This window comes from Musa acuminata, chromosome BXJ3-7 (genome assembly GCF_036884655.1).
Source record: "Musa acuminata AAA Group cultivar baxijiao chromosome BXJ3-7, Cavendish_Baxijiao_AAA, whole genome shotgun sequence".
Taxonomy (NCBI): domain Eukaryota; kingdom Viridiplantae; phylum Streptophyta; class Magnoliopsida; order Zingiberales; family Musaceae; genus Musa; species Musa acuminata.
In genome coordinates, this window is record NC_088355.1 from 30,662,819 (window position 1) to 30,806,997 (window position 144,179).

Consider the following 144,179-nt stretch of genomic DNA (forward strand, 5'->3'; position numbering starts at 1 on the left):
ACGAAGCGTCGAGGGACCAATGACATGTCGGACAACTTGGTTAATTGCTTAGGATTAATTGTCTCGATCGAAGTTTTGTTTTGTTGTGCAGGATTAACTACGATGAGAGTAAGACAAGCAGCAGGAGTTGCGCCGGAGTCAAGATCAGGATCACGTTGGGAGTTCGAGAGTTCGACGGAAGTTCGGACGGTCGTCGGAGGTTCAGAGAGAACAGATCCGAGAAGTCCAGAAGCTTGCCAAGCGAAGCTCGTCGGAACTCGCCAAGTGGATCGTCGCAAAGTCCAGGAGTATGCCGGATGTCCGCAGAAGGATCACCGAAGGTTGTCGGTTGATCGTCGGAAGTTGGCCGGAAACTCGCCGGAAGAAGCGATTGACGCATCGGAGCAAAGCTGCAGAAGTTGTCTTAAAGATATTCGTAGTTAGCACGATGATTAAGCATGAAAATGGGAGGTGATCCCATTAGCTTAATCTTGGGGCAATTGGGTCCCTGAAAAGATTCAAAGTGGGTCGAATGGAGTGAGCCATTCGGACCCTGATTGCACCAGGAGGTGCAACCGCCCCAGCCAGGAGGTGCAACCGCCTGGGCTGTGGGGTTGGGAGGTGCAACCGCCCCAGCCAGGAGGTGCAACCGCCTGGGCTGTGGGGTTGAGAGGTGCAACCGCCCCAGCCAGGAGGTGCAACCGCCAGGGTTGCAAGGCTGGGAGGTGCAACCGCCCCAGCCAGGAGGTGCAACCGCCAGGGTTGCAAGGCTGGGAGGTGCAACCGCTCCAGCCAAGAGGTTGCACCGCCAGAGCTCAAGTTCCGAGCTCTGCCAGGCGATGCAACCACCGAGCTCAGTCTTCGAGCTCTGGCAGAGTGGTGCATCAGCCTGAGCTCAGTCTCGAGCTTTGCCAGGTGATGCATTCACCAAGCTCAGTCTTCGAGCTCTAGCAGAATGGTGCATCAGCTTGAGCTCAGTTTGGAGCTCTGCCAAGTGATGCAACCACCAAGCTCAGATTTCGAGCTCTGCCAGGTGATGCAACCACCAAGCTCAGTCTTCAAGCTCTGCCAGGTGATGCAACCATCGAGCTCAGTCTTCGAGCTCTGGCAGAGAGAAGCAATCGGCAGAGCTCAGTCTTCGAGCTCTGCCAGGCGGTGCCACCTCTCCAGTCGAGAGGTGCAACCGCCTGATCCCAGAATTCTGGGATTTGATCGATTTGATCGTTTTGAGCTCGAATTTTGAATTGGGTTGGGGCCTATAAATACCCCACCCATTCAGCACTGAAAAGTGTAAGAACTGACCCGAAATCTTGATCTTTTCAGTGGTTCTTAGAGCTCAAAACTGCTAGTTTTCCTCCTCCTTCTGTTCTTCAAGTTTGAGTTGAAAAAAGAGGAGAGAAAACATCTGTAAAGGTTGTCTCCTAAGCCTGTCAAAAGGAGAAGAAATTGTAAGAGGGAAGTTTGGCCTTCGCCCATTGAAGGAAGGCACCTAGTTGACGTCGGCAACCTCATCGGTGGAGGAAGCCAAAAGTGGAGTAGGTCAAGGCTGACCGAACCACTCTAAATCTCTGGTTTGCGTTTAATTTCGAGTACTTTATCATTACTGCAAACCTCCCTCATCACTACTGCTCTCTGCGCTTTCACGAACAAGTTCTAAGAGCTGTTCTTCGAAATCTGCATTCAGACGTAACTTCATATTTTCATACATTACAGCTTACGTTTACGTTTGATTCTGCAGAACTGTTTTCCGCGCTTTTACGAACGAGCTTCCTTGCAGTTTACGCTTACATTTTAATCCTATTAATAACTGCAATCTGTCCTCTACGATTTTAAGAACGAGTTTCAACATTTAGACGTAAAACTGCATTCAGACGTAAATCGGCTTTCCTCGCTCAATCATCAGATTTCAGTTCACGTTTACGTCTTGATTTCAACTGCATACTGCCTTCTGTGAGTATACAAACGAGTTTCAAAGTTTAGACGTAAATCTGCGTCTAGACGTAAAACTGCGTTTAGACGTAAATCTGCGTTTAGACGTAAAACTGCGTTTGGACGTAAATCTACGTTTAGACGTAAAACTGCGTTTAGACGTAAAACTGCGTTTAGACGTAAAACTACGTTTAGACGTAAAACTGCGTTTAGACGTAAATCTGCGTTTAGACGTAAATCTGCATTTAGACGTAAATCTGAGCTTAAACGCAATCTGCACTTAGACGCAAACTGCACTTAGATACAAACTGAGAATTTGCTTTTGCATCACAAGAGTTTTTGAACGAACGCAGCTTTTGGTTTTTAAATTATTATAAGATTTCCGCTGCACTAATTCACCCCCCCCCTCTTAGTGCTCTCGATCCTAACAATATCCTCAATCCTCCTATTGTTAGGCCTAGTAGAGAACGAGGGATGAATAGTTCCTTTATATAGGAGAAGATGAGATCTCCCGAAAGGTAAATAATAATTTAATTTTTATTTTTAATTTATTTTATATTTACTTTCACACATAAAAAAGTAATATAATATTTATTTCTCATAGTTCACACACAAAAATGGAATGTAAACTATTTACTTCCTAAATATCAAATCACTCATTAGGAAATAAATCAATTAATAATTTAATTGATTAGTAGAATTCCTAACTTATCCATATGATTAAGGAAATCAAATTTAATCATTTCCTTAACTATAATACACAAATATAGAAGTTAATAATAATGCAATATATCATTTATAATAATTAATTTATATTAAGGGAGAAATTATCGGTGATTACATTTCTTCCCCACTTAATAGAAATTTGGTCCCCAAATTTGATTAAGAATAACATTAATCAATATAGTTAGCTTTTGAAATACTAAGTCGGACAAAACTAAATTAGCCTGAAAAATATTTTAATTAAATGTACCACTCGAAAACTTTTCAGTTAAAAATATATATTTATATATTTTTCACATAAAATATGTGACAGATTAATGAAACTTATTGAATAAATTTGATTTTAGATTATGGATGTATATCAAATTCTATATCTAATAAATCAATAAAATTTTTAAGTTTTAAAAGTTAATTGATTGTTGATATAAAATATAAGTTGAGGTACAACTCAACAAAAGCAATTGAAATGATTAAAATTTATCCAACTATTCAACATATATTCTTTTATAATTTTGAATGATTTATATTTCATATGTGTCAAAGAAATAATATTATATATAATTCTCATTAGACTCGTCACTTCATTAAACAAATAATATCTGATAATTTTACATTAAATCAAAACTATATTTAAATTAATTACTCATACAATTAAGTTTAAATATCAATGCACGATCAAATGTATTCTAACTTCAAAGTCACATATTTTATTAGTGTCAACAATAACTTCTACAAACCATCCTACATGTCAAATTTAATCTCAATTTTAAGAATAATATATGGTAACAAAAATTATAAAGTTAAATACTTTATATTTATATTTATAAAGTTTCTATAAAATTTTTACACTTAAAATTATCAAAACTTTTACATTAAGAGAATAACTGAAACTTACTATAATCTTAATGAATAACTAAGTCATATATATCTCAAAAATAAAATAAATATTCTATAATTAAATTAACATCCCTAATCTACTTTTTAAAAAGGGGACAAGAAGATCATGGAAAAATCATATTCAAAATATAAAATCTTATGAGAGTTTATAAGATAAACTAATATGACACTTATTTTAATTTAGAGAAAAATTAAAATTTTGACCTTCTATAATCCTATTTCAAGTCATTTAATGAAATTCAAGTAACATCTTTAATCAACTATTTTTATAAAGAAAATTATATTTAACTAAAAATGATCATAATATCATAAATATATGTTGTATTTAATCTAATTCTCAAAATCTAAATCTCAAACACTAATTGGGTCATCTAATATTCTAGTCCTAGGATCTTATATTCCATCAGGTCCTCAAAATCATTGCTATAATACCATTAAATTTGTCACATCCCGAATTTATAAAAAGAATAATAAATCAGTAATTTATTATCCATAATTTACATAATAAACTCCCTCATTTTCTTTTCATTCGTCTTTAAATTCAAATCATTGTCTTTACAGTAGTAAATATTCTATTAGCTAGACAAATGACATCTTTTACACAGGGTCACAAGTCTCTTCCACCCAAGCTTCAGATCTATTACACAATAGTAGATTACTCTGAAAATAAATATAAAATAAATACACATCAGTAACCACACATGCTGGTAGGAACCTCAGAAAAATCATAAAAATAATCTTCAATATTAATGAAATATAAAAAAATATCAATAATTCAATATGAAAATATATCTATTCATCATAAAACTTATGCATCAGAAAAATGATGATAATTTCTTACATAATAAACAAAATTATGCATCAGCCACATGCAACACATAGAATAACAAAGGCGTACATCACCCAATGGTGCACTCTCCCAACAGCGGATGGAGAGGCATATTCCACGGAATGGATTCCTCCCAACAACGGATGAAGATAATCCATATCGCACTCCCAACAGCGGATGGAGTGGTATCCCTCACCCGCCCAAGTGGGGACACGTTCCTCTCAACAACGGATGGAGGAACCGTCTAACCATCACGTCTGACGGCCCGCTAATCCCCGAAGGGAATCTCTATACCTGCCCTCGGTAGGGATACATAAACATCCATGATCATTCATTTACACTCATTCAATCACTCATGCATACATCAAGAAATCAATATGATTAAACATTACGAGAGACCATACTTGATTTAAATCTACTAGACTATGTTCATTGGTGGCTTCGCACTATGATAGGCCCGTAGCTCCTTTCACAGGTTGCACTCCCAATGTGAACTACGAGTCTAGTCACATCTACTATATGATACTTATCATATCAATATCATAAACATATAAAAGCAATAATCATTTTTAAAAGACACCTTCAAATAAAATATTTAAAATTATCAAATCATAAAAACATTAAACATTAATATCTCAATAGTCCTCAATCAATCAAAACCCAAATTAGAATAGCTCAATTGGCTTAAACCAAACTCAATTCGATTATGATCTAACGGAACCAATATCAAATCCTTATAGAATCAGTCTAGAATCACCCTAAACCGGTCTAATTTAGATTTGATTGATCTCGATTCGGTCAAATAGGTTTGAACTAGTCATGTTAGTTTGAAATCACCCTAAATCGGCTTTAACTGATCAAACTTGTTTGATTTCATCAATTAATGAGCTCAAACCAATAGAGAAGGAGATTGGATTATGTCGTATAGTGCTAACCCAAACCAAACCAACCCACCTGAGTATTGGGCGAGTCATATACATTATATATACCTATTCCAAATACTAGGTTGAATTGAGGTATGACAGGCTATATAAAAGGAACGACTATATGTCTAATGCCAATCGCGTAGCTGGGCAGGCTTAACTTAATGGACTAGGCTAAGCCTCACTTATAAGTTGGGCTAGGCCTTACTATTGAACTAGGTCATGCTTAGCTCACGAGTTGATCTTAGACACATGAGTTGGGGTCGTATCTGACCACCTAGATTAAGTTGTACCTAGTCGCATAAGCTGGCCCATGCTTAGCCACATGGTTGGGTCGTACCTTACCGCATGGGCTAGGTCATACATGGCCATATGGATTAGATCGTACCTAGCCATATGGGTTGGGTCATGCCTGACCATATGGGCTAGGTTGTACTTAGTCACATAAACTAGGTTGTACATAATCACATGGTTTGAGTCGATTCGATCTGATCGATCAACTTGACTCAAGTCAGACCCAATTAGAATCCTATTATCAAATTAGATTTTAATATTAAAAATTATTAAACAATTACTCAAATACATTAATTAAAACTTTAAATTCATGATCTAAAATTTAAAACTAATTACATTACAAAAATTCACACATAATTCTTGAAACATATATATATAACTAATTAAATAAATTAAAACTATTATACTAAATAAGAATTTTAATAATTAAATCAATATTAAAATTCACTTAAGCTTAAAAGATCAATACAAATCAAATAATCTGTCTAACATCACAAATCAATTATTATTATTTAAAAATTATAAAATTTCGAAATTAAAACATCATCATTTAGTATAAAATTATAACAATCTCAATGTTAAGATTTCAAAACACATATCAAAGCTAATTAAAATAAAAGGATTCTACCTCTCTTCGATTATCCCTTCCTTGATATCATCTCCCCAAAAAGTCATCTCCTCATTTCTCCTATTGTTAGGCCTAGTAAAGAATGAGGGATGAATAGTCCCTTTATATAGGAGAAGATGATATCTCCCCGAAAAGTAAGTAATAATTTAATTTTTATTTTTAATTTATTTTACATTTGCTTTCACACACAAAAAAATAATATAATATTTATTTCTTATAGTTCACACAAAAAATGGAATGTAAACTATTTACTTCCTAAATATCAAATCACTCATTAGGAAATAAATCAATTAATAATTTAATTGATTAGTAGAATTCCTAACTTATCCATATGATTAAGGAAACCAAATTTAATCATTTCCTTAACTATAATACACAAATATAGAAGTTAATAATAAAGTAATATATCATTTATAGTAATTAATTTATGTTAAGAGATAAATTATCGGTGATTACATTTAAGTGGGGGTGATTGTAACACCTTTGATTAGTCCCACATCGAAAGTGGGCAATATTAAGATTGACTTATAAAGGTTTGATGAGTGTACTATTATCAATTTTAGCTTAAGCATTTTAGTCAGTGGTTTAGATCAAATGAAGTTGATAGGCCAGTTAGCCTATCAGACCCAAGTTATGACATTTAGTATCGGAGCCGACCTAGCATTTGGGCATGGTGAGGGGGCTCGAGTAGGAAAGGGTCACCCGTAAACGGAGTCGGAGGACTCGTCACGACGTGGAGCCGAGTGGGGGTAATTATAACACCCCTGATTAGTCCCACATCAAAAGTGGGCAAAATTAAGATTGACTTATAAGGGTCTGATGAGCATATTATTATTAACTTCAGCTTAAGCATTTTGGTCACCCACTATTATTGCATTGAATGCATGTTATTTTATTCCTTCTATTATCAAAAACATTAATTTCATTTCATGTTTAATAGTTAGTGGAACTAAATTAGTTTTTGAGAACAATAGTTGTTCAATAATATTAGATGCTGAGATCATCACGAGAAGAACATTGTATAATGGTTTGTTTATATTAGACATTGCTCCACATATCTTGAATGTAAGTGTGTCCAAGAGGTAATGAGATGATGTGAATAATGTATATATGTGGCATTGTAGGCTAGGTCACATCATAAGAGAAGAATTCAAAAGTTGCTAAAAGATGGATATCTAGATCCATTTGACTATGAGTCATATGCAACTTGCGAGGCTTTGCCTTCGTAGAAAACTGACCAACTCTCCTTTTAGTGGAATTGGAGAGAGAGCCACTTAGCTGTTGGAACTTGTACATAGTGATGTGTGTGGACCCATGTCAATCATGCCATAGGTGGTTACTCATACTTTATTACTTTTACTGATGATTTCTCAAGGTATAGATATATGTACTTTATGAAGTATAAGTCCAAGGCCTTTAAGAAATTCAGAGAGTATAAGAATGAAGTGGATAACCAGACTAGAAAGAGTATCAAGACTTTTTTATCAGACCGAGGAGGTGAGTACTTGAGTATAGAGTTCACCCAATTCCTTAAGAACTATAGGATTCTATCCCATTGGATACCTCCTTATACATCTCAACTCAATGGTATATCTAAAAGGAGAAATCGTACACTATTAAATATGGTGCGGTCCATGATGAGCTTCATTGACCTACCCATCTCATTGTGGGAATATGCCCTAGAGACCGTAGCTTACCTTCGGAACAGAGTTGCAACTAAGTCGGTAGTGTATATACAATATGAGATATGGAAAGGGAAAAATTCTGATCTTAAGGTTGTTAAGATTTGGGCTGCCCTGCCCATGATAAAAGACACAAGCCCGATAAGATAGAATCAAGGATGGAGCTATGTCAGTTAGTGAGATACTCCGAGGAAACTTATGTGTATTATTTCTATCATCTTGAGGACCAAAAGGTCTTTGTAGCTAAGAGAGCAGCGTTCCTTGAGAAGAAACACATTCTTGGTGGAGACAATGGGAGCATGATAGAGTTAAGCGAGGTTGGAGAACCTAGCTCAAGCACCACTTTACAACCCTAGTCTATTCAGGTACCTAGTACACAAGTTCCAACTTTACGTAGGTTCAATAGAGCATCCCATCCTCCTGAGAGATATGTGGTGTTGAATCTCAGATTTTGATGATGAAACCAATTGATACTGTTTATGATTTGATTTATGTTTTGAGTGACATAGGAAGCTTCGATAAGGGAGAGATATTTGAAGCAAAAAGAATCATGTTGGGCCAGAGAAAAACATGTCAGAAGATTGGACGTTGAGCCGAAAGATCGGTCGACGTATCGACAGAAAGCTTCAGGCCATGGACTCAAGCATCGAGCCAAGAAGAGCAGAAATTATGCTAAGGAAATTGGAGTTGTGAAGGTCAACTGGCCGATTGGGCAATAAGCTACAAGAGAGGATGATGCGCTAAAGAATCAGATGAAGCGTTGATGAACCAATGACATTTCGGACAACTTTGATTCAAGCTTTGTAATAATTGTCTAGATTAAAGTAGATTTTAAGTATACAAGATTAACTATGATAGCAAGGCATAAAGCAAAATAAAGTCCCGAAGTCAACAACGAGATTTCGTTGGGAGTTCGAGAGTTTGTCGGAAGTCCGGACGTTTGTCAGAAGTTCTACCGAAATTGACCGAGAAGTCTAGGAGCTTGCCAAAGAAGCTCATTGGAACTCGCCAAGAAGATTGTCATGAAGTCTAGGAGTTTTTCGGGAGTTTGCTAGAACATTACTAAGAGATCATCAGAAATTCACCGGAAGATCGTTGGAAGCTCACCGGAAGAAACATAGACTTATGGACTTATTTAACTTAGAAAATGTCTTAAAATTCATAGTTAGCACATAATTGGGTTAGAATTGGTTCAACTTAATTAGGGGTCAATTGGGCCCAAGTTTGGGTTGTGTTAGGCCACGTAAACGGCCCAAATAGTGACCTAATATGTGGAACCGTCATGGCACAGTCTTCAAGACTGTGTCAGGCAGTGGTACCTCAAGACTGGGCCGTGGTACCGCTTAGTGGCAGTGTCAAGCGGTGATACCAATCATTTGGATGGTGGTACTTCCCAAATACAGTCTTCCAGGCAATAGTACTGTCAGACTAGGTGGTGGTACCGCCTAGTGTCAATACTGTAGGCGATGGTACCGCCCAGCACAAACGGTGGTATTGCCAAGACCTAGGAAACCCGAGATGAGACTCTTTTAGGCTCCAAGTTTGAATCTACTTGAAGCCTATAAATACCCCTCTTATCCTTGGTTAACATACACAAGCACAAAACTTAAAAGTGAGAAAATGCTGTAGAAATTACTTGAGAGATCCCCTTCTCTTGAATAAATTTAGAATTCTGTTTAGAGAGGAGTGAGTGCTTGTAAAATATTGTATCCTAAATCTGTGAAAAGGAGAAGAGGGGTGTAAAAGGGTAGTTGGTCTTCGCCTATTGAAGGAATACCGTTAGTGGATGTCGGTGGCCTCGACAGAAGAAGAATCGGGAGTGGATGTAGGTCACGATGATTGAACCACTATAAAACTTGGTCTGCATTTCCTTTTGAGTAATTTACCTTTACTATAAATTGCTTTACCTTCTTATTGCTTTCACTATGCTCCCTTATGCTTTCAAGTTAATATCTTTCCGAAACGGGTTTAATTGAAACGAAAGATTTTTGAACGATGTAGTTTTTTACCGCTGTACTAATTCACGCCCCCCCCCTCTTAGTGCTGACTCGTTCCTAATAGTTTGTATCAGAACCATATTATTTCTCATTTGATTTAACACTCAAGAGAAATGGCTTTTTTTAGATTTCAAGAGGGCCTTTTTGATTATTTATCCTCCCATGTTCAATGGGACGAACTACACTTATTGGAAAACTTAAATGAGAGTTTTCTTACATTCTATGGATTTGAATTTATAGAATATTATTGAAAATAATTTTTAAAAGTATTCTACTCCAATGAATGAATAGAATGATTTGGAGAAGAAATTTTTTTCTTTAAATACTAGAGCTATGAATGCTCTATTTTGTGCTTTGAGCAAAAATGAGTTTAATCGTATTTCTACTTATGAAACGACTTTCGATATTTAGCATATACTTGAAATTATACATGAAGGCACTAGTAGAGTAAAGGATTCTAAGGTAAATCTTTTTATGCATAATTTTGAACCATTTCGAATGAAGCCATACCAAACTATTATTGACATATACACCCGTTTTACAAATGTCGTCAATGGCTTAAAAGCTCTTGGCAAATGATTTTCGAATCTTGAACTTGTTAATAAAGTTTTATGATCTCTTTCAAAATCTTAAGATCCTAAAGTAATGACTATTCAAGAGACAAAGAATTTATATAAATTTTCACTTAAAGAACTTATCGGGTCTTTGATGACCTATGAAATAGCATATGATGAACTTGATGAACCTAAGAACTACCTTCCAAAGAAAAGAAAGGATTTTACACTTAGAACAAAAGAATACCACTCGAGCGAAAGCTCAAGTGATGGTGAACTTGAATTTCTCATAATAAAGCTTAAAAAGTTTTTAAAACAAGAATCAAAAAATAAAAATAAACTTAAAAAGAATACAACTACTTGCTATGAACACAAGAAGAAGGAAGTACCTTGGGATGAATCGAGCTTATCCGATGATGAGGAGCAAACCGATAAAGACGAAACGACGAACTTCGCTTTGATGACTCTCGACAATGAGGTAAATAACTCAAACAAAACTCCTTTACTTTATTTTAAAATTATTTATTGATTTTCATGAGTTATTTTTAAATTAGTTAGTAAAAAAAATAAAAAACAAAAATTACAAAAATTATATCATGCTTCTTTTTATTTAAAAATAATAATCATGAAAATTGTATGTTTTATGATAAAGGAATAAAATGTTACATTTAAATCTAATGATAATCCTATGTATATTTTTTTTAAAGAAGAAATAATATATATCTTGATGATTTTTTATTTTGATTGGAAATGCTTTATGTCCAATGAAACTATGCTTTATGTCTTAATGAAAATGTTAAGAGGTTTAATATCATGCTTAATGTGAAATTGTGCATGTTATATCTTAAAAAACTTGAAACATGTTTTGATATCATGCCCAAAGTAATGATGCATAATGATTATGCTTAATGAGATTATATTTTGAAATTATGTATGATGATTCTTGCAATTTATGGCTTATTGATCTTTGTCGTAATAAAATTACTTTTTCGGTTTTAATCATGATGGATGGTTTTCACACGAAAAACTTGAGCTTACTTATATGAAATCAATCACATAAAATGAAACATATAAAAAGGAAAATATATTATCATTAAAATTAAAATAATGAATCAAATCTCTTGAAGAAGCCTTATGTTTAATGTGTTATTTTTTTTTTGGTCTTGATGGTTTTTATGATGAAATTTATTTTTCGATCCTAAACATTGATGCACGTTTTTATTTGGCATAAAAAGATAAAGGCATGCTTATATGAAAAAAATAACTTAAAATGAAACGTCACTATCTTATTGATTTTTCGATAAAAGATTTATGAATCCATATATATTATGCTTTTGTGAATCTCTTGGACTATGAAAATTATTTGAATTTGAATTAGTTTTATTGAAATCATAATTTCTTGAGACTTATAATATGAAATCTTTTATGAATCAAGATCTCTTATTTGATCTCTCATGTGTCTCTTTGCCATTTACTAAAGAGGAAAATAATCCAATTCATGATCTTGATTTCTCGATATTTGATACTTAAGATTTTTCTATGAATTAAGATGTTATATTTAATCTCCTATACTTCTTCTTGTCATTCACTAAAGAGGAAAATTTTGTAGATGAATCATGAATTTTTCGAAATTATAACTAATTTTTTTGAATTGAGATATTATACATGAATTAAGTTCTCATGTGAATCTATCTACGTTGCCTTCATTGAATTTTTTGAAAAGGTGATTTTGATGATGATTTTGGATCTATTTTCATATGACTAATGAGATGATATATCCAACTATATCATTTATCGTATTTACGACTTGTGTTATATTCAATTTGAAACATCTTTCTTGATACACGTATGATTCACTCTTTTAAGAGAATATTTATCAAATCGTGATAAGATGAGATTCTCTTTATATGAATCAAGATTTTTCAATACTTGTCTGGTAAGACCCTAAAGTCTTATCGTAGGCTCTAATACCTAATGATAAGACCCTAAAATCTTATCGTGGAAGAAAGGGGAGAAATGGGGATGATAATGATCGCTTCGAGGGGATTGGCCTCCTTGATCGCTTCGAGGGGATTGGCCTCTTTGATCGCTTCGAGGGGATCGACCCTCCTTGATCACTTCGAGGGGATCGGCCTCCTAGGGTTTGTCCAAAGACATAATAGTATTTTTCATTGATTATCGAAAAGAAGCAGTTACATCCCTATTTATAGAGTTCCACCCAAAATCCATCAGGACTTGAACTCTAATAATAAATAAATATTAAATAAACCTCTACTTGACTCTAACTAAACCAAATCGACTCAATAAACAACTAGACTAACCAGACTCAATAAACATTATTCAAAAGCTTATAAAAAGGGTCCTAACACTTTCCTGTCTATAAAATTATTAGTGCTATCTGTATCAATCAAAATAGTGACAGGTTGATGCTTCAAAGTTCCTCCGATTTTTATAGTTTGTGGGTTAGCATAGCCAGCCAATGCATGCACTGTATGTGTGATGGCTTCAATATCTTCATCAGTTTCCATACCTTCATAATCGGAGTCAAACTCTGTTACTTTCGGTTCCTCTCTAATTAGCTCAATCATCAGAAGTTGCCCTTGTTTACATCGGTGCTCCATACTCCACTTTTCATCATAGTACAAACCCTTTGCTGATCTTTCATTAAGTTCTTCTTGGGTTAGTCTTCGGGTGTTAAGGCTTTGGTTGGGAATAGATAGGGCTAGTGGCTTACTGATCATCTGGTTATTGTCACTTCTGTTTCCATGATTCTCCCTGTTGATTTTTTTCTCATGTAGATGTGCGAATGAGATTGCAACTATCATAGTGCGAGGTTGACGAGCCTTAACTTCACACCGAATCTCTGGAATAAGACCTTCAATAAATGTATCCAGAAGTTGTCGTTCCGACCAATCTCTTACTTGATTTGATAATCTTTCAAACCTACTATGATATTCCAACACTGTAGAAGTCTGACAAATTTTTGAGAGCTATCCATCCACCTTCATGTATGAGTAGATTGTGTCACAATCTTGGGGCCCTTTTCTAGTATTTCCATATCTGTGCAATGTAGAACTTGAGCTCCCACCTTGTTGAAATTTACTAAGGCTCCCCAATAAGTCCTTTTTGAAATCATTAAGTACTTCTTGTAACCGGTTCTCAATTCTAATTTCCAATACTTCCATTTGTGCTTTCATTGAGTTATCGGTGGCCATTTCGTAAGACTGCAAATCTGTAATCTCAACTCCTATTTTTGGTGTTGGTCAAGGGCATCAATCATTGCCCTATTCAGTGTTGTTATTGTGATGCAGTCGGTGGCAACACTATGGGAATGAAGGGTTGTTGCGAGGATGCGGGGATGTAGCTGTGGTCACCTCGTGGGAGGCAGCGATGCTTGTTACGGTCACTACGTAAAGGGATCGTTGTTGTTGAGGGCTTGGAGGCAGCGATGGTGGTGCGGCTGGGGCAGCACCACCAAGGGCTCACCGCAGCGATGGCTGCGACGGCGCGGATGGAAGGCAGCGTTACTTTGTTTCTGTCACACTGCGGAAGGAGGCGCTAGTGAGAGGCAACGATGCTTGTTGCAGTCGCTACGTGGAGGGATCGCTGCTGCTGAGGGCTGGGAGGCAGCGATGGTGGTGTGGTTGGGGGCAGCGCCGGCAAGGACTCGCCGCTGCGATGGCTGCGATGGAGGAAGAGTTGTTGGCCTGTGTTTTTGTCACTGTGTGAGATGAATGCACCGAGGCTGAAAGGCAATGGTTGTGACTATTGTGACCCAAGGAAGCAATCGCCGAGCAGCCGGGTTGAGGCTGCGGTGATGGTAACCAACAACTGTAGCAACTGAGGCAGAACAAGAGGGAGGTGGTGTTGAAGCAGCCGGGGTTGAGGCTGCAGTGGTGGCAACTGGCGGTAGCGGCAAAGATGCAGAGCAAGGGGGCTGCGGCAACGGTGCAGATCGAGGGGGATGAGGTGAAGGCTGTGGTGGCTGGCAATAGTAGTCGTTCCTGACCGGAGCACAGCGGTGGCGGTGGAGAAGGAGGCTGCGAGGGTCGTGGCAGGCTGGGCGGCGAGTGGCGTCGTCGCTGGCTAGGCAATAGTGGCGACGGTGGTGGCAACCTGCGTTCGCAGTAGCAAGGGGATCTGCAACTACGGTAGCAAGGGGACCCGCGACTGCGACGGTGGTAACTGCCCTATTTTGGTCACCACGGATGTAGAGCAAGGGGGAGCAGCGGTTGGGAAGCGAGCGGGAACAACGGTTGGGAGGCGAATGGCGGTCGTCGCACGGGGGAGCAACGATTGGAAGGCGACGACGCTCGAGGCGACGGCGGCGGCTGGAAACAAGGGTAGCAGATGTGAGTTGCTCGTGATTGCCCTGTTTCGGTTACAAAAGATGCAAAGCAAGGGGGAGCGACAGTTGGGTAGCGAGCGGCGGTCCGGCTAGGGCAGCGTCGCCAATGGACGGCTACGAGGAGTGGTCCGTTGGCTGGGAAACAGCGGCCGCAGCCTTCTTGCTCGGGCGAGATGGGGAAGCGAGGAGAGGAGGTTGCTGGTCGGGGCGCAACCGCGGTAGTGGGCGCTGGGCAGGGAGCAGCGGCGACGGTGGTCATCGGCCGGGAAGCAGTGCCGACGGTGAAGAAGAGGCAGTGGTGGTCGGCATAGGGAAGCAAACGTTCCTTGTCGGTTGATCAAAAGACAGAATAGTATTTTTCATATATATCTGAAAAGAAGCAGTTACAACCCTATTTATAGAGTTTCACCCATAGTCCATCAAGACTTGAACTCTAATAATAAATAAATATTAAATAAACCTCTACTTGACTCTAATTGAACCAAACTGACTCAATAAACAACTGGACTAAACAGACTCAATAAACATTATTCAAAAGCTCAGAAAATGGGTCCTAACACTAGCATAGACGAAAGGTATGTCACCTTCGGAGACAATAACATGGGTAAAATCATTGGCAAAGGAACTATAGATAACAAATCCAACTTTTTAATTGAAGATATATTGTTGGTTGATGGCCTAAATCATAATCTTTTGAGCATTAGTCAATTGAGTGATAAAGGATACATTATTAGATTTGAATCTAATGCTTGCATTATTGAAAAACCACACAAAAACACATCTATGATTACCCTAAAACAAAATAATGTATATACTATCAACATTGATGATCTTTGTAATGAAATGTGTTTTTTTGGTTTTGAATGACGATGCTTAGCTTTAGCATAGGAGACTAGGTCATGCTAGTATGAAACTAATCTCTTAAATCTCATCTAAAGGACTTATAAGAGGTATTTCTAATATCAAGTTCGTTAAAGACAATATATGTGATGCTTGTCAACTAGGAAAATAAATAAAAGATGGTTTCAAACCAAAGAATCAAATAAGCACCTCTAGACCATTGCAATTGATCCATATGGATTTATTTGGATCAATTGATATATCAAGCCTAGGAGGTAGCAAATATGCCTTTGTCATTATAGATCATGGTGGCGAATTTCAAAATGAAAAGGCTTTATGATTTCATCATTTCAGAGTGATCACGGTGGTAAATTTCAAAACCATGATTTTCAATTTTTTTGTGAATCAAATAGATTCAATCACAATTTCACTACTCTGAGAAATCCTCAACAAAATGGAGTAGTAGAAAGAAAAAATAGAAATTTACAAGAAATGGCAAGAACCATGTTAACTATGATAGCAATGAAGGCATAAAACAGTTGTTGGGTTGGAGTCAAAGATCGGACGATACGTTGAAGACTCTGATGATGTGCCAGAAGTTTGTTGGAAGCTTGCCAAGAGTACTTCGGGAGCTCGATGAGAATTCATCGAAAGATCACCAAAAGTTCATCGGGAGTTCGTTGATAGTTCGTCGGGAGTTCACCGGAAGTTCACCGGAAGTTCGTCGAGAAGTTTGCCAAAAGATCATCGAAAGAACTATTAACATACCGAACAAGAGATTGCTTGTTTAAGTGTGTTAATTATCATAGTTAGACTTTAAGTTGAGTTAGGATTGGGAGGTAATCCCATTAACTCAGTTGGGGGCCAATTGGGCCCTTAATAGGGCTGAACTAGGCTGGTTGGACAGCCCATTCAGCACCTAAAGTCACAGCCGACGGTGGCACCGCCTAGTGACCCAGTCTCCTAGGTGGTCTAAGTGGTGGTACCGTCTAGACTAGGTAGTGGAACCATCGACAGTTAATGCTGCTAGTGGTGGTACAACCCCTACCAAGCGGTGGTACCGCCTAGTGTCAGTCTATAGGCAGTAGTACCACTCAATAATGGTGATGGTACCACTAGTACCCCGAAATCCAGGGATATGATACTTTTTGGCACCAATTTTGAAGTCATTGGGGCTTATAAATACCCGACCCTTTTCTGTATGAAAAGGTATGAAAGTGTGAACAAAATCTTGAATTCTTGGGCTATTAAAAGTTTTGTAAAAGTGCAAGAGTCCTCCTCCTCCCTTTCGAAGTATTGAGATCATTCAAGAGAGGTATGAGGCTTGTAAGGGTTATCTCCTAAACCCTTGAAAAGGAGAAAGCACTATAAAGTGATGGTTAGTTTTTACCCATTGAAGGACGACCATTAGTGGATACCGGTGACCTCGACGGAGGAGAAATCGAAAGTGGATATAGGTCACAACGACTAAATCGCTATAAATTTTTGTGTGCTCATTTCCATTCTGCTTTTCATTACTAACATTACTTTCTTAGATAACTACTAGTTCTTTTATTCTAAAGTCAAGGACATTCCGAAATTGATTTTCCACGAACGAAACATTTTACAAATTAATGGTTTTCTCCACTACACTAATTCACCCCCCCCCCCCTCTTAGTGCCGCTTTTGATCCTAACAATGTGTTGTATGACATAAACTAAACATGAGAACAACCTTCCAAAGAATATGAAGGATTTGAAACTTTGAACAATAGAATACCACTTGAGTGATAACTCAAGTGATGATGATGATGACTTTGAGCTTCTCACTATAAAATTTAAAAAGTTCATGAAACAAGAATTATAGAATAATAATGAACTTAAAAAGAAGTTTTCAAAGAAGAAGAAAGTATTCAAGGTGGCTTGGGACGAATCGAGCTAATCCGATTACGAGAAGCAAACCAACAAAGACAAGGTGGCGAACTACGCCTTAATGGTTTTCAATGATGAGGTAACCAAAACCCCTTTACTTTATTGTGAAATTACTTAATGCTTTTTTATGAGTTGTTTTTAAATTAGTTAACAAAAATAATTATAAAAAAATATATCATGCTTCTTTTTCTAGCTATTTTAAAAAAAAATGATCATGATAATTGCATGCTTTATGATAAAGGAATAAAATGTTAGATTTAAATCTAATGCTTGTACACCTAATAAGATTAATTATATATATGTTTTAAGAAGCAATAATGTGTATCTTGATGATTTCTATATTGCTTTTTTATTTTGATTTTAATTGAAAATGCTCTATGTTTAATGAAATCATGTTTGATGATTTAATGATGCATAATGATGTAAGATGTAATGAAAATGTTAAAAGTCTTGGTACCATGCTTAATGATTTAATTATGCATGATGATTTGAAGTCTTGGTGATTTTTGTGATGAATCTTGTCTTTGTCTTTCGGTTTTAAATACCATGCATGGTTTTGACATAATTTGGGCATGCTTGTATGAAATCAATCATATAAATTGAAACAACTAAAATGGGAAAGCATTATTGAAAATTTCTCTATCATTATCTTATCGATTTTTCAAAAAGAGATTAATGAATCCATTTATATTTTGAATCTCTTGAATTATGAGAGTGATTTTGATGATTATGAATTTGAATGAATTTTGTCTATATCATGATCTTGATTTCTTGAAATTATAACTTGGGATTTTCCTTATATGAATTAAGATCTTTCATTTGATCTCTTATGTCTCTTTTTGCTATTTGATAAAGAGAAAAATTATCTAAATTGTTCTTTTGATTACAACTTAAAAGTTTTCTATGAATCAAGATTTTTTTCTTTCACTAAAGAAGAGATTCATTCAAACGAATCTTATTTCTTTCACTTAATTAAGATTTATTATGAATCAATATTTTTTAATTAATTGTCCTCTTATGATTCCTCTCAGTATTTTCTTAAGAGGAGAATTTCTATATGAATCTTGAGAATTCTTATGCATGAATCGAGATCATTTATTATTTGTTCTCCTATAATTCTTTTGTTGTTTACTAAAGAGAATATCTTTTTCAAAATTTATGACTTAGAATTTCTTTTGAATATCTTTTACTATTTGATCTCTTAAGATTTCCTTTTGATTATTTAAGAGGAGATTTGTCAAAATGAATCATGTCATTTATTATTCACATGATCTCATCTTTCGTGATATGATTTTTCTTTGTATAATTCCTTGTATTCATGAAGTATATCTCATCACCAAAATTTTTTTTATATCTTCCATGTGATAACTTGAATATTTACATATTTGTACTATTCCCCTCTTCTTGCTTATGATAAAAGGGGAGAAAGAATTACTTGTTAGGATCAAGTCGGCACTAAGAGGGGGGGGGGGGGATGAATTAGTGCAGCAGAAAAATCATCGATTTCGGAAAATATTCGTTCGTTAAAAACCAATCATAAAGATGTTAATTTAAAAACACTTTCATAAGCATGTAATGAGGAAGTAGAGAAGTGAGCAGGTAAAATGATTTGCAGCAAAGGTAAACAGTAAAGTAAAAGGCAGCAAATCGATTTTATAGTGGTTCGGTCAACGTGACCTATATCCACTCCGTCGATTCCTCTTCCGTCGAGGCCATTAGCATCCACTAATGATCTTTCTTCAATGAACAAAGATCAACTATCCTTTTACACCCCTCTTCTCCTTTTCACAGGTTTAGGAGACAACCTTTTACAAACACTCACTCCTCTCTAAATATAATTCTAAACTTAGAATTAGAGGAGGAGATCTCTCAAGTGATTACTACAGTGTTTTCTCACTTTTAAATCTTTGTGCTTGTGTATTTTAACTAGGAATGAGAGGGGTTTTTATAAACCTCAAGTAGATTCAAACTTGGAGCTTAAAAAGGTCTCATCCTAGGTTTCCCGGTGTTAGGACCCTTTTTCTGAGCTTTTGAATAATGTTTATTGAGTCAGTTTAGTTCAATTATTTATTGAGTCTGTTTAGTTTAGTTAGAGTTAGGTAGAAGTTTATTTAATATTTAATTATTATTAAGAGTCCAAGTCCTGATGGACTCTAGGTGGAACTCTGTAAATACTGATATAACACTTTCTTTAAATCAATCAATCAATCGAGGAATCAATCAATGAAATATTATTCTAGTTTGTTATGACAAACCCTACGAGGCCGATCCCCTCAAAGTGATCATCCCCTTTTCTCCCATTTCTTTCACGATAAGACCTTAGGGTCTTACCAATTGGTATCAGAGCATCCCCATTTCTTTCATTTCTTTTACGATAAGACCTTAGGGTCTTATCATTTGGTATCAAAGCAATGATCCTTGGCGTTCTCGCTATAGTGTTGCCGTAGCTATTATCATCAAAAAAAAAAAAAGGAAAAGAGAAGAAGAAGAAGCTGTAGCCCGCCACAGCCCTGCTTCCCTTCTTCCCCACCGCCACTGCAAAGCAACTCTTTCTCTATCGCCACCACTGTTTCCCCGATCGCTTGACCACCATCGCCACTACTTCCTAGCCAATGACCTTCGCCTCTTTTTTGCCCCATCTCGATAAAAAAAAAAAAGAACAGAGAGAGGAAGAAGAAGTCGTAGCCACCCCTGCGTCCCCTGCTTCCGGCCGGTCCACCCGCTGTTGCTGCTCTTCGACCAACGACCACCATCACCTCGCTTCCCGGCTAGAGGCCACTACCACCCGTCGCTTCCCACATGAGCCACCACCGCTGCCTCTTTCTCCACTACCGCCCACCTCCCCTTGCGTCACAGTGCAGCCGCTCGACCTCCCCTCGTCGGCGATCGTTGGTGACACTACTCCCAACCGCGCCACCACCGCTGCCTCCTTCTCCACCGCCGCTTGCCTCCCCTTGGGTCCCAGCCACAGCCGCCAGTTGTCTCCCTCCTCATGGTGATCGAAACAGGGTAACTCACGGATTGCCCTTGTTCCCAGCCACGTCACCACCACTTTTCCCAACCGCCTCACTGTTGCTCGCCTCCCAGCCGCAACCCTAGCTGCCACCCCTTGGGTCATAGCTGCAGATGCTGATTCCTCTCCTCCACCAGCATCAACAATAGAGCATTCTCTACTACCGCAGTTGCTGGACCCTCTACTACCTCTCGACCTTGTCAACGCCACCGTAGCCACCCAACCTTCAACCTGCACACAGCCTCCCAGCCCTCAGCTAGCAACCTCCCCTCCTCATTGCACCATAACCACCACAACCACATCTTCTCCCATCTGAAGCCCATCTGGTCGAAAGGGGCCCTTGCTTCCCCTGCTTTCGGCCAGCCCCATCGTCGTCGCTGCTTTCCAGTTGGCGACCATCGCCGCCACTGCTCCCCGGCCAGCAGCCTTCCCTCCTTGTTGCTCCACCCTACTCGAGTGAGAAGGACCGCGACCATTGCTTCCTAGCCAGCGGACCAACCCCCTCATCACTTCTACTATCAACGACGCTGCCCCCAACCGCACCACCATCGCTGCCTCCCCTTGGGTCGCAACTACAGTCGCTTGACCATCCCTCCTCGCGGTGATCAAAACAAGGCAACCACGACCGTTGTAGCCACCACTGTCTCCTCAACCACACGCGATTCCTCGGTATCACTAGTGCCTCCATCCGTAGTGCGACAAAGATAGAGCAACGCTACCTTCCATCCGCGTTGTCGCATCCACCGTAGCGGCGAGCCCTTGGCAGCGTTGCCCCCAACTGCAACACCATCGCTGCCTCCCAGCCCTCAGCAGCAGCGATCCCTCCATGCAGTGACCGCAACAAGCATCATTGCCTCCCATCCATGCCATCACAGCCACCGCAGCAGCAAGCCCTTGGCGGTGATGCCCCCAACCGCACCACCATCGCTACCTCGTAGCCCTCAGCAGTAGTGATCCCTCCATGCAGCGACCGCAACAAGCATCGCTGCCTCCAGCCCTATCTATTCCCAACCAAAGCCACCAGCCCTATCTATTTCCAACCAAAGCCTTAACACCCAAAGACTAACCCAAAAAGAACTTAAGGAAAGATCAGCAAAGGGTTTGTACTATGATGAAAAGTGGAGTATGGAGCACCGATGTAAACAAGGGCAACTTCTGATGATTGAGCCAATTAGAGAGGAACCGAAAGCAGAAGAGTTGGACTCTGATTATGAAGGTATGGAAACTGATGAAGATATTGAAGCCATCACACATACAGTGCATGCATTGGCTGGCTATGCTAACCCACAAACTATAAAAATCGGAGGAACTTTGAAGCATCAACCTATCACTATTTTGATTGAGACAGATAGCACTAATAATTTTATGGACAGGAAAGTGTTAGGACCCTTTTTATAAGCTTTTGAATAATGTTTATTGAGTCTGGTTAGTCTAGTTGTTTATTGAGTCGATTTGGTTCAGTTAGAATCAAGTAGAGGTTTATTTAATATTTATTTATTATTAGAGTTCAAGTCCTGATGGACTTTGGGTGAAACTCTGTAAATAGGGATGTAACTGTTTCTTTTCGATAATCAATGAAAAATACTATTCTGTCTTTGGACAAACCCTAGGAGGCCGATCCCCTCAAAGTGATCAAGGAGGGTCGATCCCCTCGAAGCGATCAAGGAGGGCCGATCCCCTCGAAGCGATCAAGAAAGTCGATCCCCTCGAAGCGATCATTATCATCCTCATTTCTCCCATTTCTTCCACGATAAGACTTTAGGGTCTTATCATTTGGTATCAGAGCTTATGATAAGACTTTATAGGGTCTTACCATTTGGTATCAGAGCAGAGTTCGTAATCTCGTTCAAAAAAAAAAAAAAAAAAAAAAAAGGAAAAGAAGAAACACGAGAGGAAGAAGAAGCCGCAGCCACCCCTGCGACCCCTGCTTCCGGCCAGCCCACCCGCCGCTGCTTCTCTCCGGCCAGCGCCCACCATCGCCCGCTTTCCGGCCGGCGACCACCGCCGCCGCTGTTCCCCGGCCAGGAGACGACGCTGCCAACGTCCATCCCAGCCCTACTACCGCCGCCCACCTCCCCTTGCGTCGCAGCGCAGCCACTCGACCTCTCCTCCTCGGCGATCGTTGGTGACGCTGCTCCCAGCCGCGCCACTACCGCTACCTCTCCACCGCCGCCCGCCTTCCCTTGGGTCGCAGCCGCAGCGGCCGATTGTCGCCCTCCTCGCGGCGACCGAAACAGGGCAACTCACGGATTGCCCTTGTTCCCAGCCGCATCGCCTCCGCTCGATCACCTGGCCAGCGACCTCTTCTCCTCGCGTTCCCATCTCGCTTGAGCGAGAAGGACCGCCGGCACCGCAGCCGCAACCGCCGGTTGCCGCAGCCCCTCCTTGCAGCGGTTGCAGAAACAGAGCTTCCTCTGTTGCCGCAGCCCCTCGTCGATCGCAGCCACGCCTCGAGCGCCGTCGCCTTCCAGCCGACCCACCACCACTGCCAGCCACCGTGCGCCGACCGCTGCTCGCCTCCCAGCCGCCGCTCCCCCTGGCTCGGGCGAGAACGACCGCCGCCACTCCCCCTTGCTCTGCCCCCTTGGTGACCGAAACAGGGCAATCCTCTTGCTGCTGCGAACGGTTTCCACCACCGTCGCCGCTGCTGCCCAGCCAGCGACGACGCCGCTCGCTGCCCAGCCTGCCACCGTCGATTCCTATTTTCCCCTGCAGCCTCAACCTCGGCAACACCACCGCAGCCTCCCTCCAACAGCACACGCAGCAAGCTCTGTTTCGATCGCTTCAACGACACCGTAACGACAACGTTGTGTCCTCAACCGCACGCGATCCATCGGCGTCACCAACGCCTTCGTAGTAATCGCAACGACTGCAGTGGCCCTTAACGACTGCAGTGGCCCTTGGCGACGCTGCCCCCAGCTGCAGCCACATCAACGCAGTCGCCTTCCAACCTCGGCGCTCTCACCCCACGCCTCGATAGAAACAGGGCAGCTACTCTTCCTCCAACGCAGCTACCGCAGCACTGCCCTTGGCGTCCACCTCCTTTTGTAACTTCGCATCTACAATGTTGATGCCCTTGTCCGACACAAAAAACAGGAGTTGAGATTACAGATTTGCAGTCTTACGCAATGGCCACCGATAACTCAGTGAAAGCACAAATGTAAGTATTGAAAATTAGAATTGAGAACCGGTTACAAGAAGTACTTAATGATTTCAAAAAGGACTTACTGGGGAGCCTTAGTAAATTTCAACAAGGTGGGAGCTCAAGTTCTACGTTGCACAGATCTGAAGATACAAGAAAATGGCCCCAAGATTATGACACAAATTACTCACACATGAAGATGAAATTTACGAGATGGAAAGATGGAGATCCGACCAATTGGATCTCTAAGGCAGAAAATATTTTCCGTTTTCACAGAACCCCAGAAGAATCCAAGGTAGAAGTGGCCTCAATCCAACTCGAGGGAGATGCACTCCAGTGGTATGATTGGTATGAAACTTTTCACGGAGTTCCTTCGTGGGAGCAGTTTAAAAGATGGCTTATTGTTCGCTTTGGCCCATCCGAATATGAGAATGTTGATTGCCAGCTCGCCAAAATTCATCAGACTTCTACAGTGTTAGAATATAATAGTAGGTTTGAAAGATTATCAAATCAAGCTAGAGATTGGTCAGACCGACAACTTCTGGATACATTTATTGAAGGGCTTATTCCAGAGATCCGGTGTGAAGTTAAGGCTCGTCAACCCCGTACTATGATAGCTGCGATCTCATTTACAAATCTACATGAGAAAAAAATTAGCAAGGAAAGATCAGTAAGGGGTTTGTACTATGATGAAAAATGGAGTATGGAGCACCAATGTAAACAAGGGCAACATCTGATGATTGAGCCAATTAGAGAGGAACCGAAAGCAGAAGAGTTGGACTCTGATTATGAAGGTATGGAAACTGATGAAGATATTGAAGCCATCACACATACAGTGCATGCATTGGCTGGCTATGCTAACCCACAAACTATAAAAATCAGAGGAACTTTGAAGCATCAACCTATCACTATTTTGATTGATACAGATAGCACTAATAATTTTATGGACAGGAAAGTTGCAGCCCAATTAGCCCACCACATTGAAGGCTATGATATATTCGAAGCTGATGGATGGATCTTAACTTATGATAGCAAAGGCCAGGAATTTCTTACAACGATTACTACACTGAAAGATCGACCTATTGCTTACACTGTCAAAAAGTGGAGATCATACTTACTTGATCAACGGGTTGTGATGCGTTGCAGATAGTCTATGGCTAGTGCTGAAAGAGAAGCTCCCCGAGATTGATGCTACTCAGCCTTGAGGACAAGACTGATTTGAAGAGGGAGGAACTGTTAGAACCCTTTTTATAAGCTTTTGAATAATGTTTATTGAGTCTTGTTAGTCTAGTTGTTTATTGAGTCGATTTGGTTCAGTTAGAGTCAAGTAGAGGTTTATTTAATATTTATTTATTATTAAATAAATATTAAATAATTTGAAACATCTTTACGACTTGTGATATATTCAATTTGAAACATCTTTCTTGATGCACGTATGATTCACTCTTTTAAGAGAATATTTATCAAATCGTGATAAGATGAGATTCTCTTTATATGAATCAAGATTTTTCAATACTTGTCCTCTTACGATTTCTCTTGGTATTTTTTTAAAAGGAGATTTTCTATATGAATCTTAAGAATTCTCATTCATGATAGGATATAATGTAATTTGACATTTTGATACTATCATGATTTGAAATATTTATGATTTTGAATGATACATGCAATACTATGATTTGTTGCTAAAATGATGTATGATATGTCCATAGTGATGATTGATTTTTGGTATCATACATAAAGTAAGGATGATATGTAAGGTTTTGAAATTGTACATATTTTAAATTGAAACTATAATGATGCACAAACATATTGAAATAAGATTGATACTTTACCCTTGTTATAATTTGAAAATTATTGTAAAGGAAAAAAAAATTACAAAATTATATTCTTCCCTTCTATTTGACAATGACAAAGGGGGAGATAAATTTATTAGCTTACACATTTCAAAGATAGAAAAACTTGCTTGCTTGCTTGCACATGTAAAGAGAAGCAAAAATTACAATCGCACACATCATAAAGAGAGGCAAAACTTATTAGTTTGCTTATCTCAAAAGAGAAGCAAGAAATGGTATCTTGCAATCTAACAAGAAGCAAAAGTGCTATCTCCTATCTCAAGAAACAAAACTTACAACTTGCACATTACAAAATGAAGCAAGAATTGCTAGCTTGCATACTTCGACAAGAGGCAAAAATGCTATCTTGCATTGTTTTTCGAAAATTTGCTAGCTTAAACATTGCAAAGAAAAGCAAACATGCTAAACTCTACACATCTCTAAAACATGCTAGCTTGCATGTTCAATACTTGCTATCTTACTAGCTTGTATAGTTGCACTTCTCCTTTTTGTTGATGATAAAGGGCGAGAAGTTATGTTGATGATCATGCATGGAATAATGTATTAAAATTTTGATTATGCATGATTTTATGTTGCTTGGACTCATAATGATTTTATGATTAAATTTGCTTTAACTTGAATTCAATTTGAATTCAAAGTTCTATCAATATGGCATATTGATAGGGGGAGTTAAGGTTAACTCCGTCATCAATCGATTATCATTATAAAAAAGGGGGAAATTGTTCAATCTCGAATTTTGTTGATGAAACCAATTAATACTGTTTATGATTTGATCTATGTTTTGAGTGACACATGAAGCTTCGATTAGGGAGAGACAATTGAAGTAGGAAGAATAATGTTGGGCTAAAGAAAAACATGTCAGAAGATTAGACGTCGAGCTGAAGGATCGATCGACATATTGATGGAAGGCTTCGGGCCATGAACTCGGGCATCGGGCCAAGAAGAGTGAAAATTATGCCAGGGAAATTGGAGTTGCAGAGGTCAACTGGTCGATTGGGCAATAGGCCACAAGAGAGGATGATGCGTCGAAGAATCGGACGAAGCGTCGATGAACCAACGACATGTCAAACAACTTTGATTCAAAATTTGTAATAATTGTCTAGATATAAGTTGGTTTTAAGTGTGCAAGATTAACTATGATAGCAAGGCATAAAGCAAAATGAAGTCCTGGATTCAAGAACGAGATTTCGTTGGGAGTTCGAGAATTCGTCGAAAGTCTAGATGTTCGTCGAAAATTCTACTGAAATTGACCAAGAAGTCCACGAGTTTGCCAAAGATGCTCATCAGAATTCACTGAAAAGATTGTTATAAAGTCTAGAAGCTTGTTGGGAGTCCGCTGGAACAATGTCAAGAGATCATCGGAAGTTCATCGGAAGATCGCCGGAAGCTTGCTAGAAGAAACATAGACTTACGGACTTATTTAGCTTAGTAAATGTCTTAAAATTTATAGTTAGCACATAATTGGATTGGAATTGGGTTAACTCAATTAGAGGTCAATTGGGCCCAAGTTTGGGCTATGTTGAGCCAAGTGACAGACCCAAATAATGACCCAACAAGTGGAACCATCGTAGCACAGTCTTCAAGACTGTGTCAGGCGGTGGTACCACCAGACTGGGCGGTGGTACCACCAAGTGGCAGTGTCAGGCAGTTGTACCGCCAGTCTAGGTGGTGGTACCATCCAGACATAGTCTTCTAGGCGATGGTACCGCCAAACTGGTTAGTGGTACCACCTAATATCAATGCTGCAAGAGGTGGTACTGCCCAGCATAGGCGGTGGTACCGCTAGGACCTAAGAAACTCAGGATGTGACTCTTTTAGGCTCCAAGTTTGAATCTAGTTGAGGCCTATAAATACCCCTCTCATCCCTAGTTGACATACACAAGCACAGAGAACTTAAAAGTGAGAAAACACTATAGAAATTAATTGAGAGATCCCCTCATCTAGCTTAAATTCGTTGAATCTCGTATTTTGATGATGAAACCACTTGATATATGTTTATGATTTAATCTGCATTTTGTGTGACGTAGGATGCTTCGATCATAATGAGACAATTAAAGCAGGAAAAATCATATTGTGCTAGAGGAACATGTTAGAAGATTGGACGTCAGGCCAGTGGATCGGTCGACGTATCGACAAAAGGCTTCGGGTCATGGACTCAGGCATCGGGCCAAGAAGAGTAGGTATTGTGCCAAGGATATTGGAGTTGCGGAGTCAACTGGCCGATTGGGCAATAGGCCGCAGGAGAGGATGATGCACCGAAGAATCAAACGAAGCGTCGAGGGACCAATGACATACCGGACAACTTGGTTAATTGCTTAGGATTAATTGTCTCGATCGAAGTTTTGGTTTACATGTGTAGGATTAACTATGATGGAAGAAAGACATGCAGCAGGAGTTGCGCCGGAGTCAAGAACATGATCACGTTGGGGGTTCGAGAGTTCGACGGAAGTCCGGATGGTCGTCGGAGGTTCTACGGGAACAAATCCAAGAAGTCCAGGAGCTTGCTAAAGAAGCTCATCGGAACTCGCCAAGTGGATCGTCGCAAGTCCAGGAGTTTGCCGGAAGTCTACCGGAGCATCGCCGAAGGTTCATCGGATGATCGACGGAAGTTCGCCGGAAGAAGCGATTAACGCACTGGAGCAAGTTGCAGTAAATGTCATAAGAAATATCGTAGTTAGCATGATGATTAAGTTAGAAATGGGAGGTGATCCCATTAACTTAATCTTAGGGCAATTGAGCCCTTGACAAACCAAAATTGGGCCGAATGGATCAGCCCATTCGAACCTAGATTTCTTGGCCAACGATGGCACCGCTTGGTCTCAGTCTCCGAGTGAGACTGGGTGGTGCAACCGCCCTTGTCAAGTGGTTGCACCGCCCAGAGGCTTAGTCTCCGAGCTGCCAGGCGGTTGTACTGCCCTAGTCAGGAGGTAGTACCGCTTGGACCCCGGAAATTCGGGAAATGACATTTTTGAGCTCCAAATTTAAACCAGTTTGGGGCCTATATATACCCCGCCCTTTCCTGCATGAAAGGGCAACCAAAAGACATCGAAAATCCAATCTTACTCTGTAATTTTTAGAGCTCAAAAGTGTTGTAAAGGCTAGAAGTTCTCCTCCCTCTTTTCTTCAAAGTTTTGAGCTTTCAAGAGAGGAGAGAAATTCTTTAAGGGTTGTCTCCTAAGCCCATCAAAAAGAGTGAAACAATAAAAGGGTGGTTGGCCTTCGCCTATTGAAGGAAGGCCTCTAGTGGACATCAGTGACCTCGTCGGAGGAGGAAGCCGAAAGTGGATGTAGGTCACGTTTGACCGAACCACTCTAAAATCTGGTTTGTATTTCCTTCGTGCTATTTATCTTAACTACAAACTGTCTTCCTTACTTTACTTAAAATACGTTTTTGTAAGCTTTCAAAGTTATTATCTACACAAAATGACTTTTACATCGGAATCAGATTTCAATGTACGAACGCAGTTTTAATCATCGAAAGTTTTCCGCTGCACTAATTCACCCCCCCCTCCCTCTTAGTGCTCTTGATCCTAACAATTGGTATTAGAGCCCGGAATTTCTCATTTCAGATTTATACTCGAGAGAAATGGCTCTTCATGGCTTTCAAGAGGGCTTATCGGTTGTTCGTCCACCGTTGTTTAACGGATTAGACTACACTTATTGGAAAACTCGAATGAGAGTTTTTTTTTATTTCTATGAATTTGGATTTATGGAATATTGTTGAAAACAGTTTTCAACTTCACTCTAAACCAATGAACGAATGGTCGGATTTGAAGAAGAAGTATTTTTCTTTAAATGCAAAGGCTATGAACGCCTTGTTTTGCGCCTTAGACAAAAATGAGTTTAATCGGGTTTCTATGTGTAAAACCGCTTTTGATATTTGGCAAAAACTTGAAATAACGTACGAGGGAACTAGTAGAGTCAAAGACTCGAAAGTTAACATTTTATTGCTTGATTTTGAGCTTTTTCAAATTCAACCAAGCGAGACTATAGGCGACATGTACACCTGTTTCACGGATGTCGTCAATAATCAGAATTCTTGGTAAATCTTTTTCAAATTTTGATCTCGTAAGCAAGATCTTAAGATCCCTTCCAAAAGGGTGGGATCCTAAAATAACCGCAATACAAGAGATAAAAAATTTAAATAATTTTCCATTAGAAGAATTAATTGGGTCATTAATGACCTATGAAATGACACTTTTGGAACATTTTGAACCCGATGAGCACTTGAACCACCTTCCAAAGAATAGGAAGAATTTGGAACTCTGGACAAATGAATACCACTTGAGCGATGACTCAAGTGATGAGGACAATGATGAACTTGAACTTTGAACACTAAATCTTAATAAGTTTATTAAACAAAAATCTAAAATAAACAATGAACTTGAACGGAGGAAGAGGCCAAAGAAGAGGAAGGCAACCAAGGATGAATCAAGAACTTCCAAAGGTGAAACGACGAATTGGGCTTTGACGGGCTTCAACTACAAGGTAAGTAACTCAACTCTCTTGAATTATTTTGAAATTACTTGAAGTCCTTCATGAGTGCTTAATTTAGATAGTAGGAATAGAAAATAAAAATAATTATTTTTCAAAATTTATATCATGTTTTTCTTTTTAGCATCTTTGAAAAATTAAATATTTGATCATGAAAAGTATATTGCTAAGGTTTCATGCATGTTATGTTTTGAAATGTTGAATGATGTATGCAACATTAAGGACGATAATTATATGATATGTGATAATGCTTAGGATTAATCCATGCTTGTGTATCTTGATGATTTAATGTCATACATGAGTTTTTGAAGCAAATGTTGATTTGAAACTCTCATTTTAGATTAACATGTTTTTGGTCTAATCATTTTTATGACGAATTAAGATGACATTCTCATGACATATTAAGATGACATAGTGCATGTACATCTATGTATGAATTTCTTGATAGTCTTTTGATGATAGATGTGATATCATGATGTGTTTGGTCTTGACGGTTTCATGACGAAACTTATGTTTCGATTTTAAATAATGATACATGTTTTCACAAAAGACTTGAATACCCTCACATGAAATCAATTGTATGAAATGGAAATGAATTTTCTATCCTATTGAGATTAATAAATTTATTTTACCAATCTTGTGAATCTCATGAAAATAAACATTATGATTATTTTGAAAATAAATGAGTGTATCATGCATTTGGTCTTAATGATTTCTCTTGAACATACTTTTTGAAATCATACTTGATGATAAATATCAAGATATTAAAAGGATGTTGTCATGGAATCATGCTTGATGATTTATTTTATGAAATTTACCTTTCTGTCTTAAATGTTGACACTTGTTTTATTAAAGGTAAAGACATGCTTATAAGAAGCAAATCACATGAATAAAAATTTATAAAATTAAAATGCGATCCTCTATCTTATCGACTTTTCAATAAATCTATGCTTGTCATGTATGAATTTATTGAATGTGACTTTGAGGATGATTTCGGATTTCACAAATGCTTGATTCATACTTATGACATGAGACACATTTTAAATATGAATCATGTTCAATGCTTCAATCATGTTATATCTCCCTTAATTCATTTTGTTCTCCTATATTTATTTACCAAAGAGGAGAATCTTCCGAATGAATGAAATGATACAAATGAATCACTTATCGATATATCTTTTTGAAATATCTTTTTATTGTAATATTGATAATTTGAGATGCCTATTGGAATTCATGACATGAGATAATTGAATCCTTGACTTACACTTTATATGGCTTGAAAATAGATGTTTAAAATCTTGCTTGATGAGTTGTTTTATAAGATTTTGCCTTTACGTCTTGAACTTTTATGCTTATCTTGATTTGGCATATAAAGACTAAGGCATGCTTAGATGAAAAAGAATCACTTAAAAAATATTTTTCCCATCTGATCGAGATTAATAATTTCATGATATTTTATGAATCTCGAAATTGATTTTGATGACTTGATTATGAGTTTCAAGTTAACGATTTGATTTGAATGAGTTTTATCTAAATCATAATCTTGATCTTGCAAAATTGGAATCACAAATAATATCTTTTGGTATTCATGAATTGATACTCACAATATGAAAGTATTAGTATTATTGACTTGAATTTAATTGAAACATTGCATGCTTAAATTAATCATTCTCCAATGTTTCAAAAATTCTTTAAATGCCTTATGTGATGACTGAAAATTAATTTGCTTTATGATGAATCACGAATCATGACTTGATCTATAATATTGATATATTTTAATCATGATCCTTGGTTGTATAATTCTTTTGCTCTATTAAAAAGATTTGTCGAATGAATCATGTCCTTCTTGAATTTTCTTGATATCATGACATGATTTTGTAATATGGCTTGTATAATGATTAAATTTTTTTAGCCATTGATTTCTCCCTTCTTTTCGATAATGATAAAAGGGGAGTTAGTTTACTAGCCTGCATATTTCAAAGGAAGGAAAATTTGCTAGCTCTATCATTTCAATGAAAGAACTTGCTATCCTAAACACTACCAATGAATTGCAAATCTTGCAATCTAAAGAGAAGCAAAGAATTACTATCTCAAAAGAAGCAAAAATTGCAAAACTTAGAAAACTTGCAATATAATTGCTCTTGCCATGCTTTGTATCAAAAATAGGTTGATATCCTTAAAAGCATCGCATTAAATTTTTTAGTGTATCGCAATCTATCACATGTATCGCAAATTGAAAATTTTGAGACTATTATCATATAATGTTTAACAATTGATGTCTTTCATGATATGATTTCTTTGCATTGTTGTCTTGTATGTATCATGTGATGATTGAAATATTGATTGATGCAAATTCATAGTTTTTGTAAAAGTCTAAATCATTGGTTCCTCTCCTTCTTTTCGGCAATGACATAGGGGGAGAAAGATTGCTAGCTCAAGGCAAATGCTGGCTAGCTTGTACTCTTCCCTTCTTTTCAACAAAAACAAAGGGGAGAAAGCTTTTGCTAGTTAGAACATGCAAAGAAAAGCAAAGTGCAATCTTGCATAAAAAGCAAGTGTTGAATTGCCATGATTGAACATAAGAATCTTGCTATGCTTTTGTGCTTATATGTTGTGATGAAAATCTAGCTTCATGTTACAAAAACTTACATATCTTTTAAAATAGCTAGAGCTACTTCTCCTTTTGTTGATGACAAAGGGGGAGAAATATATGAATTGATACTATGAGTGCCATATTTGAATGAGAAATATATGAATTGATGCTATAAGTGCCATATTTGAATTTGAATTATGTTAAGATATCAAAAGAAGCTTGCATCGAAATATATGGTAAATTGATGATCGAAATGCTATGATTGTCATATGCCATGTTTGCATCATGTTAAGATATCAAGAACTTGCATCGTAATTTTACTTGTTGATATCTTGCCATGTGATGAAATACTACGATTTTTTGATAAAATGATGCATGTAATACTTATGCTTTTTATTATGATGTATGTAATGCATTGCATATGATGTGAATCATAATTAAAATTGTCTTAATTTGAATTCAAGGTTTATCTCAATTATGGAATTTTGAAATAAGAATGATTACTCACCTTTGTCATGATTTAGAAATTGACATAAAGGGTCTTCCCTTCTTTAGAAAGGGTCTTCCCTTCCTTTTAACAATGACTAAGAGGGAGATAGCTAGCTTGCACAATTCAAGAAGAAAGCAAAAATTGCACTTCTCAAAAGAGAAGAAATTACTATCTTGAACATCACCGAGAATTGCTAGCTTGAAATCTCAAGAAAATGCAAAAATGTGCTATCGTGCCTATCTCAAGAAAAGCAAATATGCCAACTTGCATATCTTTGAAATTGCTAGCTTGCAAGTTCTAAAATATTGTAACATTGCTAGCTTGCATGATGTAGAACTTGTTATCTTGAACATTACTAAAAGTGCTATCTTCTATGCTGTAAAACTTGCATATCTAAAACTTGATAGCTTGAATGTTCTAAGCATGATGTAACACTTGCTAAATTTTCTAGCTTCAAAACTGCATGATGATAAAACTTGATATTATGTTTTTTATGCAATAAGTTGAATTAATACTACAAACACAAGAATAGTTGGACTTCTCTTTTTTGTTGATGACAAAGGGGGAGAAGTATGATGTTATGCATAAGTTCATGATGACGTGTTGCAAGTATTTATGATGAATATTATAATGACTTAAATTCAGTTTGAATTTAAGGTTCTATGGCATATTGATAGGGGGAGTTTGTTTAAACTCCAGGAGTTAAGTTTAACTCCGTCATCAATTGGTTGTCATCATCAAAAAGGGGGACATTGTTGAATCTCGTATTTTGATGATGAAACCACTTGATATATGTTTATGATTTAATCTGCGTTTTGAGTGATGCAGGTGCTTCGATTAGGATGAGATAATTAAAGCAGGAAAAATCATGTTATGCCGGAAGAACATGTCAGAAGATTGGACGTCGGGCCGGTGGATCGATCGACGTATCGACAGAAGGCTTCCGGCCATGGACTCGAGCATTGGGCCAAGAAGAGCAGGTATTGTGCCAAGGATATCGGAGTTGCGGAGTCAACTGGCCGATTGGACAATAGGCCGTAGAAGTGGATGATGCACCGAAGAATCGGACGAAGCGTCGAGGGACCAATGACATGCCGGACAACTTAGTTAATTGCTTAGGATTAATTGTCTTGATCGAAGTTTTGTTTTCCATGTGCAGGATTAACTACGATGTAAGAAAGACATGCAGCAGGAGTTACGCCGAAGTCAAGACCATGATCATGTTGGGGGTTCTAGAGTTCGACGGAAGTCCGGATGGTCGTCTGAGGTTCTGCGATAACAAATCCGAGAAGTCCAAGAGCTTGCCAAAGAAGCTCGTCGAAACTCACCAAGTGGATCGTCGCAAGTCCAGGAGTTTGCCGGAAGTCCACCAGAGCATCGCCGAAGGTTCATTAGATAATTGACAGAAGTTCGTCGGAAGCTCGCCGGAAGGAGCAAGTTGCAGTAAATGTCTTAAGAAATATCGTAGTTAGCACGATGATTAAGTTAGAAATGGGAGGTGATCCCATTAACTTAATCTTGGGGCAATTGGGCCCTTGACAAACCCAAATTCGGCCGAATGGATCAACCCATTCGGACCCAGATTTCTTGGCCAACGGTGGCACCGCCTGGGTCGGCGGTGGCACCGCCTAGGGCTCCGTCTTCGAGCTAGGCTGGGCGGTGCAACCGCCTGAGCTCGGTCTCCGAGCTCTGCTAAGCGGTGTAACCGCCCTTGACAGGAGGTGGCACTACTTGGGCTCAGTCTCCGAGCGAAACTGGGCGATGCGACCGTTCCAATCAGGCGGTGGCATCGCCTGGGCTTAGTCTCCGAGTGAGACTGGGAGGTGCAACTGCCCCTGTCAGGCGATGGCACCGCCCAGAGGCTTAGTCTCCGAGCTGCCTGGCGGTTGTACCGCCCAGTCAAGAGGTACTGCTAGGACCCCGGAAATCCGAAAAATGACATTTTTTAGCTCCAAATTTAAACTAGTTTTGGGTCAATGTATACCCCACCCTTTCCTACATGAAAGGGCAACCAAAAGACACAGAAAATCCAATCTTACTCTGTGATTTTTAGAGCTTAAAAGTATTGTAAAGGCTAGAAGTTCTCCTCCCTCTTTTCTTCCAAGTTTTGAGCATTCAAGAGAGGAGAGAAATTCTATAAGGGATGTCTCCTAAGCCCATCAAAAGGAGTGAAACTATAAAAGGGTGGTTGGCCTTCGCCTATTGAAGGAAGGCCTCTATTGGACGTCGGTGACCTCGTCGGAGAAGAAAGCCAAAAGTGGATGTAGGTCACGTTTGACCGAACCACTCTAAAATCTGGTTTGCATTTCCTTCGTGCTATTTATCTTAACTGCAAACTTCCTTCCTTACTTTACTTCAAATACGTTTCCGTAAGCTTTCAAAGTTATTATCTGCACCCCCCTCCTCTTAGTGCTCTTGATCCTAACAAAATTTAGAATTCTGTTTAGAGGTGAGTGAGTGCTTGTAAAAGGTTATCTCCTAAACATGTGAAAAGGAGAAGAGGGGTGTAAAAGGGTAGTTGGTCTTCGCCCATTGAAGGAAGACCGTTAGTGGATGCCGGTGGCCTCGACGGAAGAGGAATCGGGAGTGGATATAGGTCACGATGACCAAACCACTATAAAACTCGCTTTGTATTTCCTTTTGAGCAATTTACCTTTACTGCAAACTGCTTTACCTTCTTATTGCTTTTACTATGCTCCCTTACCCTTTTAAGTTATTATCTTTCTGAAACGGGTTTAATCGAAACGAAAGATTTTTAAACAACGTAGTTTTTTACTACTGCACTAATTCACCCCCCCCCCCCCCCCCCCCCCCCGCCACCCCCCTAGTGCCGACTCATTCCTAATATATGAGACATATTAGAGGAGAGGATGTTGAGGATATTGATCCTTAGACCTACGAGGAGGCTATTACGAGTATAGACTCTGGGAAGTGGCAAGAAACCATGAATTCTGAGATGGATTCCATGTACTCCAATAAAGTTTGGAGCCTAGTTGATGCACCCGGGGGTATTATATCCATCGGTTGCAAGTAGAGTTTCAAGAAGAAGATCGAAGTAGATGAAAAGATAGAGACCTATAAAGTAAGGCTAGTGGCTAAGGAGTATCGTCAAAGATAATGTGTTGACGATGACGAAACCTTCTCACCTGTAGCCATGCTAAAATCCATCCGAATATTATTGGCTATTGCAACACACTATGATTATGAGATCTAGCAGATGGACATGAAAATCGTGTTTCTCATTAGCAACCTCAAGAAAGAGGTGTATATGATACAGCTTGAGGGATTTATGTCTAAGGACTACCCAAATAAGGTGTGTAGATTGCTTATATCCATTTATGGACTAAAGCAAGTTTTTCAAAGTTGGAACATAAGATTTTATGAGGCAATCAGATCTTCTGACTTTGTTAAGAACGAAGATGAGCCTTGTGTGTACAGGAAGATAAGTGGGAGCACTATCACCTTCTTAGTGTTATATGTAGATGCCATCTTGATCATTGGAATGATATAGGAATGTTATCCAAGTAAATGCTTGGTTATTGATAAGACCCTAAGGTCTTATCGTAAAAGAAAGAAGAGAAAAATGGATGATCACTTCGAGGGGATCGACCTCCTTAATCACTTCGAGGGGATCGGAAAGTGATCAAGGAGTCCGATCCCCTCGAAGTGATCCTCCCTTTTCTCTTCTTTTTTTACGATAAGACTTTAGGGTCTTATTAGTTATCTAGATACTTCTCAATGAAGGACTTAGGAAATGCATCCTATATCTTGGAGATTCATATCTATAGAGATAGATCTAAGAGGATACTTGGCTTGTCCCAATCTAAGTACATAGACACTATTGTCAAAAGGTTTGATATGAAAAATTTTAAGAGATGTCTCATACTGATGAGACATGGGATATCACTTTTTAGGAGTATATCCCCAAAGACTCCTAAAGAAATGACGAACATGGATAGGATACTGTTAGGACTCTAGCTAGGAGAGTCCTAATAAAGAGGAGCATTCATGTAAAACCTACTAAGCTGAACCCTATTAAAGAGGTGAAGAGGCTGACTAGGGTTAGGAGGTTGTTTCTTAGAGAAGAATTAGGAGTTGTAAAGGAATATAAGTCTTGAGTATGAGTCCTATTAGGAGTTGGTTAGAAGTATGAGTCTTGAGTAGGAGTCCTATTAGGAGTTAGGGTTTAGAAGCCCTATAAATAGCCATGTATTCCTCCACTTTTCATAAGCAATAGATGAATCTTTTCTGCAGCTTTTGAGCAGCAACTTGGAGGGAGGAACCCCTATAGAGTTCCAAGGAGGTCGATCCCCTAAAGAGATTAATCTCAAGTTTAGAATCTGTAAGGGTTCTAACACCTAGTATTAGAGCAACGTTCTTGGAATCTCGCTGCCCTTCTATAGCCATCCATCAACTCTCCACAGCTACCCAAAGCAATTCCAACAATTGCTTAAAAGATCATCGTCGAATTCTGTCGTCATCTCCACCACCACGGATCATCCTTTGATCTCTCCGTGAATTGCAACAGGTTCTGGTTTTCTACCTTACTACTGCTATAATTTAGTTATTATTATTCAAAAATCTAAAAAAAATGTTCCTATATTGTTGCATAAACTTTTCGTCGCAAAGTTTTCATCTCTACGACGAAAGATACATTGCAGAATTCCAATAGCATGGCATAATCTATTTGATCTTGCTATTGCATTTTTTCAGTCCAAATCTCTATAAAATTTTCATGACAGCTTTGACATTTCCTAACAGCGGATTTTCCTTTAGGTTTATCAAAATTTTCTTAATATAAACTACTAATATTTTACATCCAATCTGCTACACTTGAAAATCTGTGCTGCAGAAAATTTCAACTGCATATTGTTGCCTTAACCGATCTATTTGTAATTCTTTTTGAATGAAATTTCTTATACACTTCATAGATCATCTTGGCTTCTATTTAAGATTGATCTATTAAGAAATTTATCTCTAAAAACGTTCTTGTGTTGCTGCAAATTTTCATCACTAACCGTTGAAATTTTTCGACGAGAATTCTGCTATCACAATTTGCACCAATTTCCTTGCTGTTATATTGCTGAAATTTTCTTGATTAAATTGGTCATCCTTGCTGTCATATAAATTGATATTTTGCTATCAATTTTCTCCTCAAATATCTTGGTTTTTGCTAAAAATTTCGTCGAGAAATTGCTGTTTCTTCGACGATAATTCTGCTCTTACAAGACAACAAATATCTGCAGCAACTTCCATCGATTTCTATCAATCCTTTGCTGCCATCTACCACAGATCTAAAAATTTTTCCCTAACCTTCATTCACTACCATCACAGCCCTAAAACTCTACCAAACCATACTCTCAAACTACACCCAAACATCCACAAAATAAGCCTAAACCGTAGCCTACATCCACCGATCCACCAACCCTTTCGACCATCACTTCTCTCAACCTATACATGCCTTCAACTTGATAACAAAAGAGAGATCTTAACATCACAGATTTGGAGGCATATACTATGGCATCTAAGGTGGCAATTAATGCTAAATTCAAAGTTTTCGAGGTGTGAATGGAGGATAAGATTCAGATGCCTTTTACCGAACTCAGATTGGGCCGACCATCAAGCCCGAAGAAATCATATCAAGGAGAGAGCTATGTCCAATTGCACCAAGCCCAAAGAGATGACTTCCAAGAGAGAGGAGGCTCTATGACTAACCCTAACTATCTACGTATGAGGATGGACTTCCCTATATGGGAAGAAGGAAACCCGATTGGTTAGATCTCGCGTGCAGAGCGATATTTTCGGTACCACAAAACCATGGACGCATCTATGATGGAAATTATGGCTATACATCTTGAAGGAGATGTCATACAATGGTTTGACTAGTTTGAACACACTTATGGAGTCCTCTCATGGCAACAATTCAAAGAAGGATTGCTGATCCGCTTCGAACCAACCGATTACGAGAACATTGATGGACAACTAGTAAAGATCCGACAAACCTCAACCATTCAGGAGTACCAAATCAGGTTTGAAAGTTTATCTAATCAAACTCATGATTAGTCTGAAAAACAGCTATTGGAGACCTTTATTGAGGGCTTGAAGTCGGAGATCCGGGGAGAAGTTAAAGCATGACAACCATGCACACTTATGGCAGCCATCTCTTTCGCACGATTTCAAGAGGAGCGATTGAACCATAAAGTCTAGAGGACTAGGGTCACTCCTTGACTAGCAATATTAAAGCCCTCAGCCCCCCTACTGTCAACCAAGTCTCTACACTCAAAAGATTGACAAGAGAAGAGCTTCGGGAATGATCTACGAAGGGGTTATGTTGGCACTACGATGAGCCATGGAGCCGCGAGCATCGCTGTAGAAAAGGGAGACTTCTTATGATTGAACCAGTAGAAGAAGAGGTCATTGAACATCCAAAAGAGAGCCTTGAATATGAAGAAGAAGATGTAGAAGAAGAGCCACAACCAATCGACATTACGGTACACGCACTAGTCGGCTACTCAAACCCACAAACGATGAAAGTTGGAGGCCTTCTCAAACAACAACCGATCACTGTTCTCATCGACACGAGCAGCACTAATAACTTCCTAAATAGTAAGCTTGCTGCTTGGATGGTGCTCCACATCATAGGTTTCAGCAAGTTTGGCGTCAAGGTCACCGACGGAAGAATCCTAAAGTGCGACCAAAGATGTCCGCAGGTGAAACTATTACTGCAAGACCAAGAAATTATCACCGACTTCTTCCTCCTACCAATTGATGACTATGAGGCCATGCTTGACATAGAATGGCTAACAACGCTAGGTGATGTCTCTTGGAACTTTTTCAAATTAATTATGAAATTCTATTGCAAAGGCAAACAAATCATCCTATGTGGATTGCGTAGAAGCAATGTAACCACTATTTCGACCCAACGAATGGAGAAAGTTTTACACAAGGTAAATGATGGCTTTTTGATGCATCTCTAGCAGCAACTAGAGGGGAAGAAAATAGAAATTGAAGATCAAAATCTTGCCCAATTGCTTGCTAAATTTGTCAACATTTTTGCTGAGCCGTACGGCCTTCCTCCTATATGGCAACATAGCCATCAGATTCCAATCCTTCCGAGCAAGCCACCAGCGAACACTCGGTTGTACTGATATCCTCATCTCCAAAAGGATGAAATTGAAAAGATCGTAAAGGAGATACTTGAAACAGGGGTGGTTCGGCCAAGTTGCAGCCCCTATTCCTCACAAGTGCTACTTGTATGAAAGAAGGACGGAACTTGGCGGATGTGTATCGACTACCGAGCTTTAAATGACATCACCATCAAGGACAAATACCCTATTCTAGTAGTAGATTACTTGCCAGATGAAAGGGAGCATGAATCTTCACGAAGCTGGACATTCGATCCGGGTATCATCAAATACAAGTGTGCGAAGAAGACATACCGAAAATCACCTTTCAAACACACAACGACTACTATAAATTTTTACTTTCTTCAATAGAAGGTGGAATATCTTGGGCATATTATATTAGAGGAAGGTGTGGTAGTGGACCCCTCCATAATTGAAGCAATGTAGAATTGGCCGACCTCGAGGAACATAAAATTGCTACATGGCTTTATGGGTTTAATAGGCTACTACCACAAGTTCATGAAAAACTATGGAAAGATCAGTGCACCACTTACTTCTTTGCTAAAAAAAGATGCTTTCCAATGGATAGACAAAGCCACCACCATCTTCGACGAACTTAAAGCCGTAATAACGATAGCGCTTGACTTCGGCAAGACTTTTGTTATTAAAGTTGATGCCTCCGGAGTCAGAATTGGTGTTGTACTAATGCAAGATGGCAACCCCCTCACTTATACTAGTAAGATGTTATCTCCTTCCCATCTCAAGATGACTATTTACGACAAGGAGATGCTTGCGATTGTATATGCGATGGCCAAATGGAGACCATACTTGATCAGGCGACGCTTTCAAATCAAAGCTGACCATAAAATCCTCAAGTACTTTTTGGAGTAAAGATATCATCCCCTGAGAAGCAAAAATAAGTAACCAAACTTCTTAAATTTTATTATAAAATTATTTACAAAAAGGGGAAAGAAAACGTTGGTGCATATGCACTCTTACGGCTACTTGAGCAAGCTAAGGTTTTAGCCATCTCCCTTCCTACCACCAGCTTCCTCGAGGACAATAGGGAAGAATGGAAGAAGGATCCAGAGATTAACAATATCATAAAAAAATTACAGGAGGATCCAAGTGCAATAGCCCTCTACACTTGGGATTCGAGGAATCTACGCTATAAAGCAAAGCACTCTGGATTCCTGAGAACCTACAAAAGAGTGAAGCAAAATTTTTATTAGAGAGGGATAAAAAAATTTATTACTAAATATGTGGCACAATATGATGTATGTCAACAGCACAAGGGTGAAACAGTGATAAGTCTAGGGAAGCTACAACCACTACCCATACCAGACTCGGTATGGACTGACATCTCCATGGACTTCATCGAAGGGCTGCCACCTTCCAAAAAATTATTCCAGATGTAGGGTACTAAATTAAAAAGGAGTACGGTGTATCACCCATAAACCAACGGCTAGATGAAAGTGGTGAACAGGTGCTTGAAGACAGCCCAAAGCCATCCACCAAATATAACTACCTAAGGAGAACTCCAGACCCAATCGAGTGCTATTATTGATCGATAGATCGTGACCCGACGACGATGATCCACTATTGAAGCGCTAATACAGTGGGCAAACATACCAGTAAAAGGTGCCACTTGGGGGAACTATGATGACTTGAAGATCAAATTCCTAGAGTTTATGGAATCTTAGCCTCGAGGACAAGTCTGATTTGAAGAGAGAGGGTCTGTTAGGACTCTAGCTAGAAGAGTCCTAATAGAGAGGGGCATTTATGTAAAACCTACCTAAGCTGACCTCTATTAAAGAGGTGAAGAGGCTGGCTAGGGTTAGGAGGTTGTTTCTTATAAAAGAATTATTAGTTGTAAAGGAATAGGAGTCTTGAGTATGAGTCCTATTAGGAGTTAGTTAGAAGTAGGAGTCTTGAGTAGGAGTCCTATTAGGAGTTAGGGTTTAGAAGCCCTATAAATAGGTTTAGAATCTGTAAGGGTTCTAATAGATATCCTATGCCTTAACGATAGGGTCTATCATGTATGTCATGCTATATACAAGGCCTGATATAGCGCATGCTATGAGTGTCACGAGCAGGTATTAAGCGAATCAAGGCTTGGAGCACTGGAAAGTAGTAAAGTGTATCTTTGAGTACTTGAGAAGGACTAAGGATCTTTTGCTAGTATATAGAGATAGTAGCCTTAGGGTTGAAGGTTACATAGACTCCAATTTTCAATCCGATGTCAATGAAAGCAAGTCAAATTCAGGGTATGTGTATACCCTAAATGGAGGAGCAGTATGCTGGAAGAGTTTCAAGCAAGATACTCCTGCTAACTCAAGCATAGAGGTAGAGTACATTGCTACAACAGAGGCAGCAAAGGAGAAAGTCTAGATAAAGAAGTTCTTTATAGATCTGGGAGTCGTGCCGGCTAGCGACGAGCTAATTCCCTTATATTGCAATAACAATGGGGCGATTGCTCAAGCGAAGGAACCTAGGTCTCATCAGAAGTCTAAGCATATTTTGAGGAGGTTCCACCTGATCAGAGATATCGTGACCCGAGGAGATATAGTAGTGAAAAGAGTTCCATCCGAAGATAATATCGTAGATCTACTAACAAAGTCATTGTCTCAGATTATCTTTGAGCATCACAGGGGTCTGATAAGGATCAGACATAGAGGTGACCGACTTTAGGTCAAGTGGGAGATTACTAGTCATAGGTGCCCTACAAGCCAATCACGTGAGTGATGACACATGTGACTCGACATGTAGTCTTTTTTCTTATTATTATTATTTGATATTTTATCACTTTATATTGCCTATTGCATGAATATATTATGATGTCTATGGATCTGTGTAATAAGAATCGGATCGTGATAAGATCATGATAATGAGACCGATTCACCTTTAAACATAGATCCTAAATAATCCAGGTCATAGGTTATTCAAGAGGGACATCGAGATAACTGGACAGACTAGTGTGTTGTATACCCATCTATATGATAGATGCAGCTGGTCTCATAGTTGCTTATGTGGGGACACTTGGGATATAGTGCAGGTACTCATTGGATAATGAGTTCACTGATTGATCCACTCACGAAATGTTCAAACAAATCCCTAGCTAGGTCCGTTTGGATTGAGAGAGAAAGTGTTCTATGAGAAAATTCGATTAGAGTGAGACTCGAGGAGAAACCATATGGGCCTAACAATACCATGCCCGATATATAGTGTCTGAGGTATTAAATGAATGAGGAATTATATGTATATAGTAATTAAGAACAGATATGTCTAAATGGATTGAATTCCCTTGTATCGTTTGGGGACTACGTCATGGTGGCCTATTACATCCACAGTCGATAATTCAAGTGAATTATTATGTAGATAATAATTCACTGAGTCAGAAGGAGTTCTGATAGGTATGACTCACGACCAGCTTGATATTGGGCCTAGAAGGTCACACACATATGATAGGCGTTACGACGAGTAGAGGTTCGGATATGAGTTATGAAAGTTTTCTTGCTTTATATGGATTTCAATTTATGGAATATTGTTGAAAGTGGTTTTCAAATGTCTTCCAAACTAATGAATGAATGAAATGATTTAGAAAAGAAGACTTTTTATTTAAATGCTAAGCTATAAATGCTCTATTTTGTGTTTTGAACAAAAATGAGTTTAATCGTATTTCCTGATGTGAAACTACACATGAGATTTGGTATACACTAGAAGTAACTCATGAAGGCACGAATAGAGTAAAGATTCTAAAATTAATATTTTGTTGCATAATTTTGAACTATTTCAAATAAAGTCAAGCGAAACAATTGTTAACATATACACCCGTTTTACGGATGTCGTCAATGGTTTAAAAACTCCTGATAAATATTTTTCGAATCTTGAACTTGTTAATAAAGTTTTACTATCACTTTCTAAAAATTGGGATTCAAAAGTAACTGCAATACAAGGGGTAAAGGACATAACTAACTTTCTAATTGAAGAACTTATCGGGTCTTTAATGACCTATGAAATGACGTGCATGACACATGATGAACTTGATGAACATAAGAACAACCTTCCAAAGAACAGGAAGGATTTGATACTTAGAACAAAAGAAAACAATTCGAGCGAAAGCTCAAGTGATGATGACTTTGAACTCCTCATAAGTAAATTTAAAAAATTCATAAGACAAGAATAAAAAAATAAAAATAAACTTAAAATGAAAAAGCTACCAAAGAAGAAAAAAACACTTAATGTGACTTGGGACCATTCGAGTGCATACGAAGATGAGGAGCAAACCGATAAAGATGAAGTGGCAAACTTCGCTTTGATGACTCTCGACAATAAGGTAAACAACTCAAACGAATCTTCTTTATCTTATGATGAATTATTCAATGCTTTTAATGATTTGTTTGATGATTTTAAAATTGTTAGTAAAATAGTATAAATTGTTAAAAAAAGGAGCATGCTTCTATTACTAGTGAATTTAAAAAATTAAAAAATAAGAATGACAATTGCATGTTAACTCATTGCACTAAATGTAAAGAGTTAGAATTAAATAAGAATAAAAATATATTACTAAAACAAATGTTATAAATATGATTCTTGCCAATAAGAGTTAGAAGAGAATGAATTGGCTTTATACAAAAGCCAACCACTTTTGTTAAAGGACCCACATTACATGTTTCCTTAAAAAAATATATAATTTTTATGGTAGACATGATCATTTTGCATATAAATCTCTATTCAAAAAGTATGGCTAACATAAATTAGTTTAGATTCCTAAAGGAACTAAGAATAACTTAATGCCAAAAGCTAATCGTGATAGATCAAAACATGAGGGACCCAAAGTTAAATGAGTACCTATAGTAAACCCACATTTCTTGTAAACAACTCTACAATCGAAAGCTGGCAAAAATCTTGATAGTGCATGCTCAAGGCTTATAATCGGTGATCTAAAATACTTCATAAAGCTCATTAGCCAAAACAATAAATAAATTATCACTAGAATTAGAACTATTGATAACAAAATGATGATTTGAAGTAATGATGATTTGAAATCATGCTTGATGATTTAATGATTTAATTATGCATGATGATTTGAAGTAATGATGATTTTGTGATTTATAGTTTATTGATTTTGATGATTTCTATGATGAAATTTGCTTTTTTGGTTTTAAATGATGATGTTGTTAGGATCAAGAGCGCACTAAGAGGGGGGGGGGGGGGGTTGGGGGTGAATTAGTGTAGTTGGAAACTTCTACGATTTAAAAGACTTACTGCGATTAAAGCCGATTTAACAAGAATGGTTTCAACTCAATCCTTTTGGAAGAACTTTGAACTTGAAACCTTTCGGGAAAGAGCAATAGAAGACTAGGTGATTTACAACTAAAAAACATCAATTTCGTAAAGCTTTCGTATAATTAAAACCGATTTCGGAAAATATTTACATCAAAGCGAATGTGGACGTATTTAAAGCACAGTAAGGAGGAGAGATAGTTTGCTATAAAGGAAAGATGCTCAAAGTAAATGCAAACCGAGATTTTAGAATGGTTCGGTCAATCGTGACCTACATCCACTTTCAGCTTCCTCCTCCAATGAGGTCACCGGCATCCAGTAGAGCCCTTCCTTTAATAGGTAAAGGCCAACCACCCTTTTACAGCTTTTCTACTTTTGATGGGCTTAGGAGACAACCCTTATAAGTTTTCACTCCTCTCTTAAATTATCAACACTTAGAAAGAAAGAAGGAGGAGAAGTCAAGCTTTTACAACACTTTTAAGGCCTCAAGACTCAAGATTAAAGCAAGTTTTTCATTGTCTTTCCTGTAGGAAAGGGTGGGGTTTATATAGGCCCAAATGAGTTTGAAAATGGAGCCTAAAAGTGTCCATTCCCGGATTTCCGGGGTCCTAATGGTACCACCGCCATAACTGGATGGTACTACCACTTATCATCTATCACTGAACGGTACTACCGCTTAGTCTGGATGGTACTACCGCCTGACAAAGTACCGCTTGATAGAGCTCGGACACCGAGCTCTAGCGGTACCATCGTCGGACTGTGGCGGTACCACCGCTGGTAGTAATAACTACTGGCGGTACTACCACCCAGAATCCCTGGGAGACCGAGTCTCTTAGGCGGTGCCACCATCGACCTTGACGATGCCACCGTCGGCCAAGAATTTTGAGTTCGAATGGGTTATTTCATTCGGCCCAATTTGGGTCTGTTAAGGGCCCAATTGGCCCCTGATTAAGTTAGTAGGATCACCTCCCAATCCTAACTTAATCTACACTCTAACTATGACAATTAAGGCATCATTACTGTAATTCGTGTTCTGGCGCGTCAATCGCTCTTTCGGCGAGCTTCCGACGAACTTTCGGTGAACATGTGACGAACCCTCAGCGATGCTCCTACGGACTCCTAGCAAGCTCCTGGACTTCACGAGGATCTTCTTGGTGAGTTCTGATATGCTTCTATGGCAAGCCCCTAGACTTCTCGGCTGGTTCCCGTAGAACTTCCGACGAACGTCCGGACTTTCGACGAACTCTCGGACTTCCAACGTGATCTTGATCTTGACTCCAGCACAACACCTGTTGCATGTCTTACTGCCATCGTAGTTAATCATGCACACTTTTCTCAACATATAGATTAGATCAACAAATGACAAATGACTTCATCATCAAAATTCGAGATTCAATAATCTCCCCCTTATGATGACAATCAATTGATGACGAAGTTAACCTTAACTCCCCTTATCTATATGACATACTTGAGAAAAGTCATTCTTGAATTCAAAGCTTTTGAATTCAAGAGACATATTGATAAGTTAAGTTCATTTAAACTTATCAATACACCCATCATGATTCCTATCATGATGATATCAAGGCATGACATCCATTTTCAAGTCTTATATTTCAAATATGAATGATAATAATCATAGCAATTCATTCTATGACAAGATATCAATTTGTAAAATTGTAAGTTAAGTTCTAGATATCTTATCATAATGCAAACATTTCAAGCAATTCATTCTATCATCAATTTACCACATATTTCTCCCCATTTGTCATCAACAAAAAGGAGAACAATTCAACAATAAATGCAAGTGTGGTAAAAATTCATGTCATAAAAAAATCTCAGACCAATCATTTTTAAAGCATTCATGGTATCATTCAAAAGTTCTCACATTAAAGAGATAGCTTTTATTACTTTTTCCCTTTTTTTTATCATGAAAACTTTGCATGAAGGAGGAAAGTAAGGAGGAAAAGCCATTGAGAACCAACTTTGAATGAAGTTAAGATCGATAAGAGAGTTTCATTATGCTTTATTTTTCACAAGGATCAAGATATACAAGTGAAATTAAATCCTTGCAAGTGTTCATCTCAAAAAAAAATTCTTCCTTCATTAAAGAGGAATTAATGTGAAAGAATCAAATTCATTTCTCAATTAAAATTCACAAACGATAAATCCATGAGAGATGAATTTGTCAATTAATTCCATCATTAAGTGATGAAGCATGGATATGGAATAAGTTTGATATGGTATAGACTCATGAAAGCTTCATTCAAGAAATACATTAAGTTCCGAAGAAAAAAATAAAATAAAATCATGCATTCGGACAATGTTTTGTCATAGCTTATCATCACTACTTACATGAGGCAAAAACATTAGTGCTTTATAGTGCTCAAAGATTAAGAATCCGATGTATGATTAAAACTTCTCAAATCACAATCATGAAAGTATAACATGCTCATCATCATGAAAACTTTTAGCATCAAGGTACAAAATTTCCAACATGTTATTGAAGAACACAATCTTATGTAGAATTCGTATCATGAAATTTTCAGCACCGAATCAAGGAAGTCCGAAAATGAAATAAATTCATGTATTCAGACAAATCAACATTCCTAATTCTCTTCTAATAAAATCAAATTGTTCTTCACTTAAAGGTTTTCTAAAAATATCGGCCAATTGATGTTTTGTATCAATAAACTCTAGGATTATATCATGATTAGTGGCATGATCTCGTATAAAGTGATGCCTAATGTCAATATGTTTATTTCTAGAGTGTTGAATGAGATTCTTTGTTAGACATATTGCACTTGTGTTATCACATTTAATGGGGATATTTTTAAAATAAATCTTATAATCCTCTAAAGTGTTTTTCATCCACACAACTTATACACAGCATGCACTAGCTGCAATGTACTCAGCTTCGGTTGTAGATAGTGCAACTGAGTTTTGTTTCTTGGATGACCAAGAAACAAATGCATGTCCCAAAAATTGATATGTTTCTGATGTGCTTTTTCTATATAGTCTATATCCAACAAAATCCGCATCAGCATAAGCAATTATCTCAAAATTCTCAGATTTTAAACACCATAATCCTAGATTTGTGGTACCTTTAATATATCTAAATATCATATTAACTGCTTTAAGATGAGATATCTTAGGATTATATTGAAACCTATCACAAAGACCTACACTAAACATGATATCCGGTCTTGTTGCGGTGAGGTATAGTAGACTTCCTATCATACCCCTATAAGCTTTTTGATCAAAGCTTTCTCCATTTTCATCAATTTATATAACTTAATGGAGGTGCTCATAGGAGTGTTGATAGCTTTTGAGCTATCCATATTAAACCTTTTTAGCAAATCTAAAATATATTTTGTTTGACTAATAAAGATGTCATTACTTAGTTATTTAATTTGTAAGCCCAAAAAGAAGGTTAATTCTCCCATCAAACTCATTTCAAATTCAAGACTCATACTCTTAGCAAATGATTCACAAAGAGATTCATTCGTGAAACCGAAGATAATGTCATCAACATAAATTTGAATAATAAGATAATTATTTTCAAAATTTTTGATAAATAATGTGGTATCAACCTTGCCTTTAGAGAAATTATTTTCAATAAGAAATGAACCAAGTCTCTCATACTAAGCCCTTGGGGCTTGTTTTAAACCATAGAGTGCTTTAGTCAATTTAAATACATGATTAGGGAGACTATTATTCTCAAATCTGGGAGGTTGTTCAACATAAACTTCTTCAGAAATAAAGCCATTAAGAAAAGCACTTTTAACATCCATTTAAAACAACTTAAAATTATTACTACTAGCATAGGCAAGGAGCCATAGGAGCGAAGGTTTCTTCGTAATCGATACCTTCTTCTTAGTTAAAACCTTTGACCACTAATCTAACCTTGTTTTTAACTACGATACCAGATTCATCTTGCTTGTTTCTAAAGACCCATTTAGTATCAATAACTAAATGGTCATTTGGCCTAGGAACAAACTTCCACATCTCATTTCTCTCAAATTAATTTTACTCATCTTGCGTTGTGATAATCCATGAATCATCTTTCATGGCTTCGTCAATACATTTAGGTTCAATTTGGGAGAGAAAAGCAACATTGACATAAAAATTTTTAAGAGAAGAACATATTTGAACCCCTTTAGATATGTCTCCTATGATTAGCTCCTTAGGATGAGCATCTATATACTTCCAATCCTTGGGTAAGGATATTTTGGAAGTATGCATCCAAGTTACTAGTTGGAGAAGGGGTTTCATTTAAATTCAAAGTATCAAAATTAACATCATCATCAAAATCATTTTTCTTAATTTCGAAAATCTCATTAAAAACAACATGAATGGATTCTTCTATAATTAAAGTTCTTTTATTGAAAATACGAAATGCTTTAGAAATCGAAGAATAGCCAAGAAAAAAAATCCTTCATCGGATTTAGCATCAAATTTTCCCAATGCATCTTTTTCATTCAAAATAAAACACATACACCTAAAAACTTTAAAATATGAAACATTGGGTTTTTTGTTGTTCCACAACTCATAAGGAGTTTTGGTGAGTAAAGGTCTTACTAGAATTCTATTCATGACATAGAATGTCGTGTTTACAGCTTCAGCCCAAAAATATTTGGTTAGGCTATGTTCATTCAACATGGTTCTTGCTATTTCTTGTAAATTTCTATTCTTTCTTTCTACTACTCCATTTTGTTGAGGATTTTTTGGAGTAGAGAAGTTGTGGTTGTATCCATTTGATTCACAAAATTCTTAGAAATCACAGTTTTGAAATTCACCACTGTGATCACTTCGAATTGACGAAATTATAATCCATTTTCATTTTGAACACGTTTACAAAACTTAGTGAAATACCTAAAGCATTCACTTTTGTGTGAAAAAAAAAAGGTCCATGTGTATCTACTATAATCATCTACAATGACAAAAGCATATTTGCTACCTCCTAGACTTGATGTAGAAATTAGTCCGAACAAGTCCATATGGATCAATCACAAAGGTTTAGAGGTGTTTATTTGAGTCTTAGGTTTGAAGTTACTTTTTATTTATTTTCCTAATTGACAAGCATCACACACATTATCTTTGATGAACTTGATATGAGGAATTCCTCTTACAAGTTCTTTGGATGAAATTTGGGTAATTAGTTTTATGCTAGCATGACCTAATCTCCTATGCCAAAGCCAAGCATCGTCATTCAAAACCAAAAAACACATTTCATTGCAAAGATCATTGATGTCAATGGTGTATACGTTATTTTACTTTAATGTAATCATAGATGTGTTTTTGTGTGGTTTTTCAATAATGCAAGCATTAGATTCGAATTTAACAATATATCCTTTATCACACAATTGACTAATTCTCAAGAGGTTATGTTTTAAATCATCAACTAACAAAAGATCTTCAATAAAGAAGTTGGATTTGTTACCTATGGTTCCTTTGCCAATGATTTTACCCTTGTTGTTGTCTCCGAAGGTGACATATCCTTCGTCTATGCTAGTGAGCTTAGAGAATTGAGATGGATCTTCAATCATATGTCTTGAGCATCCACTATCAAGGTACCATCTCTTGCTCCTAGCTTGTGATGGTATACGTTTCTACAAAAGAGGATGATTTTTATGTACCCATTTGATCTTGGGTGCCTCAAAGATCGATCTAAATTGCTTATCATGTTGCATGGAGTTCTTCCTTTAGGAATCCAAATCAATTTGTTTGGACTAACCTTCTTGAATAGATAATGATAAGCTCTATGTCGATGTTTGCAACAAAAGTTGCATTTGTTTTGGTGCGAAATATACGAGATAGGGCCTTTAATGAATGTGGTTGGATTTTGGTGAGAGCTTTTCACAAATCCGATTGCACTTCTTTTATGATTGTGACCCTTATTAGTAAAGATCATGTTCAAGGATTTGCTACCAACCTCAATTTCTTCAAGGTATCCTTGAGTAGCAAGTTATCCTTTTGAATTATTTCTAAATCATGGCATTTCGTACATGAGGTAAAATATCATTATGCTCAAGTTTTAATTTATCAAAATTACTAACAAGAGAATCATTCTCCTTTTTTAGTATTTTTATTATATTATTTAAACATGTAATTTTTAAGAAAATTAATTCTATACTAAAAAAGAAAATGCATTATGGAAAGCATTATGTAATTTTAAAATAAATTAAGGGGGTTTTGATTACCTCATCGTTGAATGTTGTTAAGGCATAGTTTGCCACCTCGCCTTTCTTGATTTTCTCCTCGTCTTTAGAGGATCTCGATTCATCCCACTTTGTGTTCTTCTTCTTGCATTCAAAGCAAGTAGTTCTATTCTTTTTGTTCTTAAATTTTTATTTTTTTAATTTTTTTAATTTCTTATTGAGTAGTTCTTGTTCACCATCACTTGAGCTTATGCTCGAGTGGTCTTCAAATGTTCTATGTCCCAAATCCTTCCTGTTCTGTGAAAGGTGATTTTGTTCATCATATTCATCATGTGCATTATGCATCATTTCATATATCATCAAGTGAAAAAATATTTAAATCTTTTGTTTCTTTTATTATCGTTACTTTTGATTCCCAAGCTTTAGAAAGTGATTGTAAAACTTTACTAACAAGCTCAAAATTCGAGAAACATTTTCCAAGAGCTTTTAAACCATTAACGATATCCGTAAAACGGGTGTACATGCCAATAATGGTTTCGCTCGACTTCATTCAAAAAAAGCTCGAAATCATACATTAAAAAGTTGATTTTTAAATCTTTAACTCTAGAAGTGCCTTCGTGTGTGATTTCAAGAGTGTGCCATATGTCGAAAGTTGTTTTGCACAAAGAAATCCGATTAAATTCATTTTTATCTAAGGCGTAAAATAAGGCATTCATAGCCTTTGCATTTAGAGAAAACATCTTCTTCTCCAAATTATTCCAATGGTTCATTGGAAGAGAAGATATTTCAAATCCATTTTTTACTATATGCCATAAATCAAGATTCAATGAAAGCAAGAAAACTCTCATTCGAGTTTTCCAATAAGTGTAGTCCGTCCCATTGAAGAAGGGAGGACGAATGAGAGAGTGACCTTCTTGGTTGCCAAAAGAGCCATTTCTCTTAGGTGTTAATCCAAGTGAGAAATATCGAGGCTCTGATACCAATTGTTATGATCAAGAGCACTAAGAGGGGGGGGGGAGGGAGGGGGGGTGAATTAGTGCAGCGGAAAACTTCAACTTCATAAAATCTCTCGTACGTTGAAAACCGATTCCGATGTAAAAGTCATTTCATGAAGATAATAACTTTGAAAGCTTACGGAAACGTATTTAAAGTAAAGTAAGGAAGGCAGTTTGCAGTTAAGATAAATAGCACAAAGGATATGCAAACCAGATTTTAGAGTGGTTCGGTCAAACGTGACCTACATCCACTTTCGGCTTCCTCCTCTAATGAGGTCATCGACGTCCACTAGAGGCCTTCCTTCAATAGGCGAAGGCCAACCACGGGCTTAGGAGACAACCCGTACAGAATTTTCACTCCTCTCTTGAATGATCGAAACTTGGAAGAAAAGAGGGAGGAGAACTTTTAGCTTATACAACACTTTTGAGCTCTAAAAATCAAAGAGTAAGATTGGATTTTCGGTGCCCTTTCATGCAAAAAAGGGTGGGGTATATATAGGCCCCGAACTGGTTTGAATTTGGAGCTCAAAAATGTCATCTCCCGGATTTCTGGGATCCTGGCGATACTACCGCTAGACTGGGCGATATGACCGCCTAACAGAGCTCGGAGACCGAGCTCTAGCGGTGCCACCACCTGACTGGGGTGGTTCCACCACCCAGTCTCGCTCGGAGACTGAGCCCAAGCGGTGCCATCGCTTGACTGGGGTGGCTCCACCACCTAGTCTCGCTCGGAGACTGAGCCCAAGTGGTACCACCGCCTGACAGGGGCGGTACCACCACCTAGTCTCACTCGGAGATTGAGCTCCTGGGCGGTGCCACTGCCGGCCCTGGTGGTGCCATCGCCTGGCAGGAAATCTGGGTCTGAATGGGCTGATCCATTCGGCCCAATTTAGGTCTATCAAGGGCCCAATTGCTCTCAGATTAAGTTAATGGGATCACCTCTTATTCCTAGCTTAATATTCATGCTAACTACGATATTTCTTAAGAAATTTACTATAACTTGCTCCGGTGCGTCAATTGCTTCTTCCGGCGAGCTTCCGATGAACTTTCGACGAACATCCGACGAACCCTCGACGATGCTCCTACTGACTTCCGTCAAACTCCTGGACTTGTGACGATCCACTTAGCAAGTTCCGATGAGCTTCTTTGGCAAACTCTTGGACTTCTCGGATTTGTTCCCGCAGAACCTCCGACGATCGTCCAGACTTCTGTCGAACTCTCGAACCCCCAACTTGATCATGGTCTTGACTCCGGCGTAACTCCTATTACATGTCTTACTTCCATCGTAGTTAATCCTGCACATGTAAAATAAACTTCGATCTAGACAATTAATACTAAGCATTAATCAAGTTGTCTGGTACATCATTGGTCCCTCAACGCTTTGTCCGATTCTTCGGCGCATCGTCTACTCCTGTGGCCTATTGCCCAATCGACCAGTTGACTCCGCAACTCCGATATCCTTGGCACAATACCCGCTCTTCTTGGCCCGATGCCCGAGTCCACGGCCCGAAGCCTTCTATCAATACGTCGACTGATTCACCGGCCCGACGTCCAATCTTCTGACATATTCCTTCGGCCCAACATGATTTTTCCTGCTTTAATTATCTCATCCTGATCAAAGCATCCTTAATCACTCAAAACACATATTAAAACATAAACATAATTATCAATTAGTTTCATCATCAAAATACGAGATTCAATAAAAAAAAAAAAAAAAAAAAAGATTCATTTTGCAGCCAATTATCAAACTAATCATGAATTATGAGTTCTTTCACAATCCAATTTATATGCAAAGAGATCAAGCATGCAAACTGATGTCATAGAGCTTGCTTCAAGAACAGCCATATGAGATAATATACAAGTTCTTCAGCATTGCAAGTTCTGTAATCATTTTCTTTAATAACAAAGCAATCATTTCACCCTTGGAGATAATATACAAGTTCTTCAGCATTTCTACAAATCACTGAAATATATTGGCACCAGGGGACTCCCAAGCCAGCATCATATCAAAAGTTAACTGATGGAATTCCTTATCGGCCAAATAATCTAGACTCTTGATCACCACATGAAAGGTTCTGAAACAGCAATATTCAAATAGGTCTCTTGCATATGTAGTAGGAAGCTTGACACGATCAGGGAACTCAGTCTCGAAAGATTGTTGCAATTTGCCTCTTGAAATGTGAAGAATCCTGCAATTGCATGGACCATTAGGTGCTTGCTGTTGTTAACATCCAAACAACATATTAACAATATTGATTTACACAATAACTAATAAGTTAATGCTGCCAATGAGTCAGATCCGATATAGATAATGATACAAATGTGACATAGATAATGACACATCTACTTATAGGCCAAAGAGTTTTAAGATTTCATTAGCAGTGGAAGAAAGTTAATCAATAAGACAGAGCATACAAGATTGCTTCTGATCTTGCATTCAAAGATCATATCATTTGATTAAATTATTGCAACGATACATGACTACTTTGAGGAATATAATGGTCAAATTTAGGATGATGGACTAGAGCATCATAAAAAGATAAAATTGTATAATACTATTCATCGTACACCACTAATGGTTCGACATAACAGCTTCTGAACTTCTTTTCAATTTTTTCCCATCACCATTCTAATAATACAAAAAGAATTGAAATTATATACGTACAATACTTATCAAAACAAGAAAGTTTTTAATTTTTATCCACAATCAAGTTCTGTAAAGAGGGAGGGGAGGTGAGGGGAGGATATCATTAGAACAAGAGATAAAATAAAATATATTAAAACAAAAAATTTCTTGATTGTTCCCTTCAAGCAAATTTAGTGAGTTCCCGTTATTCCCTTATAAGAACGAGAGTTCTATTGATATTGTGACGAGGGAGATCCTTATATTGCATAAAAAACGAGGATAAATCACTGTATTCTTGATTTTTCCATGAAACAGAGTAAGTTCTTGATTCTTACTGGAATAATGGGCGACGATGTAGTTAGCAAAGGAGGAGTAGGCGAATAGATGCGGTGGGTGAACAAATGCGGTGGCCAAGAAAGTTGGAATGAAGAGGAGAGGAGGACATCGATCCTTTTCATTTTATATAAAATTAATAATTAAAAAATAAAATAATTATATTTTTATCTTTTTTCATTCATATTCTTTTTGCACGTAATAACAAATGTGATTTTTTTAACGATGGAAGGAGAATTGAGATTAAATATTTTATTTTTATAAATATAAAAATTTTAATATTATTTTTAAAATATAAAGATCTAAATGTTAATCATAATTAACTAAGATGATAACGTGGGAGTGCAAGAACGACCATCGAGTCAACACTGGGCGATCTTAGTCAATAAGTCAACAATAAGAAAGATAAACTCCACTAATTGCACCAGCTTTTTACGGAAAATTACTAACACGCCTTTAAGCCATCGAGACCGTTCGTTTCGTGTCATTTCCCGTTCCAACGGTTCTGATGCGCGTGAGACGCCGACTTGACGCCCGCGTTTGATGGCGTCTTCCTTTCGAGGTGTTCAGTTCGGCTTCTTTCGAGCCTTTAGCCTCGCATTCGCCGTCACTTTCCCAATCCCTTCCGTCGGCGATTCGAGGCGCGAATTCCAGGGTTTTGTGATTCTTGTCGGGATTTTGGTTTCTGCGTTGATTTGAGCTGTTCTTATCGGAATTGACAAGTGATCGGCAGGATTTAGCGGAGTTGAGGATAGATTTTGGGAAGAGATGATCTATTCGGATTGAGAAAGAGGAAGAAGAGATGAGGGGGATTCATAATAGCGTGGAGACCGTGAATGCTGTTGCAGTGGTGTTCGTCTCTGCTGAAAGCCGGGTCCAGCAGGTCACGGTTCCGGTGAGTCGTCATACTCCTTTTTTGTTCTTGTGCTCCGCGTTTCCGACTTGGCTATTCATTTTGTTTTGCTTATATCTTAGTCACTTCAGATCTGTGAGGCATTGTTGTATGTTTCAGTTATTTTTCGTATTTTAGTGACTCTTTTGATGTGTGATAAATATTTCAAACTGGGTGATCAGTAATCCCAAAAGCGTAAGCTTTTAGGAAAAAGAGCCCACTGTTCTAACATCGCTCACGTGAAAGTAAACCCAATTGCTTGGCGCAAGCCCAAACGAAGAATGATAATGCATAAATATTTTTTTTAACTAATTACTTGGTAAAATAAAGTGGGGCAAATACATGTTTCGAACTCAGAAGCTATGATATCATGATAAATATCTTGAATTGGATGACCAATAATTCCAAAAGATTAAGCTTTTAGGAAAGGACCCATTATGTAATAGGTTCTAATAATGTGGTTGCTAGGGTTACTTGAAGGAGAATTGTGAAATGATTTCTTTATTCTATCTTAATTTTGCTTAATTTTAAGATATTTTCATAAACTGCCCAGGGATTTGATTATGCTTTTAATAGCCTCTTCGTAGGGTATTAGTGGTTTATATGCTGTACTCATGCATTTTCCGTGCAATTTGTATTCATCTGTTCTTGAACTGATATCATTGGATGGCACCGTCTAACATTGGGCATTATTGTAAGCTTGGGAACTGTCATCTGTGGAGTACATGATTGACCCTCACTCAATCTTCAGGTGGGAAATGATTTCTGTTTGCTATGTTTCGGATGCACTCACTTTTATTGTGTTCCATTTTATGACAACTTATCTTGCAAACATTTGATGGCCGTACTCGTGCTATGTTTTATTGAGTTCAGTTATAGTTATGGATCCCTTCCTGGTATTGAGCTTTGTTGGGGTTGACATCCCTTATATATTCAAGTGACATTAAACTATTTTCTAACAGGTATATATATACTGAATTAGATGGGTATCATTAATGATATGGTAAATGTAAACATTCCAATTTTTGGAAGTTTTACATTAGATTTGAGAACAGCATCTTTGTGATTAGATATGGGGACTAAAAGTCTATTGGAAGAAACAATAGTGATAGATTCATCTATGTTAAGGACGCCTCTAACCAAAACATATTGCAGGCTGTATAAAGCTGGTTCACTAATATTGTTTCTGACAATTAAAAATAAAAACAGACCAGGAAGGAGAATGTGGGCCTTTGCTCAGTTATAAGACTACTCCAGTTGGAACTTACATGTCATGGGTTTAAGTTTCTTAAAAACAATCTGTGAGCAGGTACAAGGTTGCACATATTTGATCATAGCCAGATGCGCTGTTTGTGGGAGCCATAAGCACTAAACAACATTTTACAAGTCTAGGAACAGATGAAGCTGAATTTATGCATGTATGTGTATTTATGTTATATAAATATCTCCTCTTTTGGGTGTCATCAACATTTATTTGTTCTTCTAACATCCAGAGGAGAAGATGAACTGCTTGGCTCAGTGTGTATTGGTGCTTCGGGTCTCATGGAAATGACAGGCGCATCAACCATACAGTCGTTGTTCCTGAACCTGCATTTTCTTTGTCGGATGCCCCTGCATTAAAAAATGCAAGCCATCCATCTGAACCGAGGCTTCTATATGTTGCACCTCCTTTCTCTCCGGTTTCCTTTCTGCCATCGGGTACTTCATCTGCTGGTCAATCTCTTGTATGTCCTCTATCTCTTTCTGTTCTGTTACCAAGTTTGTATTCTCCCAGCGGCTGAGTTTCACCTCCTGTCATTTCCACCTTCACAGCCAAACCTTCGACTGCTCACTGTACCCCTCTCCAGAACCCTTGCATTGCAGAACACCTTCATCTCCTGAGGTGCCAGTAGCCAAATTGTTGTTTACTTCCCTCGATACCAACTGCAAGAAGAGTGAGGTGTATAAGCTGCAATCCTACCAGTTCTATCCTGGAAGCCCAATAGGTTGCCTCATATCACCAAGCTCGGGTTGTTCAGGTAGTTCATCGCCTTTCCCTGATCCCAAATTCTATTCCTGTGCTGGTGGCTACTTCCAATTGTTCCCTATTGGTGGACCACCAAAAATCTTAATTGCTGAAGGGATTGCTGCACGGCAACTTACACCAGCACATACTCAAAATGGTGGGTCACTTTTAGATCGTCAGATATCGGCAGCTGCATCAATAGAGGAGTCTGCTACCATGCCTAAGAATAATGAACACTTGGTGGATCAGAGAGCATCATTTGAATAACTACACAAGAGTTTTCGTTCTGCTTGTAAATGAAAGTAGCAGATAGCAGGAGAATCAGCACTGATGATACCTGCCATGACTTGCCTGAGAAAGTACTGGCTTCTGTTTCCCTCTCTCCGGCTAAAGAGTTCAAATTTGATGGAGGGGGTATTGTCAGAGCCTAATGTTGGTTCAGACTGGTGGGCCAGTGAGAAGGCCGCGACACAGCAACTGAGCATCTGGAAGAGTTGGAAATTCTTCCCAACCGAGCATCAGGTGTAAGCTGAAAGGTCACTTTGCCTTGCTTCATATACGTCAAGGGAGGATCCTATGTCAACTGACCACTGAGTGTCCTCATCTGAAATCCCAACGGCAAGTATCAGAACCACCTTTTAATATCTTTGCTCAAGTTACAGTGAAGCAATTCAATTGGGCTACATGAATTTGACTTTCAGAGATAGTACAGTTCATAAAGATGAGATTGCAAATGTCTCTTGATATGAACTGCATTTCATTGTAACGTATTTGGTGGAATCATGGGTTCTGTTCGAGAATTTCCAAGCAGGTACCTCTATATATTTGGTTCTGATTCATCTTCTGTTTACTATTTGCCTTACAACAGCTACTGCTTGGAAATGTGTTGTTTCACTTTCTCACGTTTTCACGACTCCTCCAATGAATTCATGTTGTTGCATGGACCATACCTATTTCACTGCCTTTAAATTATGTAAATATGTTAGATCTGTAGGTTTGGTATGTTGAATATAAAAGACATAAAACAAGTCACTTGCAGCTGTCCCTCTGTGATTTTGTTATATACGCCAACACTAATGTACATGATGTCGATAAAGATAAGGTTTGATCCTAAAATCTTATTATCAACTATCATATTCTTTACCAATTAATATAGTTCAAATTCTTCCAAATTCGGATGAGTATAACTTCCGGTCCATTATTTTGGTAAATAGGTGTCTAATTTTTAACATTGTGCTTTAATAAAAATCAATATCTTAAAGAAACAATGTGCCCCACCTGGGGAGTATAACTTGGTTCCCAAGTTTTAGACGTCCCGAAACGGTGCCCTCCGTGACGCCCGCAATTTGCTTTTGTCCCTCGTATCTGGGTCCCGCATGCCCTCCGTCACTCCTCCAATCGCGTGGTAGGTGGCCCAAGGGGTGGATGCAGATCGAGGAAACGTGTGGTCGATTCGATCTCCGGTTCTCCAAATCAAAAATTCCCGGGCGTTCTTTATATAATAAATATAAATATGTTCTTCCGCTTTCCATTTCAACATTTGCATCTTCCTCGTGACGCCTCCGTCCCAAAACCTTTGTCCGTCTCGTGGTACAATTTAACCCCCCACGAGGCTCCTTTCTTACTACTCATTTATCAAGATACCCACGCGCTTGGGCTCATTTTGCAACCGGTTCACTGAACCGGCCTTCGATTAGGCTCGGCCATACCCGCAGCCTCGGTGTTGCCGTTTGACAAAACGTGGCCGATCACTTGCCTTTTGACCCGCCCGGTTTGAGCCGGTCCGGTGAGTAGATTAGTCACTCGGTATGTCGACCGGGTTCGTTTTGCCCCTTCCCATTTTATTTCGGCTCTCTGTGTCCTCGCTCCAATTGCTATTGTTATTATTTGAGGCTACTCCTATTATGATTATTATTAATGTTTTTCCTCGCCGTCCCGCTTCGTCTCCCCCTTCCAGAGAACACGCGGCCCCTCTCTTTTCCCTATCTTCTCCCGTATATAAATCGAGGCCAAACCCTAATTTTCCCAACTCTTTGACTCCCGTTTCCCCCCTCCTCTTCTTCCTCCTCCTCATCGGCCGCCGCCGCACATACCACCGGTGGCCCCGTGGAACCCCTCGCTTCCGCATGCCATTCCGGTAACCAATTGCCTCCCGTCCGCCGGATCCCATGGACAGCGCCGGCGGGCCCCCCGATTCGGAGGATTTCGTGCTCCGCTCCGCCGTCCGCTCTGGACTGAAGCGGGAGTTCGTCTTTGCCCTCAGGTCCCAGGCCCAGCTTCCGTCTTCCCTCGGCCGTACCCGTTCCGGCAGGTCAGCCGCCGCCCCAGCAGCTTTACCTCCTAGAGCGAGCAAGAAGCGCAGGAAATCTGGTGGGGATCTGCCGTTGCAGACGGCTGCGACCGTGACGGATGTTGTGGATTGTGACGATGAGCCTGTCACGGATGTCGTTTCATCAGCGAACCAGACCCCCTTGGAAACCCTTGTGTCGGTCGATGTTTGTGGTGAATCTGCCGCGGAGGCCGCTCTTCCACGGATGAATTCTGTGGCTGCCCCAGTCATTGTGGATGGTGACGATGAGCCCACGGCGGATTTTGTTCCGTCAGCGATTTGGACCCCCTTGGCCACCCTCGTGCCGGTTGATGGTTGTGGTGAATCCGCCGCGGAGGCTGCTCCTCCACAGATAAGCCGCGTTGAAGCCCCAACCGTCGTGGATCGTGACGATGTGCCTACCGCAGATGCTGCTTCTTCTGCGAATGGTCCTGTCTTGGAAACACTAGTGTCTATTGACGGTTGTGGTGAACCTGCAGCGGAGACTGCTCCTCCACAGATGAAGCCCGTCAAAGACCCTACCGTTGTGGATCGTGACGATGAGCCCATATCGGATGCTGTTTCTTTAGCAAATGGTGGTATCTTTGAAAACCCCGTGTTGATCGATAGTAGTGGTGAATCTGCAACGGAGATTGCTGCTCCACAGGTGAAACCTATCAAAGTATTTGTCAGATCTCCATTGAGGGGCAAAGCTGGTGGTCTGTTGAAATCTCCTAATCGTTGGGTCCAAGCGTTAGCATCTGCTGCTGATGCACCAATTGTTCTTGATGATGTTGCTGCATGCAAATCGAATGGCATCTCCCTTGATAATCGTTGTTCTGTGAAGAACCAGATAGTGATTAATTGTGATGCTGAGTTGAATGTGGATCACTTGGCATCCAAGAATCAATTAGAAAGCTCCAGAGCATCACAAATTGAGGATACAGTACAAGTATCAATTATTGAAAGCCCTCCTCCAGCGTTGACAATGAATAATGAAGAACCTTTACAGGGAACACCAACAGTAATGGACTATCAAGATGGTGGAAAGATGGAAAATAGCCTACCACAGAAGCCTGTGAGGAGGTTTACGAGGTCATTATTGAAGGTTCCTCCTGTAGAAAAGGAAGGTCCAATAGCGATTATCTCTAGTATGGAAAGTGGTCATGACAGCATTATGGATGATGACAAATTTCCAGGGAAGCCCAACAGGAGGTCTGGTATCAAGTCTGAGGAAGAAGATTCTGGATCAGATGTTGGTGCAGGCGCTAGCGGTGAGTCCACTGGATCAGAGGGAACAAAAGGTGGTGAAAACTCTGTTAATGGGTCTTTGAACTCAACCCCAAAGAATAAGATGGAACTGAAGATGTCAAAGAAGATTTCTCTGACAAAGCTACCTGGTAATGTGAGGGAATTGCTGTCAACTGGATTGCTTGAGGGATTGCCTGTCAAGTATATGACATCCAATGGAAAGGTATGCTGCAACCTCCATAAATAGAATTCACAATGTTGTCTTGGTCTTCTTTAATGTTTTTTCTTGCTGAAAGAGATTTGGAATTAATCTTCTGACATCAAAAGAATCTAAAAGCCAAATTGTACTCTTTATTAGTTCAACTGGATCCTTTTGTTCTTTCTGTATGTCTTGTGCTTTATTTTATGGTCGACTTTTTGTCTATGTTACCGTGCTGGTCACTCTATATATAGTTATTCCTGTACATTCTTTATGGACACTATGATTTTGATCAGGAATTGTCTTTATGACATTATTATTACAGCAAATTGAGCTTCACGGTGTGATTAAGGGCAATGGTATATTGTGCTCTTGTGCTACTTGTGATAGCTCGATTGTAAGTATTTTCTCTGTTATAGCTTCGTGCTAGTTAACATCGTGTTAGATCAATTTATTGTTTTTTATTTATTTATTTTTTGGATGTGTGGCATAAAGGTTGTTTCAGCATATGTGTTTGAGCAGCATGCTGGCAGCACAAAAAAGCACCCAGCGGATTTCATTTACCTGCAAAATGGTAATAGCCTCCATGATGTGGTGAAAGCATGCCATGGTGCTCCTTTAGACATGTTGGAGGCTGCAATTCAAGGTGCAATTGGTCCAGTGCCTCCAAAGAAATGCTTTACATGTCAAAAATGCAAAGGTGATGTTTTCTACTTTGAGTTTATGAATTAATTACATTCACTAAGATTATTGACATGGTTGCATGCCACCAATTTTCTGTAGTGTCATTTTCCACTTCGCGTGTTGGGAAATTTGCATGGTTATGTGACTCGTGTCTTGAATTAAAGCAACTTTCGAGAACTCCAAGCCCACTCAATGGAGTGGTCAGCTCTACCAGGTGCTTCCTTTGTCCTGTGTCAAAGATTGGTTTTGTTTCTCTAGCTTTGTCATAAAGGAATCTGATCTATAATGCTTTGGGTATGTTTTGTTAGTTTACCCATCATTTGCTGGTGGTATGTTCTTGTTACTGTTTCTACTGTTGTACAGATCATGCTTTGACATTCTCAGATACTGAACCTGTGCTGGTACCTGGTTAGACCTGTGACGGTATGTCGGCACATGCTGTGGTCCATGCCACTGACCTAACAGGCTATCGGGCTGGTATGAATCGGTCTGAGTGAAACATAGAACCATGGTATAAACCAGTGATAACACGAGGCTCTCGGGCGTTCGCCTAGGTGCCCAGGTGAGATGAGTTTCGAGCACCTCAAACAGGGGTCAAGTTGGCATCTTCGATTGGGTGCTTAGGTGTGCCCCTAGGCATAGGCATAGGCATAGGCATTGGGCGGCCCAAGCATTTGTGTAGCCCGTTGAGCCTCCTCGACACCCCATGCTGCCTCCTCTGTGCTTCTCCTTTTTCCCACCCCTCTCCTTCCCTCCCACTATTTCTCTCCCTCATCCGTAGTTGCCCCGTTGATCCTCCTGGATACCCTCCTCTCTCCTCTTCCTCTGTGCTTCTCCCCCCTCCCCTCTCTCCTTTCCTCTTGTTGTCTCTCCTCTACCATCGCCCCTACTGAGTGTCCCTGACGACACCCTCCCTTTTCCCTCCTTCATGCTTCTCCCTCCTCCCCTCTCTCCTTTAATCCCTCTTTCTTCTTATCCGTCATTGCTCCCAGCCTTCCTGACAGCCTCCCTCCATCTCTCTCCCTCCTCCTTTGTGCTTCTCCCCCGGGTAGGCCTCTGTTGCAATTAGACCATGGCTGTCATCCTCATGCCTCTCTCTACGTCTTCCCAGCAAAGCTGCCGAGCATCCTTTTTCTCTAATTCTTCTTTTTCAGCTTGTTTCTCTCCCCATCATCCATGATCTCTCTTGAATTTAATGGTAATGTTAATTTTTGTTAATTATAGCCTATGAATTTTTTAAAGGATTACATTTTTCATTACTATTACTGTAGTTTTAACATCTTGAATCATAACAAATTTAGTTTTAGGATTGTTATTCGATTTGAACAGTGTAGTATTTTAATACTTTAGGGATGGTTAAATGAATTTACTTAGATGTAGTAGTGGTGATATTTTGAATATGAAATAATATTAAACTCATGTATTGTCAAATTTTTATTTTAATATTTTTCCCATAATTATAATTTTTTTATAAATTTTATATTGGAAAACGTCTTGTTTCGCTCAGGTGAGTGCCTAAGCAAACACTTAGCACCTTGAGTGTTTTGGAAGCTAGGAACCTTTTAATGACTGGTGCCTTTGACAACATTGGTATAAACTAAAATATTACTTGTGACTTTTTCTTTTTCCAAATCAAGAAACACAATCAATATATTGTATTGGTATACGAGGCATATTGTGTTCCTGATAATCTTAAGTGGCTCAAGGCAGCAAGTATTTTGGCAGAAAAAATTGAAATACAAATAAGAAACATGGTACTTCAACTTCCTAACTTTTTGTTGATAATGGAGTTGCTTTAATCAACAAGTTCACAGATTTTTTGTTGATAGGATGATTGCTAGAATTTAAACTTTGGGCAATAACTTCTTCCATTGTAACTTTGTCATATAATTTTATGTTAACTTTTGCCTTTCAATCATCTAATTTTGCTCAATCTTATTCATGAAAGTTTAATTTTGTCTTATCTTCTTTAGCACATCAAAATTTAATTATGCTCGCTTTCTGCTTGATAACATAACAATCAACTTATTTTATGAATTAGAAAACAAAATCTTGGTTTTTTTGTAGGATTTTTATTTTTTTATCTTTAGTTTTATACCTTATTTGGTCTACTTTGTTTAAATTGATGGTTGTTTGGTTTATCATAATAGTTATCACCATCAGTATTGTATACTACTTTAGGCTACTTATTTTGACTGATGGTTGTTTGGTCTGTGCATTGTATGTGTGATTAATCTTCTAATTGACTTAATTCTTAATGTTAAGAAAAAGTAATGAGATCAATAACTTATGCTATCAACAATGAAATCAGTAAAAGTATGTTAGGAAAAGAACGCCCTTTAATGAAAAGGAAAATTTCCGACAATGATTGCACACATGGAGATAATCTGTGTACAAAAGAAAACAAAAATTATAGATAAAAAAGATGGAAGTTCTGCTAATATTTTATAGTGAGTGCTGATTGCGCATGGAAAGACCCTCACAACCTAGGAAGAAAATTAAATCTTTCCTAAAAAATTAAATTGGATTGTGTCAATGGCTTGAATCTGATGCCAGGGTGGCATTGGCATCTGTGTAACCGAGGCTTCTCTCATGAGGCCTCTTATGTTTTAAAATAGTATATATGCTATCTCAAAATGTAAAGGTGACATTGATATCTGTGTCACTAAGGCTTCTCCCAAGAGGCCTCTCATGTTATATAATAGTATATAATATATATGCTGCCTCATAATGTAAAGGAATAGAAAATTGATGAAATTTCATGTAAGAAACAATGATGACTCGTATGTTATATACAGTGATTTAAAAAGGCGCTCGGGTGAGGCGAGGCGAGGCCCAAGCGCCTCGCTTCATTTCCAGGCGGCGCGCTTCAAAGAGGCGCCGCCTAGGCGCTCGCTCGAGCCCAAGCGCCGGGCGCTTCGGGCAAGCGCTTGGGTTAAATTAGGCAACCGAACCAGCGGTTTAGGTCTGATTCGGTCTCCAGTGCTTTAGTTGGTTCAATTGAACCAACTAAAGCACCGATATCAGCGCGGCTTCCCCAACCCTAACCCTGCTCGCTGTCGCTGTTGCCGCTCGCTGCTCCCGCTCCCGCTGCTCGTTGTCGCCGCTATCGCTGCCACTGTTGCCACTCGCCGCTCTCGCTACCGCTGCTCACTTTTATCGTTGCCGCTGCCACTGTCGCCGCTCGTCGCTCCCGCTCCCGCAGTCGCTACCGTTGCTCGTTGCTGTCGCTGTCTCTGTTGCCGCTCGTCACTCCCGCTCCCGCTGCTCACTGCTACTGTTGCCGCTGCCGTTGCCACTGTCGTCGCTCGCCGTAGCCGCTACCGTTGCCGCTCCCGCTTTTCTCAGCACCCTCGGTCTTCCCTTACACTTTTCTCCCGCCTTTAACTGTATACTGTTAAAAGTATATAGTATACTGTTAAAAGTATACAGTATACTGTTATACTGTATACTGTTAAACTGTTAATTGTATACAGTATAACACTATTATTTTGATTTTAATACTATTAATTTTAATATTATTAATTTTTAGCGCCTCATTTCGCTCGGGCGAGCGCCTAGCGCCTCGAGCATTTTTGGACCGTGGCGCCTTTTGGCGCCTAGCGCTTTTTAAATCACTGGTTATATATGTATATTGCTTTGAATCATATCATTTTAAATGTTCTTATTGAACTCATTGTATGTTGTACAGTGTGTTTGATGAAGATGGGTGGCATGGGTTGTAGGACATAGAGAATCCTAAGAACATATTATCAAATGGCACATGAAATGCTACTTATGCTTTCATAAATCGTTAATTCTGTAATAATGAGTTTGGTTGTAGTAATTTGTTTTTATTGGTAGGGAGATTAAGGTGAGGGATGGAGTTTGAATTTTTTTAATTTTATTTTGGGTGCCTATTGTTCCTTGTCCGTGGGTGCAATTTTGATACATGGCATAACAAACAATATGCATGAGCACATAGCTAATATGTTTATTGAATTTGTACTTGTGTGACACAAGGTGTTTTCTGATTCTGATTCTATAACAGTCTATTCTCCTCGTGAGACAAGTTATTGTATCTTATTTGTTGATCTGAAAATTGTGTTAAGGCTTGCTTAAGCTAGGACTTCAATATAGGGTGTTCTAAGTTTGTGTTATTGTATAATGCTTCTATGAGGTTTGTATGGTTGACTGCGTTTTATTTGTCTTACATAGACTAGAAGGCTCTGGCCTTGAAAACTAGGAGTGTCTATCTTTCTGTATGAGTTTCCCTCTTTAAGGACGTGACTTCTTCTTTACATTGGTTAGGATAAAGCGTAAAATGTTCTTACATTCCGTACTTGCATTTTGCTCCTGTTTCATCTTTTATTAAACTTCTTTTTGTATATGCCCTTTATATGACTGGGGTTGTGGTTCAGGTTATCAAGGACAAGTTCCACACCAGACATGTCCAATAATTCATCTAAGAATTTATCATCAATTAAGAAAAGTAGCCTGGGAAGGTTAACCAGAAAGTTGGTACTTTAACTCCACTGAATATTATTACTTTACTATTTATTCATAACATTCATATTATGTTTTATGCTCAATTTATGATAGATTTCTTTGTTTTCAATTTCTAATTTTTACTAGGGATCTGGGCTTGCACAAGTTGGTCTTTATGAGTGGCATCTTACCAGAGGGAACTGAAGTTGGATACTATGTTCGTGGAAAGGTTGTGCATTTTAGTGGTTAAATGTTTCTTATTATGATTTATCTAGTTGCTTATGAGGTCTGTTATAACAAATTTTGCAGAGGCTACTTGAAGGCTATATAAAAGATTCCGGAATATACTGTCGATGCTGCAATACTGTGGTTAATTATTTGCACTATCAAATTTACTAACTTCTTGGTCCCTATACTTCAAAGTTTAAACTTTGTTATCCTAACTGTGCAGGTCAGTCCTTCACAGTTTGAAGCCCATGCTGGTAGAGCTGCACGTCGAAAACCGTGAGTCAATGATAGAAGTTCCAAACTTTTTGATTAAACTCCTGCCATTTCTCTCTCCTTTATCATTTTTTATTTTTGTTCTACAGTTACAATAATATATACACTTCCAATGGAGTTTCCCTTCATGAATTGTCAGTTTCACTATCAAAAGATCGGAAATTATCAGCCAATGAGAATGATGACCTTTGCAGCATTTGTGCAGATGGTGGAGACCTACTCCTTTGTGATCTATGTCCCAGGGCCTTCCACACAGGTAGGTATTTGCTTTTGTTGGGATTTTTTAAATATATCTTAATAAGAAATACGTGCCTAAGTTATTTGAACTACAATTGATAGTTAATTAGTTGATTTGGATGATACGTAATGTACTTTGCATGACAACTATGACATCTCAGTTGCTTGGTTGAAATGTTAGGTCAGTTTCCTATTTTTTTTGCTGGAATTACCTTGTCATGGTTACGGCCTAACATTTTTATAAACCTGGTAGATGTTTTTGAGCAAACTTATCCATACTTTTTTTCTCTTGTCATGGCTAACATTGTGCTTTACTAGGTGGACATGAGAATAGTGCTAATTTTTCAGCAGCTTGGTTGATAAATTACCATTAACTGGTGTGATGCTTCTTTAACTTGGAAGGTTGATCACACAATGTAGTAATTGCACTCAAGTAATAAGCAAGCTGGGTCGCTGTAGATTGTTACATTCAGCTTCAAAATGTTATTTAGATTAATCTGATATATTAAGAAATTTGCAAAGGTTGAATTCTTGAGGCTGAATTGTTGACCAGGTTCTGCTTATTTTGGTGACATTTATTTATAACATCTTAGTACAGTCCGATGTTTGTATGACCAAAATACATCATTTTATAAATTACTATACAAAATTTCTACATGGCTTGTGTGCTTTGCTTTTTTCTTTTTTACACGGTGATTTAAAAAGGCGTTTGGGCGTTTGCCTAGGTGCTTCGAGTGCCTTGTTTAAGGGCCAGGCGGCGCACTTCAATGAGAGGTGGCGTGCGCTCAGAGCCTAGGCGTCGGGCGCTTTGGGCGAGCGCCCGGTTGATATAAGGCGATCAAACTGCTTAAATTTGTATTAGTTGGTTTGATTAAACCAACTAATCCATGCAGTTTTATCAGCGCACGACCTCGACTTCCAACCCTATGCACGCTTCTCTCTCTGTTTTCGCCACCAACGATTTCTCCCTCTATATTCGCCATAGACGATTTCTCCCTCTGCCTTCACTGTTGACGGTTTCTCTTGCTGCCTTCGAGTCTTCCTCTATCACCGAACGAGTCTTCTCAGCTTCCGCTGCTGTCCGCGACACGACTCCACTGTTGTTGCCTCCAACTGTCTACGACTCCACAGCTTCCGCTTTTGTCCATTGCTTGTGACTTAGCTTTCACTGTGACTTATCGTCGATTTCTCACTGCGACTTTTTCGGTCTCTACTTTTCCTTATTGTTGTTAATGGTAAATATACTATTAACAGTAGATTATTAATTACTGTTCAAAATAATCTTTATTTATTAGATTAATAATATACTATTTGGATTTTAGCACTGCTAATATTTGTTTTTAATTTAATATCATATTTTATTTAAATAATTATATTTATTAATTATATTATATATATATTTTATTTTTTTTAATATTTTAGAGCATTTCGCTTCGCTGAGACGAGCACCTAGTGCCTCGAGCGTTTTGGGATCTTAGCGCCTTTTAAATCACTGTTCTTACTAAAACTAAAAATAATTGATTGGAAAAATAGTTGATTGTTCCAAGAAAACACTGGATGGTATGATTTTGAAATGAAAAATCTTGTTAGTCTTCTAGAAGTTTCCATATGTATCTGATTTGTTCTTGTTTGCTTCTTTCTGTCACATGCTGGCTTCATAACTAAAGTGGAAACAAGGGGGAAAGTTGGATGGTTTATGGACATCTCATGAATCTTTGTATTTTATAAAAGAAAATTTTGTATCCTTTGTTTTGATTTATATGGTTATTTATGTTATGGTGGTATCAAGGTGTCTCCTGCGACTGGTGGTTCATTCCATGCCACTGGAATAGGAGTAATGAAGAAAAATAAACAAACAATCAAACGAATAAGCCAGAAAAATATGAAATACTGTTATGGTCATTAGAGGGAAATGAAATACTGTCATCTCTCCACGCTCCCAAGCTCTCTTGCATGTCTCAAGCTACATCTTTTCTCTAGATCTTGTGGCAATTGGTTTTAAGTGGTCGGTGAGCGGTCATTAGAGGGAAATGAAGGGTCCTAAGTGGGGGTCTCGTGTCTCTGTTAGTGAAGGGTTTCCAAACTTTAATCCTTAGAACCAAATACTTGACAGTTTGATATACTGATATGGTCAGGTTCTTGGCATATGATGTCCTGGCCTGGTCTATGTTGTGACCCCCAGAGTCGAGCCTAGGTTGTGGATCTGCTCAGTCTGTATTTCCCACTACAAACTTTGTAGGGCAACACTAGAAACCTTTATAGGATTATATTGATGTATAGTATCTTGGTACTAAACCTTTCTGCCTCAGTTAACAATATTAAGTTATTGTATTCATGCTTATTATTAACTTGTATGCTGTGAAAAGATTAAAGTAACTGAGTAATTGTTTTCCGTTTGTGTTGTATTTAAAGGGATATCAATGGTTGTTAATTAATAGGAGTTTGATTTGTGGGAATGATATCTTGCATGCAGTGATTTTTGTGCATATTTGGTTAACTAATATGGCTATGGTGTCATGCAGTTTTGATCCTTTTTATGCTTGTTGCAGGTTGTGTGGGTTTGCCAAGCATACCAGTGGGAGATTGGTACTGCCAGTATTGTATAAACCTCCATCAAAGAGAAAGGAGTGTCGCATGTAATGATAATGCAATTGCTGCTGGAAGAGTTGCTGGAGTTGATCCCATCGAGCAGATATTTAAACGAAGTATACGTATTGTCACAACATCGCAGACTGATGTTGGTGGTTGTGCATTTTGCAGGTTTGCTTTTCCACTAGACCTACTTTCCTGCTCCTTCGGCATTTTTAGACTTGCAATATCTTCTTAGTTCATAACAAACTAAGAAGATAGCTTTAATGCTCATATAGCTTTGTAGTTAAGGAATCAGGATTGCTGTGTTTGTGTTGGATCTGAACCGAATTTTATATGCAACAAATGTAAAGAGATTATTTCTTTCTGACTCTATCATTGTTATGCAATTACATCCATTCCTGTTGTGCTTTTAGATGTAAATTTTGTATGGGGTCAATCATGAAATAGTCAGTTACATAATTTTGATATTCTGACACATGCTTCTTTTTATTCTTCCTTTCCTAATTCTCTTTATGTTCTGCAGGAGCCATGATTTCAGTAAATCTAGATTTGATGATCGAACAGTTATGATTTGTGATCAAGTATGATTATGACTTCTTACAAAAAATTATTTTAGTATATTGTTTATTGTTCCATCTGTTCTGATTCAACTTATTTATTGAGTCCTGACTGACATTCGTAACATGTTCAGTGCGAGAAGGAATATCATGTGGGTTGTTTGAGGGAGCAAATGATGGCTGATCTGAAGGTGACACTTGGTCTTTCCCCCATACAAGGCATTTGTAGTCTTGTAATTTTAAAAGTTTAAGTAAAATATTTGACTGCCTATGGTGCCAATTGCATGATAGACAAAATAGTTATGGCATCATGTTGATGCCTAGGCCAAAAGAATGTCAGTTTTTGGCCTATTGCAGAATATATCAAAGCTGACTAGAATCAAACTTTGTCATTGATTGCAGGAACTGCCTGAAGGGGAGTGGTTCTGCTGCGATGACTGCAGTAGAATCTGGAACTCTTTGCAAGAGTTTCTTTTCCGTGGAACCCAACCGCTTCCAGAATTGAATACTGATATCATAAAGAAGAAATTGGAGAACAAGGGTGTAAATGGAGATGCTGATGTTGATATCAGATGGAGACTTTTAAGTGGAAAAACTGACACAGCAGATAGTAAACTATTACTATCAAGAGCAGTTGCCATTTTCCATGTAAGTGACCAAATGCTACTATAAATTGGTACTTATTTTATTATTCGTGCCACCATATCTCCTCTTCATAAAAGTTTAATCATGTTGAATAATATGATCTTACTAGTCTTTGAAACTCTTAGAGCTTAATACCAAGATGGTTTAAAGCATGGTCTGCAATTTCGTACCGTACCGGAGTTTCGACGTTCGCTCGATATAGTACAAAACTGTATACCGAGCGGTATATCACTCGGTATATATATATATATATATATATATATATATATATATAAGATTATATATATATTTATATATATATATATTTTATTTAAAGGCGACGTCGCATCGCCTCATATATATATATATATATATATATAATCCGAAAAAGGCGACGTCGTGTCGCCTCGATGACGTCGCCAAACGTCGTCTTTTTCTAAAATATTTATATATAAATATATATAAATAAATAAATATATATATATAATTTTATTATTATTTTTCATTCCACTCGGTAGCGGGTGGTCCACATATCGGTATGCCATCGGACCGGTATGTACCGTCCGTATCGGGCAGCATCATTTGGTATTGCTTACCTTGGTTTAAAGAATTGATTACTAGTTCATGTCTTGAACCCATTTTGGTAGTATGTAACTGTTGGTATGATAAGTTTTGATGCCCAACACACCAAAAAATAGAAATATAAAATATACCAGCATTCCCAAGCTCTTCTTTGGTATAAGGATTAGAAAGCCAAGGATCTTTGTTCAGAAGTGTTCCAAATCCTAGTTTTAGTGGGGATTGAAGTTCCACTAGAAATACATATTTTGCATTTGTTATACTTTTGAAATTCTAATCTGGGATTTTAATGTTCCATATTGTTTTTGTGTTTCAATGGGGGATTTATTGCATAATTTTTGTTTATTCTGGAATTTCCTAGCCCCTTATGCCTAGGATTTCCAAGTTCCAAGGGTATTCTTGGCACACAAAATCCCATGTTCAGATTGGCCATTATTTTTTAAATGCCTAATTCAGTGTGGGGTTAAAATTGTTTTTGAGTGAGATTCTGAGATTTTGAGGAAATACTTATTAAATTCCCAATACTAAATAGGATCTTAAAGTGAACCTGTGGAGCCTTACAGAAATTGAATTGTCCCTGATATATTTAGTGCGGTTCATCCTTTCTTGTAGAAAAGGCAGAAACATGGTAGCTCCATGCCCTTTATGATGCACCGTATTTTGTGGATTCCCTTTTATTTGCAAGTGTCATCTATTGTTATCCATTTTTTATCTTCTTTGCCATTTACCCATCTACACTAGTATATGACTTTTTTCTTTCATATAAAGAGCAACCATTATTCATCTTGTCTATTGTTTATCGGCACTAACATGTTTGGTAAGTCAAGTTAGACCACCCTTAACAGAGATTGACATTTGCTCTAATCAGTGGGTGTTTTAATCACATATTTTCAGCTTCTTTGCCCACAATTTGTTTTTATATTATTCACTTTTTCATTACTGTTTCATTTTGAAAACTCATTTTCTCTCTCTTGCTATATAATGAATCCTAGGGTCTGCAAAGTGAACATTATATGAAGGCAGCTGAAATATTGTAGATTTCGTGTGTGGTATGTGAATGCAGGCATGTTTGTTGGTTTGCATTTGTGAAGTATAAAAGATTGTGAAACTAGTAACTTTAAAATTATCTATAACAAAATTGAAAGCAAGCTATTTAGCTATTATACTAGCTACGATATGGTAAATGGTGAACATAAGTAGATAAGTAGAAATATAGGAAAGAGTTCACACAAGAGATTAGGTAATGAAGCAAGGAGCAAAAAAATAATGGGAAGATGAAGCCTGAGAGGAACGGGAACAAAGGTGCGGTGTTGCAGGAGCTTGAATAATTTATAAGAAGCACGAGAAATAATTAAAATCTATAAGCAATGTAGTTTGGATAGAGGATGTGGAAGTAGGTGGGAAGGTGTACAGAAGATAGAATGTGTGACAGAATATGCTTCTCCATTGGGATCGGAACTATTTAGGATTGGCTACATGGATCTTTTGTTGCTATTAGGATCAGCAAAAAGTCATATGTTTAATTAAATTTAAAATACCTAAGTTTCTATTTATAGTTTCTATTAAAGGGTTTCCTCTATCGCTCTTTGTATTACTAACATTTATTATTTTACCTCTTCTGACTACTACATCTGGAGGTCTTCTCAGCATATTCCCATACCATTTTAAATGATTTTATCTCATCTTATTCTCTTTCGAAGCGATACCTAGTTGTTCATGAATAAAAGTATTTCTTTTCCTATTTTTCTTAGTAACTCTATACATCCATCTCAATGTTTTCATCTGCACAAACATTTTTTATATGTTTTTTCTTAACTGCCCAATACTTAAATCCATAAAGTAATGCTGGTCTCACAATTGTCTTATAAAATTTTTGTTTTTAATTTTTGAAGGTATCTGATGATCACACGACTCCTGATGTATTTCGCCATTTTAACCATTTTGTTTTTACTTTATGAATAATATGTTTATCGGTCTCCCTATTTTGTTTAATAATTGAATACTAAAAGCTTTTACTTAATGAGACTTCTTGTTCATCCAATTTAACTATATTCTTTTGTTTATTTCTAGAATCACTAAAATTATATTTTATATATTTAGTTTTAGTTCTACTTATTTTAAAATCTTTAGTTTTTAAGGCTTGCCTCAATAGCTCAAGTTTATCATGTAAACGATTAGTAAAGATGTCTATCATGTAAGGGACTAGTAAATTCATTTATTATTTATGTAAAAATATAGTGACTTAATATGAATTATTAGTGTAATCCTATGCTAATATGAAACTCATTAGACACTCTTTATAGTTCTAACACTAATAGCTACATTATCATACATATCTTTAATAACATCAATATAATTAGTGGATACATTTTTTATAGAAATCACCATATAAATCTTTAGGTACTTTATCATAGACTTTCTCTAAGTCAATAAAAACTATATGCAATTTTTTTTTCTCTTTGTACATTTTCATTAATTATCTTAATAAATAAATAGTTTCTATGGTTCATCTTCCAAGCATGAAACCAAATTTATTTTCGAAGATATTTGTTTCAACCTTTATCCTACTTTCGAAGTTTCGGTAACTCTTTTTTAAAATTTTGTAGTATGACTTATGATTTAATTAATCTATAATTTGAATATTTTTTTATGTCACCATTATTTTTGTAAATTGGCACTAAAAAAATTCTTTCTTTATTCATCAGGATCGTTTTGAATCTCATGGTTTTGTTAGATAAGTTAGTTAATCAAGTTACTTCCTTATCCTATAAACTTTTCATACCTTGATAGGGATATCATTAAGCCCCACACTTTTAGCTATTTTTATCTTCTTTAATGCGTCTGTTGCTTCAGTAGTTTTAATTTTACAAATAAATATATGATTATTAAATTTACCACTATTATTTATTGTTAAATCTAAGTCTTGTGTGTAATATTCATTAAATAATTTATAAAAATAATTTTTTATATTTCCTTAATCTCATTTTCATTAACTAGTATTCTTTGATTTTCGTCTTTAATACATCTAAAATAACTTAAATCCTTATATTTTTCTTTTCATAGTGTTAGCAATTCGATATATTTTTTTTCGCATCTGTAGTACCTAATTTATTATAAAAATTATCATAAGTTTTATTTCTTGTAATACCAACAACGTTTTTAGCCTTTTTGATAGATTTTTTATATCTTTTAAATTTTTTCTCATTTTTATAATTTTGTTAATTTTTAAATCATGATTTGTTTAGTAAAAAATATTTTTTAAACTTCCTTCAACTACCACCAATGCTCTCTTAAGGTTGTACCTGTACTTTTAGTTTCACCAAGAAATTTTTTTGTTAAGCTTCTAGTCTTATTAGCCGTAGTTCAAATAATATTAATATTATCTTCATTTAAGTTCTAAGTCGTCTATCTGTTTATCTTATTCTTAAAAGTGTTTATATTATCATCTTTAAAATTTCACCATCTAGACTAAGCAGTTGTTTTACTATTTTTTTCTTCTTCCATTTTTTATAGTAAATATCTAATACCATTAACCTATGTTGATTCGTCAAATTTTCGCTAGGTAAAACTTTACAATTCTTACAAATAACTTTATCTATCTTTCTAGTGAGAAAAAAATCTATTTAATTATAGTTGTGACCACTCTTGTAAGTAATGAAATGTTTATCTCTCTTTTTAAAGTGAGTATTTACAATTATAAGATCATATGAAGTTACAAAATCCAAAATCATACCAGCATCTTAATTTCTCTCCCCATAATCAAATTTCCCATGTACTTCTTTATATTCATCATATGTTTTCCCTATATGACCATTTAAATTTTCTTCAATTATAAGTTTTTCGATTATAAGCATTCATTGAATGATATCATATAAGCTTTCCCAAGATTATTTTTTAGTTTCATCATCCAATTCGACTTGTGGGGCATAAACACTAATGACATTCAAAACATCTTATCTTTTCATAAATTTTAGAACTATAATTCTATTTTCAAATCTTTTTGCATCTACAACATTATTATTAAGATCCTTATCAACAACAATTCTACACCATTTCTGTGTTTAACTTTTTCAATGCACTAAATTTTAAATCTTGTACTATCAATCTCTCTAGATTTTTTTCCTATTCACTTAGTCTTTTGTAAGTAAATAATATTTATTCTTCTTTTGATCATAGTGTCTATCAATTTTAATCCTTTCCTTGAAGGTGTTATTATATTCCAAGTTCCTAACTTAACTCGTTAATCTTGGACTAACTTCTTTATTCTCATTGGTCCAAAGTAAACTGAGAGAACTCTTGCCTAGTTGTCACCACATCCGAGTTCTGATATTTGGGCGGCACCGTTTGCAATTCCGAACACCTAGGCGATGAAGGTTCCTCGCGTCACTTGTGTGACAACCTAACTTTATATTGAAATCAGTTAAGATCCATGATCATGAGATCTGACATAGTTTTACGTTGCTTATTAGTGACCCAATGGAACCTTCCACCTTCATCCAGGCTTGGGACTGACATTGACAGTGTTGATGAAAAATATTTGTTATATGATTAAAAATGACCAGCTTTCCGCTTGCATGATCTATGCTTCTACACAAGTAGTAATTGCTAGTTCAATATTGTTTCTTCTGTAGTTTTCATTGTTTTGTTTGCCTTTTTAGGTGATTTTTTCTGCACAAGAGTGCAATGAAAAATATTGTTAAAATTGTTGCAATTATTTTTTCTGTAGGAGTCGTTTGATCCAATTATTGAGGCTACAACAGGACGAGATCTTATTCCCTCCATGGTTTATGGGTATGATATTGAACTGTTTTGTTCTAATTCTGTTTTCTTAATTTCTTCTCCCTGCTAAATTTTATTGATTTCTATCTGATAGGAGAACAGTGAGAGACCAGGATTTTGGAGGAATGTTCTGCGCCGTTTTAACTGTTGGGTAAGTGTCATTTCTCTAATCTGTAATATTATAACTTTATGTTAACTAATCTGTAATATTATAGCTAATATTATAACTTACCTGAGTCATTTCTGGAGGAATGGTCTTTGTTAACTAATCTGTAATGTTATAACTTTACGTTAATCGGTGCAGGTCATCTGTTGTGTCAGCAGGAATTTTACGTGTTTTGGGAAGTGAGATTGCAGAACTACCGTTGGTTGCAACAAGCAGGGAACACCAAGGACAGGTGAGTGGATGCCACTTAAGTGCCTTTCTGTTATCTGAAAGCCTTGTAACTTGTATCTTTGATAATTTTTTAACCACTAACTTGGGGCAGTGAATCCTATCTTGGATTGGAATAAATTCAAATGCTGATACTATTTTCAATTTTGAGGGGTGCTTATTGTGAGATCAGTTGTTTCAGTTAGTTGATTATGCTGCTGTTTATATTTGTGCTAATAGGTATTGTTGGTTTGCCAGGAACCAAGTACAACGTCCAGCTAATTTTTTCCGTATAGGCATTGAGGCATCTAGTGTTCTAGGATCCTGTTTCAGAAATCTACTGTTGTAGAACTACTCGAAGAAACATAAGTTTTTGGACATTTTTATAGGTGATCATTAGGGTACCAAATTCATATATTATGTGAGTGAAAGATGAACTATAAGAGAAAGCCACGGGGAAGGAGCTTGATGCACTATGCTTTATGCTCTAATCTAATCTTTAGGGTTAATATACATTTAGTAGCAATATGATGTGATAAACAACCAAAAAAGATTTTACTTTCTAATGTATTTAAAAACACTTCTAAATTAGCTGGTACAATGTATTTTTAACTTAAAAACACTTTCAGGTACAATGTATTTAACTACTAAATACACAAATAAAAACTGATAATAAGCTAATAAAGACCTTTACAGTGTAGCAGAAGAAAGATGGGAACAACTTAAAAGTGCCAACTAGAACTTAATTTCTTATTCTGAATCTAGAAGCATCAATTTGCTTTTGCAGCATCATGCTCCATATCTTCTTTGTTGGAAAGTTTTAATTGATTGACCTATAACATTCTCTATCTGGTGTACTTCAACCTCATTCAAGTAATCATTTTCCAAGTTTCTCATTTTTCACATTCGACATTGAACTTGTTATATCCCTCACAACATTTATTAGAAGGAAGATGAAAATTTTGAAGTTTTGAAGTGAATTTCAAGTTATAAAGAAACTGATAGCAGGCAAATGTTCCTCCCCGGGAATACAAAGTGTGAGAGATGAGAATGATGGTGGGAAAGAGATAGAAGTTACACATAGGAAGAAAACAGAAGATAATGAGGCCTTTTACTCTATGATTTATTATCTACTTAACTAACCTTTTCCAGTTCCAACTAGTTGCCATTCCTACCTAACTGGGACTTCTCAAAGAACATTTGCCTGACAACCTAAGGGCACATTCAAGTATGTTGAACTGACTCTATAAACATTAGACAGAAATCTGTATCATGATACCTGAAAATCTTAAAATAATTGGATAAAAATAATTGTACAAACACAGAAATTCTTTGTAGTAAAAAAATAATTGTAGAAACACAAATACTTTGTAGTCAATTAATTGTAAAATCCTAATTTAGAATACACCTAGTTGTAATTTGACTGAAACTTAACAAGAGAAATACTTTGTAATTAAATATCACTACAAACACAGTATGTTTTAATTGTATCCAAAATTGTATGGAATTAGCTCCCAGTTTTTTGTTAGTTTTTTGGGTCCTTCATCGGGTAGCACTTCTGTCATTGTAAATATGATACCAGTGCCATGGGTCCAATTGTTATGATTTGGATTGTGTTACATGGTGTATCATGAGGCTTGCTTGTTTTGCATGGAACTTTTTGTAGCATACAAGATTTCAAGGGCATGGAAAAAGAATCTTCCCTTGCTTTTTTTTTATATATGCAAACTTCTGAGGTCCTATGGTGTTCTTTACATGCCTTTAGAAACATTGAAATCTGACTAATTTATGTTCATCATGTAGGGTTACTTCCAGTCACTTTTTTCGTGCATTGAGAGACTGCTGGGATCTCTGAATGTGAAGCATTTTCTGCTCCCTGCAGCAGACGAGGCTGAATCCATTTGGACCAAAAAATTTGGGTTTACAAAAATAACCTTGGACCAGGTAGGTGATCGATCTCTGGTAGTAGCATGTGGAGATTTTTGGAAATAAATAACCTGTAGATGTTGATTTGCCCTGCAGCTGCATCAGTTTTTAAATGGTGCTCGAACAACAGTCTTCGAAGGGACATCTATGCTTCACAAGTCAATTCCAGCTATCCCGGTTTCCTCACAGGTGGAGCCAGCAGTGAACTGAAGGCAGTGCTGAAGCATGCAAGGCTATTTTTTGTTTGGTCATGCTGGAAAAGCCGTGGCTTTCTGCACTGTCTTTTCATATTTTTATGTACATACACAGGGTCTCCTATGTACAGGAAGGGCCACCCTTGAGCAAATTTTGAGCTGGAGCAATCTTCGTATGCAAGTTCAATAGGAACCATAGGATTCCTTGAAAGGAGTAGTGAAATTTACTGCACATACGTAGAGGAAGATGATATTGAAGTGTTCCGGCATATCTTATTCTGAGTAATGTTTCTTTCTTTTTTTTTCCATCTCTCTTCCTCTCTTTCCTTCCCCTCAAGTCCTAGATTCATGTACTGTAATTGTGAGAATGTAAATTCCCAAGGGCTTTGTTATTACCACTCAGGAGAACATTTCCCACTCACAATCTGGTTTTCCATTCAAGGTGGTGAGATGGGTACGTGACTCCCCTGTCATCTGGAACGGAAATTCTATTTGGGAGTCCTGCACAGGGTGACCTTCACGGATTGCGTGTGATGGAAACATGCTGCTTACCTGGTGTTTCGTGGTCTTCATGTTGACCTTCGACCTTAAACCAATGTTTGGGTCATGCCGGCTTTCAGATTACTTTTTCTTCGCTGTTTGATCATTCAGATTCACTGGATTGACATGTACGCGACATATGTGACGTCCGTGAAGCATTGATCGAATTGTTTAGATGATGGAATTAAATTGACGCTCGAATGAATGTTGAAAAATAAGCTTAATGTGAGATGATGGGCCACCTGCAATTTCTTGGTTCCATCGGCCGGCATAAGCAGACAACCACAGGTCCTCAGGGCCACCTGCAACGGTTTTAACGCCCAGCTCATGTCTTCTTGTTCGATCCAAAATTCCAAATACAAACACCGGAAACATGGAGAAGACTTCTCGATAGCTAAACGTCCGCTTGTCACCAACAACAACGATGGACGCGCCTACGCCGGTCGAGCACTTGAAGCACGAGGAGGAGGATACCCGGAGCGGCTTCTGCCCTCGTTCAGGCATCTTTCGCTCCCTCCACCGCCTCGCCCCCCGCCATCGCCCTCCCTCCGACCCCTCCCTCCACGCTGCCTCCTTCGTATTCTCCCTCCTCCCCTCTCATGAATCGACCCGCCCCGTCCTCCTCGACTCCACCACCGGCCGTCGCCTCACCTTCTCCGACCTCCGCCGCTCCGCCCTCTCCCTCGCCGCTGCCCTCCACCACGCCTTCGGCCTCCGCCCTGGCGACGTCGTCCTCCTCCTCTCCCCCAACACCGTTCTATACCCCGTCATTGTCCTCGCCGTCCTTGCCACCGGCGCCGTCCTCTGCCCCGCCAGCCCCCTCCACACCCCCGCTGAGGTCGCCCGCCAGGCCCTCGACGCCGGCGCCACGCTCGCCATCGCCGCTCCCGAGGAGGCCCACAAGGCCGCCGCCGCCATCGGGGTCCCCACCCTCCTCACCGAACGGGAGCCAGGGGACCCCGACGGGCCGCCGTCCGCGGAGGAGATGATGGAGTGGGGCGACCCCTTGGAGGCGCCGCCCCCCGCTCGCGGGCAGTCCGACGTGGCGGTCGTTCTGTATTCTTCGGGTACGACGGGAGCGCCCAAGGGGGTGATGTTGACCCACGGGAACCTTATCGCGATAGTGTCGCTGCTGCGGTGGTCGGCGGAGGTGAGCGGGTCGGAGGGTGACGTCTACCTGGCTTTCGTTCCGATGTCCCACGTGTACGGCATGGCGTTCTTCGCTCTGGGGCTGCCTGCGGCGGGGGCCACCACGGTGGTAATGCGGCGCTTCGAGATGGGGGCGGCGATGCAGGCGGTGGCGCGGCACGGGGTGACGAACATCCCGGCTGTGCCACCGGTGGTGGCGGCCTTGGCGAAGTTCTCCGGCGGGTGGGACCTGTCGGGTCTGCGGAGGGTGGCGACGGGCGCGGCTGCGGTAGGGGCGGAGGCGGCGAGCGGGTTCCGGCGGCGGTACCCGTGGGTGGAGCTAAGGGAGGGGTACGGGCTGACAGAGAGCGGCGGGGCGGCGACGTTCTCGGTGGCGGCGTCGAGGCGGCCGGATGGGAGGGGAGTGGGACAGCTGCTGCCGGGCTTCGAGGCGCGGGTGGTGGCGGCGGAGGCGGGGGAGAGGGCGGTGGGGCCCGGTGGGGTCGGGGAGCTTTGGCTGAGGGGGCCCACGGTAATGAAGGGCTACCTGGGGGACGAGGCTGCCACGGCGGAGGCGTTGCCTGGCGGTGGGTGGCTGCGCACGGGTGACTTGGTGCGCTTCGATGAGGATGGCTTCTTGTTCGTGGTGGACCGCATCAAAGAGCTCATCAAGCACAAAGGGTACCAGGTAATTGCATCGCCATGAACAGTGCGCGCGCGCACACACACAAGGAACGGAAGCTGATGCATGGAATGGATTGCAGGTGACTCCATCAGAGCTGGAAGCCGTGCTTCTAGCCCATCCTCACATACTTGACGCTGCAGTAGTGTCGTGAGTCTCACACTCTTTGGTCGTAGCTATCATCGACTCTGCGGTGATCCATCATAAAACACAGATGTCCTCATAATAGTTGTTGTTGGAGTACATTGCAGGCTGGAGGATGAAGAGGCAGGTGAAGTGCCCATGGCTTATGTGGTGAGATCACCTGAGAGCCAATTGACAAGCGAGGAGATCATCCAGTTTGTGGCAGCTCAGGTTCAACTCTCTCTCTCTCTCTCTCTCAACATTATTAGGTCTGCAGTAATTTGGATAGATCCTGGAAGCACTTCTCCATTGACAATATAACATAACACAAATATCATCCAAGAGTGACTGCTGTAATGTCATCAGCTTCGTTTATTCTTCCTGCATTAGATGAAATCCATACTATCTCAGACCATGAAAGACTGTTGATCTCCCAGGAAAAAAAAAAGCTTGTAGCCTCACTTATCATTAGATCTGAGGCTCTGGCCAGTTTCTATTTGTTGTCATTTATTTGCTCGTCTCCGTGTGTTCATCCACTGGAAACCTGTCACTCTTAACATTCGAGTTTCACCACGAGATCTTAAGGGTTCATTTGTCAGATTTTACAGCTTGATATCTTGCTAACATGTGACATTATAAACCAAATCACTATGACACTGAATCAACATAGCAGCTTCATAAGGAATCATCAACACTGTTTCTTGGATGGATCTATAATTCATCACCACGAGTCTCTCTGTTCTTGCTGTATGTTCAACAAACAATTCCATTTGTCACTCTGAACTTGTTAGAATGCAGAATGATAAAAACTAGCTCATTTGATTATTGATATCTCTGTTCCAAGTATAATTCTCCATTATCTAAATTTCTCATCTCTCAGCTAAGCTTCTTGATGAAGTGGCTTAAGTTCCACATATAATGATGAATAATCTAAGAATGTCTTATCTTATTATCTTTAGCTTTTAGATGAGACTAAAATTTAACAACAAAACTGCACACAAATGATGAGTAAATTTGGTGCATGTTAAACTGTGGCTTCTTCTATCATGGATTGACTGTCCAAAATTTGATCAGGTGGCACCCTACAAAAAGATCAGAAGAGTTGCTTTCATAAGCACCATTCCAAGATCACCTGCAGGCAAGATCTTAAGAAAACAGTTGATGGATAAAACCCACCCTGCCATCTTGCCAAAACTGTAGCAGCTTTCTTCTTTCAGGTACAACTTCTATCTACTGCAAGCTCAGTTGAAACAATTCAGATTGGTGATGAATACAAGTCGCCAACTGCTGGCATATATGATTCTTTCATACATGACGGGCAATATCTATCGTATCAACTATTTTGGTATTCACGTATTGCGTTTGTGTTTGCTGTACTTGCCGTAAGGTAAACTTAAAAAATTAAATGATGGCTTATTCATGTTCTAAATATTTAATATATTTGCAAGTCTAGAAGATATAAGTGGAACATCACAATGAGGTTATTTTTACTTAAATCCACTGAATAGACTCACAATGGTGCAATGGATTCTAAATTTCTGATAGGAGGTTACTGCTACAGGACAACCCTCAAAAATCAGAAACACTTTGCTGAAAATTCTTGCTATTAGCAGTGCCAAAGTATTAAATGACCAAAGATACCTTCAAGATCATGCAGAAGTTTTGTCCTTCGTAGTTCAAGAACTGCTCCAGTAATGCAAATGCAGACATATCTTAGTTGCGCAATTGAGATTTGCCATATTCCTTAAATGTGTTGTCACCTCAGTTATTATGTATTCTTCACCAAAACACTTTCTGGTTGCCGAAGATGAACTACTTACTCTCAATTGATTACAGAACAATCATGAAATCTAGATCAAATGCTATACGGTATAAGGTCAATTAATTCGTCTTAGTTCATTTCTGAATAATTACAATTCATTACCTTTAACTTTAGCCTCAGAATCTAAAATAGCAAGCTTGGTGCATTGCTTATCACTGTAACAAAAAATTAGAGGTGCCGACTTTTGGATTTTGCGACTTGAATCTGAAGCAAACCTTCTGCACTCTGACCAGAGCTTAGAAATTTCAAGTAGTTTCTTTTCTCAGAGAGAACTTTGCTTCACAATTCCATACCCTATGCCCTTCTTATGGTCAAAGAATAATACACGTGTTAGAGGAGGTGGCAGTAGTGGACTCTTGCAAATTCTGTGACATTAATGCGTAATCGACACGTTATTTATTGATTCTGTAAGCATAAAGCTATAAAGCTATATATAATGTGAAATTTTTTTGATTAAAATTAAATAATAATAAATCAGATTTACGATGTGCATCGATATCATCTAGAAATAACTTTATCAAATCTATAGGAGGGGTATCATTTTCCGATCTGAAAAACCACTATTGATTTGCAAGAAGAGCTAGAGTTTCTTTCTCCTCTCTTCCTAAATTTTTATAGTACTACTTAGATTGATTGATTAGAGACAAGGAGAATGAGAGAGGAACTGTAATCTCTCAATAACTATCATATATTTACGTCCGTCATATATCGTGTGTCGAACACATCATATATTGTTTAGTCCCTAGAGGTCATGTCTATATATAGGCGAGAACAGAGGATCTAAGATAAGTAATTAGAAAAGTTTCTCCCATCAAAAACATCTTCTAAGGAATCCTATCTTAATATGAACTTTCTTTCTATTGGCTATAACTTTCATCGGAATCTAATTAGTCTATAATATATCTTATCAATTAAACAAAGCTACACAATCTAACATTCTCGGTCCATTAATTGATAAGATATAAAAAAATTTTAAAAATAAAATAAATAAAATAAAATTTGTTTGAAAATAATTTTACCTAATTTGATTCTGAAAATTTTGAAAAGCATTTTATACATGATCATGAATTTTAAAAATTAGTCAATAAATCCAATAAATATAATAATACTATATTAAGTTCAACTATCAATATGAGTTATAATTGTTATATGTCATCGATATTATACTCCCTTCTATGTACTATAACATTGTTAACCTTTCTTAATATAGTCCATAATGACCCTTGTAATTTATCTTCTTAAGACAATCCTATTATTACATTCAACTATAATATACATAAATATAAACATAAATGTAAACAGGCTAGTAAAAATAAATAATTTAATTAAGCAAAAAAAATATCAATAATAGTAGCCACATAATATGTATCACCGTATCTTTTTTGGCTTGCTCACAAGTCTCATTCTAATAACATATTCTATATATATTTTAGACTATAAAGCTTTAGTAAATATATTAGTAATCATCATGGTGGTGCTCAGGTTCTCAATTGGTACTTGTTATTTCTGGACTCTTTCTCTAATTATCAAATACTTTATCTCGATGTGCTTAGAATCATTAGAGTACTTACCATTCTTAAAGAAGAAAACTATTGTAGTGTTATCACAAAATATCTTCAACGATATGATAATTGAGTCGATTACAGCCAAGTCTTGAGATAAAATTTCATAGCCACAAAGCTTGATTTATGACCTCAAAGCATGTCATAAATTCAACTTCCATTGTTGATGATGCAATAAGCGATTGTTTTACACTGTTTCAAAAAACTACCCCTCCAACTAACATGAATATAAATCCTGAAGTGGACTTCCTACCGTTGAGATAATTTACAAAATATCCTGTCACTTCAAGTTGATATGATCTCTTGTATGTGAGTATATAATCTTTTATCCAATGCAGATATCTTTTTACTTTTTTTTGCAGCTTTCCAATGTTCTATTTTTGGGTTGCTTTGGTATCTACCTAGTATTACAATTGCAAAACTGATATTTAATCTTAGACAGGTTTAAGTATATAATGGACTTCCAATTGTATATACATAAGGAATATCATTCATTTGATTCTATTCTAAGTTATTTTTCGGGCACTGGTTTTGATTGAATTTTTCACATATAGTAATAGGTGTATTATTGGCTGAATAAAGCTACATATTAAATCTCTTCAAGTCTTACTCAATATATCCTTTCTGAGATAGTCCTAATAATTCTTGAGATCTATCCTTGAATATCTTAATGCCAATAATATAGATTGCCTCAGTCATATCAACCATTTTAAATTTTTTGTTGAGAAATATCTTGGTTTCGTGCAATAAACCAAAATCACTGTTAATGCCAATAATTTTTGAGATCTATCCTTGAATATCTTAATGCCAATAATATAGATTGCCTCAGTCATATCAACCATTTTAAAATTTTTGTTGAGAAATATCTTGGTTTCGTGCAATAAACCAAAATCACTGTTAGCAAACAAAATATCATTCACAAAAGACTAATATAACAAACTTGCTTTCACTAACCTTTAGATATATCCACTAATCAATAGTATTTTCTTTAAATCCGAAGGAAGTAATAGTATCATAAAATTTTATATATAATTAGTTATCCAAATAATTCATATAATATGCATCTAAAATTCTACCAGAATCGAGCTTTGGTCAATTTTGCCTATTCTTTTTTCATCCCTTCGGAAATTGATTTCAACCAACATCCTTACTTTCAATTGAGCTTTACATTATTGCTTGAAATTCTTATATATTCTTGTCCTTCAATTTTTTGTATACTTGCATATATCATGTAAAGTTCATGTTTGTATCGCAATGTTTCATATAGGCACATGCATTCCGTTGATCCACATGTGTTTCCGATATATGCCAACTTTATTGTTCATAATGCCCCTTTTGTACTCTGGTGTTTGTGAGATTATTTGGACCTTTGCCAGAAATGGTAAAAGGATTATCTGGACCTTTACCAAAAATGGAAAATGGTATATGCTTAGAGCCCACGATGCTCTACCGGCCCGCATTGGCTTTATCTAGATGTGGATGGATGACGCTCCCAAACATGAGAGATTATGTTTGGGATCCCACTTCACCTTCTATCTATTTGATATGATATCTAGAGCTTTAGTTATACTCTTCTATGTGTGCTTTGGATAATAATGAAAAGTATGCAATGTCAATGCGATGTTGAGCTTCTATTTTGCATTTGTTCTTTGATGTGTTCCGAAATGTTTCAGTTGTTATTGATATACTCCGAAATGTTTCATATGTCATTGATATCTGAAATGCTCCTTACATCTTTGATATGCTTTGAAATATTTCATATGTCATGGATATGCTTCTTATGCCAATGATATGCTCAAATTAGCCCTTACTCTATTGTTATGAACAAAACATACTTCGAACGATACAACATTATAATTCTGCATTCGTCGAGTGGCTATTTTTGAACTCTTGTATCTCTGCCTTGTATTTTAAAACCTTATTTGTTCAAAAATGTCCTCTTTGCCACGGATATGTTAGTCACTTGCTGAGGTTTATATGTTCACTCTGTTGCTATATAATTTTTTTCAGGATAGCTTGTTGCTCGCTAAAATGTTTAAATTGGGCTAAGGCAGTGGAAAGCTAGAAGACTTTGGGTAAACCTTTATTGGACAATATGTTTTTGTTGTATAAGTGTACTTGGTATCTAATAGAATGTTTATGGTAAATATGAACTTATGAGTTTTGTAAATATTTAAAAAGTACCTCCTTTTGGGAATGTTAAGTTAAAATTATGTAATGATATAAACATGTGGTACATGTTGGTTTTGTGATTGTATAGATTTCCACAACTATGGATTTATGATATGGTTATGGTTTAGTTGAGTAGGCTTTGGATTTTATGAATCATTAAGTGATATGATGTATGATTATAAACTGTACAGGTTTTGTGAATTGTGGATTGTAAAGGTAAATTCTGACTTGAATGTTTTCTTACTATCCTCAAATGTGTGTTTGGATCTTGGATTGTTTGTTGAATTCTAATATTATCAATTTTGAGTTAGGTTCACACCTCCTGAATGAGAATTAAATTCAGGGGGCGTGACACTTACTACTCTCACTATGCTTACGAATGTGCTCTCTAAGTTTAAACGCTTTTCGATACGATTTCATCGAACAAAAATTTTAAATCGATGTAATTTTTATAAAAACACTAATTCACACCCCCCCCTCTTAGTGCCGATATGATCCTAACAAGCGGCCGCATGTAGCACTATTACTATAGTCGGTGCTGCTCAGCCACCACCATTGCCTCGCGATCATCAAAGACCGCGATACAAAGAATCTCACATCACCCGCAAGTAGGTGACAAGATGGACCCGATAGGAAGTTAGATCGATAATATACATAGATCATTCTAGCATCATAAATAATTTTTTTTTTAAGAAACTAGGCTCTAATACTAATTGTAAGCATAAAATCTGTAATATACTATATATAACATGAAAAAAATTTTATGCCAGGATTGAAATCAAATAATAATAGATCAGATTTATGACGCATACCTTTCGATGCCATTTAGAAAGAACTTTATCAGATTTGCAGGGGCACCATCTTTAGATTCAAAAAATCATTGTCAATCTGTAAGGAGAATTAGTCTCTTCTTTTCTTCTCTTTCTATCTTTTCATAATACTTGTTAGGATTAAGAACGACACAAAGAGAGGGGGGGGGGGGTTGGGTGAATTAGTGTAGCGGATAAAATTGACAAATTTAAACAACTTAGGAAAACTTCGTGCAATGAAACTCGTAGTTCGACGAAAACATTTTGAAAAGACGTTTGACTCGAATAAATTTGTAAGTGAGTAGAGAGGAGGAGATTAGACAATTTGCAACAAAGTAAAGTAGAATGCAGCAAAAGTAAAATACGCACTAAGAAGAGAACACATCAATTTTATAGTAGTTCAGTCATCCGACCTACATCCACTACCGACACCTCCTCCAATGAGATCATTGATTTCCACTATTGATCTTTCTTGAAGGGTAAAGATCAATCACCCCTTTACAGAACTTTTACAAGTGGCTCACTCTCCTTTTACAAACTTTCACACTTAGAAACGATGGAGGTGAACTTTCAACTTTTGTAAGCTGTTTCACTATAGTTTTGGTTCAGTTCCTATCACTTCTTTGTGCTTTACTAGCTGAGAAGTAAGGGGTATTTATAGCCCTTAATTGGCTTAAGAATTGGAGCTAAAATGTGTCACATCCTCAATTTTTGAGGTACTATAGGTACCACCGCCTGCAGCATTGACACTAGGTGGTACCATCGCCTGCAGCACTGACACTAGGTGGTACCATTGCCCAGTCTGATGGTACTATCGCTTGAAGAGCCTCAGAGATTGGGCTCTGGTGGTTCCATCGCTTGACAAGGCAGTACCACTGACTAGCAGCATTAACTGTCGACGGTACCATCGCCCAATCTGGATGGTACCACCACCTAGTCTAGGTAGTACCACCACCCAAACCTCCTGGGAGGCTGAGCCTCAAGCGGTTCCACCACCCACCTTGGGTGGTGCCACCGTTTGGCAATGCTCCAAGTGGCCGAGTGAGCCTTCTATCCGGCCCAACTCAACCATGTTTTGGGCCCAATTGGCTCCTAATTGAGTTAGTGGGATTACCTCCCAATCCTAACCCTAATTATATGCTAACTTTGATTTTTAAGGCATACACTAAATAAAATAAGTTCGATAAGTCTAGGTTTCTTCTGACGAGCTTCTAGTGATCTTCTGGCGGACTTCCAATGATCTCTCGACAATCTTCCAACGGACTCCCGACATGCTCTTGGACTTTACGATGATCTTCTTAGTAAGTTCCGACGAGCTTCTTTGGCAAGCTCTTGGACTTCTTGGCTAATTCTGGTGGCACTTCCGATGAACCTCTGGACTCCTGACGAACTCTCGAACTCCCAATGAATTCTCGATCTTGACTCCGGTACTTCATTTTGCTTTATGTCTTGATTGCTATCGTAGTTAATTCTGCACACTTTTTTCAACATATAGATTGGATCAAACAATTTACCAATTGATTTCATCATCAAAATATGAGATTCAACAATCTTTGCCTTTTTATGATGATAATAAATTGATGACGGAGTTAACCATAACTCCCCCTATCTATATGCCATACTTGAGAAAAGACACTATTGAATTCAAGGTCTTTGAATTCAAGCATCAAACTGATAAGTTATATGCACTTAAACTTATTGACATGCACATCATGATACTAATCATGTTTTACCATCTCAAAATATGATATCACATATTTATCACAATAAAAATGATGTCATGACATATATTTTCAAGTCCAATATCGAATGATCATTTTCAAGTATGATACAAATTTCAAATATGAAATTTAGCAAGATTCAAATTTTAAGTTTGATAAAAGATGACAATTTATCAATCCGAGGCATGATACTAATTGGAAGTAGGAAATTAAGTATGATAAGTTTGATACATCATCATAATAATAGACATTTATCATTTTGATACGAAATCAAGAATGATTTTAAGAATGAAACATTTTCAAGTATCCATGCCACATTATGATGCGTTTCAAGCATTTATGATACATTTCAAGTATCTATGATATATATGATGCATATACGATACATTTTGATATTTTTCAAGTATTTACGATGTATTTGATGATACTAATCATATTTTAAGTATTCGTAATACATTCAAGCATTTACAATATGATACATTTTAAACATTATGTCAAACATTCATAATGCCAAGTTGTCATCAATTTGTCACATTTCTCCCCCTTCGTCATCAACAAAAAAGAGAACCATTCAACAATGCAAGTGTTTAAAAACATGTCAAGTATGTTTTACACCAATTTATCCATGCTAGCAAAAATGGATAAGCTAGCATTTTTGCTTAGGAGCTTTTTGGTTCTTCTTAAGATGTGCAAGTTTCTTTCTACCTTTGTCATAAAAATAAAAAGAAGAGGAAGAAGAGTAAGGGAGGAATTCATTCTCTATAAAAATCAAGAACCAATTTCATGAAAGGATTTGAACCAAGTCAAATCTATAATAAATGAGTTTCATTGAATCAAGCTTCTATTTTAGCAAAGAGAAATGATTCATTAAAAGGATCAAGATATCCATACAAAATCAAATCCCTATTCTTGCAAATGATCATCACATACTAAAAGTCCATGAATAAAAATTCTTCTTTCATGAGAAGAGTGAGGAAGAATTCATGGGAAAGGAGCATCAAATGAAGGATCAAAAATCCATGAATAAAACTTCATAAATCAAATCCCTTTTCTTGTAAATAGAAGGAAGAAAGATTCAATGAAATGAATAAAAGATCAAGTCATTTATCCAAAAATCCATGAGTAAAGGGACTAAGTGTATCAAAAATCATTGAGTGATGGGGAGCAAGGGTATGAAGTAAATTTGATACCAAGTTAAGAGAAAGATAGAAATAAAATAAATTCATGAAAGTTTTATCAAGAAAGTCCGGAAAAGATATACAACAAACTCATGCATTCGGATAGTTTAACATCCCTAACTCTCTTCTAATGAAATCAAATTGTTCTTCATTTAAAGGTTTTGTAAAGATATCAGCTAATTGATGTTTCGTATCAATAAACTCTAAAGATATATCGTGGTTATTAACATGATCTCTTATACAATGATGCATAATGTCAATATGTTTAGTTCTAGAGTGTTGAATAGGATTTTTTGTTAAACATATTGCACTTGTATTATCATATTTTATGGGAATATTCTTAAGTTGAATGCTATAATCTTCTAATGTATTTTTCATCCATACAACTTGTGCACAACATGCACTAGCTACTATATACTCAGCTTCGGTTGTAGATAATGCAACCAAGTTTTGTTTCTTACAAGACTAAGACACAAGTGCATGACTTAAGAATTGACATGTTCCAGCAAAATCCTATTCTACATCTAGCAAAATCCGCATTAGCATAAATAATTAATTCAAAGTTTTTGGATTTTGGATACCATAATATTAGATTAGGGGTTCCTTTAAGACATCTAAGAATTCTTTTAATGGCTTTAAGATGAGATAGCTTAGGATTAGATTGAAATCTAGCACAAAATCCTACGTTAAACATGACAACAACACCCGTACTAGTGCTACTCGACTTCGACAAGACTTTTGTTATTGAAGCCGATACCTCTGGAGTCAAAATTGGTGCTGTACTAATGCAAGATGGTCACCCCTCACTTATACTAGTAAGGCATTATCTCCTTCCCATCTCATAATGACTATTTACGATAAGGAGATGCTCGCGATTGTGTATGCGGTGACCAAATGGAGACTGTACTTAATTAGGCGATGCTTTCAAATCAAGACCGACCATAAAAGCCTAAAATATTTTTTGGAGCAGAAGATATCATCTCCCGAGCAGCAAAAATGGGTAACAAAGCTTCTTGGATATGATTATGAAAGAACTTACAAAAAGGGGAAAGAAAATGTTGTTGCAGATGTGCTTTTGGCTACTTGAGGATATTAAGAGGGGAAAGAAATTCTTAGCTGTTTCACTTCCGACCAATGACTTCCTTGAGGATATTAAGAGGGAATGACAGGAAGATCTAGAGACTAGTAAGATTATAAAAACATTGGAGGAAGCACCAAGCTCCGTGGCTCATTACAGTTGGGACTCAAAAGAATTGTGTTATAAGAGACATGCATTATGTTGGTTCCAAATTCTACTTGCATAAAGACCATCTTTCAAGAGATGCATTCCACACCTGTGGTCGGGCACTTTGGGTTCCTTAGAACCTATAAGAGAATTAAGCAAAATTTTTATTGTGTAGGGATGAAAAATATTTTTGCTAAATTTGTGGCTCAATGTGATGTATGTCAACGACAAAAAGGCGAGACGATGGCAAGCCTTAGAAAGCTATAACCTCTACCCGTCCTGGACTCAATATGGACTGATATATCAATGGACTTTATCGAAGGGCTTCCCTTATCACAAGGAAAAAGTACAATTCTTGTCATAGTGGATCGCCCTACAAAATATGCTCACTTTTGCGCTATTTGTGATCCCTACGCTACTTCTAGTATTGCTCGAATCTTTATGAAGAATATTATAAAATTATATGGAATGCTGAGATCTATTATAAGTGATCGTGATAGGGTTTTCATAAGCAGATTTTGGACAGAATTATTCCAGATGCAGGGCACTAAATTGAAAATGAGTATACTCCCTACGAGGCTATGTGTGGTAGACTGAAGTGGTGAACAGGTGCTTGGAGACATACCTCAGATGCTTCACCAGTGACCGACCAAAATAGTGGACAAAGTGGCTTCCCTAGGCCAAGTGGTGGTGTAATACAACTTGTCATTCATCCATATAATATACTCCCTACGAGGCTATGTGTGGCAGACCTCCCCTTGTGATCCAAAAATATATGTTGGACACCTCTAAAGTAGAACAAGTAGACAGGGAACTACAAGACAGAGACAAAATGCTGAAGTTACTAAAAGATAATCTCACTGCAGCCCAAGCAAGGATAACACAGTAATATAATCAACACAAAGGCAAAAGAGAATTTTCAGTAGGAGATTTGGTCTTCCTATGACTCCAACCATATAAGCAAACATCAATCCAGACTAGAGCATCTATGAAAGCATTCACCTCGGTTCTATGGACCCTACCAAATTTTAGAGTGCATCGGAGAGGTAGCATACAGATTGGACTTACCCGCTAGCTCTTGAATACATCAAGTCTTCTATGTTTCATGTTTAAAGCTCGGACAAAACGAGATAGCTCAAAGCCATCTACCAAATATGACTACCCAAGGAGAAATCTAGACCTAGCCGAGTGCCATTATTGATCGACGGATTATGACTCGACGACGATGACCCACTATTGAAGTGCTAATATAGTGGGCGAACTTACTAGCAGAAGATGCCACTTGGGAGAACTATGACGACTTGAAGATCAAATTCCTAAAATTCATGGATCGTCAACCTCGAGGACAAGGCTAATTTGAAGAGGGCGGGCGGGTCTATTAGGACTCTAGCTAGGATAGTCCTAATTGAATTTTAATGAAAGGGGCATTCATGTAAAACCTACATAGCCGACCCCTATGAAAGAGGTGAAGAGGCCGGCTAGGGTTAGGGTTAGTTGGGAGGTTGCTTCTTAGAGTAAGAAGTCTTATTAGGAGTTGGTTAGAAGTAGGTGTCTTGAGTAGGAGTCCTATTATGAGTTAGGGTTTAGAAACCCTATAAATAGTCATGTATTCATCCTCTTTTGACAAGCAATAAATGAATCTTTTTAGCGACCTTTGAGCAGCAACTTGGAGGAAGGAACCCCTATAGAGTTCCAAGGAGGCCGATCCCCTAAAGAGATCAACCTCAAGCTTAGAATCCGCTAGGGTTCTATCACTAACTTTGAACTCATTAACAAAATATTGAGATCTCTTCCAAAGAGTTGGGACCTTAAAGTAACGGTCATTCTGTAACATCCCTCATTTTTAATAATTTAGTAAATGCTTGTTTGTAAATATGAGGATTATTTAATAATTTTTTATTAAATAATATTATATTAAAAATTTATGGCTAGGAACCTAAGAGTAAATATTAGAAATTTGATATGATTTATGAAAGATTCAGATTTAAGATAAAGAAAAAAAAATGGTGGACATGTGTCACTAGCTAACCTAAGGTTGGTGCCACCTATGTTTGCTTGAAGGATGACACATAGGCTTCTTTCATGCATGCATGCCACATTGCAAGCCTTGAATTAGCTAAACTTAATACAATTAGAGAAGAAACTAAAGGAAAGCTTAACTAAAGGAGGAAAACTTAAGAGCTGCAGCCAGCATGGGTTTGAGAGAAGAAGAAGAAGAAGAAGAAGAAATGTTGCTTGAGGTTTTGCATCAATTTCTCCACATTTGGGAATTAAACTGTTCTAAGATAAGTATTCTAACCCCATCCAATAGTAATCCTAATCTCTGTTTTCATTTTAATTCTATATAATTTGAAAGATTTCAGCTTAGCATCAAACATTTCTTTCGTTTTGATACAAAGCCATGAATCTATAATTTTTTAGTAATATGACCTCTATATATTTTTTCAGACCTAAATTTTAGCACTAAACTCTGATTTAGGAAAAACCTAATCATTTGAAAGTAGACTCAAAGACCTTTATTTTGATACCTAGATCGAATGATTTGGAGTTTAAATGCCTACTAAGACTTCTGTTTCAATTAACCCTACAGATTCTGCAAAATAGGAACTATAATTTCTGACCTCTTATTGCTTAACCGCTTGTAACTTTCTACTGGGAATCAGATTCATGCAAAGTGTGATTTATTAGAAACTAGACTCAAAATTTTTTCTGTTATTACCTGATTTGAAATTTTTAGAGTACAATTGTAAACTGAAACATTTATTTTCCTCGATCCCGTGGATTCAGTAAAACAGAGCTGATGTTTTCAGATCTTTCACTACGAAATTATTTATAACTCCCTAGTGTAAACTCCAATTCATACAAAACTTAATTTTTATAAACTAGATTGACACATCATTTGAATGACACCTATTTTGTATAAATTGGAGCATAATTGGTTATCCAAATAATTCATACAATGTGCCTCTTAAATTCTGCTAGAATCGAGCTTTCGTCGATTTCACCTCTTCTTGTTTCTTCTCTTTGAAAATTGATTTTAGCCAACATCTTTACTTCAGTTGAGCTTTACATTATTACTTAAATTTTTGTATACTCTTGTCCTTCAATTATTTGTATACCTACATCTATCATGTAAAGTTTAGGTTTGTAATGTTTCGTATAGCCACATGCATTTCGTTGTTCCACATATGTTTCCAATATGTGCCAACTTATTTGTTCATAATGCTCCTTTTGTACTTTGGTACTTGTGGGATTATTTGGACCTTTACCAGAAATGGTAAAGGGATTATCTGGACCTTTGCTATAAATGGTAAAAGATATATGTTTAGAGCTTGCGATGCTTTGTCGGCCCTCTCTGTCTTCATCCAGACATGGATGGATGACGCTCCTAAACATGGGAGATTATGTTTGGGATCCCACTTCAGCCTCTATTTATTTGATATGATATCCAGAGCTTTGGTTATGTGCTTCTATATATGCTTTGGATAAGAATGAAATGTATGCAACATCAAATGCGACGTTTGAGCTTCTGTTTCGTATTTGTTCTTTGATATATTTCGAAATGCTATATGCTCTGAAATATTTCATTTGTTATTGATATGCTCCGAAATGCTTCCTATGCCTTTGATATACTCCGAAATGCTTCATATGCCATTGATATGTTCCAAAGTATTTCATCCGCCATTGATATGTTCCAAAATGTTTCATCTGCCATTGTTATGCTCCAATTAGCCCTTAGTCCATTGTTATGAACAAAACATGCTTCGAATGATACGACATTATAGTTCTGCATTTGTCGAGTGGCTATCTTTGAACTCTTGTATCTTTCAGGGGGCATGACACATGCAAGAGGCCAAGGATTTGAACTATTTTTCACTTGAAGAACTTATTGAGTTTTTAATAACATATGAAATGAGTGTTGAATCTCAGATTTTGATGATGAAATTAATTGATAAAGTGTTTAATCTAATCTATATATTGAGATAAGTGTTGCATGATTAACTACGATAGCAATGAAGGCATAAATCAAATATTAGGTCGGAGTCAAAGATCGGATGATACATCGAAGACTTGGATGATGTGCCAGAAGTTTGCCGAAAGCTCATCGAGAGTTCGTCGGGAGCTCGCCGAGAATTCGTCAGAAGATTCCCGAGAATTCGTTGGGAGTTCACTGAGAGTTCGCCGGATGTTCATCGGAAGTTCACCGAGAAGTTCACCGGAAGATCGTCGAAAGAACAATCGACATACCAGATAAGAGATTGCTTATTTAAGTGTCTTAATTATCATAGTTAGACCTTAAGTTGAGTTAGGATTGGGAGGTAATTCCACTAACTTAGTTAGGGGCTAACTAGGCTCTTAACAGGGCTAAACTAGGCTGGTTGAATAGCCCATTCAGCACCTGAAGTCACGGCCGGCGGTGGCACAGCTTGGTGACCCTGTCTCCCAAGTGGTTTGGGTGATAGTATCGCTAGCAAATAATGTTACCAGCAGTGGTACCACCCCTGTCGGGCAATGGTACTGCCAGAGCTCGGTCTTCGAGCTCTGTAGGCAGTAGTACCGTCCAGTAATGGTGGTGGTACCACTAGTACCCTGAAATCCGGGGATGTGACACTTTTTTGCTCCAATTTTGAAGCCATTGGAGTCTACAAATACCTCACCCTTTTCTGCATGAAAATGTATGAAAGTGTGAATAAAATCTTGAGTTCTTGGGGTATTAAAAGTATTGTAAAAGTGTAAGAGTCCTACTCCCTTTCTAAGTGTTGAGATCATTCAAGAGAGGTGTGAGGCTTGTAAGGGTTATCTCCTAAACCCGTGAAAAGGAGAAAGCACTTAAAGAGGTAGTTGGTCTTCGCTTATTGAAGGAAGACCATTAGTGGACGTTGGTAACCTCGATAGAGGAGGAATCGGAAGTGGATATAGGTCACAACGACCAAACTACTATAAATTCCGGTATGCTCATTTCCATTATGCTTTTCATTACTATCATTGATCTTTCTTAGATAACTGCAAGTTCTTTTGTTTTAAAGTCAAGCACTTTTCGAAATTGGATTTTAACGAACGAAATATTTTATAAACCTATAATTTTCTCCGCTGTACTAATTCACCCCCCCACCCCTAGTGTCGCTCTTAATCCTAACAATTGTTATCAGAGCTCGGTCACTCTCATTTGGTTTGGAACCCAAGAGAGATGGCATTTGTCAGTAATCAAGAGGGTCATTCAATTACATGTCCTCCTATGTTCAATGTGATGGATTACACATATTGGAAGACTAGAAAGAGGATTTTTCTAATTTCAATAGATTTTGAGTTATAGAACTATGTGAAAAATGGCTTTCAAAAGTCTTCTTTTCCGATGAACGATTGGAATGAGTTGGAGAAGAAGACTTTCGCTTTAACTGCCAAGACTATGAATGCCTTGTTTTATGCTTTAGATAAAAATGATTCAATCGAGTATCTATTTGTGAAATGACTTTTGATATTTGACACATGCTCGAAATTGTTACAAAAGGGGTCGGCATTATGAGGCAGGGGTGAATTAGTTCAGCGGTAAAATCATGTCGGTTATGAAAATTTCTTCATTTCGTACTATAAAACTGATTAAAAAAATGCTTAACTTTGAAAGCAATAAGAGGAGCATAGCAAGTAATGAGAAGACAATTTACAGTTTAAAGTATATTGCTCAAAGTAAAGCAAACCAGATTTTTATAGTGGTTCGGCCGTCGTGACCTACATCCACTTCGTCGATTCCTCTTCCGTTGAGGCCACCGATATCCACTATCGATCTTCCTTTATAGGCGAAGATCAACCTCCTACTTACAACTCGATTATCCTTTTATTTGGTTTAGGAGATAACCCTTACACCCCCACTTACTCCTCTTTCAAACTATTCTACCAATTAGAACTTTTGAGAGGAGTTCACATAAGATCGCAGTAGCGTTTCTTTCTATTTTTACTCTCCAGTCTTGTGTGTGTTAACTAGGGATGAGAGGGGTATTTATAGGCCTCAAGTTGATTCAAACTTAGAGCCTAAAGGTATCTCATCCCGGGTTTCCTATGTCCGGGCGGTACCACCGCCTGTGTCAGTTTGACACTAACATTGCGCTGGACAGTACCACCGCCCAGACTGGCGGTACCACCGCCTGGCACTGGGCCACTAGGTGGTACCACCACCCATACTGGCAGTACCACTGCCTAGCACTCTGCGAGGAGTAGTACCACCGCCCAAACTGGCGGTACAACCACTTGACATAGTCTCGAAGACTGTGCCATGATGGTGTCACTTCTTGGGTCACTATTTGAGACTTTCATTGGGCCCAACATAGTTCTTACATGGGCCCAACTGGCCCATAATTGGGTTGGCCTAAATCCAATCCCAATTACATCATAACTATAAAATCTAAGGCATACTTAAGCTAAATAAGTCCCTAGGTCTTGGTTTCTTCTAGCGAGCTTCCGGTGATCTTTCGGCGAACTTCTGATGATCTCTCGGCAATGTTCCAATGGACTCCCGGGAAGCTCCTAGACTTCACGACGATCTTCTTGGTGAGTTCCGATGAGCTTCTCAGGTAAGCTCCGAGACTTCTCGGCTGGTTCCTACAGAACTTCCGACGAACGTCCGTACTTCTGACGAACTCTTGAACTTCCAACGAAATCACGTTCTTGACTCCGCTACTTCATTTTGGTTTATGCCTTGCTATCATAGTTAATCCTGCATATGTAAAAACGTATTTCGATATAGACAATTAATACTAAATATGAATCATGTTGTCCGGCATATCATTGGTCCATCGACGCTTCGTCCGATTCTTTGGCGCATCATCCTCTCTTGCGGCCTATTACCCAATCGGCTAGTTGACTCTATAACTCCGATTTCCTTCATGCAATATCCACTCTTCTTGGCCCGATGCCCAAATCCATGGCCTGAAGCCTTCTGTTGATACGTCAACCGATCCACTGGCTCGACGTCCAATCTTCTGACATGTATTCCCGAGGCCCAACATGATTGTTCCTGCTTTAATTATCTCATCCTAATCGAAGCATCCTACATCACTCAAAATGTATATCAAATCATAAATACTATTAATTGGTTTCATCATCAAAACCCGAGATTCAACAATCTATCCCTTTTTTATTATGATAACTAATTGATGATGGAGTTAACTCCCGGAGTTTAAACAAACTCCCCCTATCAGTATGCCATATTGATAGAATCTTGAATTCAAGCTGAATTCAAGTCATTACAAATTTTATCATGAATATTTGCAACACGTCATCATGCATAACATGATCATATGCAACATGTCATCATGCATAACATGATCATACTTCTCCCCCTTTGTCATCAACGAAAAGAGAAGTTTCAACTATCAAGTGTTTGTGATATAAGTTCAAATCATTGCATAAAAAACATAATATCAGGTTTTATCATCATGCAATTTGTAAGCTAGAAAATTTAGCAAGTGTTACATCATGCAAGTTATCAAGTTTTAGATTTGCAAGGTAGCAAGATAGCTAGTTTAAAACATACAAGCTAGCAAAAATTTCGAAAGCAAATGCAAGATAGTTTTCTTGTTGAAGTGAGTAAGCTAGCGATTCTTATTTCTTATTGCAATGTGCAAGTTGCAAGTTTAGCTTCTCGAAATTGGTAAGATTGTGATGTTCAAGATAGCAAGCTCTTTCTTCTCTTTTGAGAAGTGTCATTTTTGCTTCCTTTGCAAAGTGCAAGCTAGCAAAATTTTACATTATTTTACAATAATCAAGCTAGCAATTTGGCAAGTGTTACTTCTATTTGAAGTATGAAGGCTAGCAAGTTTTTGAAAAATAATGCAAGATAATAAGCTAGCAAGATACAATGTTTTGCATGAAGCAAGCTACATAAAGTATGTTTCCATCTTCTCTTTAGATGTACAAGCAAGCAAGCAAGTTTTTGCATCTTCTTGACTTATGCAAGCTTGCTATCTCCCCTTTTGTCATTGTCAAAAAGAAGGGAGGAATACAATTTTGTATCTCTTTTTCCCTTTTCAATAATTTTCCAAGCATGATAAAGGTAAAGTATCAACCTTATTTCAATATGTTTGTGCATCAGCTTCAACTTGAACTATGCACAATTTTACAATCTTACATTTTATTTTTCATGCATGATATCAAAAGTAAATCAATTATCACTACAACTCATCATGCACATTATCAAAATGTAAAATCATCAAATATGATATAAATATTTATTTCAAAATATTCATCATTATTTTGAGCATATCATATATGATACTAAGACATTCATAATACATCATTGTAGTAACAAATCATAGTATTTCAAATCATGATGATATCTAAATGTCATTATATCCTATCATGCATGATCATAACTTCTCATTTGTATAATATCATGAGTATTGTATGATTTCATATCATCATTTGAAAATTAACAATAAAAATTGGTGATGAGACATACAAATCGTGAAGACAAATTGTGAATAACAAGAGACATATTATGATTCTTTTTAGATAACTCAAATAGTGAAAAGAACAAATCATAGTAAACAATCTTGATTTATAAAAAGAATTCTCAAGTTATAATTCTAAGAAATAAACTATGATTCATTTTAACAAATCTCCTCTTAAATAAAACGATGAAAAGAATTCTTAGGAAATCATAAAAAAATCTTGATTCATAAAAGATTTTCAAGTTGTAATCAATTCATGAATACTGAAAGACTATTTATGATTCATTTGGATAATTTTTCTCTTTAGTAAATAACAAAAAGTAGCATAAGAGATATAAGATTTTCATTCATAAATCACAAGAATATGTGAAAGATTTGGATAAAAAGTCATTCAAATTTAAATCATCAAAATAATTTTCATGGTCCAAGAGATTCATAAAAGTGATACAAATAGATTCATTAATCTCTTATCGAAAAATCAATAAGATAGAGATGTAAAATGTATTCCTTTTTTGTGTTTCATTTGAAGTTGTTTGTTTCCTATAAGCATGCCTTTTTCATTTATGCCAAATCAAAATATGTATCATGTTTAAAACCAAAAGTACAAGATTTATTACGACAAAGATCAATAAGCCACTTTTGTTATGGTAAAAATCGATAATCCATAAATCGTAAGATTTATCATGCATAATTTCAAATTATAAAATCATTAAACATGATTTGAAATCAATATGCTCAAGTTTTTGTATGAAAACCATCCATCTTGTTTAAAACTGAAAAATAACTTTCATTACGGTAAAAATCGCAAAGATCATCATGCATCATTTCTAAATATAAACTCATTAAGCATGATATCAAATCATCATTACATTATTTCATCAATTTCATAAGGCATTTTTAATCAAAATCATTTTATATGTTTATCATAAAACATGTAATTTTTTAAAATCATTATAAAGGTAACCATGATCCAATTTTATTTTTGCATTTTAATTAAACATTATTAAACATATAATTTTCAAGAAAAACAATTAAACTAAATTAAAAATAACTCATGAAAAAATATCATGTAATTTCGAAATAAACTAAGGGCATTTTGATTACCTCATCGTCGAAAACCGTTAAGACGTAGTTTGCCACCTCGCCTTTCTTGATTTTCTCCTCGTCTTCGGAGTAGCTCGATTTGTTTTTTGGCAACTTTTTCATATGTTCATAACAAGTAGTTCCACTCTTTTTAAGTTTATTTTTAATTTTCAATTCTTGTTTTAAAAATTTCATGAGTTCAAGTTCACCATCACTTGAGCTTATGCTCGAGTGGTCTTCAAGTATTCCAAGTGCAAAATCCTTCTTGTTCTTTGGAAGGTGGTTCTCAAGTTCTTCACGTACATTACACATCATTTCATATGTCATCAAAGACCCTATAAGTTCTTCGAGTAGAAAATGGTTCAAATCCTTGACCTCTTGTATGGCCGTTACTTTGGAGTCCCAAGTTTTAGAAAGCGATCGTAAAATCTTGTTTACAAGTTTAAAATCCAAAAACCTTATACCAAGTGCTTTTAAACTATTGACGACATCCGTAAAATGGGTATACATGTCAACAATGGTTTTGCTTGGTTTCATATTAAACAATTTGAAATCATGCATTAAAAGATTAATCTTCGAAACTTTTAATCTACTAGTGCCTTCGTGTGTGATTTCAAGAATGTGCCAAATATTGAAAGTCGTTTCGCACAAAGAAACATGATTGAATTCGTTTTTGTCTAAGGCATAAAATAGAGCATTCATAGCTCTAGCATTTAGAGAAAATATCTTCTTCTCTAAATCATTCCAATCGTTCATTAGAAGCGAAGACCTTTGAAATCTGTTTTCGACCATATTCCATAAAATTAAATCAATAGAAAGTAAGAAAACTCTCATTTGAGTTTTCCAATAAGTGTAGTCCGTCCCATTGAAAAAGGGAGGATAAATGAGAGAAAGTCCCTCTTGAAAGCCAAAAAGAGCTATTTCACTAGGGTATTAAACCAAATGAGAAATAATGAGGCTCTGATACCAATTGTTAGGAAAGGGGTCAACACTAAGAGGGAGGGGTGAATTAGTTCAGCGATAAAATCATGTCGGTTATGAAAATTTCTTCATTTCGTATGATAAAACCGATTTCGAAAATGCTTAACTTTGAAAGCAATAAGAGGAGCATAGTAATTAATGAGATGACATTTTACAGTTTAAAGTAAATTGCTCAAAGTAAAGCAAACCAGATTTTTATAGTAGTTTGGTCGTCGTGACCTACATCCACTCCATCGATTCCTCTTCCGTTGAGGCTACTGACATCCACTATCGATCTTCCTTTATAGGCGAAGATCAACCTCCTTCTTACAACTCGATTCTCCTTTTATCTGGTTTAGGAGATAACCCTTACACCCCCACTTACTCCTCTCTCAAACTATTCTAACGATTAGAACTTTTGAGAGGAGTTCACATAAGATTGCAGCAGCGTTTCTTTCTATTTTTACTCTCAAGTCTTGTGTGTGTTAACTAGGGATGAGAGGGGTATGTATAAGCCTCAAGTTGATTCAAACTTAAAGCTTAAAAACATCTTATCCCGGGTTTTCTAGGTTCAGGTGGTACCACCGCCTGTGCTGGGCGGTACCACCGCTGGTGAAAGTTTGACACTAACATTGCGCTGGATAGTACCACCGCCCAGACTGGTAGTACCATCGCCTGGCACTGGGCCACTAGGCGGTACCACCACCCATACTGGCGGTACCACTGCCTAGCACTCTGCCAGGAGCAGTACCACCGCCCAAACTGGCGGTGCCACCGCCTAGACTAGTGGTACCACCGCTTGACACAGTCTTGAAGACTGTGCCACGATGATGTCACTTCTTGGGTCACTATTTGAGACTTTCATTGGGCCCAACATAATTCTTACATGGGCCCAACTAGCCCCTAATTGGGTTGGCCCAAATCCAATCCCAATTACATGCTAACTACGAAATCTAAGGCATACTTAAGCTAAACAAGTCCTTAGGTCTTGGTTTCTTCTAGCGAGCTTCCGGTGATCTTCCGACGAACTTCCGACGATCTCTCGACAATGTTCCAGTGGACTCCCGGGAAGCTCCTAGACTTCACGACGATCTTCTTGTTGAGTTCTAATGAGTTTCTCTAGTAAGCTCTAAGACTCCTTGGCTGGTTCCTACAGAACTTTCGACGAACGTCCGTACTTCCGATGAACTCTCGAACTCCCAACAAAATCACGTTCTTGACTTTGGGACTTCATTTTGCTTTATGCCTTGCTATCATAGTTAATCCTGCACATGTAAAAACATACTTCGATCTAGACAATTAATACTAAACATGAATCATGTTGTCTGGAATGTCATTGGTCCATCGACGTTTCGTCCGATTCTTTGGCGCATCATCATCTCTTGCGGCCTATTGCCCAATTGGCCAGTTGACTCTATAACTCTGATATCCTTCATGCAAAATACTATTAATTAGTTTCATTATCAAAACCCGAGATTCAATAATCTCTCCCTTTTTTATTATGATAACCAATTGATGACAGAGTTAACTCTCGGAGTTTAAACAAACTCCCCCTATCAGTATGTCATATTGATAGAATCTTGAATTCAAGTTGAATTCAGGTCGTTGCAAATTTTATCATGAATATTTGTAACACGTCATCATGCATAACATGATCATATGCAACACGTCATCATGCATAACATGATCATACTTCTCCCCCTTTGTCATCAACGAAAAGAGAAGTTCCAACTATCAAGTGTTTGTGATATAAGTTCAAATCATTACATGAGAAATATAATATTAGGTTTTATCATCATGCAATTTGTAAGCTAGAAAATTTAGCAAGTGTTACATCATGCAATCTATCAAGTTTTAGATATGCAAGGTAGCAAGATAGCAAGCTTACAACATACAAGCTAGCAAAAATTTCGAAAGCAAATGCAAGACAGCTTTCTTGTTGAAGTGAGTAAGCTAGCGATTCTTGCTTCTTATTGCAATGTGCAAGTTGCAAGTTTAGCTTCTCGAAATTGGCAAGATTTTGATGTTCAAGATAGCAAGCTCTTTCTTCTCTTTTGAGAAGTGTCATTTTTGCTTCCTTTGCAAAGTGCAAGCTAGCAAAATTTTACATTATTTTACAACAATCAAGCTAGCAATTTGGCAAGTGTTACTTCTATTTGAAGTATGAAGGCTAGCAAGTTTTTAAAAAATAATACAAGATAATAAGCTAGCAAGATACAATGTTTTACATGAAGTACGTTTGCATCTTCTCTTTAGATGTAGAAGCAAGCAAGCAAGTTTTTGCATATTCTTTACTTGTGCAAGCTAGCTATCTCCCCCTTTGTTATTGTCAAAAAGAATGGAGGAATACAATTTTGTATCTCTTTTTCCCTTTACAATAATTTTCAAAGCATGACAAAGGTAAACTATGCATAATTTTAAAATATTACATTTCATTTTTCATGCATGATACCAAAAGTAAATCAATCATCACTATAACTCATCATGCACATTATTAAAATGTAAAATCATCTTGGTTTCTTCCGGCAAGCTTCCGACGATCTTCCAACGAACTTCCAACAATCTCTTGACAATGTTCCAATAGACTCATAGCAAGCTCCTGGACTTCACGATGATCTTCTTAGCGAGTTCTAATGAGCTTCGCTAGCAAGATTCGAGACTTCTCGGCTGGTACCTACAGAGCTTCGGTCGAACATCCGGACTTTCGACGAACTCTCGAACTCTCAAACTCTCAACAAAATCGCGTTCTTGACTCCAGAACTTCATTTTGTTAGGATCAAGAGTGCACTAAGAGAGAGGTGGGAGGGGGGGGGGGGGGGGGGCGGGGCGGGGTGTGAATTAGAGCAGCGAAAAACTTTCGCTATTTAAAAAAACTTTGTTTCGATTAAAGCCGATTCAACAAGATTGATCTCAACTTAATTCGTTTCAGAAGAAATTTGAGCTTGAAGTCTTAAGTGAAAATGCAAGAGAAGACTAAGTGATTTGCAACAATGGAGATCACACAAATGAAAAAACATAGATTTCATAAACTCTTCGTAGAAAGCCAATCTCGGAAGATGTTTTGCGTCAAAGTGAATGTAGACGTATTTAAAGCACAGAAAGGAGGAGAGGCAGTTTGCTATAAAAGAAATATGCTCAAAGTAAATACAAACTGAGATTTTAGAGTAGTTCGGTCAATGTGACCTACATCCACTATCGGCTTCCTCCTCCGACGAGATCATTGGCGTCCACTAGAGGCCTTCCTTCAATAGGTGAAGGCCAACCACCCTTTTACAGCTTTTCTCCTTTTGACAAGCTTAGGAGACAACCCATACAAGTTTTCACTCCTCTCTTGAATGATCTCAACACTTAGAAGAATGAAGGAGGAGAACTTTAGCTTTTTCAACACTTTAATGCCTCAAAGACTTAAGATTTAAGCAAGTTTTTCATGCCCTTTCATGTAAGAAAGGGTGGGGTTTATATAAGCCCCAATGAGTAAGAAAATGGAGCCTAAAAGTGTTCATTCTCAGATTTCCGGGGTCTTGGCAGTACCACCGCCATTACTGGGAGGTACTATCGCCTGTCATTTATCATTGAGTGGTACTACCGCTTAGTAGGTGGTACTATCGCTTGATAGAGCTCGGAGACCGAGCTCTGGTAGTACCACCGCTTGACTAGGGCGGTACCACCACTAGCAGTAATAACTACCAGTAGTACTATCGCCTGACAGGGGCAGTACCATCATCCAGAATCCCTGGGAGACCGAGTCTCCTGGGCAGTGCCACCATCGACCAGGAATTCTGGGTCCGAATGGGCTATTCCATTCGACCCAATTTTGGTCTGTTAAGGGCCTAGTTGGCCCCTAATTAAGTTAGTAGGATTACCTCCGAATCCTAACTTAATCTAAACTCTAACTACAATAATTAATACATCATTACTGCAATTCGTGTTCTAGTGTGTCAATCGCTCTTCCTGCGAGCTTCCGGCGAACTTCCGGTGAACATATGACAAACCCTCGGTGATGCTCCAGCGGACTCTCGGCAAGCTCTTGGACTTTGTGACGATCTTCTTCGTGAGTTCTAACGAGCTTTTTTGGAAAGTTCCTAGACTACTCGGATGGTTCCCGCAGAACTTCCGACGAACGTCCAGACTTCCAACGAACTCTCGAACTCCCAACATGATCTTGGTCTTGACTCCAGCTCAACACCTGCTGCATTTCTTACTGCCATCGTAGTTAACCTTTACTCCCCCTATCTATATGACATACTTGAGAAAAGTCATTCTTGAATTCAAAGCCTTTGAATTCAAGAGACATATTGATAAGTTAAGTTAATTTAAACTTATCAATACCCCCATCATGATTCTGTTAGGACCCTTTTTATGAGCTTTTGAATAATATTTATTGAGTCTGTTTATTTAATATTTATTTATTATTAGAGTTCAAGTCCTGATGGACTTTGGGTGGAACTCTATAAATAGGGATGTAACTGTTTCTTTTCATTAATCTATGAAAAATACTATTTTGTCTTTGGACAAACCCTAGGAGGCCGATCCCCTCGAAGTGATCAAGGAGGGCCGATCCCCTTGAAGTGATCAAGGAGGGCTGATCCCCTCGAAGTGATCAAGGAGGTCGATCCCCTCGAAGCGATCATTATCATCCTCATTTCTCCCCTTTCTTCGACGATAAGACTTGAGGGTCTTATCATTTGGTATCAGAGCCTACGATAAGACTTTAGGGTCTTATCATTTGGTATCAGAGCGACGATCCTCGACGTTCTCGTTGCAGTTCGTCATTAAAAAAAAAAAAATTTGTGAGTGCGAAGCCAGTAGCCACGGACTGCTTCTTAACCAAGAAGGAACATTTGCTTCCCGGCACCGACCACCCCTGCTTCCCTTCTCCTCCACCGCCGGCACTGCTTCCTGGTTGGCAACCACCGCCGCCGCTGCTCCCCGGCCAGCGCCCGCCGCTGCCGCTGTGCCCCGGCCAGCAACCTTCTCACCTCGCCTCCTTGCTGCCCGCATCTCGCTCGAGCTAGAAGGGTCGCGACCGCGGTTTCCCAGCCAACGGACCACCCATCGCCGCTTCTACCGTCGGCGACGCTGCCCTAGCCACACCGCCATAGCTGCCTTCCCTTGGTTGCAGCTTCAGCCGTGCGATCTGTCGGCGTCGTTGTTTCTGTGGTGTGATAGAAACAGAGCAGGCCGCCGGTCCCTCTTTTGCTGCAGGCGCCGGTTGCCTCTACCGCCATCGCTGTTTCTCGGCTGCTTCAACGCCATGCCTCTCCTTCGTTGCCGAGCCACCACCGCTTCTAGCCACCGTGCGACGATTGCCGCACGCCTCCCCGGCAGCTGATCCCCCTTGCTCTGCATCTTTTGTAACCGAAACAGGGCAATCACGGGCAACTCACATCTGCTGCCCTTGTTTCCAGTCGCCGCCATCGCCATCGCCTTCCAGCCGCTGCTCCCCCGTGCGACGACTGCCGCTCGCTTCCCAGCCGCTACTCCCGCTCGTTTCCCAACCGCTGCTCCCCCTTGCTCTGCATCTGTGGTGACCGAAACAGGGTAGTTATCACCATCGCAATCGCGGGTCCCCTTGCTGCCGCAATCGTGGATCCCCTTGCTGCTGCGAACGTTGGTTGCCACCACCGTCGCCACTGTTGCCCAGCCAGCAACGATGTCGCTTGCCGCCCAGCCTGCCACGACCCTCGCTGCCTCCTTCTCCACCGCCGCCGCTGCGCTCCGGCCAGCAACGACTGCTGTTGCCAGCCACCGTAGCCTTCACCTCAACCCCCTCGATCTGCACCATTGCTGCAGCCCCCTTGCTCTGCATCATTGTCGCAGCCGCCGGTTGCTACCATTGCAGCCTCAACCCCGGCCGCTTCAACGCCACCTCCCTCTTGTTCTGTCTCCACTACTGTAGTTGTCGGTTACCATCATCGCAGTCTCAACACGGTTGCTCGACTATAGATACACAGTAACTAAGGACAGATAAGTCCAATGAATTGGATTCCCCTATATCATATGGGGACTGCAGCGTAGTGACCTAATACGTTCACAATCGATGAGTCGAGTGAATTATTATAGAGATAATAATTTACTGAGCTAGAAAGAGTTCTGACAAGTATGACTCACGGCCAACTCGATATTGGGCCTAGAGGGTCATGGTAGGCATTACGACGAGTAAAGGTTCGGATATGAGATATCTGCTAGAGTCCTTATCTTATTGGATATCCAATAAGCCCCTAAATTATTGGATCCTATGGATGAGATCTAATAAGAGCCAATGAGATATTATTGGATAGAGATCCACTAATCTAAGAGGCTTGGGTTGTTGGATGGAGATCCAATACCTAAGAGGGCAGGATCCATTATGGTTAAGTTGATAGGAGGCCTCTATAAATAGGAGGGAACTAAAGGTTCATAGGCTAGAGCTTCTCTTTGTTGCCACCTCCTATTCTCCTCTCCCCTTCTCCTCCTCAGATAGTAGGCTTGGAGATTTTAGGAGCGTCGTTGTAGTTCTACTATGTGGAACACAACTAGAGAGGAGGACGCTTAACCTCCTTCACCCTTCCTATAGATCTATAGGGATTCAGAGATATACGATCTTCTTAGGTAACATATTCTTTCATATACATAGTTTTTAATTTTATGTATTTATGCACCAATCTTCGCACGATGACGAATATAATTTATCAAAAATTTGGGGATTTTGTTTTCTATTCTTCTGTTGCGCATGTGATGTTGTCCCCAGAATTTTCCTACAACCTTCACACCCGTAGCTATGCTAAAATCCATTTGAATTCTATTGGCTATTATAGCACATTATGACTATCAGATCTGGCAAATGGTTGTGAAAATCATATTCCTCAGTAGCAACCTTGAGGAGAAGGTGTATATGATATAGCATAAGGGATTCGTGTTCAAGTAGAGTTCAAATAAGATGTGTAGGTTACTTAAGTACATTTATGGACTAAAGCAAGCTTCTCGAAGTTGGAATATAAGATTTGAGGAAGCGATCAGATCTTATGACTTCGTTAAGAACGAAGATAAGCCTTGTGTGTAAAAGAAGGTAAGTGAGAGTGCTATCACCTTCTTGGTATTATATGTGGATGACATCTTAATTATTAGGAATGATGTAGGAATGCTCTCTCCAATAAAGACTTGGCTATCTAGACACTTCTCCATGAAGGACTTAGGGGAAGTATCCTATATTTTGAAGAGTCGGATCTATAAAGATAGATTCAAGAGGATGCTTGGCTTGTCTCAATCTAGGTACATAGATACCATTGTCAAAAGGTTTGGCATGAAAAATTTCAAGAGAGGTTTCATACCGATAAGACATGGAATTTCACTTTCTTGGAGTATATCCCCAAAAACTCTTAAAGAAAGGAAAAATATGAATATAATACCCTATACCTCTACAATAGGATCTATCATATATTTTGTGCTACACAGACTCGAGTTTTCAATCCAATATTGATTATTGCAAGTCGAATTCAAGATATGTGTTCACCCTGAATGGGGCGGTAGTGAGCTGGAAGAGTTCCAAGCAAAATACCACTACTGACTCGACCATAGAGGCGAAATACATTACTACAATAGAAGCAGTAGAAGAGGGGGTCTGGATAAAGTACATCATGGATTTAGTTGTATCAAGCAGCGTAGAATCGATTCCCATATATAACGGTAATAATGGGGCGATCATGTTAGAACCCTTGCAGATTCTAAACTTGGAGTTGATCTCTTTAGGGGATCAATCTCCTTGGAACTCTATAGGGGTTCCTCCCTCTAAGTTACTACTCAAAGGCTACAGAAAAGATTCATCTATTGCTTTTTAAAAGAGAATGAATATATGGCTTTTTATAGGATTTCTAAACCCTAACTCCTAATAGGACTCCTACTCAAGACTCCTATACCTTTGCAAACTCCTAATTCTTCTCTAAGAAATAACCTTCAAACCCTAGTCGACCTCTTCACCTCTTTAATAGAAGTCGGCTTAGGTAGGTTTTATATGAATACCCCTCTCAATTAGGACTCTCCTAGCTAGAGTCTTAACAGACTCGCTCTTTTCAAATCAGCCTTGTCCTCAAGGCTGACAATCCATGAATTATAGGAATTTGATCTTTTAAGTCGTCATAGTTCTCCTAAGTGGCACCTTCTGTTGGTAAGTTTGCCCATTGTATTAGCACTTCAGTAGTGGGTCATCGTCGTCGTCCATCGATCAATAATGGCACTTGATTGGGTATGGAGTTCTCCTTGGGTAGTCATATTTGATGGGTGGCTTTGGGTTGTCTCCAAGCAACTATTCACTACTTCCATCTGGTTGTCAGTTTGTGGGTGATACGTTGTACTCCTTTTTAATTTAGTGACCTGCATCTGGAATAACTCTATCCAAAATCTGTTAGGATCGAGAGCACTAAGAGGGGGGGGGGGGGGGGGGTGAATTAGTGCAGCGGAAAACTTTCTGCGATTAAAATCGAAAGCTGCGTTCGACCGATAAAAACAACTTCTGTATGAAAGTTGATACTAATCAATGTTAATGTCAAACTAACCAAGCAGTTTGCAGCTATGATGAAAACCAGACTATCGGCGCAAACTGAAATCCAAAGTTCGTACGAAGAAATAGATTTACGTCTAAATGCTGATTGGTAAATCACTTGATTAGATAAGACGCAGTTTAAGCAGGAGTATAAAGGCAGTGTGCAGTATTGGTAAAGCTCAAAACATAAATGCAATCTGCAATATGATGATCATACGAAAAAGCAGATTTACGTCTAAACGCAGATTTACGTCTAAACGTTGAAACTTGTTTGTAAAATCGCAAAGGGCAGTAACTATTGAGAAGTTTGCAGTGAAGGTAAAATGCTTAAAGGAAATGCAAACCGAGATTTAGAGTGGTTCGGTCAATCTTGACCTACTCCACTTTTGGCTTCCTCCATCGATGAGGTCACCGACGTCAACTAGAGGCCTTCCTTCAATAGGCGAAGGCTAACCACCTTCTTACAGATTCACTCCTTTTGATGGGCTTAGGAGACAACCCTTACAGAAGTTTTCTCTCCTCTCTTTACAACTCAAACTTTGAAGAACAGAAAGAGGAGAACTAGCAGTTTTGAGCTCTAAGAACCACAGAAAGACAGCAAGATTTCGAGTGTGTGTTCTATGCTTTCAGTGCTGAATGGGTGGGGTATTTATAGGCCCCAACCCAGTTCAAATTTGGAGCTCAATTCTATCAATTCCCGGAATTCCGGGATCAAGCGGTTGCACCTCCCAGTCTCGTTGGGAGACATAGTCTGGGCGGTGCTACCTCCTGGCTTGGGCGGTTGCACCTCCCACAGCAATCAGGGTCCGAATGGGTTAATCCATTCGGCCCAATTTGATTCTTTCAAGGGCCCAATTGCCCCAAGATTAAGCTAATGGGATCACCTCCCATTTCTAACTTAATCAATATGCTAACTACGATTATTTCCTAAGACATATTCTGCAGCTTGCTCCGGTGCGTCAATCGCTTCTTCCGGCAAGTTTCCGGTGAACTTCCGTCGATCATCCGATGAACCCTCGGTGATCCTCCAGCGGACTTCCGGCAAACTCCTGGACTTGCGACGATCCACTTGGCAAGTTCCGACGAGCTCCTTTGGCAAGCTTCTGGACTTCTCGGATTTGTTCCCGCAGAACCTCCGACGACTGTCCGAACTTCCGTCGAGCTCTTGAACTCCCAACGTGATCATTGTCATGACTCCGGCGCAACTCCTGCTGCATGTCTTACTTTCATCGTAGTTAATCCTGCACACTTATCTCAACACACAGATTAGACAAACAATTGACAATTGATTTCATCATTAAAATCCGAGATTCAACAATCTCCCCCTTTTTGATGATGACAATCAATTGATAATGGAGTTAACCTTAACTCCCCCTATCTATATGCCATACTTCTTGAATTTAAAAACTTTATAAATTCAAGAGACATATTCCTATCATGATTCCTATCATGATCTATCTCTTTGAAGATGATGTCAAGGCTTGACATTCATTTTCAAATATAACAAGTTTGAATGATGGTAATTGTAGCAATTCATCATATTGTAAGATATCGACATGTAAAGCTGTGAAGCAAAATTTTGATATCATTACATGATATGAATATTTAGCAAGTGTAGCATTGCATCACATGGTAAGATATCAGTTCATACGATGCAAATTTTTGTTTGATATCTTGATACAGGGCATATAGCAATGATAGCAATCATATATTTCTTGGTGATGCAAGTATGGCCTAATCATAGCATCAGTGATAGCAACCATATCAGCATCAGTGATAGCAAACATATCAGCATCAGTGATAGCAACCATATCAATATCAGTGATAGCAAACATATCAGCATCAGTGATAGCAACCATATCAACATCAGTGATAACAAACATATCAGCATCAGTGATAGCAACCATATCAATTCATATATTTCTCCCCCTTTGTCATCAACAAAAAAACATGGTAGATGTGATTCCAGGAGAACAATATAAGCAGGTTATCAAGCACATAAAGGAAGGTGTGACACATATAATGCTTTGAATACCTCTTCTCCTTGCATGTTATAATTCTTTGTGCATGAAAGAGGAAACTCATTTTTCCAAAAATAAGGGTATACAGGAAAATCCGATTTTTAGCATTCAAATAGTTAAGCAAGTCCGAAAATGAAATGAACTTTTCCAAAACATAATTTCTAACATGTTATTTGATCAAGTGATACCAAAGCATGTAATACTAATCAAGTGATTTGATCATTCAATAAAGTCCGAAAAATAATTTTAGCTAGTTTAAGTATTCGGACACATCAACATTCCTAATTCTCTTCTTATAAAATCAAATTGTTCTTCACTTAGAGGTTTTGTAAAAATATCAGCTAGTTGATGTTTAGTATCAATGAACTCTATGATTACATCATGATTCGTAACATGATCTCGTATAAAGTGATGTCTAATATCAATATGTTTTGTTCTTGAGTGTTGTATAGGGTTCTTTGTTAAGCATATTGCACTTGTGTTATCACATTTAATTGGAATATTTTTAAGATGAACTTTATAATCTTCTAAGGTGTTTTTCATCCATACAACTTGTGCACAGCATGCACTTGCTGCAATATATTCAACTTCGGTTGTTGATAGTGCAACCGAGTTTTGTTTCTTAGATGACTAGGAAACAAGGGTATGTTCTAAGAATTGACATGTTCCTGATGTGCTTTTTCTATCTAATTTACAGCCAGCAAAGTCCACATCAACATAAGCAATTAACTCAAGATTCTCTGATTTTGGGTACCATAATCCTAGATTTGTGGTACCATTAAGATATCTGAGTATTCTTTTAATTGCTTTGAGATGAGATATCTTAGGGTTTGATTGAAATCTAGCACAAAGTCCTACACTGAACATGATGTCTGGTCTTGTTGCAGTGAGGTAAAGTAAACTTCCTATCATACCCCTATAAGTTTTTTGATCAAAGCTTTCTCCACTTTCATCAATTTCGAACTTAGTGGAGGTGCTCATAGGAGTGTTAATGGCTTTTGAGTTCTTCATATTAAACTTCTTTAGTAAATTCATAGCATATTTAGTTTGACTAATAAAGATGTCATTGCTTAGTTGTTTGATTTGTAAACCTAAGAAGAATGTTAACTCTCCCATTAAACTCATTTCAAATTCAAGACTCATAGTTTTAGCAAAAGATTCACAAAGAGATTCATTCATAGAACCAAAGATAATATCATCAACATAAATTTGAACAATGAGAAAATTATTTTCAAAATTCTTGATGAATAATGTAGTATCAACCTTGCCTTTTATGAAATTATTTTCAATGAGAAAAGAACTAAGTCTCTCATACCAAGCCCTTGGAGCTTGTTTTAAACCATAGAGAGCTTTAGTTAATCTAAACACATGATTAGGGAGACTATTATTTTCAAATCCAGGAGGTTGTTCAACATAGACTTCTTCAGAAATAAAGCCATTAAGAAAAGCGCTTTTAACATCCATTTGAAACAACTTAAAATTATTACTACTAGCGTAGGCAAGGAGCATCCTTATGGCTTCTAATCGAGCCACAGGAATGAAGGTTTCTTCATAATCGATACCTTCTTCTTGGTTGAAACCTTTGGCCACTAATCTAGCCTTGTTTCTAATCACGATACCATTTTCATCTTGCTTGTTTCTAAAGACCCATTTAGTACCAATAACTAAATGGTCATTTGGCCTAGGAACAAACGTCCACACCTCATTTCTCTCAAATTGATTCAATTCATCTTGCATTGCGATAATCCACGAATCATCTTTCATGGCTTCATCAACACATTTGGGTTCAATTTGGGAGAGAAAGGCGGCGTTGGCACAAAAATTTTTAAAAGAAGATCATGTTTGAACCCCCTTTGATGTGTCCCCTAAGATTAGCTCCTTAGGATGAGCATCTACATACTTCTAATCCTTGGGTAAGGAAATCTGGGAAGTGGATGTATCCAAGTTGCCAGTTGGAGACGGGGTTTCATTTAAATTCAAGGAATCAAAATTAACATCATCATCAAGATCATTTTTCCTAATTTCGGAAATCTCATTGAAAACAACATGAATGGATTCTTCAATAATTAAAGTTCTTTTATTGAAGATACGAAAAGCTTTAGAAACCGAAGAATAACTAAGAAAGATTCCTTCATCGGATTTAGCATCAAATTTTCCTAAGTTATCCTTTTCATTCAAGATAAAACACTTACACCCAAAGACTTTAAAATATGAAATATTGGGTTTTTTGTTATTCCATAACTCATAAGGAGTTTTGGTGAGTAGGGGTCTTACTAGAACTCTATTCAAAATATAGCATGCAGTGTTTACGGCTTTGGCCCAAAAATATTTGGGTAGGCTATGTTCATTCAACATGGTTCTTACTATTTCTTGTAAATTTCGATTTTTTCTTTCTACTACCCCATTTTGTTGAGGATTTCTTGGAGTAGAGAAATTATGGTTGTATCCATTGAGTTCACAGAATTCTTTGAAATTCTCCACCATGATCACTTCTAATTGACGAAATCATAAAACCCTTCTCATTTTGAACAAGTTTACAAAACTTGGTAAAATATCTAAAGCATTCATTTTTCTGTTTTAAGAAGTAGGTCCATGTATATCTGCTATAGTCATCAACAATGACAAAGGCGTATTTGCTATCTCCTAGACTCGATGTAGAGATTGGTTCGAACAAGTCCATATGGATCAATTGTAAGGGCCTAGAGGTGCTTATTTGATTCTTAGTCTTGAAACTACCCTTAATTTGTTTACCTAATTGGCAAGCATCACATACATTATCTTTGATGAACTTGATATGAGGAATTCCTCTTACAAGTTCTTTAGATGATATTTGAGTGATTAGTTTCATGCTAGCATGACCTAATCTTCTATACCATAGCCAAGCATCCTCATTCAAAACCAAAAAACACATTTCATTATACAAATCATTTATGTCTATAGTGTATACGTTATTTTGTTTTAATACAATCATGGACATGTTTTTATGTGGTTTTTCAATGATGCAAGCATTAGATTCGAATTTGACAGTGTATCCTTTATCACATAATTGACTAATGCTCAAGAGGTTATGTTTTAAACCATCAACTAACAAAACATCTTCAATAAAGAAGTTGGATTTGTTACCTATGGTTCATTTGCCAATGATTTTACCCTTGTTGTTGTCTCCGAAGGTAACATAGCCTTCGTTTATGCTAGTGAGCTTAGAGAATTGAGATTGATCTCCTGTCATATGCCTTGAGCATCCACTATCAAGGTACCATCTCTTGCTCCTAGCTTGCGATGGTGTGGGTTTCTACAAGAAAGGATGATTTTTAGGTACCCATTTGCTTTTGGGTGCCTCAAAGATTTGTTTATCATGTTGCATAGATTTTATCATGGTTCCTTTAGGAACCCAAGTCAGTTTGTTTGGACTTATTTTCTTGAATGGACAATAATGCGTCTTGTGTCCAAATTTACAACAAAAGTTGCATTTGGTTTGGTGTTGAACATATAAGATAGGGCCTTTTATGAAGGTGGTTGGATTTAGGTGTGGACTTCTCACAAATCCAATTCCACTCCTTTTTGGAACGTAACCCTTATTTGCAAGGATCATGTTCAATGACTTGCTACCAACCTCGAATTTCTTCAAGGTGTCCTTAAGTAGCAGGTTTTCTTTTTGGAGAGTTTCTAGATCATGGCATTTGATACATGAATTTAAACTATCATGATATTCAGTTTTTAACTTATCAAAATCACAAGTAAGACTATCATGCTCCTTTTTTAGTAATTTGTATTTTCTATTGATAATCTTGCATTCATCAAATAAGTCATGGAAAGCATTTAATAATTCATCGAAAGATAAATCAGCATCTAATAAATTCGTTACCTCATCTCCGATGGCCATTAAGGCATAATGAGCAACTTGCTCGGTGTTGGACTCCTCTTCTTCGGATGCGCTCGAATCATCCCATGTTGCTTTGAGCGCCTTCTTCTTTGTTGTTCTCTTTTTGGCTTGGGGACAATCACTCTTGTAGTGTCCCGGCTTTTTGTACTCATAGCAAATAACTTGGTCCTTCTTGGGTTCAAGTTTATTTTTAGTATCATTCTTAAACTTGTTTCTTTTAATGAATTTTTTAAATTTTCTTGTTAGAAGTGCCAAGTCATCGTCACAGTCCTCATCACTTGAGTTTTCTTTCAAGTGGTCTTCCAAAGTTCTAAGTGCCATATCCTTCCTGTTCTTTGGAAGGATGTCTTCTTGCTCTTCATGAGCTTTGCAAGTCATCTCATAGGTCATTAATGACCCAATTAGTTCTTCAAGAGGGAAGTTGTTTAGATCTTTTGCCTCTTGAATAGTAGTGACTTTAGGATCCCAACTCTTAGGAAGGGATCTTAGAATCTTATTTACGAGTTCAAAATCCGAAAAACTTTTTCTGAGTCCTTTTAGACTGTTGACGACATCCGTGAAACGGGTAAACATGTCGCCAATAGTCTCACTCGGTTTCATTCGGAAAAGTTCGAAAGAGTGTAACAAAAGATTGATTTTTGACTCTTTCACTCTACTTGTGCCTTCATGAGTCACTTCGAGTGTGTGCTAAATATCGAATGCAGTTTCACAAATAGAAACACGATTAAACTTGTTTTTATCAAGTGCGCAAAATAAGGCAATCATAGCCTTTGCATTGAGAGCGAAAGCCTTCTTCTCCAAATCATTCCAATCGATCATTGGAAGAGAAGACTTCGAAAAATCATTTTCGACAAGATTCCAAAGTTCAACATCCATAGAGATAAGAAAGATCCTCATTCGGGGCTCCCAATAGGTGTAGTCCGTCCCATTAAACATGGGTGGACGTGTAATAGAATGGCCCTCTTGGTTTCCGGCGTAAGCCATCTCTCTTGGGTTTTAATCCGTTTGAGAGTTAACCGGGCTCTGATACCAATTGTTAGGATCGAGAGCACTAAGAGGGGGGGGGGGGTGAATTAGTGTAGCGGAAAACTTTCTACGATTAAAATCGAAAGCTGCGTTCGACCGATAAAAACAACTTCTGTATGAAAGTTGATACTAATCAATGTTAATGTCAAACTAAGCAAGCAGTTTGCAGCTATGATGAAAACCAGAATATCGACGCAAACTGAAATCCGAAGTTCGTACGAAGAAACTGATTTACGTCTAAATGCTGATTCGTAAATCACTTGATTAGATAAGACGCAGTTTAAGCAGGAGTATAAAGGCAGTGTGCAGTATTGGTAAAGCTCAAAACGTAAATGCAATCTGCAATATGATGATCATACGAAAAAGCATATTTACGTCTAAACGCAGATTTACGTCTAAACGCAGATTTACGTCTAAACGTTGAAACTTGTTTGTAAAATCGCAGAGGGCAGTAACTATTGAGAAGTTTGTAGTGAAGGTAAAATGCTTAAAGGAAATGCAAACCGAGATTTAGAGTGGTTCGGTCAATCTTGACCTACTCCACTTTTGGCTTCCTCCACCGATGAGGTCACCGACGTCAACTAGAGGCCTTCCTTCAATAGGCGAAGGCCAACCACCTTCTTACAGATTCACTCTTTTTGACGGGCTTAGGAGACAACCCTTATAGAAGTTTTCTCTCCTCTCTTTACAACTCAAACTTTGAAGAACAGAAAGAGGAAAACTAGCAGTTTTGAGCTCTAAGAACCACAGAAAGACAGCAAGATTTCGAGTGTGTGTTCTATGCTTTCAGTGCTGAATGGGTGGGGTATTTATAGGCCCTAATCCAGTTCAAATTTGGAGCTCAATTATGTCAATTCCCGGAATTCCGGGATCAGGCGGTTGCACCTCCTAGTCTCGCTGGGAGACATAGTATGGGCGGTGCTACCTCCTGGCTTGGGCGGTTGCACCTCCCACAGCAATTAGGGTCCGAATGGGTTAATCCATTCGGCCCAATTTGATTCTTTCAAGGGCCCAATTGCCCCAAGATTAAGCTAATGGGATCACCTCCCATTTCTAACTTAATCAATGTGCTAACTATGATTATTTCCTAAGACATATTCTGCAGCTTGCTCCGGTGCGTCAATCGCTTCTTCCGGCAAGTTTCCGGTGAACTTCCGTCGATCATCCGACGAACCCTCGGTGATCCTCCTACGGACTTCCGGCAAACTCTTGGACTTGCGATGATCCACTTGGCAAGTTCCGATGAGCTCCTTTGGCAAGCTTCTGGACTTCTCGGATTTGTTCCCACAGAACCTCCGACGACTGTCCGAACTTCCGTCGAGCTCTTGAACTCCCAACGTGATCATTGTTATGACTCCGGCGCAACTCCTACTGCATGTATTACTTTCATCGTAGTTAATCCTGCACACTTATCTCAACACACAGATTAGACAAACAATTGACAATTGATTTCATCATCAAAATCCGAGATTCAACAAAATCTGGTCGTGAAGATGCAAGTAGAATTTGGCATTAGCACAATGCGTCCCTTATAGCACAATTCTTTTAAGTCCCAACTGTAATGAGTCTCTAGATCTTCTTGCCATTCCCACTTAATATCCTTAGGGATGTTGCTAGTCGAAAGTGAAATGGCTGAAAATTCAACTTGCTTGGGTAACCGTGAAAGCGCATTTGCAATAACATTCTCTTTCTCCTTTTTGTAAGTTATTTCATAATCATATCCAAGAAGTTTTGTTACCTATTTTTGCTGCTTGGGGCAAGATATCTTCTGCTACAAGAAATATTTTAGGCTTTTATGGTCGGTCTTGATTTGAAAGCGTCACCCGATCTAGTACAATCTCCATTTGGCTATCGCATACACAATCGCGAGCATCTCCTTATTATAAATAGTCATTTTGAGATGAGAATGAGATAATGCCTTACTGGTATAAGCGAGGGGGTAGCCATCTTGCATTAGTACAACACCAATTCTGACTCTGGAGGCATCGGCTTCAATAACGAAAGTCTTGCCAAAGTCGAGTAGCGCTAGTATAGGCATTGTCATCATTACAGCTTTAAGTTTGTCGAAGGCAGTGGTGGCTTTGTCCAACCATTGGAAAGCATCTTTTTTCAGCAAGGAAGTAAGTAGTGCACTGATCTTTCCATCATTTTCTACAAACTTACGGTAGTAGCCTATTAAACCGAGAAAGCCACGTAGCAATTTTATGTTCCTCGAGGTCGGCCAGTTCTGCATTGGTCCAATTTTGGAGGGGTCCACTGCCACACCTTCCTCTGATATGATATGCCCAAGATATTTCACCTTTTGTTGAAGAAAGCAAAAAATTCGTAGTGGTCATTATATGTTCAAAAGGTGGTTTTCGGTATATCTTCTTCGCACACTTATATATGATGATACCCGGATCAAAGGTCCAGCTTTGTGAAGATTTGTGCTCCCTTTCATCTAGCAATTTATTTACTATTCGAATAACATATTTGTCTTTGATGGTTATATCATTGAGAGCTCGATAATCAACATACAATCGTCATGTTCTGTCCTTCTTTCATACGATGAGCACCGGTGAAGAGTAGGGGCTACAACTTGGCTGAATAACTCCTATTTTGAGCATCACTTTTACAATCCTTTCTGTTTCATCCTTCTGAAGATATGGATACCGATATGGCTGAGTATTTGTTAGAGGTTTTCCTAGAAGAATCGTTATACAATGATTATACCGATGGGTAAGAGGTAGGTTGCGCGATTCGTCAAATATATCTGAAAATTCAGCAAACAAATGAAGTAGATTTGGATCTTCAAATTCTACTGGCTCTCCTTTAGTTTGCTGCTCAAGTTGTACCAACAATCCACTACATGCTATATGCAAAACCTTCTCCATTTGTTGTGTGCAAATCGTCGTTACGTTACCCCCACGTTTCCCGTGCAGTATCACTTGTTTCTCCTTACTATAAAATTTCATAATTAGTTTCATAAAATTTCAAGAAACATCACCTAATGTTGTCAACCATTTAATTTTGAGCATGGCCTCATGATTATCAAGAGGGATGAGGAAGAAATATGCAATTATCTCTTGGTCCTACAACAATAGTTTCACCCGCAGGTGCCTACGATCATACTTCAAAATCCATCCGTCGACGACCTTAATGTCAAACCTACTACAATTCTTGATAGGTAAAGCCATTCGGACAGCAAGCTTACTGTTTAGAAAGTTATTAGTGCTGCCCGTGTCGATGAGAACAGTGATTGGTTGTTGTTTGAGAAGGCCTCCAACTTTCATCGTTTGCGGATTTGAGTAGCCGGCTAGTGCATGTACCGTAACTTCGGTCGGTTGTGGCTCTTCTTCTGTATCTTCTTCTTCATGTTCAAGGCTCTCTTCTGGATATTCAATGATCTCTTCTTCTACTGGTTCAATCATAATAAGTCTCCCTTTATTACAACAATGCTCACGGCTCCACGACTTGTCGTAATGCCAACATAACCCCTTCGCATATTGCTCCCGAAGCTCTTCTCTTATCAACCTTTTTGGTGTAGGGACTCGGTTAATAATAGGGGGGGCTAAGGGCTTTAGTATTGCTGGTCAAGGAGCGACCCTAGTCCTCCGGGCTTCATGGTTCAATCGCTCCTCTTGAAATCGTTCGAAAGAGATGGCTACTATAAGCGTGTACGGTTATCGCGCTTTAACTTCTCTCCGGATCTCCGGCTTCAAGCCCTCAATGAAGGCCCCCAATAGTTGTTTTTCAAACCAATCATGAGTTTGATTAGATAACCTTTCATACCTGGTTTGATACTCCTGAATGGTGGAGGTTTGTCAGATCTTTGCTAGTTGTTCGTCAATGTTCTCGTAATCGATTGGTCCGAAGCGGATCATCTGTCCTTCTTTGAATTGTCGCCATGAGAGGACTCCATGAGTGTGTTGAAATCAGTCAAACTACTGTATGACATCCCCTTCGAGATGTATAGCTGCAATTTCCACCATAGATGCATCCGTGGTTTTGTGGTACCGAAAATATCGCTCCACTCGTGAGATCCAACCAATCGGGTCTCCTTATTCCCATATAGGGAAGTCTATCCTCATGCATGGATAGTTAGGGTTAGTCAAAGAGCCTCCCCTCCCTTGGAAGTCATCTCTTTAGGCTTAGTGCGATTAGTTAGAGCACTCTCCTTGATGTGATTTCTTCAGGCTTGGTGGTCGGCTCAAACTGAGTTTGATAAAGAGAGTCTGAATCTTATCCTCCATTCAGGCCTCGAAGGCTTCGAATTTAGCATTGGTAACCTCCTCAGATGCTATAGTATATGCCTCTAAATCTATGATATTAAGATCTTTCTTTTGTTATCGGGTTAAAGGCATGTATAGGTTGAGAGAAATGATGGTCGAAAGGGTTGGTGGATTGGTGGATGTAGGCTACGGTTTAGGCTTATTTTGTGGCTATTTTGGGTGCAGTTTGAGGGTGTGGTTTAGTAAAATTTTAGGGCTATGGATGAAAGTTTTGGATTTGTGGTAGATGGCAGCAAAGGTTTAATAGAAATCAGTGGAAGTTGCTGCAAATATGTGCTGTTTTGTAATAGCAGAATTCTCGTCAAAGAAACAGTAGTTTCTCGATAAAATTTCCACCAAAAACTTGAGAGATTTGAGGAGAGAATTGATAGCAAAATTTCAATTTATATGACAGTAAGGATGTCCAATTTAATCAAGAAAATTTCGGCAGTATTACAGCAAGGAAATTAGTGCAAGTTGTGATAGCAAAATTCTCGTCGAAAAATTTTAGGGGTTTACGACGAAAATTTGCAACAACACAAAATCATTTTTAGAGATAAATTCCTCAATAAATCAATATTAGATGGAAGCCAAGATGATTTATGAAGTGTATAAGAAATTTCGTTCAAAAAGGATTGCAAATAGATTGGTTAAGGTAACAATATATGGCTGAAATTTTCTATAGATTTTCAAGTATAGCAGATTAGACGTAAAAGATCAGTAGTTTATATTAAAAGTTTTTCGATGAAACAAAAAAAAAATCTACTGTTAGGAAGTGTCAAAGCTATTATAAAAATTTCATAGAGATTTGGATAGAAAAAACATACTAGCAAGATCAAACAAACTGTGTTATGCGGTTGGAATTTTACAGTGCAGATTTTTAAGTATAGCAGCTTAGACGTAAAAGATCAATGGTTTATATTAAGAATTTTTTGACAAAACTAAAGAAAAATCTGCTGTTGGGAAGTGTCAAAGCTGTCATAAAAATTTCATAGAGATTTGGATAGAAAACATGCAGTAGCAAGATCAAACAGACTGTGCTATGCAGTTGAAATTCTGCAATGTATCTTTCATCGTAGAGATGAAAACTTTGCGACGAAATGTTTATGCAGCAATTTTGAAACAATTTTTTTTTAGATTTTAGAATAAGGATAACTAAATTGCAGTAGTAGTAAGGTTGGAAACCAAAACCTATTGCAATTTACGGGGAGATCAAAAGATGATCCACGGTGGTGGAGATGACGGCGGAATTTGGTGATGATTTTTAAACAATTATGGGAATTGCTTTGGGCGACTATGGAGGGCTGATGGATGGTTGTGGAAGGGTAGCAAGATGCCAAGAACGTTGCTCTAATACTAGGTGTTAGAACCCTTACAGATTCTAAACTTGGGGTTGATCTTTTTAGGGGATCGACCTCATTGGAACTCTATAGGGGTTCGTCCCTCCAAGTTGCTACTCAAAGGCTATAGAAAAGATTCATCTATTACTTTTTAAAAGATGATGAATATATGGCTATTTATAAGGTTTCTAAATCCTAACTCCTAATAGGACTCCTACTCAAGACTCCTCAATTAAGACTCCTACTCAAGACTCCTAATAGGACTCCTACTCAAGACTCATATTCATTTACAACTCCTAATTCTTCTCTAAGAAATAACCTTCAAACCCAACTCTCCTAGCTAGAGTCCTAACAGATCGCTCAAGAAAAGGAACCCCAGTCTTATTAGAAGTCCAAGTACGTTCTGAGAAGGTTCCACCTAATCAAAGAGATCGTGGCCCATAGAGATATAGTAGTGGAAAGAGTTTCATCCAAAGATAATATTACATATCTACTTATGAAGCATTGACTCAGATTATTTTTGAGCATCATAGAAGTCTGATGGATATCAAACACATATGTGATTGGCTTTAGGTCAAGTGGAAGATTATTAGTTATAGGTGCCCTACAAGCCAATCACGTGAGTGATGGCACCTGTGATATGATATAACGATCTCTTTACTCATTATTACTAGCATTCTATCACATATTATTTGGATGTATATTGTGATATCCTTAGTTCTATGCAATGAGAATTAGATCATGATGAGAACATGATAATGAGACTGATTCGCCTTTAAACACAGGCCCTAATTATCCCAGTCATATGTTACTCGAGAAAGATATCAAGATAACCAGATAGACTGATGCACTATATACTCGTCTATATGATGGAAGTGACTGGTCTAATAGTCGCTCGTGTGAGGACACTAAAGGTACAATATAGGTGCTTATTGGAGAATAAGTTTACTAATTGATCAGCTAATGGAATGCTGGATGGTTAATGATACCTGACATCAGATAGTGATTTCGTAGTCCTAGTTGTGTATTTGGTCTTTAGACTTGAGATACCAAAGATGTCTTGTATGAGTACTTCATTCTTTGATACCGTACTTACATGTTTGGAAGTTTCAAATCTGGTACAACTGGTTCTCGAGAATAATAGCCAACTTTATGAAGGCAATTGAGTATCAACAGAGGGTCAGCTACTCTCGGTATCACGAGAGAAAAACCTCATGTGCTTGCTTAAACAAAATCCCTAGCCAAGGTCATTTGGATTGAGAGAGAAAAAATTCTCTGTGATAATCCAATTAAATCAAGACTCAGATAGGTTTCTATATGAGCCTCATATTACTATGCCCCATATATAGTCTTTGGGATATTAGATGAATAAGAGACTATAGATACATGGTAACTGAGGATAGAAAAGTCCTATAGATTAGATCCCTTATACCGTTTGGGGACTATAGCGTAGTAGCCTAGTACGTCCATAGTCGAATCAAGTGACTTATTATGGAGATAAGATAATAATTCACTATATTAAAAAAAGTTCTGAGTAAAAAAGAGTTCTAACAAGATCGACTCACAACTAGCTCGGTATCGGGCCTAGAGGGTCAGTCATACAAATATGATGGATGTGCGACGAGTAGAGGTGCGGATATGAGATATCTACGGAGCTCCTCGGTTTGGATCGTGTGGATAAGATCCAATTAAATAATTGGATAGATATCCAATGAGAATAGGATCCATTAAGGGTTAAGCTGCTTACACCTCTATAAATAAGAGAAACCTCACGGTTCATAGGCTAGAACTGTTGGTGGTCGCCCCTTGTATTCTCCTCAGCCTCCTCTCCTCCTCCTTAGCTCCAATAGCCTCGTGGTGTGTGTGGAGACAGAGATCCCACAATGATATAAGGAGAGTCGTCATTACATTCTATCACAGACTTAACTGGTTTTGCCTAAGTCGTGCGGTACCATTACGTATCCGTCCGTAAATGTCAGCCTCCCCGAAACCTCCCATAGTCCCTTAGGACCTACACAAGAGAAAACGGGTTAGAAAAAACGCCTCACTTGGGATCCACAAGCAAACATTTCCGAAAACACTTCATAGACAATGTAAATTACAAACAGACTTTATAAGCTTTGAACGGTTGCACAACAAAGGGTCAAAATGGTCCACTATAGATCGAATATCTCTCACAATTATCCATAAGATATAGCCTTTATTTACAAGCCTAAGAAGGCCACCAAACCCAACTAAAATGGGGCTATTAAGCTTTTGACCATTCCTCTACATATTGTGCAAAGCATGAACAAATAGAAAGATATGGACACACATAAGTATTATATTAAATATCCTATTTAGAACTTTGTTTGTGACATTCTCCCCCACTTATTCTTTCGACGTCCTCGACGAAGCCTTTGCCGACACTACAACTCCTCGCCTTTGCTGAGTCTTCAATCTTCTGCTCCAACTGCAATGCATCTCTTGGCTCCCAACTACTCTCTACTACTATTTTTTAATAGTTAAACCTTTGATCCGCCATGCTGCTTCAACTCGCCAATGACTTTGACTCTAGTGTGTGGTTGGTTGAGTTGTGTTGATCCCTGTTAATTCCTGTGGATCCTATAGATGAAGGAAAAGCGCATCCTTACTATGCGCTAGTCTCTCAAATGCCTCATACTGCTTAAACTAGGTGAATGCTTGTTAGAGCTTTAACAAGCATCGCCTCACAAACTTTTGAAGTTTTGGGTCCTTCCTCTATAAAATTTGTCCATCAACTCTTCTTTTACTTAATTGTCACTTCCAAGTAGATTCGCATCACTTCCGCTTTCTATTGACATTCTATTAGGAAATGAAGCGGATATTCTACTCTTAGTAGCACTGATCAACATTGGTGAGGATTTGACAACTATTGTCTTCTAATATCTTCGAAGGGTCTTTGAACCTGTGCAAAGCTCCTCTGCTGGATAGATTAGAGAATTGGGGTACTCAGTTTCGCCCATTCTCTTAAGAGTTGAGAAGGCAATGATTACTTGACTTCGCCCGCCTCCTTAAGGGTTGTACTCCATGCATCGAGCTAGTTACCGACCTTCGCCTGCTCTTTGCTCACACTTCTGAAACACTCAAAGTGTTTGCACTCCTTGCATTGAGTTAGCTACTGTGATTCACCTTCTCAATGCCATCGAACTTTTGGAATGCATTGAGTAGCAACCCGGTCGCCTACTCCATTGAGTAGCAAAGGTACAACACCGTGTATGGCCTGCTTCGTTCCTTGGTCGTACACTCTTGCATGACCCGAAGTCCTTCACTTTCGGCTATCTTGATGAGAAGCTCGTTGACACTGGTCTTACGAAGTTCCTTGGCCTCTGTCCTTCAGCCTTGTCTCGGTACTTGGAGTTTGCCTCTACATACTCCACCTCCTCGGCCCCTTTTACGACCAAGTGCTCTCCCTCCATGAGAGCAAGGGATCAATAACTTTCACAGAAGTCCCGCCTTTGTGGTACCATGGCGCTGCCATACTCATGGCCCTACTATCCGTCGCCTCGCATCTGTATCTCTTTTCTTCACGATCAGTAGATATGTCTTTGTGGCACTCCTCCAAGTCCATCTCCATTCTGACTGATGCTTGATTTTGGATAGCTAAGTCCCTCTGGACTCGTCGTCGCTTCATTGCCTCTTTCAACCCCCTGCTTTAACACCTCTGTGTTCTCCTAGTAGCTCCTTTTGGTCGATGGAAAGATAGACAACAACTCCTATGCATGGCCTCTACCATCATGTTGTAGGGTTTGCACCGATTCTATTCTCCTTAGCTTCCTTGGTAGTAATATTCACTTACTCGACCTTGTTCTCTGATTTGTTGGGTTCTCTTAAGCGAATATGGGCTTTGGAGTAGTCCAACTCTCTAGCAGCTTCGGTCATACCTCTGTATGATCAAGCCCCTCCCATGGGACTCACTGGTACTTGCATTCAAACTTTTCCCTTGGTGGAACATAGCCCCCATATGCTGATAACCAAGGCTTTCATCTAATGCAAAACTCAATGTACGCATGGAAGACTCGCCTCTATGGTACCATGGCCTTCACTCCTTGAATCCATAGCCCTTCTTGCCATCATGTTGTTCACTAAAGTGGAGCTTCCAGTAGCTCCTGATTATACCTCCGTATGATATAGTCCCTCACGGGACTATCTTCATGTGTATCGCATTGCCACGAACTGTTTCACTACCATCCGCTGCACCATGTCACCTCTTGGTGATATCTCCATTGCATTCTGATCCTTGTGGGATGAACTCAAATTGTAATCTCTCCATGTGTGGCCTCGGCCAATACATCGCAGGGTCTCTTCCACCTTCGATTTTGTTCGCTCTATTGGCAATCGACCTTCATCCACCCGCTCTTAGGTCACACCTAGATGAAGCACCGCTCTAGGACAGTCCATCGCCTAGTAGCTCCCAAAGTTCACCGACTTTACTACAATTAGTGCACCATTGTCTGGATCTTGGGCCTCTGCCCCTACCAGCATAATCTCCGATGCACACCGCTTCCTTCATGGCAACTTGAATGGCAACATTGTGACATATTCTTCAAGAGTATATGCCTCTACGTCCTCTTGCCTCGTGCCAAGGCCTTCTGAACCTAACTTCGCCTCCGCAAGTTGAGTCGCCTTAGTTCCTCCATCAAATGCTTCTCCGAGATAAGGTGCATGTGCCCAGAAGCTCCGTTCATCTTTGGCACCATGTAAGATGAGTCCACTCCATTAGAATGAAGGACCCATAGAATAACATGAACCTGCTCTTGCTTCTGCAAGAGTCCATGTCCTTGACTTCTGTCCATGGAAAGCTTTGTGCCTCCACTCCATGTTCCATCTTCTATGCCGGCTTCCTTCATGCGGCTTGGGTACTTTGCTAAGTTACACTCAAGTTGCTCTGTTCCTCCTTTTTTTTTTCATTAAGTTGATGGTGGCCCTCGCACCCACCATTTCACGAGTTAGCCCTCCCTTGAGTCCGATCTCTATATCGACTCTAAGTGTGCCTTCATTTATTTTTCTTTGGGTCACTCCCCCACTTGATCTCGCAATACATCCATCAATGCATTCAATCAAGCGAGATCATACGACGACTCCTCGCTGCTTGCTTTGTCCATTGAGCTTCGTGGAGTTATTGTTTTTGAGGTACTCCTCCTTAACATGTGCGGTCTATTGCACATGATTCTCCCTCTAGAGAACCGGGACCTATCCCTCCTGGATATCTATCCCCTTAGAGCAATATCTCTCTTCACTTCTTTCTCTCTGAAAGTTTCTGAGACAAACATCCCCTTAGACTACTCCGATTTGCTGAACAAACTATGCATTGTTTTGTCTTCTGTAAACGTACTTACTAGATTGTGACTCCACGTCAATACAGCCCCCGCTACACCACTCAAGGCCTAGCAACATGCTGAACTCACTATACACTTCAACCTCCTACGGACGTATCCTTCACATGCCGAAGAGAAAGTTTCAATGCTTCATGGCGCTGACTTTCGGTCGCCTTGGGATGGCCGCGAATATTCCATCGTCCATATACAAGCCCATGCATAAGTACCGAATTCTTTGAGTTAGCAATTCCCTTTACCTTTGTGAGCTTTGCACAACTCTTTCGGTCATTAAGCAACTTATTCCACCTTGCATGGTCTCATCCTTTATCAAGCACTTCGCTTGCCTTGAGCACCATCAAATATAGTTGTTAATGTCGAGCCGTCGCTCGAACTCAGCCATCCCAACCTTTATGCGCTATGCATTCTTCCAAGCTTACTTGTTCTCATGATGCCTCTTGCACGAAAGGTTGGCCATTCCTCTAAATGTCAATCTCAGATGCCCACTCCTCTGAGCGACTCCTTTTCCCTACATCTTCATGCCCGTTTTCCCCCAAACGGTCGTGCATGTGCTGACTACCCTCAACGTAGCCCCGCTAGGTCCCCCACATTTGCATGCCAAGTGTTTTTATGAGTGCTTATCCCACTCTGATACCATCTGTCACGGACTTAGTTGGTTTTGCCTAAGTCGTACGGCACCCTTGCGTATCCATCCACAAAGGTCAGGCTCCCTAAAACCTCTCATGGTCCCTTAGAACCTATACAAGAGAAAATGGATTAGAGAAAGTGCCTCACTCGGGATCCACAAGCAACCATTTCCGAAAACACTTCATAGACAATGCAAATTACAAATAGACTTTACAAGCTCTGAATGGTTGCACAACAAAGGGTCAAAATGGTCCACTACAGACCGAATATCTCTCATAATTGTCTACAAGACACAATCTTTATTTACAAAGGTCACCAAACCCGACTAAAATGGGGCTGTTAAGCCTTCAACCGTTCCTCTATATGTTGTGCAAAGCATGAACAAACAGAAAGACACGAACATACATAAGTATTACATTAAACATGTTGTTTAGAACTTTATTTGATGTGGATCACTACTAGAGAGGAGTACATGAGTTTCCTTCATCTACTCTATCAGATCTTAAAAATTTAGAGATATATAATCTCCCTATGTAACACTTCTAACATGATACATGCGGTTTTCAATTTTACGATTTTCTCGCGCACCAATCATCGCACAACTAAATACTATACTTTGGGAAATCTGGTTTTGTTTTTATTTTTTGCTGCGAATGAGATGCCGACCCACGATTTTCCAACAACTTTTATAGAGTTATTGCCTTAAGGTACCCCTCAACATATGTGGTCTCTTGTACATAATTTTTACTTTGGAGAATCGGAACTTATCTCTCTTGGATATTTCTCTTGTTGAAATAATTTTTCTTTTCGCATTCTTCTCTCTAAAAGTTTCAAAGATCACCATCCCATTGGACTACTTTGTCTTATTGAACAAATTATATATTGTTTCACCCCCATAAATGCACTTGCTAGATTGTGACTTTTCACTAATATAGCCCTTGCTGCTCCTCTCAAAGCCTAGCAACATGCTAAACTTATACCACACTTCAGCTTCCTACGAACATACCCTTCATATGCCAAAGATAAACCTTCAATGCTCCATGGCGTCGTGTTTCAATCATCTTGGGATGGCCACGGATAGTCCATTGTTCATATATAACCCTTTGAATGAGTACTTAATTCTTTCAGTTAGCAATTTCCTTGATCTCTATGAGCTTTACATAATTTTGTGTGCTACATGTTTTTTCTAACTCATTTGTCATCGTGGTATCTCTCGTGCAAAGGGTTAATCATTCCTCTAAATACTAATATCAATTACCCGCTCCTCTAAGTAAATCTTTTTCTTATATCTTAATGCTCATTTCTCCCAAATGGTTATGCATGCTTACAACCCTCAACGTAGACCCACTAGGTCTCCCACGTTTGTATGTCAAGTATTTCTAAGTGTACTTATCCCACTATAATATCAGTTATTATGGACTTAGCTAGTTTTGTCTAAGTCGTGCGATACCCTTGTTTGTCCATCCGTAAAGGGTCAGCCTCCTTGAAACCTTTTATGGTCTCTTAAGGATCTATAAAAAAGAAGACGGGTTAGATTTAACATTTAAATAGGAATCCACAAGTATCCATTTTGATAAACACTTGATAGACAATACAAATTATAAATATAGACTTCTCAAACTCTAAATAGTTACATAATAAAGTATCCAAGGTGGTCTATCGCGATTAAAAATCCTCAGAAGTACTCACATGACACTACTATGGAACAAAATAATATACCAACCCTAGGTACTATTGAATTTCGTATTTTGATGATGAAACCACTTGATATGTGTTTATGTTTTAATCTATGTTTTGAGTGACGCAGGATGCTCCGATCAGGATGAGACAATTAAAATAGGAAAAATCATGTTGTGCCGGAGGAACATGTCAGAAGATTGGACGTCGGGCTGGTGGATCGGTCGACGTATCGACAGAATGCTTCGGGTCATGGACTCGGGCATCGGGCCAAGAAAAGCGGGTATTGTGCCAAGGATATCGGAGTTGCAGAGTCAACTGGCCGATTGGGCAATAGGCCGCAGGAGAGGACGATGCACCGAAGAATCGGACGAAGCGTCGAGGGACCAATGACATGCCGGATAACTTGGTTAATTGCTTAGGATTAATTGTCTCGATCGAAGTTTTGTTTTACATGTGTGGGATTAACTACGATGGAAGTAAGACATGTAGTAGGAGTTGCACCGGAGTCAAGACTATGATCACGTTGGGAGTTCGAGAGTTCGACGGAAATCCGGACGGTCGTTGGAGGTTCTGCGGGAACAAATCCGAGAAGTCCAGGAGCTTGCCAAAGAAGCTCGTCGGAACTCGCCAAGTGGATTATCGCAAGTCCAGGAGTTTGCCGGAAGTCCGCCGGAGCATCGCCGAAGGTTCGTCGGATGTTTGCCAGAAGTTCGCCGGAAGCTCGCCGGAGGAAGCGATTGACGCACCGGAGCAAGTTGCAGTAAATGCCTTAAGAAATTCGTAGTTAGCACGATGATTAAGTTAGAAATGGGAGGTGATCCCATTAACTTAATCTTGGGGAAATTGGGCCCTTGACAGACCCAAATTGGGCCGAATGGATTAGCCCATTCGGATCTAGATTACTTGGCCAAAGGTGGCACCGCTTAGGTTGACGATGGCACCACCCAGGGCTCAGTCTCCGAGCTCTGGCTGGGCGGTGCAACCGCCACTAATAGAGGTGCAACCGCCCCTGACAGGAGGTGGCACTGCCTGGAGGCTCAGTCTTCGAGCTCTGCCAAGCGGTGCAACCGCCCTAGTCAGGTGGTGTAACCACCAGACCCCGAAATTCTGGGAATTGACAGTTTTGAACTCGGAATTCAAACTGGGTTGGGGCCTATAAATACCCCACCTTTTCAGCAATGATAGAGTAACCAAAAACCACCGAAATCCTGATCTTATTATGTGATTTTTAGAGCTCAAAAGTGTTGTATAAGTTAGAAGTTCTCCTCCCTCTTTTCTTCCAAGTTTTGATCTTTCAAGAGAGGAGAGAAAATTCTATAAGGGTTGTCTCCTAAGCCCGTCAAAAGGAGTGAAACTGTAAAAGAGTGGTTGGCCTTCGCCTATTGAAGGAAGGCCTCTAGTGGACGTCGATGACCTTGTCGGTGGAGGAAGCCAGAAGTGGATGTAGGTCAAAATTGACCGAACCACTCTAAAATTGCAGTGCTCTCTAGTTTGCATTTACTTTGAGCATATTATCTTTACTACAAACCTCCTCAATAGCTTACTGCCTTCTGCGCTTTTACGATCGTGTTTCAAAGTTTAGTATTTTCCGAATCAGTATTTAGATGTAAATCAGTTTTATCGTATGAATATCATATTTCAGTTTGCGCTTACATTCTGATTTCCATCATAACTACAAACTGCCTTTATAGATTCGCTTTAACTGCATCTTGCTTAATCATAAGTTAAAGTGATTTACGAATTGGCTTTTCTACCGAAATCGCTCTTATCAAACGAACGCAGTTTTAATCGTTGAAAGTTTTCCGCTGCATTAATTCACCCCCCCCCCCCCCCCCTCTCTTAGTGCTCTTGATCCTAACAAGTACTACCATAAAGACCCATCTAGTCTTATGCTACCTAGGTAGCTTTTGCATGTTGTGTTACTTGACACTTTGCACCATTATACGAAACTATAGAACGTCCCAAATGACTTGATAAATGGTCTATTTCTGAGTAATTTTATAACATTTATAAGCTTGAAATGACCACAAAAACTAACAAAAATGAGGCTGCCAAATTTACTATAAGCTCTCCACATTCTATGTAAAGTATAAACAAAATCAAAGATACAAACATATATGAGTATTACTTCGAATATCTTATTTATAATTTTATCTATGACAGTAGCTCAGATTAGACGAACTTATAGTATAAGCATACGAGCTTATGAGGTGTGATATGTGTTCTTTCCATCAACTAATGGATGGCAAAAATAATCTCTTAAAGGATGTTAGATTGTTTCCATTTACCTATGTGAAGTTTTAATGGATTGATCATTCTAGCTTGTCATATATCAAAGATAATATATTATATTTGGAATTCAATAGAATATGATATAGATAGAGTTGATAAGATCATATTTGGTCATCAATCTAAGGTGATAGATCTAAATCGACCTGACTCACTTCTTACAAACAAGACAAATAACGACTAATTATCAAACTAAGAAGAAGCGCAGGTAATTTTTTTAAAAAAAATTAAAATATATTTTTGTTATATTAAATGACGTATATGATGTGCAATGATACGTTACGTTAAATAATGACTAATTGTCGAACTAAGAAGAAGCGTATGTATTTTTTTAAAAAATAAAATATATTTTTATTACATTAAATGATGTACATTATGCGCAACGATACTGATAACAGAGCTAACGCATGCAAATCTTGGAAAGCAAGTATTAGGATACGTTAGATGGACACTCAAGTCAAGTTGTAAGTGATTCGAAATGCAAGATGTAATAATGGACTGAAACGAAAGAAAAAATCCTTATGCCCTAAGAGAGAGAGAGAGAGAGAGAGAGAGAGAGAGAGAGAGAGAGAGATCTGTTTTGTACTAAGTACTGACAACCGGGAATTAACGGGAAGTTTTTTTCATTTATAGATTTAAGGGAGCTTATAATAAAAATTTGGTAAAAAGACTTTTGATAAATGGCTCTTAAGAATTGGGTAGGAGAAGATGCTCACGGAATGTGACAACCAAAACTCCAAGCTGTTCTCGGGAGCCATCACTTGGTACCACCATCATCCCCGAGCCCCACGCCCGACACCCATCGATAATGGTCGCAGACTTCCAAGTACCAGCATTGTGCTTCCCTCCCATGACATGAAGCCAAAGGATTCCCATCCGACCACCCTCCTCCTCCAATACCACCCACACGGCAGCAACCATTCATGGCTGGGATCTGATCAACGAAGAATCCTAGCCTCCCCTCTTTGGGATCAGGAAAATATTTGGACGCCATCCTCTCAATCAGTGATCCCAAGTGGGCTGTGCCGGCTTTTGTTTCCCATGTATTTGGTGGAAGAGGACAGGCGCACTAAAGGAGCCTTCGTGGTGCAGACAGAGAGAATCGACAGTGTTCTTGGTGGTGTTTGATGATCCTTTTGGACTAGCGAGTTAGTGATGTGGGCATCAGAGATCGTAGATAAGATACTGCTTGGGCATCAGAACAGTGGTTTTGCTGAATCTGCGTCAGTGTAGACTATGTCCATGCACGTTCACTGGACTTGCCGTGTGTGATGGAAAGAGAGAGAGAGTGGGGAGTGTTCTTGGTGGTGTTTGATGATCTTTTAGACCAGCGAGTTAGTGATGTGAGCATCACGAATTGTAGATAAGATGCTGCTTGGGCTTCAGAACAGTGCTTTTCCTGCACTTATATACACTATATTCGTGCTTCATGCCCGTTCATTGGACTTGCGCTGAGAGAGAGAGAGAGAGAGAGAGAGAGAGATGAGATGAGACAGTGTCATGTTGGATCTGCCGAGTCATCCGGGAGCAAACGGCAGCTTCCCATTAGTTCATGAGGCGACATGGAACGTGATTTGTCGGACGACATGCAAACTCTGGCGCTCGCTTGTTGTACTAAGAGATACTGAACGCTCATGCTGCTCGTTCCAGTGTCTTTTGTTGGCACTGTTTTAGTTTGGCCACTGTGGTTCTTTCGTCACCTACAGAACACTAAACAGTGGAAGATGTCAGTTCTTGGGAGACGAAGCAACTGGTTCATCGATTGTGATTGCCTTCAAGGAAACATCTGTTACAGGGAATTTGGGTTGCTTACGCTCAGTAGTTTCATGAAGAAGAAAGAATCCGATGACTGTCATCAGTCTCGAGGGTGAAGAAGGCATATGCCGTAGGATTCCAAGGAGGACTAAGCGAGCAACAAGATGGTTGCAGTCACTTCACGTCTCAAGTCATTGGAGGCACGCGAAGAGAGAGGACAAGGACAAAGCGTGCCCCGCCATTCTCTCAATTCCAAGGTCTGCTGCTGCGCTTGTCACTCTCCCTGGCGTACAGTATTGGTGAGGGGGGACGCCTTTGCCTCCGGAAGTGGCCAAACAAGAGTCACATCAGAGAGACTGGTAGTGCATCCCATGACTCGTTTGATGATATTCCCAAACGTGGTTCTTGAAGAACAAAAGGAATGTGCCACTGATTTAGATTGAGGTGTTCCTCCCCACTGATCCAAATGATCTTGTTTCCCCTTCTTTTCTATTTTTTTAATCTAATAAAAAATATATTGTGGGCCTGATCTTTTTAAAGTGGAATTAAGTATTTTTCGATTGGTTTTCCTAAATATGTAAGTTGCTAAATAACCTAAAATATTTTTTTCTTAAATGTATTATAGTTAATCAAAATCTACTTATATTTTAGGCACTAATATGACACATCATCGATAGTTGCCAATGCACCGACTCCATTTATCAAACACTTAACCAACATGTAAATTCGTAAATTTCACTTGGCTAATACTTTATTCCTATTCGATCGACATTATCAATGATTCAAATCTATATAGACAACATGATATTAATAATAAATTTGATTTAGTCTCTCGAGATTGATCATATAGCGTTGATAAGGTGATTGACTTAATGAATTATTATTTTATATTCCTAAATTCGATACATGATTTTACGATCATATTAATGATCTGTGGTGCATAATCATTCTCAATATTTAGCCTGTCACATATTATATTTTAAAAAGGCCTCATTTATACTTTTGAGATATTATTAATTATGAATATTTGAACTTAATATTTGACTCTCTCCAAATTCATACTAGACTAAGTATAAGAGAAATCTTATCGAGAATACCTCTAATATAATTTTGTAAGATATTGGTTTAGATCACCGAGACACCTGACATCCTAATCCAAGACAAACTCGGATGAGGATTCGGCTGTTCCGAATCCTCTGCCATTTACTAAAACAGATGAAAAGAAAAAAATAGAACTTCAGGTTATCTTTCGAGGTATAAGATCACTCAAATTAAATTATTAGATCGTTCTTCTCACCCTATCTTTCAGAAAAAGAAAAAAGAACGTCAGGATCATTTAGGAACCTGGGTGTTCTTCCCTGGTGTAGGAAGCTGTATGTACTCTTCACTGTTTTCTTATCTCTTTTTTTTTCTCTGAGAAAAGGTCCGGAAAGGAAGGTGGTGAACTTATTTTATTATTCTTTATACTGGCACTATGAAAGATTCTTTCCAGCGTATAACTGTAAACATATAGATATAAATATATATAGCTTGTGAGGTTGCAGCAAGAAATCAAGTGATGTGACCACGAAGTTAAAATAATCAAAGGACGAGAGGCACAAGTAGGACCACGTAATGGCCTCACAAGGCAGATGCCATCGATGACAGCAACACAGGAATCTACTACAACTCAGTACCTGATCTATCTTGCAACCCATCACCTGCTTCTTGTGGCCGAGAGCAAGCAAGAAAACCGCAACAAGCTGCCCCTCGCTTAACGATGGCTTAGATTCCTTTTCGCAAGAAGCACAGCAACGGTTAAACTAGCGGAAGAACACACGGCAAAAGCTCCTCCCAACAGCGTGCATCAGGCAGCAGATGAGATGGCTGTCAGGGGGTGGTGCATGGACTGTTACGCAAAGGAAGAGCAAAGGCGTTTGGCATCTGATCGAGCCGCTTTGCCTGCCTTCCCCGACGCAATAAAAATTGGTGGCAGTGGTGGCAAAGAGGAGCAGCTGTGGAGGTATTGAAATGATGGCTTGTCTCCGACGGGGACGGCAGGATGTCCCTCCAAAGCAGGGGGCAGTCAGACCCCGAACCCTCTCCTGCGAGCAAAAGAGTTGCACGCCTGGAGAGCATTGCAGAGAACTTTAGGAGTGGGAGGCGAGTGGAACGCAATATTATAAACGGGAGGTCTCAGTTGCATAAGAAGAAGAAGAAGAAGCTACAAGCCTAAAAGCTGCTCACCAGATTCAGATCTATGTGGTGGAACAAAGAAGCATACTCATCATCATTTTACCCACCCATGCCAGAGTGAATCAGCTCAGTAAATTCACCATGTAAAATAGAGAGAGAGAGAGAGAGAGAGAGAGAGATACTTATACATTGGTTAACAAACATAACATCTAATGATGAACTGCTACCAACCATAAGCACTCAAGAGTTTATATATATATATATATATATATATATATATATATATATATATATATATATAAACATATCTCTCTAAAATAATGCACGGTTGTGAAATGAGCAGAAGATTGAAATAAAGGTCACATAAGCTTCCCTCGTGCGTCTTATCCATGTCATATCACCTTCTCCTCCTCCTCAATTATGTGACCTTTAGTGGGATGGAGCCAAATAGATCCATATCGACCTCCTCCATGTCCCTCCTCCACCTAGTGCGATCGCGGCTGTCGTGTCAGTCCAATAAAAGGGCAAACGCACACGCATCTGCGGAAAATGTCACACAGTGTCTCACCAAAGATTCAAGTGCTTGTTGTGATGCAAAGAGGGAGGGAGACGGAGGTGGGAGACAACCAGAAAACAATAACAGTCGACGTAGCTTCTTTTGAGGGCCTCCCTGTGGGGACGACACCACACTAACCTCTGCCCTCCTCCCTCCTCTCCAGCGATATTTAAACCCCCCCGCTGCTGCTCTACTCTTCACGCTTACTTCTTTCATTGTGTGTGTTGTGGTGTCTCGGTGGTGGTGGTGGTGGTGGATGAAATGGCCGATGTCGATGCCAAGAAAGTATGCGGCGTGCCGGAGAGGGTGCAGCTGCATGTGGCCATGCTGGCCTTGCAGTTTGGGTACGCCGGATTCCATGTCGTCTCCCGGGCAGCCCTTAACATGGGGATCAGCAAGGTGGTGTTCCCCGTCTACCGCAACATCATCGCCTTGATCCTCCTCGTTCCATTTGCCTACTTCCTCGAGAAGTAAGAGGACTCGCTTGCTTTCCTCCTTCCATACATGCAGCATATGCATGCGGCTACAACTTTAAGTAGATGCTGTAAGAGAATATATATAGCATTTGATTTTAGTGTTCGTTATGCAGAAAGGACAGACCGGCTTTGACACTATCGTTCGTTGTTCAATTCTTCCTCCTCGCTCTGTGTGGGTAAGATGAAAAATGACGTACAACTCATGTTGCTTTGGCTTGCAGACCTCATTCTGCGTTCTACTGAGCTATGTGTTCTTTCTTCGTGGCAGTATAACTGCAAACCAGGGTTTCTACCTTCTCGGCCTCGATAACACCTCTCCAACTTTCGCCTCCGCCATCCAAAACTCCGTCCCGGCCATCACCTTCCTCATGGCCGCCATTCTCAGGCAAGATTCGAACACCTTTACCAGTACTCCCCAGCAACCGGATGCTGAGTCTGTTCATGAACTTGATTCCACGAACAGGATAGAGAAGGTGCGGATCGACCGACGCGACGGGATCGCGAAGCTGATGGGCACCCTGGCCTGCGTCGGCGGCGCCACCATCATAACCTTGTACAAGGGGCCGACCATCTTCGGCCCCTCGCGCGCCCTGAACGACGCGAGCCCGTCCACCATGCTCTGGCTGGGGGACGCCAAGGCGAAGAACTGGACGCTGGGGTGCCTGTACCTGATCGGCCATTGCTTGTCGTGGTCCGGCTGGCTCGTGCTTCAGGCGCCGGTGCTGAAGAAATACCCGGCGCGATTGTCCGTGACCTCCTACACCTGCTTCTTCGGGGTGATCCAGTTCTTGGTCATCGCCGCGTTCATCGAGAGGGACGCTGAGGCCTGGATGTTCCATTCCGGCAGCGAGCTCTTCACCATCCTCTACGCGGTACGCTTCTTACTAGCTCCTCTTTTTGGTTCACGGTGCTCATCGGTACATGCCTGCAGTGTACTACTGCGTGTTCCTTCTTTCAGCAGAAGCTTACGGTATCTTCTTATTTGGACAGTAGTCAATTAGTGACCGTATTAATTGTAGATGCAGATGCACTGCATTATTAATTTTTAGACATAAAAAAGAACACTTTGTCTGGGTATGATGATCTCACTCCATGATTGCGATGGAGAAGGATCAAATGAAACATTCTTTGAAAGGGGAAGGAGAAAGGAGCACGCTTTGCAACATAGCTCCCTTCTTTACCTTTTCTCCTTGTCTGGAGATCATGCTTTGTCCATCCCTTTTTCCTTTCATGAGCTTATGGATGCTCTCAATGCTTTCAGCATGGTGGTAGACATGACTGGAGATAAGTATCTCTTTCATATCTGCCCTTTCTGGATCCACTTTGTGTGTTCATCCTTCAGCATTGGGTAGGCTCCATGTAGCAATTATTACAAGAATCCACTGGAGAGACAGACACAGGTCTTCTCATCATGCTTGTACTTACTGTTGGTAGATAAAAGGCAGACATCTTCTGCCAAGGCACAAAAGAGTATTGCTATGACTCGAAAGGGGACAAGGCATGAAGGCGTTTGATCAAATGTCGTTGTAGGGTACATTCGAACCAGTTTTGCTAATGTTGAGGCCAATGCAGGGGTTCGTGGCGTCGGGCATCGCCTTCGCGGTTCAGATATGGTGCATCGACAGGGGCGGCCCTGTGTTCGTGGCCGTGTACCAGCCAGTCCAGACTCTAGTCGTCGCCATCATGGCCTCCATCGCCTTGGGAGAGGAGTTCTACCTCGGCGGGTACTGAAAAACACCTGATATCATAATAACTAAGACGAACTTTCTTCGTCTTCTCATGCCTAACTCTTTTCTCTCTCTTCTCCATCGGATGCAGTATCATCGGTGCCGTATTCATCATAGCCGGACTGTACCTGGTGCTGTGGGGGAAGAGCGAAGAGAGAGCCTTCGCTGCAAAGGAAGCAGCCCTCACGGCCTCATCCACCCCCGAACACGATGGTCTCAGAGCTACTACCGGTGCTGCTTCCTTCAAGGCTTCCTCTCTGAAGCAGCCACTCCTGCCATCATCGACAACCCCGGAGAACGTCTGACAAGGAAGCTCCTCCTATGTTCAACCATGGACTAATCCCCGTTCCAAGCTGTAAGAAAAGGGAAGTTACCGTGCAGTGTGTTAAGAGCAGTCCTAGAGATGATGCAGGGTGCTCGGAGAAGACAAGTGCTTGTGGTATTAATGGAGATGTAGTTTGAGGTTTGCCTTTATGTTTGTTTGCTGCTGCTGTCACCCCTTCCATTGCTTGTAAACCTGCAAAACAGTTATCCGGTGAGTTCCTTGCGGTCGGTGATAGAGATGATTCCTTTAAATGAACGTTGGATTTGGGTTGGTGGACTGAATCACCCCGAACATTTCCAGGGGTGACGCAAGATGCATATCGGCAAAGTAAATGATTCTCATATTAATCGCTTCAAATTCGATTCCTAAATCGAACCCGAACCCGAACCCATTTCAGAAATCTAGATATGGATTCTTAGATTGAATCCGTCAGCACTATCGGATCGGATGCATTGTACGCGGAGCTAATCACAATTGACCCGAATCCGACCTAAATGATGGGTATGAGATTATGATGTCTTAGTGGATCGGGCCCAAATTAGACCCGATCTTTCTCTTACACGTAAACATTTGGATTGGGTCGAGCCATGGTGTTCGAGTTTTAGGTACCACCTCCGCCCCGAGGGAATTGTCCACTGCCACCGCGACCTCTTCCTCGTCATCGTGGACTCCCTCATCGATTGGTCCGTGCCGAAGAACCACAGGTGCCTGTGGACGCTCACCGTGTTCCACGCCAACGGGTGGAGCTTCCCCTGGGGCATAGCTGCCGCTGACGGCGTCAACGTCTGCCTCCGCCGCTTCGACGCCGCCGCCCATACGGTCACCCACATGGGCGGCTGGCCGGCGGTCCTCAACGTGCTCGCCAACTCCCCGGACCCCACCCGCCGCCCACTCCCCGGCCTGATCCAGGTTCTCACGGTCGGAGCACTGCCCCCGGCTGCGGTGCTCCACCTCATGGACGCGCTCGGCTTCGCCGTCAGCCACGGGTACGGCCCGACGGAGACAGCGGGGCTGGTGGTCTCTAGCAAAAGTGATGAATAGTCGTAAATAAACATCACAAAAGTTGGCGTCTTTCTCGTGTGTCTTTTGTGTCGTTCTTGTTCTTTCTCATGCATCACATATTCACTTACTTCAACATCGATCATATGCATAATACATATAAAAAATATGATTATACACAAAAGTGATTAATATTCATAAAGAACTCATGTCTTTCTCATCCATCATATATTCATATAATTTAATATTGTCGATATGAATCATCTACAAAATAAATATAAAGAACTTATGATTGTACACAAAATTGATGCATATCATAAAGAACTTATGATGTGATTACTTTATAAGTGCTTCAGTAGGTTGAGAACCTTTGTAACACTAATTTATTTTTGTTACAATAATATCATCTGTACGTAGATACAATAAGAAAATCATCAAATACAATATTTTATTAAATATTCGTGTGGCATGTTAAGATAGAGATACATTATATGTTGTTATCAATTTTAATTCATATAACTTAATATTAATTATTTTGTTTAATTAACATCATAAATTATGTTACTATTTTTTATAGTATACTCTATAACTAACATCATCAATGCATCTAACATTGTTTACATTCGCAACAGTTGAAGATAAATGAAAAGATACTTCAATTAACAATTAACAATCAAAATTTATCAATTCAATTAGATAAATACTTCGTATTAGACTTCTAATCATTGTCAAATTGTCATAATTAACTCAGGCTCACAAGCTTTTTGTTAAAATAATTATTATCTTCTTATTTCGGCTTGATGTTTACGAGGTCTGTGTCTTTGTCATGAATCACATATTCACATTACTTAACATCTTTAGTTTCGATCATATGCAAAATATATACAAAAACATCACTATACATAAAAGTGATGAATAGTCGTAAAGAACTTATATGTATTTTATATGTCAAAAATTTGAGTTTAACTCAAATAACTAACCAAAACTATTTCTCATACAACAAAGATTAATTATAGTTTATATAATTTAATATTATTTATTTTATTTAACAAATAACATTAACTTTTATAACTATTTTTCATGCGATACTCCGTTTGAGTTGGAGAAATTAAATTATTATCAATCCTATTCATTATCCATGAAAAAGCAATAAGTTCTAAATTTTGAATTCATTTAGGGCCTATAAATATCCCTCTCATCCCTGCTTAGATAACATAAGAACTGAGAATAAAAATAAGGGAAAATTCTGTTGTAATCTTGTGAGAATTCTCCTCCTCTAGTCTAAGTGTGATTTCTATTTAGAGAAGGAGTGAATGGGGGTGTAAAGGTTCTCTCCTGAGTTTATCAAAAAGAGAATAGAGTTGTAAGGGTAGTTGGTCTTTGTCTATTGAAAGAAGACCGTTAGTGGATGTCGGTGGCCTCGATAAAAGAAGAATCAGGAGTGGATGTAGGTCATGATGACCGAACCACTATAAACTCAACTTGCATTTCTATTGTTGTCATTTATTTACTTTGCAACTACTAGTCATAGGTGCCCAACAAGCCAATCACGTGAGTGATGGCACGTGTGACTTAATACAGAATCTTTTTGCTCATTATATTTTGGCATATATCATTTTATAACTATATATATATATATATATATATATATATATATATATATATATATATATATATATATATATATATATATATATATATATATATATTGTGATGTCTTTGGATTTGTGCAATGGGAATCGGATCGTGATGAGATCACGATAATGAGATCGATTCACCTTTAAACACAGATCCTAAATAATCCCGATCATAGGTTACTCGAGAGGGACATCGTGATAACTGGACAGACTGGTGTGCTGTATACCCGTCCATATGATGGATGCAGTTGGTCTCATAGCTGCTCGTGTAGGGACACTAGGGA

At 38.7% G+C, this 144,179-nt stretch overlaps 3 protein-coding genes, 1 long non-coding RNA gene and 1 pseudogene across 5 annotated transcripts; 4 read left to right on the top strand and 1 right to left on the bottom strand.

The window, feature by feature from the left end:
• Positions 1-56,190: 56,190 nt before the first annotated feature.
• On the top strand, positions 56,191-59,387 carry LOC135587056 (uncharacterized; annotated as a pseudogene).
• A 1,071-nt stretch (positions 59,388-60,458) lies between these two features.
• On the top strand, positions 60,459-80,077 carry LOC135643253 (uncharacterized). Of its 2 annotated transcripts, XM_065159990.1 has the most exons (18): positions 60,459-62,319; positions 62,621-62,692; positions 62,791-62,995; positions 63,079-63,193; positions 67,380-67,475; positions 67,594-67,675; positions 67,756-67,815; positions 67,898-67,950; positions 68,037-68,203; positions 70,734-70,944; positions 71,300-71,357; positions 71,468-71,524; positions 71,736-71,981; positions 77,263-77,327; positions 77,410-77,466; positions 77,620-77,713; positions 79,492-79,632; positions 79,711-80,077. In XM_065159990.1, the coding sequence occupies exons 1-18, from the start codon at positions 60,706-60,708 to the stop codon at positions 79,822-79,824; spliced, it is 3,507 nt and encodes a 1,168-aa protein (XP_065016062.1). In that variant the 5' UTR covers positions 60,459-60,705; the 3' UTR covers positions 79,825-80,077. The 2 variants fall into 2 exon arrangements, with proteins under 2 accessions (XP_065016062.1, XP_065016063.1); XM_065159991.1 differs by lacking the exon at positions 67,380-67,475.
• Positions 80,078-80,772: 695 nt separating this feature from the next.
• LOC103973511 (4-coumarate--CoA ligase-like 4) lies at positions 80,773-83,481 on the top strand. The gene is made up of 4 exons (XM_065159378.1): positions 80,773-82,164; positions 82,241-82,308; positions 82,410-82,512; positions 83,356-83,481. The coding sequence occupies exons 1-4, from the start codon at positions 80,773-80,775 to the stop codon at positions 83,479-83,481; spliced, it is 1,689 nt and encodes a 562-aa protein (XP_065015450.1).
• A 54,080-nt stretch (positions 83,482-137,561) lies between these two features.
• On the bottom strand, positions 137,562-138,369 carry LOC135642679 (uncharacterized). Its single transcript, XR_010498026.1, has 2 exons — positions 138,227-138,369; positions 137,562-138,107 (listed from the first exon to the last, which is right to left on the bottom strand). It is a non-coding gene; the product is annotated as an uncharacterized LOC135642679 (long non-coding RNA).
• Positions 138,370-138,928: 559 nt separating this feature from the next.
• On the top strand, positions 138,929-141,473 carry LOC103974669 (protein WALLS ARE THIN 1). The gene is made up of 6 exons (XM_009389540.3): positions 138,929-139,201; positions 139,321-139,383; positions 139,476-139,592; positions 139,671-140,079; positions 140,780-140,931; positions 141,026-141,473. The coding sequence occupies exons 1-6, from the start codon at positions 138,993-138,995 to the stop codon at positions 141,237-141,239; spliced, it is 1,164 nt and encodes a 387-aa protein (XP_009387815.2). The 5' UTR covers positions 138,929-138,992; the 3' UTR covers positions 141,240-141,473.
• Positions 141,474-144,179: the final 2,706 nt, after the last annotated feature.

Excerpts from the sequence above, each read along its gene's own strand:
- LOC135643253 (XM_065159990.1), top strand. The coding sequence starts at position 60,706 with ATGGACAGCGCCGGCGGGCCCCCCGATTCGGAGGATTTCGTGCTCCGC. Across the intron at positions 62,996-63,078 it reads TACATGTCAAAAATGCAAAG|TGTCATTTTCCACTTCGCGT; the intron begins GTGATGTTTTCT and ends AATTTTCTGTAG. Across the intron at positions 68,204-70,733 it reads TCCCAGGGCCTTCCACACAG|GTTGTGTGGGTTTGCCAAGC; the intron begins GTAGGTATTTGC and ends TGCTTGTTGCAG.
- LOC103973511 (XM_065159378.1), top strand. The coding sequence starts at position 80,773 with ATGGACGCGCCTACGCCGGTCGAGCACTTGAAGCACGAGGAGGAGGAT. Across the intron at positions 82,165-82,240 it reads TCAAGCACAAAGGGTACCAG|GTGACTCCATCAGAGCTGGA; the intron begins GTAATTGCATCG and ends AATGGATTGCAG. Across the intron at positions 82,513-83,355 it reads TCCAGTTTGTGGCAGCTCAG|GTGGCACCCTACAAAAAGAT; the intron begins GTTCAACTCTCT and ends AAATTTGATCAG.
- LOC103974669 (XM_009389540.3), top strand. The coding sequence starts at position 138,993 with ATGGCCGATGTCGATGCCAAGAAAGTATGCGGCGTGCCGGAGAGGGTG. Across the intron at positions 139,384-139,475 it reads TTCCTCCTCGCTCTGTGTGG|TATAACTGCAAACCAGGGTT; the intron begins GTAAGATGAAAA and ends TCTTCGTGGCAG. Across the intron at positions 140,932-141,025 it reads GAGGAGTTCTACCTCGGCGG|TATCATCGGTGCCGTATTCA; the intron begins GTACTGAAAAAC and ends CATCGGATGCAG.